The 144,179-nt window shown below is 44.0% G+C and overlaps 5 protein-coding genes across 17 annotated transcripts in view; 2 read left to right on the top strand and 3 right to left on the bottom strand.

Annotated features, from left to right (window-relative positions):
- Window positions 1-15,721, bottom strand: part of mindy4 (MINDY lysine 48 deubiquitinase 4) — a 17,113-nt gene extending 1,392 nt beyond the window's left edge. The window contains exons 1-18 of one of the 3 annotated variants that reach the window (XM_046301487.1): window positions 15,465-15,721; window positions 14,994-15,113; window positions 14,677-14,900; window positions 14,315-14,586; window positions 13,794-14,058; window positions 13,630-13,685; window positions 13,402-13,514; window positions 13,067-13,183; window positions 11,819-11,907; window positions 11,374-11,475; window positions 11,029-11,092; window positions 10,439-10,504; window positions 10,213-10,280; window positions 10,051-10,114; window positions 3,549-3,710; window positions 2,982-3,159; window positions 2,662-2,746; window positions 1,272-1,338 (exon numbers count right to left, since the gene is read on the bottom strand). In XM_046301487.1, coding sequence (XP_046157443.1) covers window positions 1,290-1,338; window positions 2,662-2,746; window positions 2,982-3,159; window positions 3,549-3,710; window positions 10,051-10,114; window positions 10,213-10,280; window positions 10,439-10,504; window positions 11,029-11,092; window positions 11,374-11,475; window positions 11,819-11,907; window positions 13,067-13,183; window positions 13,402-13,514; window positions 13,630-13,685; window positions 13,794-14,058; window positions 14,315-14,586; window positions 14,677-14,900; window positions 14,994-15,113; window positions 15,465-15,536 — 2,166 coding nt within the window. In that variant the 5' untranslated portion in view covers window positions 15,537-15,721 and the 3' untranslated portion in view covers window positions 1,272-1,289. Of the gene's footprint in view, window positions 1,339-2,661; window positions 2,747-2,981; window positions 3,160-3,548; window positions 3,711-10,050; window positions 10,115-10,212; window positions 10,281-10,438; window positions 10,505-11,028; window positions 11,093-11,373; window positions 11,476-11,818; window positions 11,908-13,066; window positions 13,184-13,401; window positions 13,515-13,629; window positions 13,686-13,793; window positions 14,059-14,314; window positions 14,587-14,676; window positions 14,901-14,993; window positions 15,114-15,464 lie in introns of all 3 variants that reach the window. The other 2 variants (XM_046301493.1, XM_046301502.1) reach the window with 2 other exon arrangements.
- A 7,702-nt stretch (window positions 15,722-23,423) lies between these two features.
- Window positions 23,424-72,560, bottom strand: LOC123997300 (nexilin-like). 7 transcript variants are annotated; one of them, XM_046301473.1, is made up of 14 exons: window positions 58,937-59,090; window positions 49,770-50,349; window positions 49,079-49,270; window positions 48,369-48,456; window positions 47,952-48,100; window positions 43,909-44,106; window positions 43,488-43,664; window positions 37,066-37,254; window positions 36,665-36,856; window positions 27,413-27,610; window positions 25,362-25,583; window positions 25,088-25,279; window positions 24,564-24,927; window positions 23,424-24,316 (listed from the first exon to the last, which is right to left on the bottom strand). In XM_046301473.1, the coding sequence occupies exons 2-14, from the start codon at window positions 50,307-50,309 to the stop codon at window positions 24,303-24,305; spliced, it is 2,715 nt and encodes a 904-aa protein (XP_046157429.1). In that variant the 5' UTR covers window positions 50,310-50,349; window positions 58,937-59,090; the 3' UTR covers window positions 23,424-24,302. The 7 variants fall into 7 exon arrangements, with proteins under 7 accessions (XP_046157429.1, XP_046157409.1, XP_046157417.1 ...); XM_046301453.1 differs by adding an exon at window positions 56,368-56,452 and having other exon boundaries at window positions 23,424-24,927; window positions 58,937-59,075; XM_046301461.1 differs by lacking the exon at window positions 58,937-59,090 and adding an exon at window positions 72,543-72,560 and having other exon boundaries at window positions 23,424-24,927.
- Window positions 72,561-92,623: 20,063 nt separating this feature from the next.
- On the top strand, window positions 92,624-109,036 carry tab3 (TGF-beta activated kinase 1 (MAP3K7) binding protein 3). 4 transcript variants are annotated; one of them, XM_046301432.1, is made up of 8 exons: window positions 92,624-92,741; window positions 94,353-94,398; window positions 94,631-94,803; window positions 97,420-98,686; window positions 100,172-100,332; window positions 107,018-107,111; window positions 107,224-107,307; window positions 107,781-109,036. In XM_046301432.1, the coding sequence occupies exons 3-8, from the start codon at window positions 94,702-94,704 to the stop codon at window positions 107,930-107,932; spliced, it is 1,860 nt and encodes a 619-aa protein (XP_046157388.1). In that variant the 5' UTR covers window positions 92,624-92,741; window positions 94,353-94,398; window positions 94,631-94,701; the 3' UTR covers window positions 107,933-109,036. The 4 variants fall into 4 exon arrangements, with proteins under 4 accessions (XP_046157388.1, XP_046157393.1, XP_046157384.1 ...); XM_046301437.1 differs by lacking the exon at window positions 92,624-92,741 and adding an exon at window positions 92,962-93,160; XM_046301428.1 differs by lacking the exon at window positions 92,624-92,741 and adding an exon at window positions 92,962-93,353.
- Window positions 109,037-110,591: 1,555 nt separating this feature from the next.
- LOC123997257 (transmembrane protein 47-like) lies at window positions 110,592-121,036 on the bottom strand. The gene is made up of 3 exons (XM_046301421.1): window positions 120,564-121,036; window positions 111,804-111,944; window positions 110,592-111,640 (listed from the first exon to the last, which is right to left on the bottom strand). Exons 1-3 carry the CDS (start codon window positions 120,787-120,789, stop codon window positions 111,474-111,476), a joined length of 534 nt encoding a protein of 177 aa, XP_046157377.1. The 5' UTR covers window positions 120,790-121,036; the 3' UTR covers window positions 110,592-111,473.
- A 17,843-nt stretch (window positions 121,037-138,879) lies between these two features.
- Window positions 138,880-143,066, top strand: LOC123997243 (transmembrane gamma-carboxyglutamic acid protein 1-like). Of its 2 annotated transcripts, none has more exons than XM_046301406.1 (4): window positions 138,880-139,174; window positions 139,929-139,974; window positions 140,789-140,952; window positions 141,565-143,066. In XM_046301406.1, exons 2-4 carry the CDS (start codon window positions 139,965-139,967, stop codon window positions 141,982-141,984), a joined length of 594 nt encoding a protein of 197 aa, XP_046157362.1. In that variant the 5' UTR covers window positions 138,880-139,174; window positions 139,929-139,964; the 3' UTR covers window positions 141,985-143,066. The 2 variants fall into 2 exon arrangements, with proteins under 2 accessions (XP_046157362.1, XP_046157370.1); XM_046301414.1 differs by lacking the exon at window positions 138,880-139,174 and adding an exon at window positions 139,743-139,830.
- The last annotated feature ends 1,113 nt before the right edge of the window (window positions 143,067-144,179 follow it).

Below are 144,179 nucleotides of genomic sequence, written 5' to 3'. Positions count from 1 at the left end.
TGTACTATCTTAACCACAGTGAAATATATTTTCTATAACCAAAAATATTTTCAGATATTTGAAGCTGGTGTACAAAACCGAAAGTAAGAGACACAAAAACCAAACTTAAGACCGGGAAGCATAAAAAATGTGCACAATAGAACAGATCTACCACTTCTTAAGACTTGATTTGAATGAGAATGATAGATCTATAACTCCCATTTCTATGTGAATTTGGTTGGGACGCCCAAAAAGTTACACAATGCAGCTTTAATTCTCCGTACGGGCCAATGATTTTAATGGTGATAATGATCCAAACATTAATTCATACATTGTGCCCCTGGCCTGAGAGGATGGAAGTTCAATATGTAGCTAGACATAGTAGACTAATGTTAACTAACTGGCCTGGCGCATTGTTGCCCATGAAAGCAAGTTAAGCAAGCTAGCAAGCATTTTAGCCAGGTAGCCTAGGACAGCAAAAACTAAAAGCATGTACTGAATGACAGAGTCATAGACCATTTCATCGACATGAAAGGAGATGATGGCATTGGCGTTTCTCTACAAGTAGGGTGAGTCAACTTGTTAATTCTACTTGCACGGATGCACGAACACACAGAGAGAGAAAGCAGAACCATGGACAGCCGCCACATCACATTTAGCTTACGTTGATAGGACCAAATCGTTTTTTGGTATCTTTTAGTTGTCACTGTATTAGACCAAGCACAGGGGATTTGACTTGATGATGTTGAAATGTTGACGTAGAAATGGTGCCTGGAATAGTGGAGGCAGCCCCTTATGTTAACTCTCTGTGCTTCTAAATCAATAGTTGTTTAGTAAAAAGTCGGAAACATTAACTTGCTTGACCATGTTGTAGGTCATATAACTGTTTGCTACAAGCAATATGATTTGTGGACTTCACCAGACAGAGGTTTCTCTCTGGTTTTGTGACTAAACAAAGGTGTGGTTGAATTTATTCTGCCACTATGTCTTCTTACGGTCTCGGCCTTAGGCCTATATATCACAGTGGCAAGGCATATGAACTAACATGTTCTAGAGCAAACAACGCAATTATCACAACACACACAGTAGGTTGTAATATGGCTTTTTTTTGGGGGGGGTGATTTTACCCATGCACAGCTACTGTAAGTAAATCTATTTAATCTGTAATGCATGCATGACTATAAATGACTTTGGATAAAAGTGTTTGCTAAATGGCATATTTTGCAATAAGAAAGCAGTATATTTTGTGTGTTCAGCCATAGGGTAGGCCCAGTCTCATCTACAGTCATCACCTTCTATCCACTAGCCAGTCAAAGTATGGGCTCGGTGTCATTCCAATTGACAATGGCATCTTTCCATCTAGGAAAACAAAACACAATAAACAGTCAAAGAGTGGACTATGGTAAATGCATGCAAATGTTGATATCATTTTAAGTCGCTCTGGATAAGATGGTCTGCTAAATGACTAAAATCTACATACGGTACCATAAAAACATTGTACTACAAATGTTGTTCAAAATATCACTTGCAATATAAATAGGCAGCATTATACACAGAGTTCACAAAACATTATGAACACCTGCTCTTTCCATGAAATGAATCCAAGTGAAAGCTATGATCCATTACTGATGCCACTTGTTAAATCCACTTCAATCCATGTAGATGAAGGGGAGGAGACGGGTTAAAGAAGGATTTTTAAGCCTCGAGACAATTGAGACATGGATTGTGTATGTGTGCCATTCAGAAGGTGAATGGGCCGGACATAAGACTTAAAGTGCCTTTGAAAGGGGTATGGTAGTAGGTGTCAGGCGCACCGGTTTGTGTCAAGAACTGCAGCGCTGCTGGGTTTTTCAAGCTCAACAGTTTCCCGTGTGTATCAAGAACAGTCCACTACCCAAAGGACATCTAGCCAACGTGACAACTGTGGGAAGCATTGGAGTCAACATGGGGTGCAACTCAATATTAGGAAGGTGTTCCTAATGTTTGGTATACTCAGTATAAATCCTACAATGATAACACAGTTTTATTTGTCAGGTGCATTTCAAGATACCCAAGGACACTTTACATAAAAGTACATAAAAATGTAATCCTAGTGCAATTACAATCAATCAAGCGAAGTGGTTCAAGCAAACATATGGTTTTAAGATGGTTTTAAGATGGTCATATCATGGATGATTTAGCTATTTTGGACCCCTTTAGGTATATATAAAAAAAAGATAAATAAAAACATTTGAAAACATATTGAATTTGGCCTTTACTACTATAGCCCACAGAAACGCATTGAATAACACATTCATAAACTGCAAAAATGACAATCCAAAAATAAGTGTCTGTCCTATATCTAGGAGATAGATATATATATATATAAAAAAAAGTGTTTAAATATGTGTAAAAAAAGGTGTGTGTGTGTGTGTGTATATATATATACACACACACACACACACACACATCTTTTTTTACACATATTTAAACACTTTTTTGGGAGTAGGCACAAAACTAAGCTCCATACTTCCATTCATCTTTTTTATCCAGTACTGGTTACCTTCAGACAAGTCACTAGCATAAACTGATGGATTTTGATGGGAATGATTTTATTATGTTACTTATATTTAAGCATCGGTGCGTCAATAGACTCTAGGGGGTTTTAATGCATGTTTGAACAAGAAAAATGAACTGACTCACTTGGTCCGTATACAGTGTTCAAGAGGAGGAATGAGATCAGTGTCCACACCTTGGCAGCCAGCAGATATTCCTGAGGTACCTACAACTGGACATAAATACAAGAACACAAACTCTTCATGAGGAACATTAACTTGATATTAACTTATGATTAGTGCTGTAAGTCGAGTGATACGTGAGATGAATGAATAGAGCCTGATCATTTCACATCAATAACAGAGTTACCCAAATAGCTACAGTACATAGGAAAGGGATGTATCTGTGTTGAGTTCTCTAGCAGATCAAACCAACCCAGATCATCATCATCAGTGATCCATACGTACAGACAGTTAGGCAGATTTCCTCCTGCTGATTGGCTAGGCCATCGTAGTAGTACAGGTCAAACTCCCCGATCACACACTGGTCACTCAGCAGCTCCTGCACACCAAAGAGCACGCTGAAATGGCTCTCACTGCACACCACCCAGATAGGGAACTTGGGAGTCTTCAGGTTGGAGCCAACCTTCAAAATGTATCAAACCATACATGATCATTAGAAACAAAAGGTATCTGGAAATAGAGCGTCTTGGTTGAGTGTAGACATCGATTGAGTCAAAAAGAGTTGACTAAAATATGAATTGTTGGTTAGTGTTTCTCTATGCTGCACATGTTACTAGCTAACTAGTTACTTCCGGTTCTAAAATAGTGCAGAAAGATAGATTAAAAAGGCACAATCTGTAATATTTTTGGGCTATTTTAACAGATGTCTGTACCCCAAAAAGAACCCTCCCTATTCCCTTTATAGTGCTCTACCTTTAACCATGACCCATAGGGTCAAAAGTAGTGCACTATATAGGGAATGGGGTTCCATTTGGGACACATGTGATGTGTCATGTAACCATGTGTTTTTACCTTGCATATATTATAATGTTCAAATAAGGACAGCAGTCCAATGTCACTGCGACATCTTATTCCCTTGAGAAGGGTCAGGTTTCCATTGCCTGAATCCAGCTCCATATTGTTGTTGAAGACATTGGACACAGCCTGTCCACACAGCAATAAATTGACAAGCTCCTATGGAATAATAATAAACCAAAATAAATGTCAGGGTGGATTATGTTTAAATTCATACAGTAAACATACAGTATAACGTAATACACTATATACCCAGCAGTATGTGAACACCCCTTCAAATTAGTGGATTCGGCTAGTTCAGCCACACACATTACTGACAGGTGTATAAAATACATTACACAGCCATGTAATCTCCATATGCAAACAATGGCAGTAGAATGGCCTTACTAAAAGAGCTCAGTGATTTTCAACATGGCACCGTCATAGGATGCTACCTTTCCAACAAGTCAGTTCGTAAAATTAGAGCTGCCCCGGTCAACTGTAAGTGCTGTTATTGTAAAATGTGAATGTCTAGGAGCAACAACGGCTCAACCGAAAAGTGGTAGTCCACACAAGCTCACAGAACGGTACCGCTGAGTGCTGAAGCTCGTAAAAATAGTCTGTCCTTGGATGCAACACTCACTACCGAGTTCCAAACTGCCTCTGTTAGCAAAATCAGCACAATAACTGCTCGTCAGGAGCTTCATGAATTGGGTTTCCATAACCGAGCAGCAGCACACAAGCCTAAGATCACGATACGCAATGCAAAGAGTTGCTTGGAATTGCGTAAAGTTCGCCGCCATTGGACTCTGAAGCAGTGGAAAAGCGTTCTCTGGAGTGATGAATCACGATTTGGCGGATGCCAGGAGAATGCTACGTGCCTGAATGCATAGTGCCAACTGTAAAGTTTGGTGGAAGAAAAATAATGGTCTGGGGGTGTTTTTCATGGTTCGGGCTATGCCCCTTGGTTCCAGTGAAGGGAAATCTTATTTCTACAGCATACAATGACATTCTAGACGATTCTGTGCTTCCAACTTTGTGGCAACAGTTTGGGGAAGGCCCTTTCCTGTTTCAACATGAGAATGCCACCGTGTACAAAGCGAGATCCATACAGAAATGGTTTGTTGAGATTGGGGCTGAGGTCAGGGATCTGTGCAGGCCAGTCACATTTTTCCAGACCAATCGAACACCTTTGGGATGAATTGGAATGCCGACTGCAAGACAAGCCTAATCGCCCAACATCAGTGCCAGACCTCATTAATGCTCGTGGCTGAATGGAAGCAAGTCTCCGCAGCAATGTTCCAACATCTAGTGGAAAGCCTTCCCAGGAGAGTGGAGGCTGTTACAGCAGCAAAGGGGGGGACCAACTCCATCTTAATACCCAGGATTTTGGAATGACATGTTGGACGATTAGGTGTCCACATACTTTTGGTCATTTAGTTTACAGTGCATTCGGGAAAACCTTCAGACCCCACATTTTCTTAGGTTACAGCCTTATTCTAAAATTGATTAAATTAAACATTTTCCTCATCAATCTACACACAATACCCCATAATGACAAAGAGAAAACAGGTTTTTAGAAATGTTTATTCATTTATAAAAAATAAAAATAGAAATACTTTATTTACACAAGTATTTAGGCCCTTTTGCTATGAGATTCGAAATTGAGCTCAAGTGCATCCTGTTTCCATGTCACAGCAAAGACCAAGCCATGAGGTCGAAGGAATTGTCTAGAGAGCTCCGAGACAGGTTTGTTTTGAGGCACAGATCTGGGGAAGGTTACTAAAACATTTCTGAAGCATTGAAGGTCCCCAAGAACACAGTCGGCTCCATCATTCTTAAATAGAAGAAGTTTGAAACCACCAAGACTCTTCCTAGAGCTGGCCACCTGGCCAAAGTGAGCAATCCGGGGAGAAGGGCCTTGGTCAGGGAGGTGACCAAGAACCCGATGGCCACACTTACAGAGCTCCAGAGTTCCTCTGGTGAGATGAGAGAACCTTCCAGAAGGATAACCATTTCTGCAGCACTCCACCAATCAGGCCTTTATGGTAGAGTGGCCAGATGGAAGCCACTCCTCAGTAAAAGGCACATGACAGCCCGCTTGGAGTCTGCCAAAAGGCAACGAAAAGACTCAGACCATGAGAAACAAGATTCTCTGGTCTGATGAAACCAAGATTGAACTCTTTGGCCTGAATGCCAAGTGTCACATCTGGAGGAAACCTGGCACATTCCATAAGATGATTCATGTTGGTGGCTGTAATCGCTGCCAAATGTGCTTTAACAAAGTACTGAGTAAAGGGTCTGAATACTTCTGTAAATGTAATATATTTTTGTTATTTGTAATACACTTCTAAAAACCTGTTTATGCTTTGTCATTATGGGGTATTGTGTGTAGATTGGATGGATTAAAACATTTAATCCATTTTAGAATAAGCCTGTAACGTAACAAAATGGAGAAAAAGTCAAGGGGTCTGAATACTTTCTGAATGTACTGTACATTATTTAGGGCTGGGGATTGTCAGTGGCCTCACGATACAATAATGTCACAATATTTACAGTTGAAGTCGAAGTTTACATACACATAGGTCATTAAAAGTCGTTTTTCAACCACTCCACAAATTTCTTGTTAACAAACTATAGTTTTGGCAAGTCGGTTAGGACACCTACTTTGTGCATGTCAAGTCATTTTTCCAACAATTGTTTACAGACAGATTATTTCACCTAATTCACTGTATCACAATAACAGTGGGTCAGAAGTTCACATACACTAAGTTGACTGTGCCTTTAAACAGCTTGTAAAAATCCAGAAAATTATGTCATGGATTTAGAAGCTTCTGATAGGCTAACTAACATAATTAGAGTCAACTGGAGGTGTACCTGTGGATGCATTTCAAGGCCTACTTTCACACTCAGTGCCTCTTTGCTGAACATCATCGGAAAATCAAAAGAAATCAGCCAAGACGTCAGAAAATAAATTGTAGACCTCCACAAGTCTGGTTCATCCTTGGGAGCAATTTACAAACGCCTGAAGGTACCATGTTCATCTGTACAAACAATAGTACGCAAGTATAAACACCATGGAACCACGCAGCCATCATATCGCTCAGGAAGGAGACGCGCTCTGTCTCCTAGAGATAATGTACTTTGGTGCAATAAGTGCAAATCAATCCCAGAACAACAGCAAACAACCTTGTGAAGATGCTGGAGGTACAAACAGGTACAAAAGTAAAACGAGTCCTATATCGACATAATCTGAAAGGCCGCCCAGCAAGGAAGAAGCCACTGCTCCAAAACCGCCATAAAAAGCCAGACTACGGTTTGCAACTGCACATGGGGACAAAGATTGTACTTTTTGGAGAAATGTCCTCTGGTTTGATGAAACAAAAATAGAACTGTTTGGCCATAATGACCATCATTATGTTTATAGGAAAAAGGGGGATGCCTTGCAAGCTGAAGAACACCATCCCAACCGTGAAGCACAGGGGTGGCAGCATCATGTTGTGGGGGTGCTTTGCTGCCGGAGGGACTGGTGCACTTCACAAAATAGATGGCATCATGAGGTACATGAGTGAGGTACATGAGGTAAGACAATTATGTGGATATATTGAAGCAACATCTCAAGACAATAGTCGGGAAGTTAAAGCTTGGTCGCAAATGGGTCTTCCAAATGGACAATGATCCCAAGCATACTTCCAACTTTGGAAGTATGCTTGGGATCATTGTCCATTTGGAAGACCCAAATGGACAATGGCTTAAGGACAACAAAGTCAAGGTATTGGAGTGGCCATCACAAGCCCTGACTTCAATCCTATAGAACATTTGTGGGCAGAACTGAAAAAGCTTGTGCGAGCAAGGAAGCCTACAAACCTGACTCGGTTACACCAGCTCTGTCAGGAGGAATGGGCCAACATTCACCCAACTTATTGTGGGAAGCTTGTGGAAGGCTACCCGAAACGTTTGACCCAAGTTTAACAATTTAAAGGCAATGTTACCAAATACTAATTGAGTGTATGTAAATGTCTGTACAACTGGGAATGTGATGAAAGAAATAAAAGCTGAAATAAATCATTCTCTCTACTATTATTCTGACATTTCACATTCTTAAAATAAAGTGGTGATCCTAACTGACCTAAGACAGGGTATTTTTTACTTGGATTAAATGTTAGTAATTGTGAAAAACTGAGTTAAAATGTATTTGGCTAAGGTGTATGTAGACTTCCAAATTAGACTGTAGGTGCCAATACAATATGTAATGCCATTCTATATGTATCATGATTCTATATGTATTGCGATTCGATGTTGCCATTTTAATGCGATTTGATATTCCTAACATATTGCTCACTATATAAACGTCCACTCAATGTCAACTGCTTTTATTTACAGCAAACTTAACATGTGTAAATATTTGTCATTATACCCTGATGAAGACAGCTTGGCTAATATTTTTATTTTATTTTCAAGTTTTATACTCCGCTAGCCAGCACCTCGCCTAAATAGGTGTGCGTTTCTTTTTCTTCTAAATATTTGTATGAACATAACAAGATTCAACAACTGAGACATAAACTGAACAAGTTCCACAGACATGTGACTAACAGAAGTGAAATAATGTGTCCCTGAACAAAGGGGGGGGGGTCAAAATCAAAAGTAACAGTAACAGTCAGTATCTGGTGTGGCCACCGGCTGCATTAAGTTCTGCAGTGCATCTCCTCCTCATGGACTGCTCCAGATTTGCTGTGAGATGTTACCCCACTCTTCCACCAAGGCACCTGCAAGTTCCCGGATATTTCTGGGGGCAATGTCCCTAGACCTCACCCTCCGATCCAACAGGTCCCAGACGTGCTCAATGGGATTGAGATCCAGGCTCTTCACTGGAAATCATGCACAGAACGAGCAGCATGGCTGGTGGCATTGTCATGCTGGAGGGTCATGTCAGGATGAGCCTACCTGTCTTGCAGGAAATCACGCACAGAACGAGCAGTATGGCTGGTGGCATTGTCATGCTGGAGGGTCATGTCAGGATGAACAACATTAGGGAGGAGGATGTCTTCCCTGTAACGCACAGCGTTGAGATTACCTGCAATGACAACAAGCTCAGTCCGATGATGTCCATGACGGACCCTCCACCTCCAAATCGATCCCGCTCCAGAGTACAGGCCTCGGTGTAACGCTCATTCCTTCGATGATAAACGTGTATCCGACCATCACCCCTGGTGAGACAAAACCACGACTCGTCAGTGAAGAGCACTTTTTGCCAGTCCTATCTGGTCCAGCAACGTTGGGTTTGTGTCCATAGGCGACATGGTTGCCAGTGATGTCTAGTGAGGACTTACCTTACAACAGGCCTACAAGCCTTCAGTCCAGCCTCTCTCAGCCTAACGCAGACAGTCTGAGCACTGATGGAGGGATTGTGCGTTCCTGGTGTAACTCGGGCAGTTGTTGTTGCCATCCTGTACCTGTCCCGCAGGATTGATGTTCGGATGTACCGATCCTGTGCAGGTGTTGTTACACATGGTCTGCCACTGCGAGGACGATCAGTTGTCCGTTCTGTCTCCCTGTAGTGTTGTCTTAGGCGTCTCACAATTGCAATTTATTGCCCTGGCCACATCTGCAGTCCTCATGCCTCCTTGCAGCGTGCATAAAGCACATTCACGCAGATGAGCAAGGACCCTGGGAATCTTTCTTTTGGTGTTTTTCAGAGTCAGTAGAAAGGCCTCTTTAGTGTCATAAGTTTTCATAACTGTGACCTTAATTGCCTACCGTCTGTAAGCTGTTAGTGTCCTAACGACCATTCCACAGGTGCATGTTCATTAATTGTTCATGGTTCATTGAACAAGCATGGGAAACAGTGTTAAAACTGTGTTATTTGGATTTTTATGAATTATCTTTGAAAGACAGTGTCCTGAAAAAGGGACGTTTCTTTTTTTGCTGAGTTTATATGTCTGCTGAGAGCCATGAGAAAACACATTTGAGATAAAAGTGTTGATGTTGGTATTGATATTAACAGTATTGATATTAAATCAAGAAAAAATTATATCATTTTTTTTCTCCATTACTAATATTATTCCCCATGAGCAAAACCACAATGTCCAAGATGAATCCAAAAGAGCTATTGGTGAATTTGAAGAGTGTCTTTCAACAGAATTGGAGAAAACATATTGATTTCTACTTGGCACAGTGCTATGTTTTTGGTGGCCTACCTAGTGCATCCCATTTTTGTTTTTTTAAACATAACATTTATTTAAGTAGGCAAGTAAATTAAGAACAAATTCTTATTTACAATGACAGCCTACACTGGCATAACTCGGACGACGCTGGGCCAATTGTGCACCACCCTGTGGGATTCCCAATCACGGCCGGTTGTGATACAGCCTGGATTTGAACCAGGGTGTCCGTAGTGACTCCTCTAGCACTGAGATGCAGTGCCTTAGACCGCTGTGCCACTCAGGAGCCCAAATAATACCCTATTCCCTACATAGTGCACTATACAGGAGATAAGGTGCCATTTGACACATACACCCACCTGTGTGCAGTAGCCATGGGCTCCGATGAGTGTGGTGTTGGGGACATCCATATCCTCTCTAACCCTGAGGAAAAGGGGGAGCAGGATCACAACAGCTACTTTATATGGCATGCATGCATTTTCTGTCTGTTCATATGTGTTGAATGTACACTACCATCGTACCGGTCAATAGATCTGGAGAGAATAGCAGAGATGGTGAGCAATATACACCCTAAGGCTCCCGACTCAAACTACAAAGAAAGAAATCACCAGTTTAGTCAAGTGTGAGAAAAATAATCGAACAGAAATATCTAACCGAAACCCTCAAAGTAGACAAGAGTGCATGCTTTGGCATTTGACATGGGCATATAAGGATATTGACCACATAATACATATAGAGTAATCTCACCTGCTGAATATGCTGTTCCACAAGCAACTGAAGGTCCTTTAGATTGTCAACATCAATACATGTCATCTACAACAAAAGAGTTTTAGGAAAGACGTTTGTCCAAATTGCATCAAAGATATCAAGAACCTCATCCTCAAACCTAGTTCATAAATGATGGTCACATTATATAGATATCTGGGAACAATAATAATGTCATTGGATTAGAGTAAATGTTTTAAAATGTTAGAATTTCTCCTAGAAAAACACTGTCTACATACTGTATAGTAGATGGCTGAAGCTAAGCAGGGTTGGTCCTGGTCGGTCCCTGGATGGGTGACCAGCTGCTGTCTGACACCCCCCCCCCCGACACCCCCCTGGTGACTTTCTGTGGTCACTAAAGATCCCATTGCAGAGTAGGGGTTTTAATCCTGGTGTCCTGGCTAAATTCCCAATCTGGCCCTCATACCATGATGGCCACCTAATCATCCCCAGATTCCAATTGGCTCATTCATCCCCCCCTCCTCTCCCCTGTAACCATTCCCCAGGTCGTTGCTAAAATAAGGGCAAAAAATAGATGACGAGGGTAGAGACTATCCCTAACATTACTGTACCTTTTCTAGTACTCCTTCAGATCTATGGTGTCCTGTAGGGGTGAAATGATTTCTTCCTGATGTTCTGCAAGATAACATTGGTAACAGAAAGGTTTATAAAAGGATAACCTTGGCTTACATCTTTTAAAACAATGGGTAGTATTAATTTGTGCACACCGTACCAAAACATTTTGCAACGGAAAACAAGGGTTTCTTATTGGACAAGTTTGGGTAGTCCCTCCTTGTTTCAGTCCGTTTTCTGCCTAGTGAATACGACCCTGTATTTTCATGTTGACATTCTCTATAAAGTAGTTTTGATTCTGCTGGCTAGATTCCAACAAGGAACAGAGAGAGTTTATAACTTACATGGCAATGGTGGCTTTTTTCCCCTCCCCAGCCCTCCACAGGATCTCAGCAGTGGCTAAAGTGAGGCACTTTGTTCTCACAGCACCAGAGGGTCTTAATTTCCTGGTGACAAAATGTCATGTTAAGTCAATGGAAGTCATCTGAAGTCAAGACGGAATTAAACACTAGAACTTACAGACGTTCCATTACTTAATACTCACTGATGTAAATCAAGAAAGCACTCATTGATGTGAATGAATGGTTTGTGAAGAACATTTAATTTCTCATAATAAAGACTGCGTCACAAATGGCACCCTATTCCTGATATAGTGCACTACATTTGACCAGAGCCATGTGGGCCCTGGTCTAAAGTAGTGCACTAAATATGGAATAGGATGCAATTTGGGACACAACCTAGTACATGTGGGCAATCTGACAGAGAAACATGAATGAATGCTGTGCTTACTGGTGCCCTGCGTCGCTGCCGGCCCCCTCAAACAGAAGTTTCTGCAGAATACAAGCCTGGACTGAAGCCAGAACTCCACAAGGACCACCCTGGGAAGTCAATACAGTGACATTGCTAAATTACATGACCATACACCTGAACATAACAACCAAGATAACCAATATTATCATGATTATAATGATTTGTTCCAAGGGATGGAGCTCTAGAGCCTAAAATGCATCCCAAATTGGCACCCTATTCCCTACATAGTGCACTACTTTTGACCAGGGCCTTATGGGCCATTTAGGACTCAGCTCCTGTGTGATTGATGTTTTAGTCTCTGCGGACTGGTACAACAACAGCATTTCAAAGGTGATCCAATCCTACCTTCTTCTGAACAAGCCCATATCTCCGATCAGGTGTATTGGTCATTACCTTCTTCTGAACAAGCCCATATCTCAGATCAGGTGTATTGGCCATACCTTGTTCTGAACAAGCCCATATCTCAGATCAGGTGTAGTGGTCCTACCTTCTTCTGAACAAGCCCATATCTCAGATCAGGTGTATTGGAAGTCGCTCTGGATAAGAGCGTCTGCTAAATGACTTAAATGTAAATGTATTGGTCATACCTTCTTCTGAACAAGCCCATATCTCAGATCAGGTGTATTGGTCCTACCTTCTTCTGAACAAGCCCATATCTCAGATCAGGTGTACTGGTCCTACCTTGTTCTGAACAAGCCCATATCTCAGATCAGGTGTATTGGTCATACCTTCTTCTGAACAAGCCCATATCTCAGATCAGGTGTATTGGTCCTACCTTCTTCTGAACAAGCCCATATCTCAGATCAGGTGTATTGGTCATACCTTGTTCTGAACAAGCCCATATCTCAGATCAGGTGTATTGGTCCTACCTTCTTCTGAACAAGCCCATATCTCAGATCAGGTGTATTGGTCATACCTTCTTCTGAACAAGCCCATATAATATAATAATAATAATAATAATATATGCCATTTAGCAGATGATTTTATCCAAAGCGACTTACAGTTATGTGTGCATACATTCTACGTATGGGTGGTCCCGGGAATCGAACCCACTACCCTGGCGTTACAAGCGCCATGCTCTACCAACTGAGCTACAGAAGGACCATATCTCAGATCAGGTGTATTGGTCCTACCTTCTTCTGAACAAGCCCATATCTCAGATCAGGTGTATTGGTCCTACCTTCTTCTGAACAAGCCCATATCTCAAATCAGGTGTATTGGTCATACCTTCTTCTGAACAAGCCCATATCTCAGATCAGGTGCATCGGAGAAAGTGAAACTCTGACTCCTCCACTCGGCACTGAAACAACTGGTGCTGGAGCCAAGGATGAGCTCTTTCAGGGCCTGGTAAAAACACACAGACATCACAGTACATCACAGCATTTTAACTCAAACCAGGCAAAATATCTGCGTTTCAGTAATCATGGCGGAGTCCCAAATGGCACCCTATTCCCTATATAGTGCACTACTTTTCATTCACGTAGTGCCCCATTTCAACTCAATCCAAGGAGGGCCTAGTGTCGGCCCTCCTTGGAAAGAGTTTGACACATCTAAAAACGTACAATGGCAGTATGCTGGTCCATGGGTTGACTATCAGAAGTGGTTGGAGGCAAACTGGAGGAGTGGCAGGACACTCTGGAGAGCTCACGCAACTCCTCATCATCATCAATGTCATCTGCAACAAAGTACATGGTCCATGTCATCCAATACTGCAAAAGAGGTGTCATAATGATAGCAATTATAGACATTGAGTGAATGTTGCATTCAGCTTGATAAAATGTAATAATTACCCAAAATCATCTCCGACATGTGCAGATCAACATTTTGATTGGTCATTGCTTTTGTTCTAAAAAAATATACATCAATAAAATAAATATATATTAAATAGGTTACAGTAAGAAATCAGAAATTCCCTAGTCAGTAAAATGGTTGAAGGAAACTCACATCTACTTACCTGCTGGTCTTGTGCTTGTCTTTTCCTACTCTCTCAAACCCATAGCCATCTTCATCAAATCCTTTTCCCAGTGTGCTGCGCCGCGGCTGTTGGCTTTCTCTCATGGGGTCAGCAGTGGAGAGCTCTGTCAACCCTTTAACCATTCTCTGTGACTGGACAGTCGTCAACAGAGGCCCATCGCTGATGTTTTTGTGGTTTTCATTATTTGCCAGAAGAAGATTAGGGCCTCCCAACCGTCGAGTCTGACGTTTTCTATTCGATTCCTTAGAGAGAACACAATTCACATCACCAGATAAGGGAACAAAGCGAGCTGTTCATTTGTATGTACCACAAGAGTCAGCTTAGTGAAGATCTTGTATCCATGACTATGAATATAACATCTCTCATAACAATACAGTCGTATTCATTCCGCACCAAACAGGGATCTGAGCTTGTCCAAAAAAAAAAAAATTACATTGAGAAGTGTTTTACCACAGTGTTTACGAATGAATACGACACCAGTTTGAGTCAAACTGTACCTGGGGGGGAACTAGCTATGGGACCTGCCATCATGCCTCGTCTGAGGCAACTTGTTTTGTTCTTATGAGTACTCTCTGTGATGACGACCGTGTTTTTGTCTGAAAAGGACTCCCTTTTAGCGGCGCTGTCATTGTCTAGGAAGGAGGGTACAGGCTGTCGGTCCTGCTGGCCCTCCGAGGAAAGGCTATGGCTCCAGAAACTTCTCTGGGGAGTATCTGACACTTCAAATGATGATAATGTACCATGAGGTGGACAGACAACCCCTGAAAGTGACCTGGAACAGAAATAATTCACAATACACATCAAAACAATCCTTTTGAAAATAACCTGACATGAATCATATTTAGATGATTATGATGAAAACCTTGACATGTCAGTTTTGTTGACAATAAATCCAGTAGTGTTCTCTTCTGCCCTGCTGTGGTCATACACTGTTGGTGTCAATATTGGAGACTTTGTCACCAACTTCTGTGTAGTTGATACGGTCTGGATGACATCACTGTTGAAGCCTGGCCTGTCCTCTTTATGTCCTTCAATGTGATGTCTTACAATGATTTCCAACATTGATTTCAGGGGACAGTCTTGGGCCTATCACGAAAACATAACAAGCAGCTGTGTGTTAATAAATGAAAGCTGGTGCACTTTACTTTCAATGCATTCAAACTCATCTGCCTCTTCTACCTTGTTGTTTTTATATAGACCTTCCAAATGAAGAATTTGTCGCAGATCGGATCTATTGTTGATGCTGGCATCTGTACGGGGATGCTCTTCATCCATGCAGGCAATCGTTCTCTTGAGTCCCTGTAGTGTGTGCAGGTAAACAAACATTGACTTAGCCTGTAACACAATCAGACTAGCTAGCGAAATGTAACGTTTGCTACCTGTAAGGTATAGCTAACGTAAAGTTAAAACATCCAAGATTATATCAATACGCTGAACTGACTTCCAAGTTGTTACTAATAATGCTACGTTAATGTCAAAGATCTGTGTTAATGTTCTCTGTCTGAAAGAACATCTTTACCATCACAGATTGAAAGGTGGTGCTTTCTACTGTATCTTTACGTTAGTAACGTTACTCAGCCAGTCTAGCCAGCTGAAAGATAGCGTTTTAATTTTTATTCCAATTACAAATGTGAACAGCTCTCCACCTACCTTCCGACTGAGAAATTCCCGCACAAGCGATGCAGCAACTTCTTCTACTCGTACAACCATAACTTGTGGCATCAACGACAAATTCCCCCACAAAAAAAAAATGTTAGCTACCTAACCAGCTAGCGACAGGCTACATTCAGCACAGTATAGAACAACGATCATAATTAACAGTATGGTCTGTTTCTATGGTTACAGTGCATGCGTGTTGCTGGGCCAAGAGAGACTTCGTCGTGCGTCATGCGTCCTGCTTCCGCTTCTTCTTCTTCTTCTTCTTCTTCTTCTTCTTCTTCTTCTTCTTCTTCTTCTTCTTCAATGTTTTATGGCAGACTATACCTATTGGTGTATTGCCGCCACCTACTGTAACAGGAGGCGGTTCATTCATTATTCCTTGTAATGCCTCTGCAGAAGTCCCCGAGTCCCAAAAAACGCTCAACCACACTCACAATGCCACCTATTTTCTAAAATGTCCTCTCTGTTTGCGCTGTGCAGTTGATAACCAAAGTAATACGTCCACCTTCGTGCAACATGTCAGGATCCCTCTGTTGACAAGGAACCATCTTATGTCTTACTTCAACTTCACTCCTTCCTTACACTCTTCTCAACGCCTCTGGATAGGAGACATGCTGGACAGCCCTTATTCTTGCCACCTCCGTCTCTTTCACAGGACACTTCAGAAATTAGGGTGCATGTTCACCACCACAATTGCAGCATTTAGGCTTCGCTGGCATATAATACTTCTACTGTCTACACTTGACACATGATCATTTACATTTATCACACTGCATAGGTTTGGGCATGAAGGCTCTCACAGGGAATCTCATATAACCCAAATACATGTGAGATGGGAGATATGCTTCATCAAAAAACAATAGAATGGATGGAGTGGCTTCAGCACTCAATTTACCATGCAGGTCAGTCATTGTGCACCAACCACTTGATCCAATTCTTCAGGTACAGTACTAGTCAAAAGTTGACACCTACTCATTCCATTTTTTTCCCATTTAAAAAATATATTTTTTCTAAATTGTTGAATAATAATGAAAACATCAAAACTATTAAACACATATGGAATTATGTAGTAACCAAACAAAAGTGTTAATATATATTTTACATTTGAGATTCTTCAAAGTAGCATTCTCTCAACCAACTTCATAAGGTAGTCACCTGGAATGCATTTCAATTAACAGGTGTGCCTTGTTAAAAGTGAATTTGTGGAATTTCTTTCCTTCTTAATGAGCCAATCAGTTGTTTTGTGACAAGGTAGGGTTGGTATACAGACGATAGCACTATTTGGTAAAAGACCAAGTCCATATTATGGCAATAACAGCTCAAATAAACCAAGACAAATTAGTCCATCATTACTTTAAGACATGGTCAGTGAATACAGAAAATTAAGAACTTTGAAAGTATCTTCAAGTGCAGTTGCAAAATCAAATTGCAGCCCAAATAAATGCTTCACAGACACATCTCAACAGCCAATGTTCAGAGGAGACTGCGTGAATCAGGCCTTTACAGTCAAATTGCTGCAAAGAAAGCACTACTAAAGGACACCAATAAGAAAAAGAGACTTGCTTGGGCCAAGAAACACGGCAATGAACATTACACTAGTGGAAATCTGTCCTTTGGTCTGATGAGTCCAAATAGGAGATGTTTGGTTCCAACCGCCATGTCTTGGTGAGATGCCAAAGCAGCAGCTACTCTTCCTGGGGTCCAGCAAAATAAAGGCAATACATATCATTTTAAAACATTACAATATATTCACAGATTTCACAACACACTGTGTGCCATCAAGCCCCTAATCCATCGCTATTACTTCACACCGTTGTAACGGCTGTTGGAAGGAGAGGACCAAGGTGCAGCGTGGTACATGTTCATGCTTTTTATTAGAACTGAACACTGAACTAACAAAAATAGTTAACGAAAACCAAAACAGTCCTGTCAGGTGCAGAAAGACACAAAACAGAAAACAACTACCCAGAAAACACAGGTGGGAAAAGGTTACCTAAGTATGGTTCTCAATCAGAGACAACGATAGACAGCTGCCTCTGATTGAGAACCACACCCGGCCAAACACACAGAAATAGAAAACATAGAACACAAAACATAGAATGCCCACCCCAACTCACGCCCTGACCAAACCAAAATAGAGACATAAAAAGGATCTCTAAGGTCAGGGAGTGACAACCGTGTAGCATGGAGGAGGAGCCTCCAGTATTCAGTATGAGACTCCTGTCTCAGCCTCCAGTATTTATGCTGCAGTAGTTTATGTGTCGGGGGGCTAGGGTCAGTTTGTTTATCTGGAGTACTTCTCCTGTCCTATTCAGGTGTCCTGTGTGAATCTAAGTGTGCGTTCTCTAATTCTCTCCTTCTCTCTTTCTTTCTCTCTCTCGGAGGACCTGAGCCCTAGGACCATGCCCCAGGACTACCTGACATGATGACTCCTTGCTGTCCCCAGTCCACCTGGCCATGCTGCTGCTCCAGTTTCAACTGGCCTGGGCCCTAGGACCATGTCCCAGGACTACCTGACATGAGGACTCCTTGCTGTCCCCAGTCCACCTGGCCATGCTCCTGCTCCAGTTTCAACTGTTCTGCCTTACTATTATTCAACCATGCTGGTCATTTATGAACATTTGAACATCTTGGCCACGTTCTGTTATAATCTCCACCCGGCACAGCCAGAAGAGGACTGGCCACCCCACATATGCTCTCTCTCTAATTCTCTCTTTCTTTCTCTCTCTCGGAGGACCTGAGCCCTAGGACTGTGCCCCAGGACTACCTGACATGATGGCTCCTTGCTGTCCCCAGTCCACCTGACTGTGCTGCTGCTCCAGTTTCAACTGTTCTGCCTTATTATTATTTGACCATGCTGGTCATTTATGAACATTTGAACATCTTGGTCATGTTCTGTTATAATCTCTACCCGGCACAGCCAGAAGAGGACTGGCCACCCCACATAGCCCGGTTCCTCTCTAGGTTTCTTCCTAGGTTTTGGCCTTTCTAGGGAGTTTTTCCTAGCCACCGTGCTTTTACACCTGCATTGTTTGCTGTTTGGGGTTTTAGGCTGGGTTTCTGTACAGCACTTTGAGATATCAGCTGATGTACGAAGGGCTATATAAATAAATTTGATTTGATTTGATTTGATGTGTACATTGTTCATATAAATGTAATTGAAACATTGTATTGTTTTCTGGTTTGCTTAATATATGGAATTCAAAAGTATTAATACTTTTGATACTTAATTATATTTAAAACCAAATACTTTTAGACTTTTATTCAAGTAGTATTTTACTGGCTGACTTTCACTTTTACTTGAGTCATATTCTATTAATGTTTCTTTACTTTTACTCAAGTGTGACAACTGGGTACTTTTTCCACCACTGTGTGTGTCACAGATCAGGTGAGCAATCTGATTGCTTACAATGAAGGGGGAAATATGCACTATACAAACAAAACAAACAATGACAAAGTATAATACTACACAGAAGGTGTGGCCTAGTCACGTTCTACAGGTCTGTATATTGTCAATATAAATGTAATTGAAACATGGTATTGTTTTCTTTATGACCTATTTGTCAAAACTGTCTGCAGGAAATGTGTGGATCTTCTCTATATACCAACCCAACTACGACCCAACCCGTTCAGATGGCCAGTACTGCAACAAGACACATTTGCCTTCTGGAACGCAGTGCTTGAAACCTTGGTGTTGGGAGCGATGCTAGTTAAATGCTGCAAAGGTCTGTTCTGTGGCATTATGCTTAATGGACAACCACAGCCAGACGGAGACTTCCACAGGAACGTTTGAAGGAGGGATGGAATGTCTGAAGGAGGGATGGAATGTCTGAAGGAGGGATGGAACATCTGAAGGAGGGATGGAACATCTGAAGGAGGGATGGAATGTCTGAAGGAGGGATGGAATGTCTGAAGGAGGGATGGAACGGTTGAAGGAGGGATGGAACGTCTGAAGGAGGGATGGAACATCTGAAGGAGGGATGGAACATCTGAAGGAGGGATGGAATGTCTGAAGGAGGGATGGAACGGTTGAAGGAGGGATGGAACGTCTGAAGGAGGGATGGAACGTCTGAAGGAGGGATGGAACGGTTGAAGGAGGGATGGAATGTCTGAAGGAGGGATGGAACATCTGAAGGAGGGATGGAACACCTGAAGGAGGGATGGAACGTCTGAAGGAGGGATGGAACGTCTGAAGGAGGGATGGAACGTCTGAAGGAGGGATGGAACGGTTGAAGGAGGGATGGAATGTCTGAAGGAGGGATGGAAAATCTGAAGGAGGGATGGAATGTCTGAAGGAGGGATGGAACATCTGAAGGAGGGATGGAACGTCTGAAGGAGGGATGGAACGGTTGAAGGAGGGATGGAATGTCTGAAGGAGGGATGGAAAATCTGAAGGAGGGATGGAACGTCTGAAGGAGGGATGGAATGTCTGAAGGAGGGATGGAATGTCTGAAGGAGGGATGGAACGTCTGAAGGAGGGATGGAACGTTTGAAGGAGGGATGGAACATCTGAAGGAGGGATGGAACGTTTGAAGGAGGGATGGAACATCTGAAGGAGGGATGGAACGTCTGAAGGAGGGATGGAATGTCTGAAGGAGGGATGGAACATCTGAAGGAGGGATGGAACATCTGAAGGAGGGATGGAATGTCTGAAGGAGGGATGGAACGGTTGAAGCAGGGATGGAACGTCTGAAGGAGGGATGGAACGTCTGAAGGAGGGATGGAACGGTTGAAGGAGGGATGGAACATCTGAAGGAGGGATGGAACGGTTGAAGGAGGGATGGAACATCTGAAGGAGGGATGGAATGTCTGAAGGAGGGATGGAACGGTTGAAGGAGGGATGGAACGTCTGAAGGAGGGATGGAACGTCTGAAGGAGGGATGGAACGGTTGAAGGAGGGATGGAATGTCTGAAGGAGGGATGGAACGTCTGAAGGAGGGATGGAACACCTGAAGGAGGGATGGAACGTCTGAAGGAGGGATGGAACGTCTGAAGGAGGGATGGAACGGTTGAAGGAGGGATGGAATGTCTGAAGGAGGGATGGAACATCTGAAGGAGGGATGGAACGTCTGAAGGAGGGATGGAATGTCTGAAGGAGGGATGGAACATCTGAAGGAGGGATGGAATGTCTGAAGGAGGGATGGAACGTCTGAAGGAGGGATGGAACGTTTGAAGGAGGGATGGAACATCTGAAGGAGTGATGGAACGTTTGAAGGAGGGATGGAACATCTGAAGGAGGGATGGAACGTCTGAAGGAGGGATGGAATGTCTGAAGGAGGGATGGAACGTCTGAAGGAGGGATAGAACGTTTGAAGGAGGGATGGAACATCTGAAGGAGGGATGGAATGTATGAAGGAGGGATGGAACATTTGAAGGAGGGATGGAACATCTGAAGGAGGGATGGAACATCTGAAGGAGGGATGGAATGTCTGAAGGAGGGATGGAACATCTGAAGGAGGGATGGAATGTATGAAGGAGGGATGGAACATCTGAAGGAGGGATGGAACATCTGAAGGAGGGATGGAACATCTGAAGGAGGGATGGAATGTATGAAGGAGGGATGGAACATCTGAAGGAGGGATGGAACATCTGAAGGAGGGATGGAACATCTGAAGGAGGGATGGAACATCTGAAGGAGGGATGGAACGTTTGAAGGAGGGATGGAACATCTGAAGGAGGGATGGAACATCTGAAGGAGGGATGGAACATCTGAAGGAGGGATGGAACATCTGAAGGAGGGATGGAACGTTTGAAGGAGGGATGGAACATCTGAAGGAGGGATGGAACATCTGAAGGAGGGATGGAACGTTTGAAGGAGGGATGGAACATCTGAAGGAGGGATGGAACATCTGAAGGAGGGATGGAACATCTGAAGGAGGGATGGAACATCTGAAGGAGGGATGGAACATCTGAAGGAGGGATGGAACGTTTGAAGGAGGGATGGAACATCTGAAGGAGGGATGGAACATCTGAAGGAGGGATGGAACATCTGAAGGAGGGATGGAACATCTGAAGGAGGGATGGAACGTTTGAAGGAGGGATGGAACATCTGAAGGAGGGATGGAACATCTGAAGGAGGGATGGAATGTTTGAAGGAGGGATGGAACATCTGAAGGAGGGATGGAACATCTGAAGGAGGGATGGAACATCTGAAGGAGGGATGGAACATCTGAAGGAGGGATGGAACATCTGAAGGAGGGATGGAACATCTGAAGGAGGGATGGAACATCTGAAGGAGGGATGGAACATCTGAAGGAGGGATGGAACATCTGAAGGAGGGATGGAACATCTGAAGGAGGGATGGAACATCTGAAGGAGGGATGGAACATCTGAAGGAGGGATGGAACATCTGAAGGAGGGATGGAACATCTGAAGGAGGGATGGAACATCTGAAGGAGGGATGGAACATCTGAAGGAGGGATGGAACATCTGAAGGAGGGATGGAACGAGGGACGTCTGTCGTGCTCTTGTATTCTTAGCTTCACCATCATTTTGTAAAAGCGGTACATTTTATTCATCTACGGTATGATTATGGTTTAAAAAAGCAGTTTTTGTGATACTTTTCTCTTAGCTATGTGTGTTTTGTATCCACACACAACACCCTGCAATAGGTACTGTTCATATAACACTGTTTTCCTGTTTTACAATTTTTTTTGTGATAAAGAAAATAATTTAAAAGTTGTTGCTGATGAACATATAGGTTTTAATATACACTGAGTGTGCAAAATGTTAGGAACACCTTCATTAGTTGCAATCCCTTTTGCCCTCAGAACAGCATCAATTCGTCGGGCATGGTCTCTACAAGGTGTTGAAAGCATACCACAGGGATGCTGGCCCATGTTGACTCCAATGCTTCCCACAGTTATGTTAAGTTGGCTGGATGTCCTTTGAGTGGTGGCCCATTCTTGACACACACAGGAAACTGTTGAGTGTCAAAAACCCAGAAGCATTGCAGTTCTTGACACAACCAAACAGGTTCGCCTGGCACCTACTATCATACCCCATTCTAAGGCACATAAATATTTTGTCTTGCCCTAACATTCCATTTTCAACCTGACTCCTCCCCTTCATCTACACTGATTGAAGTGGATTTAAATCGTGACCTCAATAATGGATCATTGCGTTCACCTGGATTCACCTGGTCAATCTCATGAAAAGAGCAGGTGGTCCTAATGATTTGTACACTCAGTGTATTTTGACATTGGTTAAATTGTATTATATCAAGGAATATACGTAAACAGGTATATGCCAAGATAATGGCATGACTTGAGTAAATGAGGGATACAAAGTATGTTGAAAGCATGTGCTTCCACACAGGTGTGGTTCCTGACTTAATTGAGCAGCAATTAACAGCCCGTCATGCTTACGGTCATGTATAAAAATGCTACCATGGCTATGCCCTCAAAGGATGACAATGCCCATCCACAGGACATGAGTGGTCAGTGAATGGTTGGATGAGGTATGAAAACAATGTAAACCATACGCCATGGCTGTCTCAGTCACCAGACATCAACACATATGAACACTTACGGGAGATTCTGGAGCAGCGCCTGAGACAGCGTTTTCCATCACCATCAACAAAACACCAAATGATGGAATTTCTCATGGAAGAATGGTGTCGTATCCCTCCAACAGAGTTCCAAACACTGGAACTCTGTTGGAATCCATGCCAAGGTGCATGGACACTGTTCTGGGGCCTCGTGGTGGCCCAATGCCTTATTAAGACACTTTAAATGGGTGTTTCCTTTTTTTTTGCTGTTACCTGTATATTACATACAGATACCGTTGATCCATGTTAATTAAAGATACCATGAAAAAGGTGCAGCTGAAAATAGTCTATTGTCAACTGTCTGTCGAACTGTCTTACATTGTAATAAAATACACCCCTCCATACATTTAAGTTACAGTAGCTAATGTTTTCTAAAGATGATAGAACAGTTACAAAGAGACTAGTATTTAGCACTTTTTATTAAAACTTTAAATAAACATATCACAAACATGTCACTATACTATATTTCAAGCCATACAACAGTGTCCAAGACAATTATATAATCAATTTCCTGTAGAGTTGTACTTTAACTCAATGTGAAAAATACTTTTGGGATATGAAAAATCTAAGTGTACATTACAACCAAACCTTTCAGATAATTATTCAAATATTAAAAATGAAAAGAAACAAAAATCCTAATTAGATCATTCTTTTATTAGTAACCAATTCTGCAAATTAACTGTGCAATGCAACCCGCTGTGTCTATTTTACAGGTATTTCATTAGGCTTTAAATTGGGTTGCACCATATTCTCAAATGGAACTTTCTGAAATTTTACCTTTGAAGGGAGACTTTCCCTGATGCAAAGATGTTATTCAATTCCGGTCCTGGAATGCCAAAACATTTCAGTTTTTTGCTTCTACCTAGTAGTTAATTGCACTCACCTGGTGTCCCAAGTCTGAATTAGTCCCTGATTAGAAGGAGAGGATGAAAACCAGAAGCGTTTCAGCCCTCCAGGATCAGAGTTGAACAGCCTTGATATATGATGTTATGATCACAAAATCAATCTGAACATCATTCGTGACAGCAATCACTCAGGGGATCAATATGTGATTTGGCACAGATTTCATCCTAAACGTAATACTGAAAGGGAGTGCAGCTTTATTGATGAATGATGAGCAATACGTAAACAACACGATATTGCACTTTTCATGTTGTGTGTATCCAAAGACGGAATGGAGAGCATAATGCTGTTTCCTCCTCTTTTTGGCCCTACCACGAGGGATGAAGTTTTACAAAAGGAGTGAGAGAGACAGGGAAAGTTCCAGAAAAAGTAGAGCATCAGTAGTCATCAGCTGTAAGAGAGAAACAGAAGATGGGATTACACACGGCTAAAACTGAACCAAGCCGATGAGGAAGAGGAGCATGCGATCCCTTCCGATCGTAGGAAGATCAGGAAGAGGAGCATGCAATCCCACCCAATCATAGGAAGATCAGGAAGAGGAGCATGCGATCCCATCCAATCATAGAAAGATCAGAAAACCAAATCAGGAAGTGGCATCATGCAGACATGTAGTGACAGTCAGATGGAAGAATGCTTACTTTCTATCGTTAGGATGCAGGTGCTGGCGGCGGTGCCTCTGCTGTTGACAGCCTTGCACATGTACTCTCCCTCGTCCTCTGGGAAGGTCTCTGGCAGGTAGAGGCAGAATGTCTCTCCTCTCTCTATGTACTGATAGTCTTCACAGTCCTGGAGCATCTCCCCCTCAAACCACCAGGTCACCTCCGGCTTGGGCTCCCCGGTGATCTTCACCGTGAACCGCACTGGCTCGGCATCCACCACCGATTGGTTCTTCAGGGGCTTCTTAAACCACGGAGCCCCCGACCTGGCGTGGTCCTCCTCATCCTCATAGGCTGCCGAGCTATTGATGATGCTTCCCTCTTCCTCCTCCTCATCTTCCCTTTTCTGACAAAGATATGACACATGATATCACATTTTTTATTTTTGGAAACCCTCCCTCCACTGAACTGTCATGCGTTTTTAGAATGTCATGCGAGTCAGGGACGTTTTCAACTGTTTAACAACGAGAAACCCGATGATTGAACCCGATGAAAGAGGGATTTACTTTTTGGAGAGCGGCGTCAATCTCTTGCTGTTCGAACTGCATCCTCTGAAGCTTCTGTTCGTCCACCCTCTTCTTCTCCTCCTCCTCTCTGGCTCTGGCCATTTGTTCAAACCGTGCGCGCATGTCCACCTTCTGTCTGAACGGAGCCTCCTCAGCCCCTTTCTCAGTGTCCTTTTTGCCTTCATCATCATCCTGAAAAAACAGTATAACATGATACAGACCGACGCGTTTGGAGTTCCAATGCGATTCTGAAGGATCATGCTAAAATATATACCTCCTGGATCCTCTCTTCTTCCCTCTCTTTGATTTCCTCATCTACAGCCTTTCTCTTTGCTCTCACATCCTCAATCTTCTTCTGGACCTCCTCGTCTTTCAACTGCTTGATCTTCTCAAACTTGGACTTGAGGTTCTTAGCCTGGATGGAGCCGGTCCTCTTGAGTTTCTTCAGCTCCTCATACTCCTTACTTACTGTATCAGAGCTCTCATTCACCACATCCTTAGGAGAGAAACACATATAGTGATAAGATTAGTTTTGAGGATACAAACAAAACAGAAGCATAGGCCTAATAATTTCAACACAGGAAATTAGGCTGTATGCATCAAGTGTCTCAGAGTAAGAGTGCTGATCTAGGATCAGGTCAATGTTATCTTGTGATTATGGTATAAAAGGCTAAGCTGTTCCTAAATCAGCACTCCTTCCCAGACATACTTTATAAATACAGTGTGGCAAAAAATTATTTAGTCAGCCGCCAATTGTGCTAGTTCTCCCACTTAAAAAGATGAGAGAGGCCTGTAATTTTCATCATAGGTACACTTCGACTATGACAGACAAAATTAGAAAAAAAATCCAGTTAAATTACATTGTAGGATTTTTTATGAATGTATTTGCAAATTATGGTGGAAAATAAATATTTGGTCAATAACAAAAGTTTATCTCAATACTTTGTTATATACCCTTTGTTGGCAATAACAGAGGTCAAACGTTTTCTGTAAGTCTTCACGAGGTCTTCACACACTGTTGCTGGTATTTTGGCCCATTCCTCCATGCAGATCTCCTCTAGAGCAGTGATGTTTTGGGGCTGTTGCTGGGCAACACAGACTTTCAACTCCCTCCAAAGATTTTCTATGGGGTTGAGATCTGGAGACTGGCTAGGCGACTCCAGGACCTTGAAATGCTTCTTACGAAGCCACTCCTTCGTTGCCCGGGCGGTGTGTTTGGGATCATTGTCATGCTGAAAGACCCAGCCATGTTTCATCTTCAATGCCCTTGCTGATGGAAGGAGGTTTTTGTCACGCCTTGGTCATTGTATTTTGTGTTTTTTGTATATGTTTGGGTAGCCAGGGTGTGACATGGGTTTATATGTTGTGTTTCGTATTGGGGTTTGTAGTAATTGGGATTGTGTATGATTAGGGGTGTGTCTAGTTAGGCTTGGCTGCCTGGGGCGATTCTCAATCAGAGTCAGGTGCTTGTCGTTGTCTCTGATTGAGAACCGTATTTAGACAGCCTGACTTTCGCGTTGTAATTTGTGGGTGTTTGTTCCTGTCTCTGTGTTGTAGTCATCAGATAGGCTGTAATAGGTTTCACGTTTCATTTGTTGTTTTTGTATACAGTTATTTCATGTACCGCGATTATTTTCATTAAAGTCATGAGTAACCTACACGCTGCATTTCGGTCTGACTCTCTTCATACAACAGACGAACGTCGTTACAGTTTTCACTCAAAATCTCACGATACATGGCCTCATTCATTCTTTCCTTTACACGGATCAGTCGTCCTGGTCCCTTTGCAGGTCTACAATCTTGTTTCTGGTGTTCTTTGGACAGGTCTTTGGTCTTGGCCACAGTGGAGTTTGGAGTGTGACTGCTTGAGGTTGTGGACAGGTCTTTTATACTGATAACAAGTTCAAACAGGTGCCATTAATACAGGTAACGAGTGGAGGACAGAGGTGCCTCTTAATGAAGAAGTTACAGGTCTGTGAGAGACAGAAATCTTGCTTGTTTGTAGGTGACCAAATACTTATTTTACACCATAATTTGCAAATAAATAAATTAAATTGTGATTTTTCTGGATTTTTTTTCTCATTTTGTCTGACATAGTTGAAGTGTACCTATAATGAAAATTACAGGCCTCACTCATCTTTTTAAGTGGGAGAACTTGCACAATTGGTGGCTGACTAAATACTTTTTTTGCCCCACTGTATGGCCCCTGGTTGTCCTCATCTTGTTATCAATCTCTACATTTGGTAGTTCCATGCCAATATCCATAAGACTTCCCACGTGGGTCTTTAACAGCATTGTGAGACCGATACCATGTTGATTACTGACCTCTCCCATCTCTTGTCTGAGCTGTTCAAACTCCTGTTTCTCCTGCTCCATTTTCTTCTTGCGCGCCGCCACTTTGCACCTCCTATCGGCTTCCTCCTTCTGCTTTAGCAGCTCTTCAAAGTTCATCTCCAGTTTTCCAGGGTGCAATGCTTCCTGGGAGTCGCTCTTGACCATTCCGTCCTCGTCCTCATCTAGTACCTACCGGCACACAAATACAGAGCATGGTGTCATTGACAATCTCACAATAAACCAATTAGAATCCAATCAAAGTTTGTTTGTCACATGCGCCAAATACAACAACCTTACAGTGAAATGCTTACTTTACAAGCCCTTAACAAACAAAAATAAGAGTTAAGAAAATATTTACTAAATAAACTAAAGTAAAAATAATAAAAAATGTACACAATAAAATAACAATAACGAGGCTATATACAGGCGATATCAGTACCTGATCAATGTGAAGGGGTACAAGTTAGTCGTGGTAATTGAGGTAATATGTCCATATGCTGTAGGTAGGGGTAAAGTGCCTATGCATAGATAATAAACAGTGAGTAGCAGCAGTGTAAAAAAAAGGGTGGGGGGGGGGGTCAGCGCAAATAGTCCTGGTAGCCATTTGATTAACTTTTCAGCAGTGTTCTTGCTTGGGGGTAGAAGCTTTTGGACCTAGACTTGTTGCTCCGTTACCGCTTGCCGTGCGGTAGCAGAGAGAACAGTCAATGACTAGGGTGGCTGGAGTCGTTGACAATTTTTAGTCCTCAATGCCATCGGATGAATCCCGGAACATACTGTATTCCAGTCTGTGCTAGCAAAACAGTCCTGTAGCTTAGCATTTGCGTCATCTGACAACTTCCATATTGAGCGAGTCACTGTTACTTCCTGCTTTAGGTTTTGCTTGTAAGCAGGAATCAGAGGATAGAATTATGGTCAGATTTTCCAAACGGAGGATGATGGAGAGCTTTGTATGCGTCTCTGTGTGTGGAGTAAAGGTGGTCTAGAGTTTTTTTCCCCTCTGGTTGTTTATGTGACATTCTGGTAGAAATGAGGTAAAACTGGTTTAAGTTTTTCTGTATTAAAGTCCCCAGCCACTGGGAGCTCCGCCTCTGGATGAGCATTTTCTTGTTTGATTAAGATCTTATACAGCTCATTAGGAGTGGTGTTAGTGCCAGCATCAGTTTGTGATGGTAAATAGACAGCTGCAAAAATATAGATGAAAACTCTCTTGGTAAATAGTGTGGTCTACAGCTTATCATGAGGTACTCTACCTCAGGCAAGCAAAACCTAGAGACATCATTAATATTAGATTTCTTGCACCAGCTGTTATTGACAAATAGACACACACCCCAGCCCTCGTCTTACCGAACATAGCTGTTCTGTCCTGCCGATGCTTAGAAATGTCTCAGTGAAACATAAGATATTACAGTTTTTAATGTCCCGTTGGTAGGAAAGTCTCGAACGGAGCTCATCCAGTTTATTGTCCAATGATTGCACTTTGGCCAATAGGACAGATGGTAGAGGCAGGTTACCCACTTGCCGACGAAGTCTCACAAGGCACCCGGATCAGTGTCCCCTGTATTGCCGTCTCTTCTTCTTGCGAATTACGGGGATTTGGGCCTGTTCCGGAATCCTTTGAATCTGACTCGTTAAATAAAACATCTTCATCCAGTTTGAGGTGAATAATCACTATTCTGATATCCAGAAGCTCTTTTTGGTCATAAGAGACGGTGGCAGAAACATTATGTACAAAATAATTTACAAACAACTAGAAAAAGCATCTATCCCCTCTAGCACCAACATCACAATTTTAATCCCAAATCGATCATTGCATCATATCAGCTTCCAATAACAAATTAACACACCACCTAAACCCTCCCACAATGAAACACAAACAATGAACTACCGGATGAAAAGCAAAGATAAAGCAACATAATCACATTGAAGAGAAAAGCTACTGCAACCAAATTACATTGAATTTCTCATCAGATGATCCTGTAAAAAGCTTTTGAATGACATGAAGATCTTTAACTCATTCTATAATAATAATGTAGATGTAACGGTCATTGGTGGAAGGTGAGGACCAAAGCGCAGCGTGGTAAGTGTGCATATCTTTTAACTAAGTAATAGAACACTGAACAAAACAATAAACGACCAACGAACAGTCCCGTAAGGTGAATGACAAAAAACACTAAACAGGAAAATAATCACCCACAACTCAAATGTGAAACCAGGCTACCTAAATATGGTTCTCAATCAGGGACAACAATAAACAGCTGCCTCTGATTGAGAACCATACCAGGCCAAACACAGACATCCCAAAACATAGAAAAAGGAACATAGACAACCCACCCAACTCACACCCTGACCATACTAAAACAAATACATAATAAAAGAACTAAGGTCAGAACGTGACAGTAGAAGCATTTCATTGTCCTTGTAGAATCAGGTAGAATCAGAGTCAGAATAAGCAGGACATGTTATGCAGGTGAAGGAGGACCCAAACGCGACTTAACAGAAACAGAGTTTATTAATGCTCAAAACCGAATAACTGAAATCCTCTAGATAGTAGAGGGGAAAACAACTGGAGAAGCGGCCACAGACTGCAGGTCGCTTCGGGTAGGCGCAGGCCGTAGTCAACTGAGACACCTGCTCACACGCAGCGTCTGAAGAAGGCACAAAACACGACAGGACAGGGTGATACACAATCACGGCAAAAAACACGACAGGACAGGGCGAAACGCAATTACAGCATGGAATACAAAACAAGGAACCGATGGAACAGGAACGGATAACAAAGGAATAAATAGGGAGTCTAATCAGGGGAAAGGATCGGGAACAGGTGTGGGAAGGCTAAATGATGATTAGGGGAATAGGAACAGCTGGGAGCAGGAACGGAACGACAGAGAGAAGAGAGAGCGAGAGAGTGAAAGGGGAGGGGAGAGAGAGGGATAGAACCAAACAAGACCAGCAGAGGGAAACGAATAGCATGGGGAGCACAGGGACAAGACATGACAATAAATGACAAACATGACAGTACCCCCCACTCACCGAGCGCCTCCTGGCGCACTCGAGGAGGAATCCTGGCGGCAACGGAGGAAATCATCGATGAGCGAACGGTCCAGCACGTCCCGAGACGGAACCCAACTCCTCTCCTCAGGACCGTAACCCTCCCAATCCACTAGGTATTGGTGACCCCGTCCCGAGAACGCATGTCCATAATTTTATGTACCTTGTAAATAGGTGCGCTCTCGACAAGGACGGGAGGGGGAGGGAAGACGAACGGGGGTGCGAAGAAAGGGCTTAACACAGGAGACATGGAAGACAGGATGGACGCGACGAAGATGTCGCGGAAGAAGCAGTCGCACAGCGACAGGATTGACGACCTGGGAGACACGGAACGGACCAATGAACCGCGGAGTCAACTTACGAGAAGCTGTCGTAAGAGGAAGGTTGCGAGTGGAAAGCCACACTCTCTGGCCGCAACAATACCTTGGACTCTTAATCCTGCGTTTATTGGCGGCTCTCACCGTCTGTGCCCTGTAACGGCAAAGTGCAGACCTCACCCTCCTCCAGGTGCGCTCACAACGTTGGACAAACGCTTGAGCGGAGGGAACGCTGGACTCGGCAAGCTGGGATGAGAACAGAGGAGGCTGGTAACCCAGACTACTCTGAAACGGAGATAACCCGGTAGCAGACGAAGGAAGCGAATTGTGAGCGTATTCTGCCCAGGGGAGCTGTTCTGCCCAAGACGCAGGGTTCCTGAAAGAAAGGCTGCGTAGTATGCGACCAATCGTCTGATTGGCCCTCTCTGCTTGACCGTTAGACTGGGGATGAAACCCGGAAGAGAGACTGACGGACGCACCAATCAAACGACAGAACTCCCTCCAAAACTGTGACGTGAATTGCGGACCTCTGTCTGAAACGGCGTCTAACGGGAGGCCATGAATTCTGAATACATTCTCAATAATGATTTGTGCCGTCTCCTTAGCGGAAGGAAGTTTAGCGAGGGGAATGAAATGTGCCGCCTTAGAGAACCTATCGACAACCGTCAGAATCACAGTCTTCCCCGCAGACAAAGGCAGACCGGTAATGAAGTCTAAGGCAATGTGAGACCATGGTCGAGAAGGAATGGGGAGCGGTCTGAGACGACCGGCAGGAGGAGAGTTACCCGACTTAGTCTGCGCGCAGTCCGAACAGGCAGCCACGAAACGGCGCGTGTCACGCTCCTGAGTCGGCCACCAAAAGCGCTGGCGAATAGACGCAAGAGTGCCTCGAACACCGGGATGACCCGCTAACTTGGCAGAGTGAGCCCACTGAAGAACAGCCAGACGAGTGGAAACAGGAACGAAAAGGAGGTTACTAGGACAAGCGCGCGGCGACGCAGTGTGCGTGAGTGCTTGCTTAACCTGTCTTTCAATTCCCCAGACTGTTAACCCGACAACACGCCCATAAGGAAGAATCCCCTCGGGATCAGTAGAAGCCACAGAAGAACTAAACAGACGGGATAAGGCATCAGGCTTGGTGTTCTTGCTACCCGGACGGTAAGAAATCACAAACTCGAAACGAGCGAAAAACAACGCCCAACGAGCTTGACGGGCATTAAGTCGTTTGGCAGAACGGATGTACTCAAGGTTCTTATGGTCTGTCCAAACGACAAAAGGAACGGTCGCCCCCTCCAACCACTGTCGCCATTCGCCTAGGGCTAAGCGGATGGCGAGCAGTTCACGGTTACCCACATCATAGTTGCGCTCAGATGGCGACAGGCGATGAGAAAAATAAGCGCAAGGATGAACCTTATCGTCAGACTGGGAGCGCTGGGATAGAATGGCTCCCACGCCTACCTCTGAAGCGTCAACCTCGACAATGAATTGTCTAGTGACGTCAGGAGTAACGAGGATAGGAGCGGACGTAAAACGTTCTTTTAGAAGATCAAAAGCTCCCTGGGCGGAACCGGACCACTTAAAACACGTCTTGACAGAAGTAAGAGCTGTGAGAGGGGCAGCAACTTGACCGAAATTACGAATGAAACGCCGATAGAAATTAGCGAAACCTAAGAAGCGCTGCAACTCGACACGTGACCTTGAACGGGCCAATCACTGACAGCTTGGACCTTAGCGGAATCCATCTGAATGCCTTCAGCGGAAATAACGGAACCGAGAAAAGTAACGGAGGAGACATGAAAAGAGCACTTCTCAGCCTTTACGTAGAGACAATTTTCTAAAAGGCGCTGTAGAACACGTCGAACGTGCTGAACATGAATCTCGAGTGACGGAGAAAAAATCAGGATATCGTCAAGATAGACAAAAACAAAAATGTTCAGCATGTCTCTCAGAACATCATTAACTAATGCCTGAAAAACAGCTGGCGCATTGGCGAGACCGAACGGCAGAACCCGGTACTCAAAATGCCCTAACGGAGTATTAAACGCCGTTTTCCACTCGTCCCCCTCTCTGATGCGCACGAGATGGTAAGCGTTACGAAGGTCCAACTTAGTAAAGCACCTGGCTCCCTGCAGAATCTCGAAGGCTGATGACATAAGGGGAAGCGGATAACGATTCTTAACCGTTATGTCATTCAGCCCTCGATAATCCACGCAGGGGCGCAGAGTACCGTCCTTCTTCTTAACAAAAAGAACCCCGCCCCGGCCGGAGAGGAAGAAGGCACTATGGTACCGGCGTCAAGAGACACAGACAAATAATCCTCGAGAGCCTTACGTTCGGGAGCCGACAGAGAGTATAGTCTACCTCGAGGAGGAGTGGTCCCCGGAAGGAGATCAATACTACAATCATACGACCGGTGAGGAGGAAGGGAGTTGGCTCGGGACCGACTGAAGACCGTGCGCAGATCATGATATTCCTCCGGCACTCCTGTCAAATCGCCAGGTTCCTCCTGAGAAGTAGGGACAGAAGAAATGGGAGGGATGGCAGACATTAAACACTTCACATGACAAGAAACGTTCCAGGATAGGATAGAATTACTAGACCAATTAATAGAAGGATTATGACATACAAGCCAGGGGTGACCCAAAACAACAGGTGTAAACGGTGAACGGAAAATCAAAAAAGACATAGTCTCACTGTGGTTACCAGATACTGTGAGAGTTAAAGGTAGTGTCTCAAATTTGATACTGGGAAGATGACTACCATCTAAGGCAAACATGGGCGTAGGCCTGTCTAACGGTCTGAAAGGAATGTTATGTTTCCGAGCCCATGCTTCGTCCATGAAACAACCCTCAGCCCCAGAGTCAATCAAAGCACTGCATGTAGCACCCGAACCGGTCCAGCGTAGATGGACCGACATAGTAGTACAAGATCTAGATGAAGGGACCTGAGTAGTAGCGCTCACCAGTAGCCCTCCGCTTACTGATGGGCTCTGGCCTCTTACTGGACATGAAATAACAAAATGTCCAGCAACTCCGCAATAGAGGCACAGGCGGTTGGTGATCCTCTGTTCCCTCTCCTTATTCGAGATGCGAATCCCTCCCAGCTGCATGGGCTCAGTCTCAAAGCCAGAGGGAGATGGTTGCGATGCGGAGCAGGGAAACACCGTTGATGCGAGCTCTCTTCCACGAGCCCGGTGACGAAGATCTACCCGTCGTTCTATGCGGATGGCGAGAGCAATCAAGGAGTCCACATCTGAAGGAACCTCCCGGGAGAGAATCTCATCCTTAACCACTGCGTGGAGTCCCTCCAGAAAACGAGCGAGCAGCGCCGGCTCGTTCCACTCACTAGAGGCAGCAAGAGTGCGAAACTCAATGGAATAATCCGTTATGGACCGTTCACCTTGGCATAAGGAAGCCAGGGCCCTAGAAGCCTCCTCACCAAAAACTGAACGGTCAAAAACCCGAATCATCTCCTCCTTAAAGTTCTGGAATCTGTTAGAGCAATCAGCCCTTGCCTCCCAGATAGCTGTGCCCCATTCTCGAGCCCGGCCAGTAAGGAGTGAAATGACGAAAGCAACCCGAGCTCTCTCTCTAGAGTATGTGTGGGGTTGGAGAGAGAACACAATCTCACACTGCGTGAGAAAGGAGCGGCACTCAGTGGGCTGCCCGGAGTAGCAAGGTGGGTTATTAACCCTGGGTTCAGGAGGCTCGGCAGGCCAGGGAGTAACAGGTGGCACGAGACGTAGACTCTGGAACTGTCCAGAGAGGTCGGAAACCTGAGCGGCCAGGTTCTCCACGGCATGACGAGCAGCAGACAATTCCTGCTCGTGTCTGCCGAGCATGGCTCCTTGGATCTCGACGGCAGTGTAACGAGCGTCTGAAGTCGCTGGGTCCATTCTTTGATCGGTTCCTTCTGTTATGCAGGTGAAGGAGGACCCAAACGCGACTTAACAGAAACAGAGTTTATTAATGCTCAAAACCGAATAACTGAAATCCTCTAGATAGTAGAGGGGAAAACAACTGGAGAAGCGGCCACAGACTGCAGGTCGCTTCGGGTAGGCGCAGGCCGTAGTCAACTGAGACACCTGCTCACACGCAGCGTCTGAAGAAGGCACAAAACACGACAGGACAGGGTGATACACAATCACGGCAAAAAACACGACAGGACAGGGCGAAACGCAATTACAGCATGGAATACAAAACAAGGAACCGATGGAACAGGAACGGATAACAAAGGAATAAATAGGGAGTCTAATCAGGGGAAAGGATCGGGAACAGGTGTGGGAAGGCTAAATGATGATTAGGGGAATAGGAACAGCTGGGAGCAGGAACGGAACGACAGAGAGAAGAGAGAGCGAGAGAGTGAAAGGGGGAGGGGGAGAGAGAGGGATAGAACCAAACAAGACCAGCAGAGGGAAACGAATAGCATGGGGAGCACAGGGACAAGACATGACAATAAATGACAAACATGACAGGACACACATGATAAAGAGCCATCCATTTACAACCTTGAATTTACAGTAAGAAATTACAGTATTAGCATTTCATGGCAATCACTATTATTTCCTCTTAGTCAGTGGACAAATACAATTGTCATTTGAAAGTGAAAATATCTTACTTCTCCATATGGAGTCTTAGATTTTTCTAGATCCAGGGAGCTCTTTAAGGAGATCATTTTTAAGGTAGGAACAGCAATTGCAAGTGTACCATTTGAGTTTGAACAGTAACGTTACATCATCATGTATGATTAATCCATGTCCAATTAGAGTCCAATTATAGATTGAGTTCCTATACTAAATACAGCCTACCTCAAATGTTAATATTGCCGTTAGTTTACGGTAGATTGAAGAAACATTGGTCACACTTTAAATCAACCATAACAGTAACACTTCAAGTGTTGTTCAATATATAGGTCGTGACAGGCAAGTCATAACTCTGTCATTCTAGTTGATATTAGAGCGCTTATGACACTGTTATATGTGCTTCGTGAAATAAACTTAATATAAATAAATAAATAATAATGGGCTCCCGAGTGGGGCAGCGGTCTAAGGCACTACAGACCTTGGTTCGATCCCGGGCTGTATGGCCGTGATCGTGAGTCCCATAGGACGGTGCATAATTGACCCAGCATCGTCCGGGTTAGGGGAGAGTTTGGCCGGGGTGGCTTTACTTGGCTCATCGCACTCTAGCGACTCCTTGAGGAGAACCGGGTGCCTGCAAGCTGACCTTGGTCATCAAGTGAACATTGTTTCCTCCGACACATTTGTGTGGCTGGCATCAAGGTTGAGAAGGGCAGGTGTTAAGAAGCACGGTTTGGCGGGTCATGTTTCGGGGGACGCATAACTCGACCTTCACCTTCCAAGCACGTTGGGGAGTGCTAACGATGAGACACGATTGGAATTGGGGATAGAAAGGGGGGTAAAATCACCCCCCCAAAAAATGATACACAAAATAATTTATAATAATAAAAAAATAACAACTCTTCAAATGTTAACACTATAACTTCTTAACTTATGAAAGGATAATGAAGTATTCAAAAGCACTTCATAAAGCCTACATATAGACAGCATGAAACATTACTCACTATGGCTCTATTCATGATGAGTAATCAAAATAATTTCTATCTTTTTTTACTTCAGTCGACGTGTTAGCGCAGGGCTTCATTTGCTACATGCTGGTGCTGCCTGCAGAGGTATGTTCATAGAGATCCTATAATTTACAAATGTATTGTTTTATATGATAGTTATACCATATTTGATCCACTTCTAAAATTAACGTTTTCCTGACCAAGATGGCAGATTTTTTTGTCATGTTGCTAGGATACCAAATTCCACTAGTAAATTGTAGGATCTCTATGGTTATGTTACCCATCCTACCATATTCTTGCGAGCTTCTGTGAAGAGCCTCTTCTCCTCCTCCAGCCTCCTCTTGGCCTCCTCCTCCGCTTTCTTCTCCTCCACCTCTCTCCTCTGACGCTCCTTGTCCTCGAAGCTGACACACAGCTTCCCTGGCTTGCTGCCCTCCAGGTTCAGCATGGCCATCAACACCTCGTCATCGTCATCCACTATCTGGAGAAGGAGGACAACGACGAGAGAGCTCAAACTAGTGTCTGACATCTCGAGGCTCACAATATTAAACATAAAAAGGAGCTGTAAAGACAGTGATTATATTGATGGTCCCAGATCTGTTTGTGCTGGACGTTTGGCATAGGAGCTGGCAAGACAGCCCAAACAGATATGGGGCAAGGCGAAGTGACCATCACATCACACTCACTGACCATGCTTTTCCTGGCCTCGGCGAAAGCCTTCCTCTCCTCTTCCATTCGTCTCTTGTATTCAACCTCTGCTGCTTTGCGTTCATTCTCTACCCTCTGTTTCTCAAGCTCCTCGAAGCTCAACCTCAGTTTACCAGGCTGGATGACGTCTCTCTCGCCTTGAGCTCCTTGTGAGTCCTCCTCATCTTCTCCCTGCAAGTACATAGAGTTCCAAAGTCACACCAGGCCCAAGGCTAGGGAAATACAGTGGCTTGCGAAAGTATTCAATCCTTTGGCATTTTTCCTATTTTGTTGCCTAACAACCTGGAATTAAAATATATTTTTTTAGGTTTGTATCATTTGATTTACACAACATTCCTACCACTTTGAAGATGCAAAATATTTTTTATTGTGAAACAAACAAGAAATAAGACAAAAAAAACAGAAAACTTGAGCATGCATAACTATTCACACCCCCAAAGTCAATACTTTATAGAGACACCTTTTGCAGCAATTACAGCTACAAGTCTCTAGGGTTATGTCTCTATAAGCTTGGCAAATCTAGCCACTGGGATATTTGCCCATTCTTCAAGGAAAAACTGCTCCAGCTCCTTCAAGTTGGATGGGTTCTGCTGGAGTACAGCAATCTTTAAGTCATACCACAGATTCTCAATTGGATTGAGGTCTGGGCTTTGACTAGGCCATTCCAAGACATTTAAATGTTTCCCCTTAAACCACTCAAGTGTTGCTTTAGCAGTATGCTTAGGGTCATTGTCCTGCTGGAAGGTGAACCTCCGTCCCAGCTTACATCTCTGGAAAACAAGCAGGTTTCCCTAAAGAATTTCCCTGTATTTAGCACCATCCATCATTCCTTCAAATCTGACCAGTTTCCCAGTCACTGCCGATGAAAAACATCCCTACAGCATGATGCTGCCACCACCATGCTTCACTGTGGGGATGATGTTCTCAGGGTGATGAGAGGTGTTGGGTTTGCGCCAGACATAGCATTTTCCTTGATGGTCAAAAAGCTCAATTTTAGTCTCATCTGACCAGAGTACCTTCTTCCATATGTTTGGGGAGTCTCCACTGTGGAGCTTTGCAGCTCCTTCTGGGTTATCTTTGGTCTCTTTTTGCCTCTCTGATTAATCCCCTCCTTGCCTGGTCCGTGAGTTTTGGTGAGCGGCCCTCTCTTGGCAGATTTGTTGTGGTGCCATATTCTTTCAATTGTTTTACAATGGATTTAATGGTGCTCCTGATCTGTACTTCTCCACAACTTTGTCCCTGACCTGTTTGGAGAACTCCTTGGTCTTCATGGAGCCGCATGGTGGTGCCCCTTACTTAGTGGTGTTGCCTTTCAGAACAGGTGTATATATACTGAGATCATGTGACAAATCATGTGACACTTAGATTGCACACAGGTGGACTTTATTTAACTAATTATGTGACTTCCAAAGGTAATTGGTTGGACCAGATCTTATGTAGGGGTTTCAAAGCAAAGGGGTGAATACATATGCACGAACCACTTTTCGTTTTACTTTTTTTTTTTTTACCAGTTCTTTTTTAAATTTCACTTCACCAATTTGGAATATTTTGTGTATGTCCATTACATTAAATAAAAATACAAATCCATTTAAATTACAGGTTATAATGCAACAAAATAGGAAAAACGCCAAGGGGGAAGAATACTTTTGCAAAGCACTGGATAGCTCAGGTGGTTAGAACACAGTAATAAAAACAACCACAACCACAACCACCACAATAACAACAACAACGACAACCACAATTACAACACAGGTTCAATCCCCAAAGGAGATTCAGAACACCTAATGAAGGAGTTGACTAAATAACCTTTAGAACTATTGTCACGTCCTGACCATAGAGAGCCTTTATTTTCTATGGTGGAGTAGGTCAGGGCGTGACTGGTGGGTTAGTCTGGTTTATATTTTCTATGTGGGGTTCTAGGTTGTTTTTTCTATGTTGGGGTTTTGGTATGATTCCCAATTAGAGGCAGCTGGCTATCGTTGTCTCTAATTGGGGATCATACTTAAGTAGCATTTTTTCCACCTGTGGGTTATGGGAAATTGTTTATGTTTTGAGTTATTGCATGTAGCATCTCGGTAGTCACGGTTCGTTGTAAGTTTATTGTTTTTTTTTTGTTTTTTTGTCTTTGCTAAGTTTCACTTTCTTTAATAAATATGTGGAACTCTACATACGCTGTGCCTTGGTCCGACCATTATTCCAACGAACGTGACAACTATACTATACACATTATGAAAGTTCTGACAGGTGTGTGTAGTTACAGTATACTTTTCAGAAAGGGGACTTGTGATGGATTGTTTTAATTAAAGGACTGTATGCAATGCTTATTATACTATTTTAACCTGAATAACTACATTCCTATAACTAAACTCATCCTCTCACTGTCATCTGGGTTCATTTTCAGCAAACTTAACATGTGTAAGTATTTGTATGAACATAACAAGATTCTACAACTGAGACATGAACTGAACAAGTTCCACAGACATGTGACTAACATAAATTGAATAATGTGTCCCTGAACAAAGTGGGGGTCAAAATCAAAAGTAACAGTCAGTTTCTGGTGTGGCCACCAGCTACATTAATTACTGCAGTGCATCTCCTCCTCATGGACTGCACCAGATTTGCCAGTTCTTGCTGTGAGATGTTACCCCACTCTTCCACCAAGGCACCTGCAAGTTCCCAGACATTTCTGGGGGGAATGGCCCTAGCCCTCACCCTCCGATCCAACAGGTCCCAGACGTGCTCAATTGGATTGAGATCTCTTTACTGGACATGGCAGAACACTGACATTTCTGTCTTGCAGGAAATCATGCACAGAAGAGCAGTATGGCTGGTGGCATTGTCATGCTGGAGGGTCATGTCAGGATGAGCCAGCAGGAAGGGTACCACATGAGGGAGGAGGATATCTTCCCTGTAAAACACAGCATTGAGCTTGCCTGCAGGTGCGGGCAGCGATCGGTTGAAGAGCATGTATTTAGTTTTACTTGCATTGAAGCTCGTCTGGAGGTTAGTTAACACAGTGTCAAAAGAAGGTCCAGAAATACAGAATGGTGTCGTCTGCATAGAGGTGGATCAGAGACTCGCCAGCAGCAAGAGCAACGTCATTGATGTATACAGATAAAAGAGTCGGTCCGAGAAATGAACCCTGTGGCACCCCCATAGAGACTGCCAGAGGTCCAGACAACAGGCCCTCTGAATTGACACACTGAACTCTGTCTGAAAAGTAGTTGGTGAACCAGACGAGGCAGTCATTTGAGAAACCAAGGGTGTTGAGTCTGCCGATAAGAATGTGGTGATTGACAGTCGAAGCCTTGGCCAGGTCGATGAATACGGCTGCACAGTATTGTCTTTTATCGATGGCAGTTGTGATATCGTTTAGGACCTTGAGCATGGCTGAGGTGCACCCATGTCCAGCTCGGAAACCAGATTGCATAGCGGAGAAGGTACGGTGGGATTCAACATGGTCGTGATCTGTTTGTTAACTTGGCTTTCGAAGACCTTATAAAGGCAGGGTAGGATAGATATAGGTCTGTAACAGTTTGGCTCTAAACCGTAGCAGCTTTCCAATCTGCCTTAGACGATACGAAAGAGAGGTTGAACAGGCTAGTAATAGGGGTTGCAACAATTGCATTGGATCATTTTAGAAAGCGAGGGTCCAGATTGTCTAGCCTAGCTAATTTGTAGGGGTCCAGATTTTGCAACTCTTTCAGAACATCAGCTATCTGGATTTGGGTGAAGGAGAAATGGGGGAGGCTTGGGAAAGTTGCTGTGGGGTGTGCAGGACAGTTGACCGGGGTAGGGGTAGTCAGGTGGAAAGCATGGTCAGCCGTAGAAAAATGCTTATTGAAATGGTCAATTATAGTGGATTTATCGGTGGTGACAATGTTTCCTAGCCTCAGTACAGTGGGCAGTTGGGAGGAGGTGCTCTTATTCTCCTTGGACTTTACAATGTCCCAGAACTTTTTGGAGTTTGTGCTACAGGATGCAATGTTCTCTTTAAAAAACTAGCCTTTGCTTTCCTAACTGCCTGTGTATATTTGTTCCTAACTTCCCTGAAAAGTTGCATATCGCGGGGGCTATTCGATGCTAATGCAGTATGCCACAGAATGTTTTTGTGCTGGTCAAGGTCAGTCAGGTCTGGAGTGAACCAAGGGCTATATGTGTTCCTGGTTCAATTTTCTTTGAATGGGGCATGCTTATTTAAGATGGTGGGGAAATCACTTTTAAAGAATAACCAGGCATCCTCTACTGACGAATTGAGGTCAATATCCATCCAGGATACCCGGGCCAGATCGGTTAGAAAGGCCTGCTCGCTGAAGTAATTTGTGTGAGATTGAGGACATCTAGTTTAGATTGTAGGATGGCCGTGGTGTTAATCATGTCCCAGTTTCGGTCACCTAACAGTACGAGCTCTGAAGATAGATGGGGGGCAATTAATTCACATATGGTGCCCAGGGCACAGCTGGGGGCAGAAGGTGGTCTATAACAAGCGGCAACGGTGAGAGACTTGTTTCTGGAAAGGTGGATTTTTAGAAGTAGAAGCTTGAATTGTTTGGGCACAGACCTGGATAGTATGACAGAACTCTGCAGGCTATCTCTGCAGTAGATTGCAACTCAGCCTCCTTTGGCAGTTCTAGCATGTCGTAAAATGTTATAGTCAGGGATGGAAATGTCAGGATTTTTGGAGGCCTTCCTAAGCCAGGATTCAGACACGGCTAGGACATCCTGTTTGGGAGAGTATGCTAAAGCAGTGAATAAAGCAAACTTAGGGAGGAGGCTTCTAATGTTGACATGCATGAAACAAAGGCTTTTACGATTACAGAAGTCAACAAATGAGAGCGCCTGGTGAATGGGAGTGGAACTAGGTGCTGCAAGGCCCGGATTAACCTCTACGTTACCAGATAAACAGAGAAGGAGTAGGATAAGGGTACGGCTAAAGGCTATAAGGACTGGCCGTCTCGTGCGTTCGGATAGAGAGTAAAAGGAGCAGGTATCTGGGCGAGGAAGAATAGATTCAAGGCACAATGTACAGACAAGGGTATGGTAGGATATGAATACAGTGGAGGTAAACCTAGGCATTGAGTGACGATGAGAGAGGTTTTGCCTCTAGAGACATCATTTAAACCAGGTGAGGTCACCGCACGTGTGGGAGGTGAAACAAAAGGGCTAGCTAAGTCATATTGAGCAGGGCTGGAGGCTCTACAGTGAAATAAGACAATGATCACCAACTAAAACAGAAATGGACAAGGCATATTGACATTGGGGAGTGGCATGCATAGCCGAGTGATCATAGGGACCAGTGGGTAGCTAGGTGAGCTGGAGACACGGCGATTCAGACAGCTAGCGGGCCGGGGCTAGCAGGCTAGCAGAAGGTCCTTAGGGGGAGGTCACGACGGAAGAGTCTGTTGTAGCCCCCTCGGACGGTTACGTCGGCAGACCAGCTCGGCGGGGATCGGCGGGGCTCCGTGTCAGCAGTAAAAGGGGCCCAGGCTAATTTGCAAAATAGCTATTGTAGCCCAAGGAGTGGCTGAAGGACCTCCTCAGCTTGCAGGGAGATGGGCCTAGCACAAGGCTAGTTCCAGGCTAACTGGTGATTGCTTCGGGACAGAGACGTTAGCCAGGGGTAGCCACTCAGATAGCAGCTAGTTAGCTGTGATGATCCAGGTCAAAAGGATCAGAGCTTGCGATAGGTATCCGAAGATGTGGAGAAAAAGCAGTCCAGTATGCTCTGGGTTGAATCGCGCTGTGCAAACTGGCTGGAGTTGACAGGGCTAAGGTTAGCTGATGACCACTAGCAGTGGCTAACTGAATACTAGCTAATAGCTAGTTAGCTGGCTAGCTTCTGTTGGGGGCTCCGGTTCTAAAGTATAGAAAATAGCAGATCCATACCACATTGGGTGAGACGGGTTGCAGGAGAGTATGTTGAAATCGAGGTTAAAAATATAAAAAATATATAAGAAATATATATGAAGGAAAGATATATATATAGACACGGGACACGACAACACAAAGACAAAGACGTCTGAACCGCTATGCCATCTTGGATTCGACCTTGACGGACCCTCCACCTCAAAATATATACGAAGGAAAAAATATATGGGGCAGCAGCGTAGCCTAGTGGTGACATTTCTTTTTTTGCTGAGTTTCCATAACACCACAACATTCAAGCTCTGACAGATACATTTTTTAAAAGTATTATCAAAGACAGCACAAGTCAACTTCAAAAGCACAAGAGTAAAGCACTGAATGGAAGGGTTTGCGAAGGGAATGTGCAGGGTTGACACGGAATGCCACTGCTAATTTACCTCCAAGGTTGATCTAGCACTGAAATACTGAATCTCAGCTCTCACAAGGAAAGAACAGGACATTGAAATGTGATGTGCTAATAAGTGAATAAGATCAGTCACCATTTCCAGCTTGGCCTCCTCAAAGGCTTTCTTCTCGTCCTGCAGACGTCGTTTAGCCTCCCTCTCTGCCTGCTTTCTCAGGCATTCCTGCCTCTCCTTCTCAGCCTCCTCAAACGTCATTTTTAGCTTCCCAGGAGTCACCTGCTCCTTCTCTGTGGGCTGTTCCTCGTCCTCATCCTGGTATTGACACAATCAGTCTACATCAGAGACCATGATATCCACATGAAGTATTGACACAGACAGAATATAATAGCTTTCATGAAATATTAGATTTTCCTAGTAACACCTATGCTCAATCTACACCTAGACTACCATGAAGTATTGACACAGATATAATGGCTTTCCTGAAATATTGGATTTCTAGAAACAGCTATGCTGCCAGTCCTGCCGAAGCCTGTGGGAGAGGTTCTCCTCAGCTCACCTGGACAGCCGAGCTCCGCTTGGCCTCGCGGAAGGAGAGCCTGTTCTCGTTGTAGCGCTTCTTCTTCTCCTCCTCTGTCTTCTTCTTCTGTTCTTCCTCGCGGTTCTTCTCCAGGTCCTCAAAGTTCATCTTGATCCTGCCTGGAGGTCGTGACAGCTTTGCCGGCACCACACGGACCAGGATGGTGTCATCTCCCTCCTGACATAAATGGACAAAAGCCATTGTTAGAAGAGTAAATTACAATAACATAAGATACAATAAGACAAGACAGTACTTCATTTAGCACATCAAACATCAACAAAACAAACCATTTCCTGGTCTGTGAACTTTACAAATGCTGAAGTGGTCGTGTTTATTAAAGTAATGGACTAAACCTATGTTGTACATTATGAAATTATAGTTGATACCTCTCAACTAAAAAAGAAAATCCCCACAAACACACACACACACACACACACACACACACACACACACACACACACACACACACACACACACACACACACACACACACACACACACACACACACACACACACACACACACACACACACACACACACACACACACACACACACACACACACACACAGAAGATAGGCCTTGAAGGAGAACGTTCTTTTGGTAATGGCCAACATTTGCAGTAGACCTGTCAGTGAACGTCAGCCCTAAGATAGGAGAGTCTAATTGGGTCAGCTAGCTAGGAAGCAGGGGCTAATTTAGACAGTCAGTGGTGTGGGAAACATTTACCAGTCACATGCTGTCTATACCCGGCAGTGTCTGTGGCTCAAGCAGCAGCAGTAGAACTCATTAGCCCAGTTGTTTCTATCCCACTCAGTCAGTACTGGCTCCAATTGAAGCTACCTCCCAGGCTCAATAAACCAGGAAGAATTCCCCAAGTTTTCACTAACTTTTACAGTATAGGTACATGCAGTAGGTTGCAGTGAAAGGAGACAATGAAGAGATGGGTTTATCCAGCTTTCATCATGTTCAAGAGACAAATGACTCAAAATCAGTGGAGTAGAACTAATAACAACACTGTGTGAACAGTAAGCACTGAATATAAACAGACAATATCCATGCAGCCTGTCCATCCACAGCCAAACCAAACGGATTTCCACAAAAAGGAAACCCTTTCAATAGGCTTTTTCAGAGTAACTATATTGGAACATCTCTGTAATTGCCCTGTGCCAAGATAGAAAGTACATTCAGTACCACTCTTCCTTTAATTTAATTACATTAGAATTAGTCTAGTAGTACTAAGTACTATGTAATTCCCTATCTAGTACAAGGTCATTAACATATTCATTAGAGTGATCCTGAAATGGCACGCAAAGGTTAGCAGGTGCCACAGGTGTATTAGCAGGTGTATTTCAATTGAATTTGAAAGAATAACATGAATGTTTTCTATTGTATACTTTAAATTTGCACTATAAATTTGAACATATTTGAAATGTCAAAAAATGTGTTATTACTTGTATCCATCCAGTACCTTGTTGTATCTAGGTCAACCTCGATTTGGTAATGAAGAACTGGCTTCAATCTAGTTTGGCATGGCTAAAACTACAGCTAGCCTAGCATTAGACGCGGCTTCCAGGCTTCACTCACGTCATACCGAAGGTGAGATGAAAGCCCGTGGCAGAGACAAGCCTAGCTTTAATGCACAGCGCTGGATGCTTAAAATGCTTTCAACATTTAATGCGTTAATGCACAGCGCTGAATGCTTCTTAAGCAACCAGACTATTTCAGTTTGTGGCACATTCTAAGGCCTGTATCTGAAGAAGGCTGTGTGATGACACATCTGAAGATTTATATGATATACACTACCTATTAAAAGTTTTAGAACACCTACTCGTTCAAGGGTTTTCTTTATTTTGACCATTTCTACATTGTAGAATAATAGTGAAGACATCAAAACTACAAATGTGTTAAAGAAATCAAAATATTTTTTATATTTGAAATTCGTCAAATAGCCCCCCGTTGCCATGATGACAGCTTTGCACGCACTTGGCATTCTCTCAACCAGCTTCACCTAGAATGCTTTTCCAACAGTCTTGAAGGAGTTCCCACAAATGCTGAGAACTTGTTGGCTGTTTTTCCGTCAATCTGCGGTCCGACTCATCCCAAACCATCTCAATTTGGTTGAGGTCGGGAGATTGTGGAGGCCAGGTCATCTGATGCAGCACTCCATCACTCTCCTTCTTGGTCAAAAAGCCCTTGCACAGCCTGGAGATGTGTTTTGGGTCATTGACCTGTTGAAAAACAAATGATAGTCCCACTAAGCCAAACCAGATGGGAGGGCGCATCTTTGCAGAATGCTGTGGTAGCCAAGCTGGTTAAATCACAGACAGTGTCACCAGCAAAGCACCCCCACACCATAACACCTCCTCCTCCATGCTTCATGGTGGGAAATACACATGTGGAGATTATCCGTTCACCCACACCGTGTCTCACAAAGATACAGTGGTTGGAACCAAAAATATCAAATTTGGACTCCAGACCAAAGGACACATTTCCATTGGTCTGATGTCCATTGCTTGTGTTTCTTGGCCCAAGCATGTCATTTCTTATTGGTGTCCTTTAGTAGTGATTTCTTTGCAGCATTTCGAACATGAAGGTCTGATTCACATAGTCTCCTCTGAACAGTTGATGTTGAGATGTGTCTGTTACTTGAACTCTGTGAAGCATTTACTTGGGCTGTAATTTCTGAGGCAGGTAACTCTAATGAACTTATCCTCTGCAGCAGAGGTAACTGTGGGTCTTCCATTCCTGTGGCGGTCCACATGAGAGCCAGTTTCATCATAGCACTTGATAGTAATGATGGACTGTCGTTTCTGGTTGCTTATTTGAGCTGTTCCTGCCATAATATTGTCATGTTTTGTCATATATTGTCTTGTCATTATGCTTTCCCTTCTGTTCGTTTCCCCCTGCTGGTCTTTTTAGGTTCGTTCCCCTTTTTCTCTCTCCCCTCCTCTCTCTCTTCTCTCTATCGTTCCGTTCCTGCTCCCAGCTGTTCCTATTCCCCTAATCAATCATTTAGTCTTCCCACACCTGTTCCCTATCTTTTTCCCTGATTAGAGTCCCTATTTCTCCCCTTGTTTTCCGTTCCTGCCCTGTCGGATCCTTGTCTATTGTTCACCGTGCTGTGTCTGTGTATCGCCCTGTCGTGTCGTGTTTCCCTCAGATGCTGCGTGGTGAGCAGGTGTCTGAGTCTGCTACGTTCAAGTGCCTTCCCGAGGCAACCTGCAGTTCAAGATCGAGTCTCCAGTCTGTTCTTGTCATTACGAGTGGAATTGTGCTTTATGATTGTATTTTTACTTTACTGGATTAAAGACTCTGTTTTCGCCAAGTCGCTTTTGGGTCCTCATTCACCTGCATAACAAATATAGACTTGCTCTTTTACCAAATAGGGCTATCTTCTGTATACCCCCCTACCTTGTCACAACACAACTGATTGGCTCAAACACATTAAGAAGGAAATAAATTATTTTAAGAAGGCACTTAATTTAAATGCATTCCAGGTGACTACCTCATGAAGCTGGTTGAGAGAATGCCAAGAGTTTGCAAAGCTGTCATCAAGGCAAAGGTTGGCTACTTTGAAGAATCTCAAAGTTGTTTAACACTTTTTTGGTTACTACATGATTCCATATCTGTTATTTCATAGTTTTGATGTCTTCACTATTATTATACAATGTAGAAAATAGTAGAAATTAAGAAAACCCTTGAATGAGTTGGTATTCTAAAACCTTTGACCGGTACTGTATATCTGATAGTATATAGTGTATCAGACATGATATGTGCTCTCAGAGCTGCAATGGATTGCAGCACCACTCAAGTCCTTTGTAGCAACTGTTAGCCTTTCAAATGGCACTTAAAATACATCATCCAGGTGGCAGTTGAGGATTACCTGACTGATTACACAGAGGTGGAGGCCAGTCCCTCATCGGGGGCAGCGATTGAGCAATCCAGCCCTGATGTACCGCTTCCCTTATAGGCCACGTTACAGTTTACCTCTGGCCCAACGAAGGAATCCCGCAAGCTTACCTCTGCGGCTTTCTTGGCCAGCTCCTTCTGCATCTTGGCTTTCTCCATGATGTCCTGGATGGCGCGCTTCTTCCTCTCCTCCTCCATCCGCTTCCTCTCCTCCTCTTGTCTCTGCTTCTCCATCTCTGCAAACTTCCCCTTCACACTGCCTGTAGAGTGTAGACCCCACATGTTGATGATGTGACCACAGTACAAACACCAGGGCCGTGTTCATTAGGCCCGCAAAGTTTTACAACAGTTTGCAATGGACATGATAATGAGCGTTAATTATTGGTTAGGTCCAGGTAGTCTCATCCTGTTTCAGTCTGTTTCCTTCCATTTGTTACCTAATGAATACAACCCAATGGGTGAGATGAGGATAAGGACACCACCCTCCTCCTCAGCCATCTCCCAGCCCACCTGCCCCCCATTTCCTACCTGTGATCTTGGGGACGTAGGATTTCTCTACCTTGGCCGGCTTCACCTCCTCCTCCTCCTCATCACTGGAGGCGAGTAGTTCTTTTATCTGTGGTGGATCAGAGGGAGAGCGTTGCTGAGAGGTTACCGGTTTATCTAGGATCATCTGCTCTGCACGCTAGCCACCTCAGGAGCCATGCTGGGCCCAGAAAGTACTCAAAGCCCTAATCTGGTAAAATAGCACGAGCATGTGACCCACAGGGAGGCCTCTGATTGGATCATGCGGTTGTGACATAGGGGGAGATCAACACTTAGGCATCCAGTCTCTAAGAGTTAGCTACTACAGTACAGGGCGTTTTCTTCTCTCCTCCTGAGTATCACGGTGTTCCACCCTTGTATCAGACGTTGCTTGTTTTACTGTAATGTGTCCTGTGATACAGCTTTTAATAAAGGACAACATGCGTAAAATAGAAAATGTATTTAGTATGTCCTCAACTATTCCCATGTTTTGGGTATAAGTTTGCCCTAAATTGACATAAGCACAAACCAAGCACATCTATAACATAATTGTTAAGATATTTCAATAGAACGTTGAGATTTTTTTGTGCAAAGTGATATGATGCTGATATGAGTTTTCCAGTACACCCACACTGCTGTTGTTGAGGCTCGTGCTCCATGCCATGCAGGTCACAGTTAGTTGGGGTTAACTCTCTCGGTGTTTGACCTCCGACCTGTTGCTTCCTGCGGTTGTATTCTCTCTCCTTGACGTACTGCTCCTTCCTTTTCTGGTGCTCCTCTAGGCTCCTCCTACTGTTGCGCTCCTCCCTGGCCTTCTGCATGGCCTCAAACTTGTTCTTCACGTCAGCCTTACCGATCTGGGGCACATAGCTCCTTGCCACCGGCTTTTTGGAGCGCAGAAGTCTCTGGAGTAAGACGAAAATACAAGAAATGAATTGCTAAGATTCATATATAGGAGTGTGGTTCTCAGATCTAAAAGAGATGTTTTGAATAGTATTATCTAGCTGAACGTTACAGAAACGTTATGAAAGATCTACAGGCCGTCAATCCCTAACACAAGGATAGGCAACTTTGATGGGGGTGGGGGCCACAAAAAATCTGAACTCATCATGAGGGGCCGCAGTTGCTAGCAGGTCTGCGTACCCAAATTCTTACCCACACATGTAGTCAGAGCCGGCCCTAGCCTTTTGGGGGCCCTAAGCAAAATTTGATCCACAAAAGGGGGCCCCGCAGCCGGCCAGTTGCCCATCCCTGCCCTAGTGTGGTTGACTCAGCAATGTGCTACACTTCAGATTGACTCTTTTGAATGGTAAATCTATCCAGAAGCAAAGTACATATCACATATATCCATTTCAACTGTTGATAGCAAGATGAACACCACGCCGATTGAGGGCCGTGCCTCACCTTTTGTTTCAGAGCCACCTCAGATACGTTCTGTGACTGGTCCTTCTCTTCTTTCTCTGACTCATCGTTCATGTCATGTGCCACTCCATTTTGTGCCACATCGTTCTTGTCCTTCCTGGATCTTGAACTTTGCCTTGCCTTATCCTTAACTGTATAATTTTCTTTGTGCTCCACATCATTCCTGTCGTGTGCCTCACCTTCTTCCTCCTCCTCTTCCTCGGGCTCTGTGCGAACCTCATCCTCTTCGGTGTGAACTTCTTCCTCATTGTCGCTGTGCGCCTCATTCTTTTCTTGTGCCTCATCATGTTCGTCATGGGACACATCGTTATTTTTGTATGCCTCATTGTTCTTGTGTGCCAAATCATGCTTGTCGTGTTCCACATCGTCCTCTTTGTGTGCCACATGGCCATGCAACTCGTTCATGTTGTCGTTGTTCTCTTTATCACTCATTTTGTGTGCTTCATCACACATATCATGTGCCACATGAGTCATGTCGTGTGCGACATCAGCAATATTTTGTGCTACCTCAGTCATGTTCATGCCACGCTGACAAATTAACAGAGCCCTCTTCAAATGTTACCTGTCAAAAAAATAAAAACACCATTATGGTATGGTACAATAACAACAAACATCTTTCTCGTCACATAATCATGTATTATTCATAATTTATTACTCAAGTTCAGACCCCTTCCCCTTTCCCACATTTTTTTTTAAAGTTACAGCCATATTCTTAGATGTATTCATCTACACACAATAATACCCTATCATGACAAAGTGGAAAAAAAAACATAAATACCTTATTTACATAAGTATTCAGACCCTTTGCTATGACACTCCAAATTGAGCTCAGGTGAATCCTGTTTCCATTGATCATCCTTGAGATGTTTCTCCAACTTGATTGGAGTCCACCTGTGGTCAATTCAATTGATTGGACATGATTTGGAAAGGCACACACCTGTCTGTATAAGGTCCCACAGTTGACAGTACATGTCAGATCATAAACCAAGCCATCAGGTTGAAGGAATTGTCCATAGAGCTTCGAGACAGGATTGTGTCGAGGCACAGATCTGGGGAAGGGTACCAAAACATTCCTGCAGATTTGAAGGTCCCCAAGAACACAATGGCCTCCATCATTCTTAAATGAAAGAAGTTTGGAACCACTAACACTCTTCTTAGAGCTGGCCGACCCGGCCAAACTGAGCAACCGGAGAAGGGTCTTGGTCAGGGAGGTGACCAAGAACCCAATGGTCAGTCTGACAGAGCTCTAGAGTTCCTCTGTGGAGATGGGATAACCTTCCAGAAGGACAACCATCTCTGCAGCACTTCACCAATCAGGTCTTTATGGTAAAGTGGCCAGACGGAAGCCATTTCTCAGTAAAAGGAACATAACAGCCCGCTTGGAGTTTGCCAAATGGCCTGAATGCCAAGCGTCACATCTGGAGGAAACCTGGCACCATCAATATGGTGAAGCAGGGTGGTGGCAGCATCATGCTGTGGCAATGTTTTTCAGCGGCTGGGAGACTAGTCAGGATCGAGGCATGATTGAACGGAGCAAAGTACAGAGGGATCCTTGATGAAAACCTTCTCCAGAGCGCTCAGGACCTCAGCCAAGACAACGCAGGAGTGGCTTCGAGACAAGTCTCTGAATGTCCTTGAGTGGCCCAGCCAGAGCCCTGACTTGAACCCAATCGAACATCTCTGGAGAGGCCTGAAAATAACTGTGCAACGACGCTCCCCATCCAACCTGGCAGAGCTTGAGAGGATCTGCGGAGAAGAATGGGAGAAACTCCCCAAATACTGGTGTGCCAAGCCCAAGAAGACTTGAGGCTGTAATCGCTGCCAAAGATGATTCAACAAAGTACTGAGTAAAGGGTCTAAATACTTATGTAAATGTATTATTTCGAATGAGATGTACATCACGTTCTTTGCCTTCTCAAGTTATACCATTTTCATTTCCTTGAATCATTTTTGTCCGCAACATCAACTTCTAAGGCTGCTCCCCCACTAGATAGCACCGCCACCTCATACTCTGCTTCAAAACTCAATAGGACAGACAGTGACTTCTCAGTTTCACCATGCTCGGGACCGGGTCTGTGTCGCACCAAACGGCGGGCGTCACAGACACAGGGAATCTTTTCGTTACTCCACCACAACACTTAACGCAACGGTCTGAATACTTATGTGATATTTCATTTTTTTCTATGTTGTATAAATTAGCAAACATTTCTAAAAACCTATTGTTGCTTTGTCATTATGGGGTACTGTTTGTAGATTGATGAGGGGGGAAATGATTTAATCCATTTTAGAATAAGGCTGTAACTTAACAAAATGTTGAAAAAGTCAAGAGGTCTGAATACTTTACAAATGCACTGTATCTCCCTTCAAAATGTGTATGAGGCTCCTCTGCCCCATCATGAAACATACTGTATATCCCTTCAAAATGTGTATGATACTCCTCTGCCCCATCATGAAATATACTGTATATCCCTTCAAAATGTGTATGATACTCCTCTGCCCCATCATGAAACATACTGTATTTCCCTTCAAAATGTGTATGAGGCTCCTCTGCCCCATCATGAAACATACTGTAAAGAAAAACGCTAGCAAAATGTAGTCTCATTCACCTCGGTTTTCCTCAAAGATGGGCAATGTAATGGTGAAACATTTCTCCCAATGATGAACTTCAGATTTAGTTTATTCAATACCGAATGCAGAGCTAGGACAACAATTTTACCAGTAAACATTATGTAGTGCCCTTTCATAAGTCTGGTGTGGTAAATGGCTAGCCTATACATGTATGTACTTCAATAATGTGTGTAACTTTTAATATCTGTATCTGTTTCACTTCACTCTTTAAAAAAGGGTTCCAAAAAGTTTCTACCAAGAACCATTTTGATCTGAAGAACCCTTTTTGGAAGACAACAGTTTTTTGTAAGTCAACCTTGAACCTTTAACATCCTAAGAACTGATTTTGGAATACAGGGTTCTTTGATGATTCTTTGGAAGGCAAGAAGAATTCTTTGGAAGGCAAGAAGGGTTCTATATAAAACCAACTATAATATTTCCCAGGAGGCTCTATTGCATGGAGATTTTCAGAATTGTTTGTTTTATGGTAATCTCTATGCTTTTGCATGTACATTGATTGGTTGATTAGTTTTATGCTACAGGAAGATAAAAAATATACAGTTTGTGAAAAAAATCCAATCTATTAGTAATTTGATTTATTGGACCTGTTACTGAGATGGTTTTTCCAGTTTAGATGATTGAGGTAGTCTCAGTATTCAATCATCCCTATTCTGGTAGTCATGCAGAATGCAAGTTACAGGTGATTAACATTTCCACTTGTTGGATATCCTAACTCTGGCTGGATTCCAGTAGGAATTACACGTCACTTTGCAAGCCAGCATAATGTGATTTGCAGGCCTAAAGTGACCTGTCAACTAGGATCTTCTCTAACACCACTGTGTTAGGGTATAATTAGGCCCTCAAAGAAAGTCCTTATGACGTATATAATCTATTGTCATAAATAATAACATTTTAAAGGCTAATAAGGCTGGGGGAACCATTCATAGCAGTTCTAGGAATAATCTTTAGATGATAAAATGGTTATTGGTAGGACCCTTCATAGATGGTTATAAGCAGAACCTTTCATAGCGGGTTCTAGGCAGAATTACACTGAATAAAAATACAAACGGAGCATGTAAAGTGTTGGCCCATGTTTCATGAGCTGAAAAAAAAATCCCAGAAATGTTCCACTTTGTCACGTCCTGACCATAGAAAGCCTTTATTTTCTATGGTGGAGTAGGTCAGGGTGTGACTGGGGGGGTGTTCTAGATTATTATTTCTCTGTGTAGTCTAGTTTTTAGATATCTATGTTCCCAATCAGAGGCAGCTATCTATCGTTGTCTCTGATTGGGGATCATATTTAGGTAGCCTTTTCCCACCTGTTGTTTGTGGGATCTTGTTTTTGTATTGTTGCTTTTGAGCCCTACAAGGCTATATGTTCGTTTGTTTGTTTCTCTTTATTGTTTTTGTTGTTGGTTCACATTCTATAAATTATGATGAACCCAAATCACGTTGTGCCTTGGTCTACCCATTTCGACGAGCATTACACACTTGCACAAATTTTCACACTTATTTCTCTCAAATTTTGTGCACAAATATGTTTACATCCCTGTTAGTGAGCATTTGTCCTTAGCTAAAATAATGAATCCACCTGACAGGTGTGGTGAATCAAGAAGCTAATTAAACAGCATTATTCCACAGGTGCACCTTGTGCTGGGGGTAATAAAAGGTCATTTTAAAATGTACATTTTTTCCACACAACACAAGTATTTATGTCTGCAACAAAGCCATTTTGTTGGTGAAAATTCATTCTGATTTGCTGGGCCTGACTCCCCAGTGGGTGGGCCTGGCTTTCAAGTGGTTGGGCCAATGCCCTCCAATGACCACCCATGGCTGCAACCTTGCCAAGTCATGTAAAATCCATAGACTAGGGCCTAATGAATTTATTTCATTTGACTGATTTCCTTCTATGAACTATAACTCTGTAAATTCTTTGAAATTGTTGCATATTGAGTTTATATTTTTATTCATTATATATCAGGGGGATCTTTGAAGAACCATCCATAGAGGGTTCTAGAAAGGGTTCTACCCAGCACCAAAAAGGGTTCTGCTATGGGGACAAACTTAAGAGTGTACCCTACATATATGTATACTGTACAGCAAACAAAGTGTACTGTGAAGCACTTTGTGATAACTGCTGCAAAATAGCTCTATAAAATACATGCGATTGATTGATACCCTACAGAATATCACATGATAAATACATATTTTTTTGCAGAGCAGCTGGAGTTTTGCGGGTGTCTGTTTGGGGCGGCAGGCACCTCATGGCTGCTGCAGTTTGGGGAAGGAAAGGGGTGCTCGTCCTCCACCTCCTCCCCTCAGTATGCTGAGCCACAGCACATTATCCAGGGCCAGGACACTAAGTATAGCCCGCTTGTGTGTCCAGACCATGTGTTCATGGCTATTTCTGATGAGTGGTATGCGGATGGACAGAGCGAGGGTCGGTAGCCACATGTCACCCAACAGACCCTTGACAAAACATAAGACTTAGTACCAACCTTAGTACCACACGTATTACCAGCCTTAGTACCACACTTAGTACCAGCCTTAGTACCAGCCTTAGTACCACACTTAGTACCAGATTTATTACCAGCCTTTGTACCAGACTTATTACCAGCCTTAGTACCACACTTAGTACCACACTTAGTACCACACTTAGTACCGGCCTTAGTACCGGCCTTAGTACCGGCCTTAGTACCACACTTATTACCAGACTTATTACCAGCCTTAGTAACAGACTCAGTAACAGACTCAGTAACAGACTCAGTAACAGACTTATTACCAGCCTTAGTAACAGACCCAGTAACAGACCCAGTAACAGACTTAGTACCACACTTAGTACCACACTTAGTACCACCCTTATTACCAGCCTTAGTACCAGCCTTAGTACCAGCCCTAGTACCAGCCTTAGTACCAGACTTAGTAACAGACTTAGTACCAGACTTATTACCAGCCTTAGTAACAGACTCAGTAACAGACTCAGTAACAGACTTAGTACCAGACTTATTACCAGCCTTAGTAACAGACTCAGTAACAGACTCAGTAACAGACTCAGTAACAGACTTAGTAACAGACTCAGTAACAGACTTAGTAACAGACTTAGTACCGGACTTATTACCAGCCTTAGTAACAGACTCAGTAACAGACTCAGTAAAAGACTTAGTAACAGACTCAGTAACAGACTTAATAACAGACTTAGTACCAGACTTAGTACCAGACTTATTACCAGACTTAGTAACAGACTCAGTAACAGACTTAGTACCAGACTTATTACCAGCCTTAGTAACAGACTCAGTAACAGACTCAGTAACAGACTCAGTAACAGACTCAGTAACAGACTTAGTAACAGACTCAGTAACAGACTTAGTAACAGACTTAGTACCGGACTTATTACCAGCCTTAGTAACAGACTCAGTAACAGACTCAGTAAAAGACTTAGTAACAGACTTAGTAACAGACTTAGTAACAGACTTATTACCAGCCTTAGTAACAGACTCAGTAACAGACTCAGTAACAGACTCAGTAACAGACTCAGTAACAGACTCAGTAACAGACTCAGTAACAGACTTAGTACCAGACAATCGGACGAGCAAGAGATAATTTGGCCATAGAGTCATCAGACACTAGAAAGGTTACTGTTTATCAGTGTGTTAGAAATGTAAGCTAAATGTAGAATGTATTACCATCAATTCACTTACATTTACATTTACATTTAAGTCATTTAGCAGACGCTCTTATCCAGAGCGACTTGGTAATGATACTGAAGTAAACAGTCAGGGAGGTTTGGGGTTAACACGTGCTTAATAAAAAGAGACAGGCCATCAAATAACATTTGATTGATTTCATTGATTCATGGATTGGAAACTTGAAGGGTAGACCTAAATGTACCAAATGTTGATTTGTTGATCAACAGGCCTACTTAATTAACAGTGTATAGTTAGACTTTGAGTTAAATCAATCTCACATTACACACCTGATGAACAGCTGAGTTGGGACATATCACAGCAATTACTTTGATTGCGACAACTACTATGATGTTGTTGGTGTGGATTACCAGTCTGAAGGTTGAGAACAGAGAGAGTAACAGGTCATTAACTTGATTTTACCAAAATATGAATAACTCAAGACTACTTTCTAAGAGGTTATCTCGACTGGCTATGTTTCCCTCTGTCCAATTAATCATTAGACTGGGTTCAGAACGTCTGTCACAGCTGTGGAGCTGGTTAACAGACTGCACTGCCCTCTTCAATCCAGCTGAAATAACCAGGCATGATAATAAAGTCTATAATTCATATCAATTAAATGAATATACCCTTTTTAGCACAATATTGTGTCTGTGCAAATCACAAATGGACAAAATGGTACAATTTGGGGAAACAGTAAGCAAACACAATGTCCAAGTCATCATCTCTCTACAAAGAAGTTGTAGGCCTTCGCCAAAATACAATATAATTTCATGCATTTTTATAATACACTGTTTTAAAAACATTTTTTAGGGCAACTGAGCTGCCACCAACTTGAAGGAGACAAAACTTGAAAAACATCATCCTGAGACGTTTTGAAATGTTACATGGTGTAACACCTTGCCAGGGACTAGGAACACTAACAGAGAAGGTTGAATACACTATTTTGGTGTTTTGAGTCCAATTTAGTGCATAATTGGTGCAGTTTCCTCTCTTAAGCTTCCAAGCAGCATTCTGATGATTTGAATCCTGTCACGTGCAGAATTAAATCCTTTTGCTTGGTGTCTTAAAGTTTAGTATTGTTTTATGCTTTTGCTATTATATACTGCTTCAGCAGGCATTGTCAAGCACAGTGTTCGAACCACCAGCAGTAACTACAGGTTAAACTGAAAGAAGTAAAGATTCAGCACTAGTGTTTTCCATTGCCGAGCATGAATGTGGAAATGGATATTGTCCTCATTGAACTTCATTTGTCTGATGGTTTTGATATGCGTTCATCATGATCTATTACACCTCACGGCACAACAAGCTTAATACTAATATACAGTAGAAACATACTTTTCTTTCTTCAAACGTGTGTACAACACCGTTGAAGAGATTAAAACCAGACTTCCAATGAGTTCAGTCACTCAATTGTCTCTCTCTTTGGATATCATCATGAAAGATACATTTTGAGCAACATATTAAGTTGTATTTACCTTATTTTAGGGTGTACTAAGTTAACATATGGAATTGTTTTAACAATGCATTGTTTAGCTATTTCATTTTGAATGTTAGGACCCCTTCAGGTATAGAAAAAAAATGATATTTTATCAACAACAACAACAAAAATTATATTGAATTTGGCCTTTACTACTATAGCCCATAGAAACAAATTGAATAACACATGTATAAATGCCAAAAAAGGATTCTGAAGAAGACCATTGAAGGCCGAAATGTCAATGCTTTAAACTTATCTAATAAAACTAAGAATGTTGAATGGTGAGCGAGCGTTGTGCCTCTTCAGTCAAAAAATGAATCACAATGAATAAGGTTTTGACGTGTATTTCCTATATCTAGGAGATATAAGAAAACTCAGGAAATATTTGTGTTGTTTTGGACACATATTTAACTCTTATTTTTGTTGGCACAATCCATTAGTTTGTATGGGTTACCTTCAGATGAGTCTAATGTGAGGGTGGTAGAGTAAAACGGAGAACACCGTCGTGTTCGTGAGAGTCTCCTTTTTCCATAATAATTTGTAGGCCAAACCGTTCAAACTCTACAAACATTTTTGCGATGTCTCATGGTCTCACGGCCACCTTCCACCGTAGATGCGGAATGATGACATAGGATGTGGTGGATTGAGATATGATAGCTCTAGTTTAAACTGAGATTTTGATGGGATTTTTTGTATTTTGGAGACTTTCTATTTTTACAGTGTATTGTTGAAGCACTTCAATATGGTATATTAACTTAAGTATCCTACTGTATCAATTATGACCTTTATAGGTTGGCAAAAAATAATCAAAAGGTATTAATTACCCTAAATATGATCTACAGGTTATTGCATTACCCTGATATAGTTACACTCATAAATACTTTTCTTGAGCGCACAATTCATGCAAGGATTTGTGTAGATTAACTTGAACTGCTATATCATCGTTAACCAATACATTTAGGCCTGGCAAGTCAAATCCTATTTTTGGTTAATAGTACACTCAGCTGCCACTAAATACCATGACAAGCTGCTAGAATAATCTGTGTATATAAAAATAAAAAATAAAAACATTTCTTTGTTTGATGTTTGCTCATGTTTGCCCCTTTACGCTGGAGTAAACCAAACTATCATCATCTTTTATTTTACAGCTAAATAAAACAGCTGAATGGCAAAGCAAAGTCAACTAGGCCTGACTGAAATATATCACTTTTCAATTTTGCTTAGTCTTCTGAATAGCATTATGTTCTCCTTCACGTTACAAATCTCAATTTCCAGATCAACCATTGAGGGGCAAAATGTAAACTCTCCCCAACATGTGAATTTTAACATCCACATAACAAACATTATCTTAAATTAAAGTTTTGCAGGAAAAAGTTTACCTGATTCAGTGTAATATCCTCCTTATTTTAGGACTTTTTTCTGTGCAGATAGTAGATTAAAACAAATGTAATGTCAAGTATAGAAAACCCAATTTGTCAAAGCACGGAGATGCCTGCGCCGCATTCACGACTCAAAGTTTAATGGGTGAGGTTACGTATCCGCAACCAGCTTTCATGAAAGTACCGCTACTTTGGCCGTCAGCCGCATTCCGCGCGCGCCAGCGCCAGCTTCAGCTGTCGCCTCAAAAACGCATGGTCCTTCCTGTTCGCCCAACACAGATACAGCTGCATCTCTCTGCCATTAACCCAGACCGTGTTTTATCTGTCAAATTATATTCCCAGCCTTTGGAACACTTATTTTGTGAGTAAATGTATACATTTTAATAAACTGTTTAACCTACCTTTCATTGGCTTGTTTATTTCTTTTGCAATAGGCTACTACTACTTAAACTGCTACTACTAGTACTACTACTACTACTACTACTACTACTACTACTGCTACTGCTACTGCTACGACTACTGCTACTACTACCTCTGCTACTGCTATTACTATCGCTACTACTACTGCTACTACTATTGGTACTACTTCTGCTACTCCTACCCCTACTACTACTGCTGCTACTACTACTACTTCTGCTACTACTATTGCTACTACTACTGCTGCTACTACTACTATTGCTACTACTTCTGCTACTACTATTGCTACTACTGCTGCTACTACTACTACTACTTCTGCTACTGCTGTTGCTATTACTACTGCTGCTATTACTACTAATACTTCTGCTACTACTATTGCTACTACTACTGCTACTGCTACTACTACCCCTACACCTACTGCTGCTACTACTACTTCTCCTACTGCTACTACTATTGCTACTACTACTACTACTTCTGCTACTGCTACTACTATTGCTACTACTACTGCTGCTACTAATACTACACAAAGATTCCTTGATGCCCTTCCAGACTCCCTCTGCCTACCCAAGGACGCCAGAGGACAAAAATCAGTTAACCACCTAACTGAGGAACTCAATTTAACCTTGCGCAATACCCTAGATGCAGTTGCACCCCTAAAAACTAAAAACATTTGTCATAAGAAACTAGCTCCCTGGTATACAGAAAATACTCGAGCTCTGAAGCAAGCTTCCAGAAAATTGGAACGGAAATGGTGCCACACCAAACTGGAAGTCTTCCGACTAGCTTGGAAAGACAGTACCGTGCAGTATTGAAGAGCCCTCACTGCTGCTCGATCATCCTACTTTTCCAACTTAATTGAGGAAAATAAGAACAATCCAACATTTATTTTTGATACTGTCGCAAAGCTAACTTAAAAGCATCATTCCCCAAGTGAGGATGGCTTTCACTTCAGCAGTAATAAATTCATATACTTCTTTGAGGAAAAGATCATGATCATTAGAAAGCAAATTAACGGACTACTAATTTAAATCTGCGTATTCCTCCAAAGCTCAGTTGTCCTTAGTCTGCACAACTCTGCCAGGACCTAGGATCAAGGGAGACACTCAAGTGTTTTAGTACTGTATCTCTTGACACAATGATGAAAATAATCATGGCCTCTAAACCTTCAAGCTGCATACTGGACCCTATTCCAACTAAACTACTGAAAGAGCTGCTTCCTGTGCTTGGCCCTCCTATGTTGAACATGATAAACGGCTCTCTATCCACCGGATGTGTACCAAACTCACTAAAAGTGGCAGTAATAAAGCCTCTCTTGAAAAAGCCAAACCTTGGCCCAGAAAATATAAAAAAACTATCAGCCTATATCGAATCTTCCATTCCTCTCAAAAATTTTGAAAAAGCTGTTGCACAGCAACTCACTGCCTTCCTGAAGACAAACAATGTATACAAAATTCTTCAGTCTGGTTTTAGACCCCATCATAGCACTGAGACTGCACTTGTGAAGGTGGTGAATGACCTTTTAATGGCGTCAGACCGAGGCTCTGCATCTGTCCTCGTGCTGCTTTTGATACCATCGATCACCACATTCTTTTGGAGAGATTGGAAACCCAAATTGGTCTACACGGACAAGTTCTGGCCTGGTTTAGATCATATCTGTCGGAAAGATATCAGTTTGTCTCTGTGAATGGTTTGTTCTCTGACAAATCAACTGTAAATGTCGGTGTTCCTCAAGGTTCCGTTTTAGGACCACTATTGTTTTCACTATATATTTTACCTCTTGGCGATTTCATTCGAAAACATAATGTTAACTTTCACTGCTATGCGGATGACACACAGCTGTACATTTCAATGAAACGTGGTGAAGCCCCAAAATTGCCCTCACTAGAAGCCTGTTTCAGACATAAGGAAGTGGATGGCTGCAAACTTTCTACTTTTAAACTTGGACAAAACAGAGATGCTTGTTTTAGGTCCCAAGAAACATAGAGATCTTCTGTTGAATCAGACAATTAATCTTGATGGTGGTACAGTCGTCTCAAATAAAACTGTGAAGGACCTTGGCGTTACTCTGGACCCTAATCTCTCTTTTGACGAACATATCAACACTGTTTCAAGGACAGCTTTATTCCATCTACGTAACATTGCAAAAATCAGAAACGTTCTGTCCAAAAATGATGCAGAAAGATTTATCCATGCTTTTGTTACTTCTAGGTTAGACTACTGCAATGCTTTACTTTCCGGCTACCCGGATAAAGCACTAAATAAACTTCAGTTAGTGCTAAATACAGCTGCTAGACTCCTGACTAGAACCAAAAGATTTGATCATATTACTCCAGTGCTAGCTCCCTACACTGGCTTCCTGTTAAGGCAAGGGCTGATTTCAAGTTTTTACTGCTAACCTACAAAGCATTACATGGGCTTGTTCTTACCTATCTTTCTGATTTGGTCCTGCCGTACATACCTACATGTACGCTACGGTCACAAGACGCAGGCCTCCTAATTGTCCCTAGAATTTCTAAGCAAACAGCTGGAGGCAGGGCTTTCTCCTATAGAGCTACATTTTTATGGAATGGTCTGCCTACCCATGTGAGAGACGCAGACTCGGTCTCAACCTTTAAGTCTTTACTGAAGACTCATCTCTTTAGTGGGCCATATGATTGAGTGTTGTCTGGCCCAGGAGTGTGAAGGTGAACGGAAAGGCTCTGGAGCAACGAACCGCCCTTGCTGTCTCTGCCTGGCCGGTTTCCCTCTTTCCACTGGGATTCTCTGCCTCTAACTGTCAGGATTTGGCCAGGGTTGTTCCGGTTTTTGGTCACTAGATGCCCCCATTGTGCCTTTTGACCTTTTGTTTTCCCTTGATCCCCATTATTATTTGCACCTGTGCCTCGTTTCCCCTGATTGTATTTAAACCCTTTGTTTTCCTCTGTTCTTTGCTCTGTGTTTGTATGTTAGCACCCAGCCCTAGTACTCTGAGAACTCTTGTTGATCCCGGGGGACTCTCTTGTGGAATTCTGTTTTTTTGTTCTTGTTTTTTTGTTTTTTGAGTATCTTTTGAGGCTTTTTGTGCTTTACCTTCCACCTTGTGGATTTACCTTTTTTGTCTTGGAGGATTACCTTTGTTCTTGTAGGATTCCTTTTGAGGTTGTGGAGTTACATGTTTTCCTGAAGAACTTCACTTTTTACTTCATTAAATACACCGTCTCAAGTACTGCTGTGTCTGCCTCATCTTCTGGGTTCTGCCGACTATTCGTGGCTCAGTTGGTTAAGTGACTGTTTCTCACTCCGGAGACCTGGGTTCGTAACCGGGTCCTGACAGAAACACAGAGCCAAAAATGAACCCAGAGGCAGCCAGTTCCCAGGACCTTGTTGCCATGCTGTCCCACCACCAGGAGACTGTCCAACGCCACGAAGCCGCCCTGGTTCAGCAAGAGGCCTTAATGGCTAGACATTCTCATCTTCTGTCGGAGATGCTGACTTCCATAAAGCAGATATCTGATCGACTTACCCCGGCAACAGTTCCCGTCCCAGTACCTCAGATTCACGTACCCATGGCAGTTAACCCTCTGGCTGAACCTCGTCTTCCACCTCCCCAACGGTTCTCAGGTGATCCAAGTGCTTGTAAAGGGTTTCTCACCCAATGTTCTCTCTCCTTCGAGCTGCAACCCTCGTCGTTCCCCACCGACCGGTCTAAGATCGCATATATCATCACCCTGCTGTTGGAAAAAGCCCTGGCCTGGGCTACTGCTGTGTGGGATGCCCATAGTTCCTGCTGTGACAGCTACTCTGCCTTTGCTGAGGAATTCAAACGAGTGTTTCAAGGCCCGAGCAGTGGTCCTGACTCAACCAAACAGCTCCTGACTCTCCACCAAGGTCGGCGCAGCGTGATGGACTATGCCATCCAGTTCCGCACGGTGGCAGCAGCGAGTGGCTGGAACAACGAGGCGCTCACGGTGTGCTTTCTGAAAGGCCTTTCCGACACTATCCCAGATGAACTGGCCACTCGGGAACCACCGGACAATCTCGAGTCCCTGATCAAGTTGGCCTCATGCATTGACCAGGGTCTGAGAGAGAGAGAACTCAACCGTAGACCTCTAGCCCCTATCAGTCCCAGCTCCGAGTCCCCACCTTTATCCTCGCTGGCTCCACCGGAACCCATGCAGATTGGACACATCTCCCAGGCTGAGAGAGACCGCCGGATGAGGGAGTGACGCTGTCTATATTGCGGCAAACCGGGCCATTTCCGTTCCACGTGTCCCGGGCTCCAGGGAAACGCTCTGTCCCGTACAGACCGGGGGGAACTGTAACGGGAAACATAACCTCCTCCCATCCATCCAACTCCCGTCTGCTCATTCCAGTCACCCTTTCCTGGGACAACCACAAGCTTCACCTTCAAGCCTTGGTAGACTCTGGAGCCGCAGGTAACTTCATGGATGGTGTCTGGGCGAAGGAGAATGGCGTTCCCTCTGAACCTCTAAGTGACCCCATGAGGGTTACTACATTGGATGGAAGCCCTTTGGGATCTGGACTTGTCACTCATGTCACTACCTCCTTGCGACTTTCAGTTTCACAACACCAGGAATTGATGAACTGTCATTTGATCTCCTGTTCCGAGTTCCCTCTCGTCCTTGGATACCCCTGGCTTCACAGCCATAATCCTCACATCGACTGGTCTGTGGGCACTATCAAGCAGTGGGGTCCTACGTGCCAAGCTACTTGTATTTTCCCGAATTCCCCGAGTTCTACTCCCGAGTCTTTAGAATCCATCGACCTGACCCGAGTTCCCGAGTGTTACCATGACCTCAAACTGGTATTTAGCAAACAGAGAGCCACCATGCTACCACCCCATAGACCTTATGATTGCCCCATCGAACTGTTTCCGGGCACTTGCCATCCCAGGGGTCGGATCTTTTCCCTATCTCCACCCGAACGAGCTGCTATGGATACCTACATCAAGGACGCTCTGGAAGCAGGCCTCATGCGTCCATCCACTTCCCTGGCGGGAGCAATGGTTTTTCTTTGTGGCCAAGAAAGACGGTGGATTACGTCCTTGCATCGACTACCGGGGACTCAATGCCATAACCGTCCGTAACCGTTACCCGCTACCCCTTATGGCCACAGCCTTCGAGCTGCTCCAGGAAGCAGTTGTTTTCACTAAGCTTGACCTGCGGAACGCATACCATCTTGTGCGGATCAGACCTGGTGACGAGTGGAAGACCGCTTTCAACACGCCTACTGGTCACTATGAATACTTGGTGATGCTCTTCGGCCTGACCAACGCCCCAGCGGTGTTCCAAGCGCTCATAAACGATGTGCTTAGGGATATGCTTAACATATTTGTGTTCGTTTACTTGGATGACATCCTCATCTTTTCGAGCTCTCTTCAAGAACACACTAAGCATGTCAGACAAGTACTCAAACGCCTCCTAGACAGCCATCTGTACGTTAAGCCGGAAAAATGTGAATTCCATTCATCCCGAGTACAATTCCTGGGATTTGTAGTGGAACCCGGTCGAGTCCAAATGGACCCCAGGAAGGTAGGGGCGGTAGCGGATTGGCCAACCCCCAAATCCATTTAGGAAGTTCAGCGTTTCCTGGGCTTCACCAACTTTTACCGCAAGTTCATCAAGAACTTCAGCTTGGTGGCAGCCCCTCTCTCAGCTTTAACCAAAGGTGGCAATGCAAGGTTTTTGTGGGGAAGAGAAGCTGAGACGGCCTTCCAAGGACTCAAGCAGCGCGTCCTCTCTGCTCCCATCCTGATACTACCGACTACGGATGAACCGTTTGTGGTGGAGGTAGACGCCTCAGAGGTTGGTGTTGGAGCTGTCCTGTCTCAGAGGGGTGAAGACAAGAAGCTTCATCCGTACGCTTTCTTCTCACACCGGCTTACCCCGGCTGAGAGGAACTACGATGTGGGGGATCGTGAACTCCTAGCGGTTAAGATGGCATTGAAGGAATGGAGACACTGGCTCGAGGGGGCTTCTCACCCGTTTCAAGTGCTTACGGACCACAAAAATCTGGAGTATATCCAGCAGGCGAAGCGGTTGAACTCTAGACAAGCTAGATGGTCTCTTTTCTTCAATCGATTCCAGTTTATCCTCACCTATCGGCCCGGGTCAAAGAATCTCAAACCGGACGCCCTGTCCCGAGTCTACGCTCCTGCCATTCGAGATGACACGGACATGTCTGTCCTTCCTGCTGCTAAGATCGTGGCTCCGATCTCGTGGCAAGTTGAGGATTCCGTGAGACGAGCTCAAGCTATTGAACCGGACCCGAAAGGAGGTCCTGCCAATCGGTTGTTTGTCCCCAAGGCAGTGAGGACTCAGGTCCTTCTGTGGGGGCACTCCTCTCGCCTCACCTGTCACCCGGGCGTAGGTCGCACCTTGGAGTTCATCCAGCGTAAGTTCTGGTGGCCTACAATAAGAGAAGACGTTGCCACTTTCGTCAATGCCTGCCCCGTGTGCTGCCAGGGCAAATCTTCTCACCTCCGCCCGCAAGGACTCCTTCACCCTTTACCTGTTCCCCACAGACCCTGGTCCCATATCTCGTTGGACTTCATTTCTGGCCTTCCTCCATCCCATGACAATACTACTATCCTAGTCATTATCGACAGGTTTTCAAAGGCGGCCAGGTTCGTCCCTCGAACTAAGTAACCTTCTGCCAAGGAAACGGCTGAGTTGGTAATTAATCATGTGTTCTGAGTCTTCGGCATTCCTCAAGATATGGTTTCTGACAGAGGTCCCCAGTTCGCCTCTAGGTTTTGGAAGACCTTCTGCCAACTCATGGGGGCTTCTGCCAGTCTATCTTCAGGGTACCATCCGGAGTCCAACGGCCAAACTGAGAGGATGAATCAAGAGCTGGAAACCACCCTCCGGTGTATGACTCGTAACAACCCGTCCACATGGTCGTCCTTCATTGTTTGGGCCGAATACGCGCACAACACCTTGCGCTCCTCCTCCACTGGTATGTCCCCGCACGAGTGTCAGTTTGGCTATGCCCCTCCATTGTTCCCGGACCAGGAGGCAGAAGTCAGAGTGCCTTCAGCCTTGAAGTTCGTCAGACGCTGTCGGCTTATGTGGAGGAAGACCCGTCTTAATCTTATGCGTTCCTCACAGAGGTACCAACAACAAGCCAACAGACGTCACCGTCCCGGGCCTACCCTGCGCCCCCGGCCAGAGAGTCTGGCTCTCCACAAGAGACCTACCACTACGGGTGGAGTCTCGCAAGCTGTCCCAAAAATACATCGGTCCCTTTAAGGTTGCCAGGAGAGTTAACCCAGTTTCTTATCGCCTACACTTACCCAGAACCCTTAAGATTAATCCCACGTTTCACATTTCCTTATTAAAAACTTTCTACTATTAAACTCGGACAAAACAGAGATGCTTGTTCTAGGTCCCAAGAAACAAAGAGATCTTCTGTTGAATCTGACAATTAATCTTAATGGTTGTACAGTCGTCTCAAATAAAACTGTGAAGGACCTTGGCGTTACTCTGGACCCTGATCTCTCTTTTGAAGAACATATCAAGACCATTTCGAGGACAGCTTTTTTCCATCTACGTAACATTGCAAAAATCAGAAACTTTCTGTCCAAAAATGATGCAGAAAAATTAATCCATGCTTTTGTCACTTCTAGGTTAGACTACTGCAATGCTCTATTTTCCAGCTACCCGGAAAAAGCACTAAATAAACTTCAGTTAGTGCTAAATACGGCTGCTAGAATCCTGACTAGAACCAAAAAAATTGATCATATTACTCCAGTGCTAGCCTCTCTACACTGGCTTCCTGTCAAAGCAAGGGCTGATTTCAAGGTTTTACTGCTAACCTACAAAGCATTACATGGGCTTGCTCCTACCTACCTCTCTGATTTGGTCCTGCCGTACATACCTACACGTACGCTACGGTCACAAGACGCAGGCCTCCTAATTGTCCCTAGAATTTCTAAGCAAACAGCTGGAGGCAGGGCTTTCTCCTATAGAGCTCCATTTTTATGGAACTGTCTGCCTACCCATGTCAGAGACGCAAACTCGGTCTCAACCTTTAAGTCTTTACTGAAGACTCATCTCTTCAGTGGGTCATATGATTGAGTGTAGTCTGGCCCAGGAGTGGGAAGGTGAACGGAAAGGCTCTGGAGCAACGAACCGCCCTTGCTGTCTCTGCCTGGCTGGTTCCCCTCTTTCCACTGGGATTCTCTGCCTCTAACCCTGTTACGGGGCTGAGTCACTGGCTTGCTGGGGCTCTCTCGTGCCGTCTCTGGGGGGGGTGCGTCACCTGGGTGGGTTGATTCACTGTTGTGGTCGGCCTGTCTGGGTCCCCCCTTTGGGTTGTACCGTGTCGGAGATCTTTGTGGGCTATACTCGGCCTTGTCTCAGGATGGTAAGTTGGTGGTTGAAGATTTCCCTCTAGTGGTGTGGGGGCTGTGCTTTGGCAAAGTGGGTGGGGTTATATCCTTCCTGTTTGGCCCTGTCCGGGGTGTCCTCGGATGGGGCCACAGTGTCTCCTGACCCCTCCTGTCTCAGCCTCCAGTATTTATGCTGCAGTAGTTTATGTGTCGGGGGCTAGGGTCAGTTTGTTTATCTGGAGTACTTCTCCTGTCCTATTCGGTGTCCTGTGTGAATCTAAGTGTGCGTTCTCTAATTCTCTCCTTCTCTCTTTCTTTCTCTCTCTCGGAGGACCTGAGCCCTAGGACCATGCCCCAGGACTACCTGACATGATGACTCCTTGCTGTCCCCAGTCCACCTGGCCATGCTGCTGCTCCAGTTTCAACTGGCCTGGGCCCTAGGACCATGTCCCAGGACTACCTGACATGAGGACTCCTTGCTGTCCCCAGTCCACCTGGCCATGCTCCTGCTCCAGTTTCAACTGTTCTGCCTTACTATTATTCAACCATGCTGGTCATTTATGAACATTTGAACATCTTGGTCATGTTCTGTTATAATCTCTACCTGGCACAGCCAGAAGAGGACTGGCCACCCCACATAGCCCGGTTCCTCTCTAGGTTTCTTCCTAGGTTTTGGCCTTTCTAGGGAGTTTTTCCCTAGCCACCGTGCTTTTACACCTGCATTGTTTGCTGTTTGGGGTTTTAGGCTGGGTTTCTGTACAGCACTTTGAGATATCAGCTGATGTACGAAGGGCTATATAAATACATTTGATTTGATTTGATTTGTTTTTTCTCCCCTTGTCCCGGCAGACAGACCTCCGCCTCGTGTCATTGGAGGCCAGCCGGCTTATACCGTCCATCGGATACTGGATTCCCGCCGGGTGCAGCGGTCCTGGCAGTATCTGGTGGACTGGGAAGGCTACGGTCTCGAGGAGCGCTCCTGGGTTCCTGCCAAAGACATACTGGACCCTGACCTCATTCGTCAGTTCAGGGCCCTCCACCCTGAGAGAGCTGGTAGGAACGTCAGGAGCCGTTCCTAGGGGGGGGGGATTCTGTCAGGATTTGGCCAGGGTTGTTCCGGTTTTTGGTCACTAGATGCCCCCATTGTGCCTTTTGACCTTTTGTTTTCCCTTGATCCCCATTATTATTTGCACCTGTGCCTCGTTTCCCCTGATTGTATTTAAACCCTTTGTTTTCCTCTGTTCTTTGCTCTGTGTTTGTATGTCAGCACCCAGCCCTACTACTCTGAGAACTCTTGTTGATCCCGGTGGACTCTCTTGTGGAATTCTGTTTTTTGTTCTTGTTTGTTTGTTTTTTGAGTATCTTTTGAGGCTTTTTGTGCTTTACCTTCCATCTTGTTGATTTAGCTTTTTTATCTTGGAGGATTACCTTTGTTCTTGTAGGATTCCTTTTGAGGTTGTGGAGTTACATGTTTTCCTGAAGAACTTCACTTTTTACTTCATTAAATACACCGTCTCAAGTACTGCTGTGTCTGCCTCATCTTCTGGGTTCTGCCGACTATTCGTGGCTCAGTTGGTTAAGTGACTGTTTCTCACTCCGGAGACCCGGGTTCGTAACCGGGTCCTGACACTAACCCTATTACAGGGGCTGAGTCACTGGCTTACTGGTGCTCTTTCATCCTAGGAGGGGTGCGTCACTTGAGTGGGTTGAGTCACTGACGTGATATTCCTGTCTGGGTTGGCGCCCCCCACTTGGGTTGTGCCGTGGCGGAGATCTTTGTGGGCTATACTCGGCCTTGTCTCAGGATGGTAAGTTGGTGGTTGAAGATATCCCTCTAGTGCTGTGGGGGCTGTGCCTTGGAAAAGCGGGAGGGGTTATATCCTTCCTGTTTGGCCCTGTCCGGGGGTATCATCGGATGGGGCCACAGTGTCTCCTGACCCCTCCTGTCTCATCCTCCAGTTCTGCCTGCGGCTATGGAACCCTGACCTGTTCACCGGACGTGCTACCTGTCCCAGACCTGCTGTTTTCAACTCTCTAGAGACAGCAGGAGCGGTAGAGATACTCTTAATGATCGGCTATGAAAAGCCAACTGACATTTACTCCTGAGTAGTAGTAGTAGTGGCAGTAGCAGAAGTAGTAGTATTAGCAGTAGTAGGAGTAGTAGTCGTAGTAGTTGTAGTAGCAGTAGTAGTAGTAGTAGTAGTAGTAGCAGTAGCAGTAGCAGCAGTAGTAGTAGTAATAGTAGTGGTAGCAGTAGCAGTGGCAGTAGTAGTAGCAGAAGTAGTAGCAGTAGTAGTATCAAATTTATTTTAAAATCAAATAAAATGTATTTATATAGCACCAAACAACAAGCAATGCAGGTGTAGAAGCACGGTGGCTAGGAAAAACTCCCTAGAAAGGCCAAAACCTAGGAAGAAACCTAGAGAGGAACCAGGCTATGTGGGGTGGCCAGTCCTCTTCTGGCTGTGCTGGGTGGAGATTATAACAGAACATGGCCAAGATGTTCAAATGTTCATAAATGACCAGTAAGGTCGAATAATAATAAGGCAGAACAGTTGAAACTGGAGCAGCTGCACGGTCAGGTGGACTGGGGACAGCAAGGAGTCATCATGTCAGGTAGTCCTGGGGCATGGTCCAAGGGCTCAGGTCCTCCGAGAGAGAGAAAGAAAGAGAGAAGGAGAGAATTAGAGAACGCACACTTTGATTTACACAGGACACCGAATAGGACAGGAGAAGTACTCCAGATATAACAAACTGACCCTAGTTTGTTATACCCTACTACTGCTACTACTACTACTACTACTACTACTACTACTACTACTACTACTACTACTGCTACTACTACCCCTACTACTACTGCTGCTGTTACTACTACCACTACTACTTCTGCTACTGCTACTACTATTGCTACTTCTACTGCTACTACTTCTGCTACTGCTACTACTACTACTACTACTACTACTGCTACTACTACTACTACTACGACTACTACGACTACTACTACTACTGCTACTACTACTATTGCTCCTGCTCCTGCTCCTGCTCCTGCTCCTGCTCCTGCTCCTGCTCCTGCTACTACTACAACTACTACGACTACTACCCCTACTACTACTGCTGCTACTACTACTACTACTACTACTTCTGCTACTGCTAATACTATTGCTACTACTACTGCTGCTACTAATGCTAATACTACTACTTCTACAACTACTACGACTACTACCCCTACTACTACTGCTGCTACTACTACTACTACTACTACTACTACTACTACTACTACTACTACTGCTACTGCTACTACTATTTCTACTACTACTGCTGCTTCTAATACTACTACTTCTGCTACTACTTCTGCTACTGCTACTAATACTACTGCTACTGCTGCTACTATCCCTACTACTACTGCTGCTGCTACTACTACTACTCTGTTACTGCTACTACTATTTCTTCTACTACTACTACTACTACTACTTCTGCTACTGCCACTACTATTGCTACTACTGCTGCTACTACTACTACTACTACTAATTCTGCTACTACTATTGCTACTACTACTATGGCATAAGGGGACGACAAGCCGATGAGAGGTGATCTGTAATTTTGATCAAGACAATAATGAGCAAGTGACGACAGACATAGTCAATATAACTATTTGTTCAGCACTTTTGAAATGTACAGCGACAGAATTCAGAATATGGGCCGTTCTTACAGTGTAATCCCTGTACAAGTCAGAACCATAGGATAAATAAAGGGGGCATATAAACAGACAATGAAAGCTCTTACAATAGTCGATGATAAATTGTCTCTAAAACAGGTTAAAGCTAGCCATTTCACATTGATTACACGTGTATGCAGCATTATTAACTGAATTAAATATATATATTTTTTACATTGTTTGCAAACTGATATGTGACACGTATGGCATTACTAACCCCACTACTCCTAATAGTAAGCTACGTCCTCCTCTACAATGAGAAAGTAGTGCTCTCCGTGGTGAAATATATAAATAGAAAAGTTGCTTTAGACACATCTCACGTACTCCCCATGCACAGCTGCTGACTCACTGGCCAGTCCAGCTTCTTCCTCACACAGGACATGGCTTTGGAAATCATGAGTAGCACGTTTGTTGGCAGTACACTGACCATACACAGCAAGTAGCACTCAAAACAAACATCCAAATTAGCATGATGGGAAGAATACCAATCACACAGTGAAAAAGGCATTTTAGTCATTTCTTTCTGGTCCCAATGCAGAGATGTGCATTATGTTCTGATAAGCAGTGATTTTATAGAGTTTTAGAATGGAAAAAAAACAGAATAACTCGTTGTCGTCAGTCAATATGCAGAAAGTGATATGATTTTCACTCAGTTACTGAGATGGCTGGTGATTAAACAGGTCTTTAGGAAATCCCCCACCATACTGCAGGTTGGCATTTATTGTCATGAATCTTGTTCTGGATGCAGCTCTGCAGAGTGGTGACTAGCTGGCAAAACCACAAAGTCATGAAATCTTAAATTAAATTAATTAATTAAATTAATTAATTTACTTTAATTAATTAAATTAAACGTAATCCGCCCCATCCCGGATCCGGGATCGTGACTACAACCTCAAGCTCATTACCATAACGCAAAATTAGCGATTTCTGAAAATTGCAAATTAAATGAAATAAATATGCCTATCCTCAAGCTTATCCTTTTCTTAACAATCCTGTCGTCTCAGATTTTCAAAATATGCTTTAGAACCAGAGAAAATCAATAATTTGTGTAAGAGTGGTGATAGCTAGCTTAGCATTTAGCGTTAGCATTTAGCACGCAACATTCACAAAAACCAGCAAAGGGATCAAATAAAATAATTTACCTTTGAAGAACTTCAGATGTTTCAATGAGGAGACTCTCAGTTACATAGCAGATGTCCAGTTTTTCCTGAAAGATGCTTGTGTAGGACACAACGTTCCGTTTTGTTACTATGCATTTGGCTACCGAAACTAACCGAAAATTCAGTCACCTAAACGTCAAACTTTTTTCCGAATTAACTCCATAATATCGACTGAAACATGGAAAACGTTGTTTGAATCAATCCTCAAGGTGTTTTGTCATATATCTCTTCATTGAAATCCCTTCCCTGGAAGCGTGCATTCTTCTCTGATTCGGATGGAAAAATACTGGTACCTGACTTTTGCGCACCAATTTCCACGCAGACACCGTGCGGGACACTTGGTAATTGTAGGCTCTTATGGTCAATCTTCCAATGATATGCCTACAAATACGTCACAATGCTGCAGACACCTGGGGGAAACGATAGGAAGTGTCCGTTCATTCCTGTCGCATTCACAGCCATATAAGGAGATAATGGAAAACGTGCCTCCAGAAATCCTGTTGATTTCCTGGTCACTCAAACATCTTGGTTTTGCCTGTAGATTCTGTTCTATGGCACTCACAGTGAAAATCTTTACAGTTCTGGAAACGTCAGAGTGTCTTCTTTCCAAAACTATCAATTCCAAGCATAGTCGAGCATCTTTTCGTGACAAAATATTGCGCTTAAAACGGGCATGTCTTTTTATCCAAAAATGAAATACTGCCCCTAGAGTCTTAACAGGTTAATTAAATTAAACGTAACCATAACCTTAACCCTAACCACACTGCTAACCATTATGCCTAACCCTAACCTTAAATTTAAGGCCAAAAACTAATTTGGGTTTTCATGAATTTTTACGATATAGCCTACTTTGACTTGCAGCTGGCCCATCAAGCGGAAATTGCTAAATTCTGCCTCCAGGGCAAGATTCATGACAATAAACGTCAACTTGCCAGCATACCAGTAGGCATCCCTTGGGCTAATGCCTGGAACTGAAACCTGAGAGCCAGACCAGCATGCATCTCTCCTAGTGCTACAGGTCACAGTCAGTGAAAAAGACACTCTGTGTTGTGCCTATACTGTAGACTACGGTGTCAGATTTTAAACTGTTGATTTGACAGACAGGATACAGTGAGACTTTGAATTATTTATAAAGAAGGGCACTAAGTAGTTGTGGAGATTGTCTTTGAATGAGACAGAAGTCTACTGAAGAAGTTATGTTGTCAAAGCTGGGGTCACCAAATAAGAACGAGTGTTTGAAAAGCACAGATTACTATGATGTCAAAATAAGAAGGGGTGCCAGTGTGCTAGACCTGCTTTAGACTTCACCCCACCATTCACTTCCTCCCTTGGGCCAGAGGTAAAAAATCAAATCAAACGTTATTTGTCACATGCGTGTGTAGACTTTACCGTGAAATTTACAGTAAAGTATAGGCCATATCAAATCAAACGTTATTTGTCACATGCATGTGTAGACTTTACCGTGAAATTTACAGTGAAGTATAGGCCATATCAAATCAAACGTTATTTGTCACATGCGTGTGTAGACTTTACCGTGAAATTTACAGTAAAGTATAGGCCATATCAAATCAAACGTTATTTGTCACATGCGTGTGTAGACTTTACCGTGAAATATTACTAATAAGCCTTTTGCCAACAGTGGAGCTCAAGAAGAGTTAAGAAAATATTTACACTAAAAGTACACTAAAAGAAAAAGTAAAAAGAAAAAGTAACACAATAAGAATAACAAGAATGAGGCTATATTCAGGGGGCATCGGTACCGAGTCACTGTGCGAGGGTACAGGTTGGTTGAGGTAACTTGTACATGTAGGTGGGGGCGAAGTGACAAAGCATAGATAATAAACAGCGAATAGCAACAGCGTACAAAAAAGGGGGGGAGGTCAATGTAACTTGTCCGGTGGCGATTTTATTAATTGTTCAGCAGGCTAATGGCTTTGGGGTAGGAGCTGTTGAGGAGCCTTTTGGTCCTAGACTTGGCGCTCCGGTACCGCTGGCCGTATGGGAAGCAGAGAAAACAGTCTTTAACTTGGGTGGCTGGAGTCTTTAAAATTGTATGGGCTTTCCACTGACACTGCCTATTGTATAGGTCCTGGATGGCAGGAAGCTTGGCCCCAGTGATGTACTGGGCCGTTCGCACTACCCTCTGTAGCGCCTTACGGTCAGATGCCGAGCAGTTTCCATACCAGGCGGTGATGCAACCGGTCAGGATGCTCTCGATGGTGCAGCTGTAGAAACTTTTGAGGTTCTGGGGACCCATGCCAAATCTTTTCAGTCTCCTGAGGGGGAAAAGGTTTTGTCGGACCCTCTTCACGACTGTCTTGGTATGTTTGGACCATGATAGTTTGTTGGTTATGTGGACCTCAAGGAAATTGAAAGTCGACCCGTTCCACTGCCCTGTCGATGTCAATTGGGGCCTGTTCAGCCCACAGGAATGTCGGCCCACAATCAGCTCCTTTGTCTTGCTCACATTGAGGGAGAGGTTGTTGTCCTGACACAACACTGCCAGTTCTCTGACCTCCTCCCCATAGGCCGTCTCATCGTTGTCGACACTGTTGTGTCGTCGGCAAACTTAATAATGGTGTTGGAGTCGTGTTTGGCCACGCAGTCTTGGGTGAACAGGGAATACAGGAGGGGACTAAGTACACACCCTGAGAGGCCCCAGTGTAAAGGATCAGCGTGACAGACCTGTTGTTGCCTACTCTTACCACCTGGGGGTGGCCCATCAGGAAGTCCAGGATCCAGTTGCAGAGGGAGGTGTTTAGTCCCAGTGTCCTTAGCTTAGTGATGAGCTTCGTGGGCACTATGGTGTTGAACGCTGAGCTGTAGTCAATGAACAGCATTCTCACATAGGTGTTCCTTTTGTCCAGATGAGAAAGGGCGGTGTGGAATGTGAATGAGATTGCGTCATTTTTGGATCTGTTGGGGTGGTATGCAAATTGCCGTGGGTCTAGGGTGTCCAGGAGGATGCTGTTGATGTGAGCCATGACCAGCCTTTCAAAGCACTTCATGGCTACCGACGTGAGTGCCATGGGGCGGTAATCATTTAGGCAGGTTACCTTCGCTTCCTTGGGCACAGGGACAATGGTGGTCTGCTTGAAACATGTAGGTATTATAGACTCGGTCAGCTAGAGGTTGAAAATGTCAGTGAAGACACTTGACAGTTGGTACATGCATGCTTTGAGTACACGTTTTGGTAATCCATCTGGCCCAGCGGCTTTGTGAATGTTGACCTGTTTAAAGCTTCTTAAGGCTGGGGGCACTATTTTCACGTCCGGATGAAAAGTGTTCCCAAAGTAAACTGCCTGTTACTGAGGCCCAGAAGCTCGGATATGCATATTATTAGTAGATTTGGATAGAACAGACTCTGAAGTTTCTAAAACAGTTTGAATGATGCCTGTGAGTATAACAGAACTTCTTAGGAACGTCGAAACCCCGAGGACAAACCATCCAGGGGGAAACATTTTTGAGGTCACTCTCTTTTCAATTGTTTTTCAATGGGAATCTAGAATTCTAAGTCAGGTGCTTGCAGTTCTTATCGCTTCCACTGGATGTCAACAGTCTTTAGAAATTGGTTGATGTTTTTACTTTGAGAAATGAAGAAGTAACCCTGTTCAGAACGAGGGTTGAGTGAAGTGTATTGTTGTGGTTGCGGCACATGACCTGAAAGCTCGCTCTACTTTGTTTTCCTCCAGTATTGAACACAGTTTATTCCGTCTTAAATTTGATCGATTATTTACGTTTAAAAATACCTCAAGTTGGATTAGGAAAGTTGTTTGAAATGTTTGGATCAAGTTTACAGGTAACTAATTAGATAATGTCATAGTCATGTTGCGTGAGTTGGAACCGGTGTATTTTCTGAATCATACGCGCCAAATAAATGGATATTTTGGATATACAACGACGGAGTTTATCGAACAAAAGGACCATTTGTGATGTTTAATGGACATATTGGAGTGCCAACAGAAGAAGATCTTCAAAGGTAAGGCATCCACTATATGTTATTTCTGACTTTTGTGTTGTGCCTGGCGGGTTGAATTATGATTTTCATGTGTATGTTTGATGGGGTGCTGTCCTCAGATAATAGCATGGTTTGATTGAGCTGTAAAGCCTTTTTGAAATCTGACACTGTGGGTGGATTAACAAGAAGTTCATCTTTAAACCCATGTATAACACTTGTATGATTTATGAATTATTATTATGAGTATTTCTGGTTTTTAATTTGGCGCGCTGCTATTTCACTGGTTGTTGTCAAATCAATCCCATTAACGGGATTGGCGCGTGAAGGGATCACTAAGAAGTTTTAAAGGTTTTGTTCACATCTGCTACCAAGAGCGTTATCACACAGTCATCCAGAACAGCTGGTGCTCTTGTGCATGCTTCAGTGTTGCTTGCCTCGAAGCGAGCATAAAAGGCATTTTGCTCGTCTGGAAGGCTCGCGTCACTGGAAAGCTCGTGCCTGGGTTACCCGTTGTAATCCATAATAGTTTTCAGGCCCTGCCACATCCGATGAGTGTCAGAGCCAGTGTAGTAGGATTCAATCTTAATCCTGTATTGACGCTTCGCTTGTTTGATGGTTTGTCTGAGGGCATAGCGGGATTTCTTGAAAGCGTCCGGATTAGTCTCCCGCTCCTTGAAAGCGGCAGCTCTAGTCTTTAGCTCGATGTGGATGTTGCCTGTAATCCATGGTTTCTGGTTGGGATATGTACATACAGTCACTGTGGGGACAATGTCGCCAATGCCCTTACTGATGAAGCCGATGACTGAGGTGGTGTACTCCTCAATGCCATTGGATGAATCCCAGAACATATTCCAGTCTGTGCTAGCAAAACAGTCCTGTTGTGTTGCATCCGTATCATCTGACCACTTCCGTATTGAGCGAGTCAGTGGTACTTCGTGCTTTAGTTTTTGCTTGTAAGCAGGAATCAGGAGGATAGAATTATAGTCAGATTTGCCAAATGGAGGGTGGGGGAGAACTTTGTATGCATCTCTGTGTGTGTAGTAAAGGTAGTCTAGGATTTTCTTTCCTTGGTTGCAAATGTGACATGCTGGTAAAAATTTGGTAAAACTGATTTAAGTTTGCCTGCATTAAAATCTCAGCCACTAGCTGGACAGTGGAAGGAGTTAGTTCCTGAAATCCCAAGGCCGAAGGGCACTAGTCCCATCCAGAGACCCATAGACCATCAAGGATTAAAAGGGGACTGCCTTAAATAGCAACACAGCTGTGGGAACCAATCAAGTCTTGCGACAGCTAGCCTGAATCAGGCCAGGCCAGCTGCTGTGGCACTGCCAAAACACTCCTCGGTCCTGCCTCAGAGTGGTACGGCCCATACACCCCTCTTTCTGCCCAGCCCTGTAGTGGAGCATCTAGTCAGACCGTCACTATGCTGGTTCAGGGATACTGGCGGAGAGACGGCCACTACTGTAATGATTCAATTAATTGTAATTGGTAAGTGTGATATAAAATGATACCCTGCTAAAGGATACCCAAGATAACATAATACTGTATGTACATTATCTTTCCCTCAAAATAAAAAATGTGCTCTCACAAGATAGGTGCAATGCAACATAATGTCTTTATGTAATGTAAATGTAAATGTGGGAACAACAGAATGGAGATACACTACATGACCAAAAGTATGTGGACATCTGCTTGTCGAACATCTCATTCCAAAATCATGGGCATTAACATGGAGTTGGTCCCTCCTTTGCTACTATAACAGCCTACACTCTTCTGGGAAGGCTTTCCACTAGATGTTGGAACATTGCTGCGGGGACTTGCTTCCATTCAGCTGCAAGAGCATTAGTGAGGTCGAGCACTGATGTTGGGCATTTAAGCCTGGCTCGCAGTCGGCGTTCCAATTCATCCCAAAGGTGTTCACTGGGGTAGAGGTCAGGGTTCTGTGCAGGCCAGTCAAGTTCTTCCACACCGATCTCGATAAACCATTTCTGTATTGACCTTGCTTTGCGCACGGGGGCATTGAAACAGGAAAGGGCCTTCCCCCAACTGTTGACCAAGTTATCTCTGTTGAAGTGTTGCTACTGGCGTTGAGGAATTAGTCTTAAGTTATTTTAAAGGCAGGGTGTGTAGGCATAAAATATCACTATACCTCTTTTAAAGGACACCACTGCCCCTTTCCCTAGATGTAGGCCTATAACATTTACAGGAGAACAGAGATCTGAACTACATTATGGCCAGTTAAAGAACTGTAACATCTATGGAAATATGCTGTTTCAGGGGCATGTCTCAGAGTGCCAGCTGTGGTGTTTGTGAGCTCAGCTGTCAGGTTTGCAGGGGGACAGCTCGGCCACTGTAACAGGTGTTAGTCTCTGGCCATAGCTACTGTTGGTCTGATACAGGAGCTCACTTTGGATCATGGCTGTCATACAAGGACTAGAAACCTTTCCACACTAGAGTAAGAACTTATATTATAGTTGCAACGTACGCATATGTTTTTTAAACAAATGTTGCCTACATAGCCTTGTTCATTTGAACCATTGTCAAAAGGTACAGATAGAACATTTTTTGGATTTCTTGAGAACCTTTTCTGCCATTCCAGAACCCTCCAGACAAATTTTGGGCTCATTGTTTAACAGGGCACAGTGGTGGAATCTGGTCCCAATGGTGGCCCCGTGGGACCAAAAAGACCCCCGTTTCCTCAAGATCTAATTACAGACACCTAATGTATCACTTAACAGGCACTGGCTATATTAAGACCCACGACAAGTGAGTCCTGGCTCGGTGTCCAAGTGCCCAGCAGTGGAGCAGTTTACTTATCAATTACAAATAACATTTCCAGCATCCACAGCTCTGATCTGTGTCACTGATTGGCATTGGTTTACGCATTGGTTTACTCATACTTATATTATTTTTTATTTATGTGCTCATATAATTCAGTAGACACTTGTCAGCTGTAAACTCAATGACCATTACAGTGCAGTAATGTTATGCCAACATAGAAATCAGGTACACTATTTATCAGTATACTTTCCGTTTTCACAACATTCTGATTTTAAAAAATAATAACAATTTAACCTTTATTTAACCAGGTAGGCTAGTTGAGAACAAGTTCTCATTTGCAACTGCGACCTGGCCAAGATAAAGCATAGCTGTGTGAACAGACAACACAGAGTTACACATGGAGTAAACAATTAACAAGTCAATAACACAGTAGAAAAAAAGGGGAGTCTATATACAATGTGTGCAAAAGGCATGAGGAGGTAGGCGAATAATTACAATATTGCAGATTAACATTGGAGTGATAAATGATCAGATGATCATGTACAGGTACAGGTAGAGATATTGGTGTGCAAAAGAGCAGAGAAGTAAATAAATAAAAACTGTGGGGATGAGGTAGGTGAAAATGGGTGGGCTATTTACCAATAGACTATGTACAGCTGCAGCGATCGGTTAGCTGCTCAGATAGCTGATGTTTGAAGTTGGTGAGGGAGATAAAAGTCTCCAACTTCAGTGATTTTTGCAATTCGTTCCAGTCACAGGCAGCAGAGAACTGGAAAGAAAGGCGGCTGAATGAGGTGTTGGCTTTAGGGATGATCAGTGAGATACACCTGCTGGAGGGCGTGCTACGGATGGGTGTTGCCATCGTGACCAGTGAACTGAGATAAGTCGGAGCTTTACCTAGCATGGCCTTGTAGATGACCTGGAGCCAGTGGGTCTGGCGACGAATATGTAGCGAGGGCCAGCCGACTAGAGCATACAAGTCGCAGTGGTGGGTAGTATAAGGTGCTTTAGTGACAAAACGGATGGCACTGTGATAAACTGCATCCAGTTTGCTGAGAAGAGTGTTGGAAGCAATTTTGTAGATGACATCGAAAAAGTCGAGGATCGGTAGGATAGTCAGTTTTACTAGGGTAAGCATGGCAGCGTGAGTGAAGGAGGCTTTGTTGCGGAATAGAAAGCCGACTCTTGATTTGATTTTCGATTGGAGATGTTTGATATGAGTCTGGAAGGAGAGTTTGCAGTCTAGCCAGACACCTAGGTACTTATAGGTGTCCACATATTCAAGGTCGTAACCATCCAGGGTGGTGATGCTAGTCGGGCATGCGGGTGCAGGCAGCGATCGGTTGAAAAGCATGCATTTGGTTTTACTAGCGTTTAAGAGCAGTTGGAGGCCACGGAAGGAGTGTTGTATGGCATTGAAGCTCGTTTGGAGGTTAGATAGCACAGTGTCCAATGACGGGCCGAAAGTATATAGAATGGTGTCGTCTGCGTAGAGGTGGATCGCCCGCAGCAAGAGCAACATCATTGATATATACAGAGAAAAGAGTCGGCCAGAGAATTGAACCCTGTGGCACCCCCATAGAGACTGCCAGAGGACGGACAGCATGCCCTCCGATTTGACACACTGAACTCTGTCTGCAAAGTAATTGGTGAACCAGGCAAGGCAGTCATCCGAAAAACCGAGGCTACTGAGTCTGCCGATAAGAATATGGTGATTGACAGAGTTGAAAGCCTTGGCAAGGTCGATGAAGACGGCTGCACAGTACTGTCTTTTATCGATGGTGGTTATGATACCGTTTAGTACCTTGAGTGTGGCTGAGGTGCACCCGTGACCGGCTCAGAAACCAGATTGCACAGCGGAGAAGGTATGGTGGGATTCGAGATGGTCAGTGACCTGTTTGTTGACTTGGCTTTCGAAGACCTTAGATAGGCAGGGCAGGATGGATATAAGTCTGTAACAGTTTGGGTCCAGGGTGTCTTCCCCCTTTGAAGAGGGGGATGACTGCGGCTGCTTTCCAATCCTTGGGGATCTCAGACGATATGAAAGAGAGGTTGAACAGGCTGGTAATAGGGGTTGCGACAATGGCGGCGGATAGTTTCAGAAATAGAGGGTCGAGATTGTCAAGCCCAGCTGATTTGTACGGGTCCAGGTTTTGCAGCTCTTTCAGAACATCTGCTATCTGCATTTGGGTAAAGGAGAACCTGGAGAGGCTTGGGCGAGGAGCTGCGGGGGGGTGGAGCTGTTGGCCGAGGTAGGAGTAGCCAGGCGGAAGGCATGGCCAGCCGTTGAGAAATGCTTGTTGAAGTTTTCGATAATCATGGATTTATTGGTGGTGACCGTGTTACCTAGCCTCAGTGCAGTGGGCAGCTGGGAGGAAGTGCTCTTGTTCTCCATGGACTTCACAGTGTCCCAGAACTTTTTGGAGTTGGAGCTACAGGATGAAAACTTCTGCCTGAAGAAGCTGGCCTTAGCTTTCCTGACTGACTGTGTGTATTGGTTCCTGACTTCCCTGAACAGTTGCATATCGCGGGGACTATTCGAAGCTATTGCAGTCCACCATAGGATGTTTTTGTGCTGGTCGAGGGCAGTCAGGTCTGGAGTGAACCAAGGGCTGTATCTGTTCTTCATTCTGCATTTTTTGAACGGAGCATGCTTATCTAAAATGGTGAGGAAGTTACTCTTAAAGAATGACCAGACTTCCTCAACTGACGGGATGAGGTCAATGTCCTTCCAGGATACCCGGACCAGGTCGATTAGAAAGGCCTGCTCACAGAAGTGTTTTAGGGAGCGTTTGACAGTGATGAGGGGTGGTCGTTTGACTGCGGCACCGTAGCGGATACAGGCAATGAGGCAGTGGTAGCTGAGATCCTGGTGGAAGACAGCAGAGGTGTATTTGGAGGGCCAGTTGGTCAGGATGACGTCTATGAGGGTGCCCTTGCTTACAGAGTTAGGGTTGTACCTGGTGGGTTCCTTGATGATTTGTGTGAGATTGAGGGCATCTAGCTTAGATTGTAGGACTGCCGGGGTGTTAAGCATATCCCAGTTTAGGTCACCTAACAGAACAAACTCTGAAGCTAGATGGGGGGCAATCAATTCACAAATGGTGTCCAGGGCACAGCTGGGAGCTGAGGGGGGTCGGTAGCAGGCGGCAACAGTGAGAGACTTATTTCTGGAGAGAGTAATTGTCAGAATTAGTAGTTCGAACTGTTTGGGTATGGACCTGGAAAGTATGACATTACTTTGCAGGCTATCTCTTCAGTAGACTGCAACTCCTCCCCCTTTGGCAGTTCTATCTTGACGGAAGATGTTATAGTTGGGTATGGAAATCTCAGAATTTTTGGTGGCCTTCCTGAGCCAGGATTCAGACACGGCAAGGACATCAGGGTTAGCAGAGTGTGCTAAAGCAGTGAGTAAAACAAACTTAGGGAGGAGGCTTCTGATGTTGACATGCATGAAACCAAGGCTTTTTCGATCACAGAAGTAAACAAATGAGGGTGCCTGGGGACATGCAGGGCCTGGGTTTACCTCCACATCACCCGCGGAACAGAGAAGGAGTAGTATTCCTTTTCTCTCCTCTTTAAATAGATATGAATCCTCTGTGCCACATTTGATACATTCTCTTTGGAAATGTAAGTATCAATACAAATATTGAGTTACTAATCTCCATTTGTACCCCTCCTGTTTTAGACTTGAGGCAGTGGCTGATAAGTGGAAGTTCTTATTCGCTACTAAAGTAATTCACGATCCAAAAATGTAGTAACAGTCATCGCTGCCCCCTAGTGGTGATAAATGGGTATAATTGGCAGTGCATCTATTTCGTACAAAGGGAATTATAGAAGGTAATGCATTTCACAATAAAACACAATTGTAATGTTTTCTTATGTATTTAAAAGGAGCAAAGAAGCTGTATGATATGAAGTAGAATAAAAAATGTAACTGCATTTATAGTAATATCACTATCCCAATAGTGACACCAGTTTGAGCCCACCTGTTTAGCTAAAAAAAATATATATATAGCTAAAATAGAGCTAAATATATACATAAATATCAAAATGTGCTATATATAATATATATATAGCAACAAAAAAAAAATACAGTGTAGACAATGTTAATGTTGAAATTGTCTATTGTAGCTTTTAATAGAATATCTACATAGGCGTACAGAGGCCCATTATCAGCAACCATTATTTTGCCCATCTTAATCTTTTCTTTTTATTGGCCAGTCTGAGATATGGCTTTTTCTTTGCAACTCTGCCTAGAAGGCCAGCATCCCTGGGTGGGAAATGTTGTGTTAGGCAATGATCTGGCTACGCCATGTGGCTGTGGGCTAAACTAGCTCATTTAGCAGGCAAGATTTGCCTAGAATTCCTGTGGCATTATTTTATAGTAAGAACAATACAATTGAACATAGCTGAATAAAATAGAAAGGATGTTTGTCTCCAAACGATTTCCCAGGGAGTGTGCACATGCGTCTATTCTGTGTTGCGGCTATTCTATACGCTTAATTTGATGATCAAATAATGATTTGATAAAAAGTTGCATGAAAGGGAAGCGCTGTGCTCTGTTTGTTGTAGTCTGCACAAACGTAATCAGTCTCTCATTCACAATTTGACAAGCCCTTGATAATATTCTCAAGCAGTTTTCTCAATTTAATCTGGTCTTTACATATAGTCTAGTAATATATGTGTAGAATTATTTTTTATCTAGAATGGCCCACAAAAAATGTCATTCATATCACTTGAATAGCAAATGGAGATTTGGTGCAGCTACTTTTTTCATATGCCAGGTAGGCTACTGTCACGCCCTGATCTGTTTCACCTGTTTTTGTGATTGTCTCCACCCACCTCCAGGTGTCACCCATTTTCCTCATTAGTCTCTGGGTACGTATTCCTGTGTTCCCTGTTTGTCTGTTGCCAGTTCTTCTTGTCAAGTCAACCAGTGTGGTATTCTGTGCGCCTGTTTTTTCCTTTTCTCTGTTTTTGCTAGTCTTCCTGGTTTTGACCCTTGCCTGCCTCTACTCTGAACCCTGCCTGCCACCCTGTACCTCTTGGACTCTGACCTTGTTATGATCTTTTGCCTGTCCATCACCATTCTCTTGTCTGCCCCTTGGATCATAATAAATATCAGAGACTCTAACCATCTGCCTCCCATGTCTGCATCTGCGTCTCGCCCTGTGCCCTTATAGGCTACACTGTAAAGCAAATTAATGTGCTTAATTTGTAAGCACCAGAAAGCAGGGATCTGCTTTTAAATAGTAGCTAGTCAAACCTCTGTTTTCACACGTGATTGCGCAATGGCAGGGATTTTAAGAACACATGTTTCACTAGACTCTGGTCCCAACCAGTTGACTACCTTAAAGTGGCTTCCACCACTGCAAATGCGGCCTTTTGGGCCACAAGAGGCCTCTATCATTCTCTATGGCAGGGCTCTCCTACCAGAAGTGGGTGGATGGAGCAAGCAGAGCGAGGCAGGTGTAAAGGACGGGACAGGCAGAGCAGTGTCGAAGTGGACAACCCGCCTGCCTGGCTTTGGTTGGGTCATTATAATTAAAAACAATGCATTCTACAATAAATCACACACAGGGTCGGATTTAGTGATTTGGAGGTCCCAGGCAAAGGCCAGTGTGAGCCCCCCCCTCCTCAATTTTTATGGGATTTATAGTAAAGACTTAACTGTAAAAATGTATTCCCTTTTAATGTGCCACAAACACAACCAGTCATGCTGTTTTCATCTGATTGTCAAATAAATCACTTCAAAAAGTAGGTTCATCCAAATAATTCCAGCATCTAAGCAGTGCACTTTCCTTCAATTCGCAAGTGGCTGAAACAATCTCACTGGAGAAAGCCTCCGAGCAGGCGAAACAGCGCCCCTCTCTCTTACTATATGCAGCCCATGAATCTGATGCTGTCTGGCCAGAAAGAGTATGACATGCCATAATCTTTTAGGCCAGAGCATCAGTTAGATGGGCTTTACTTACACTATATATATACAAAAGTATCAGGACGCCCCTTACAGTTTGTGGATTCGGCTATTTCAGCCAGACCCGTTGCTGACAGGTGTATACAAGCCATGCAATCTCCATAGACAAACCTTGGCAAAAATAATGGCCATACTGTAGAGCTCAGTGACTTTCAACATGGCAACATCATAGGATGCCACCTTCCAACTTAAAAAAAAAATATATATATATATACATTTCACTTTTATTTAACCAGGTAAGCTAGTTGAGAACATGTACAACTGCGACCTGGCCAAGATAAAGCACAGCAGTGCGACACAAACAACAACACAGAGTTACACATAGAATAAGCAAGCGTACAGTCAATAACACAATAGAAAAAAAGAAAGTCTATATACAGTGTGTGCAAATGGCGTGAGGAGGTAAGGCAATAAATAGGACATAGTAGCGAAGTAATTACAATTTAGCAAATTAACACTGGAATGATAGATTAGCAGATGGTGATGTGCAAGTATAAATACTGGTGTGCAAAAGAGCAGAAAAGTAAATAAAAACAATATAGGGATGAGGTAGGTAGATTGGGTGGGGTATTTACAGATGGGCTATGTATAGCTGCAGCAATCAGTTAGCTGCTCAGATAGCTGATGTTTAAATTTAGTGAGGGAAATATTAGTATCCAGCTTCAGAAATTTTTGCAATTCGATCCTGTCATTCCAGTCAACAGTTCAGTTTGTCAAATTTCTGCCCTGCTAGAGTTGCCCCTGTCAACTGTAATTGCTGTTATTGTGAAGTGTGAAGACCAGGCGCAATAACGGCTCAGCAGCGAAGTGGTAGGCCACACAAGCTCATAGAATGGGTCCACCAAGTGCTGAAGTGCGTAGCGCGTAAAAATCGTCTGTCCTCGGTGGCAACTCTCACTACTGAATTCCAAACTGCCTCTGGCGCAAAGTCAGCACAATAACTGTTTGTCAGGAGCTTCATGAAAATGGTTTCCATGGCCAAGCATCCGCACACAAGCCAAAGATCACCATGAGCAATCCCAAACATTGTCTGCAGTGATGTAAAGCTCGCTGCCATTGCACTGTGGAGCAGTGGAAACCCATTTTCTGGAGTGATGAATCACGCTTCACTATCTGGCAGTCTGATGGACGAATCTGAGTTTGGCGGGTGCCAGGAGAACGCTACCTACCCAAATGCATAGTGCCAACTGTAAAATTAGGTGGAGGAGGAATAATGGTCTGGGGATGTTTTTCATGTTTCGGGCTAGGCCCCTTAGTTCCAGTTGCTACAGCATACAATGACATTCTAGACTATTCTGTGCTTCCAACTTTGTGGCAACAGTTGGGGTAAGGCCCTTTCCTCTTTCAGCATGACAATGCACTCATGCACAAAGTAAGGTCAATACAGAATTGGTTAGAGATTGGTTAGGAAGAACTTGACTGGCCTGCACAGAGCCCTGACCTCAACCCCAATCAAACACCTTTGGGATGAATTGGAATGCAGACTGCTAGCCAGGCCTAATCGCCCAACATCAGTGCCCGACCTCACTAATGCTCTTGTGACTGAATGGGAAGCAAGGCCCCGCAGCAATGTTCCAAAATCTAGTGGAAAGCCTTCCCAGAAGAGTGGAGGCTGTTATAACAGCAAAGGGGGGACCAACTCTATATTAATGTCCATGATTTTGGAAAAGGATTTTCGATGAGCAGGTGTCCACATACTTTTGGTCATGTAGTGTACATGTTCTCTTCCTTGATAACAATGGCAGTAATATTAGCAGCACCTATCCTTTTACTAAACAAATGCATATTTTATTCCCATCGTCTCTAAGGCTGGGTTTCTACTTAACTAATATGGAATAATTGTAAGATGGTCATACCAAGGATAATTTACAGATAGATATAAAATAGGTCAAAACATTTTCTGCCTAATTGTAAGTCCGCCAGTGTTCGCATGCTTGCCTTTGGTGAATTTAGGCCATAACTCCGCCATGGTTTTTTGGACAAAGTCTATGGGGAAATTAATGCCGTTTTAGTATTATTTGTTGTTGTGATAAATGCCGAAAATAAGGTCTATGGTAAACACAGGCTTAGGAGATATTATATGTTTTGTTCTATGGGATAATCTTAATCAGCTAAAGTCACTTTTTTGTTCATTTTGAAGCATTTATGTAATAACAAAAGCAGATAAAGCACATAAAGACTTCATAAAGATCATGTTAACTGACTGATATTATCTCATAGAACAAAACGTATTAGATCTCCTAAGCCTGGGTTAACCTCAGACCTTATTGTTGGCGTTTATCCCAAAACCCTACTCTTTCCCCATTAATTTTCCCCATAGGAATGGCTGAACGCACTAAAGGTGACTAATTTCAGTTTTTAGGACTACAAGCTAGCCTGTTCAACCTCTCTTTCGTATTGTCTGCGATCCCTGAAGATTGGAAAGCTGCCACGGTCATCCTCCTATTCAAAGGGGGAGACACTCTAGACCCAAACTGTTACAGACCTGTATCTATCCTACTCTGCCTTTCTAAAGCCAAATTAACAAACAGATCACCGACTATTTCGAATCCCACCGTACCTTCTCCGCAATTGCAATCTGGTTTCCGAGCTGGTATCATCGATATCATAACCGCCATCGATAAGAGACAATACAGTGCAGCTGTATTCATTGACCTGGCCAAGGCTTTCGACTCTGTCAATCACCGCATTCTTATCGGCAGACTCAACAGCCTTGGTTTTTCAAATAACTTCCTCGCCTGGTTCACCAACTACTTCTCAGACAGAGTTCAGTGTGTCTGGACCTCTGGCTGTCTCTGTGGGGGTGCCACAGGGTTCAATTCTCAGGCCGACTCTTTTTGCTGTATACATCAATGATGTCGCTCTTGCTGCTGGTGATTCTCTGATCCACCTCTACGCAGACGATACCATTCTGTATACTTCTGGCCCTTCTTTGGACACTGTGTTAACAAACCTCCAGATGAGCTTCAATGCCATTACAACACTCCTTCCGTGGCCTCCAACTGCTCTTAAATGCAAGTAAAACTGAATGCATGCTCTTCAACCGATCGCTGCCCGCTGGTGCAGCATCACTACTCTGGACTGTTCTGACATAGAATATGTTGACAATTACAAATACCTAGGTGTCTGGTTAGACTGTAAACTCTCCTTCCAGACTCACATTAAGCATTTCCAATCCAAAATTAAATCTAGAATCTGCTTCGCAACAAAGCATACTTCCCTCATGCTGCCAAACATACCTTCGTAAAACTGACTATGCTACCGATCCTTGACTTCAGCGATGTCATTTACAATATAGCCTCCAACACTCTACTCAGCAAATTTGATGTAGTCTATCACAGTGCCATGCGTTTTGTCACCAAAGCCCCATATACTACCCACCACTGCGACCTGTATGCTCTCGTTGGCTGGCCCTTGCGTCATATTCATTGCCAAACCCACTGGCTTCAGGTCATCTATAAGTCTTTGCTAGGTATAGCCCCTCCTTATCTCAGCTCACTGATCACCATAGCAGCACCCACCCGTAGCACACGCTCCAGCATGTATATTTCACTGGTCATCCCCAAAGCCAACTCCTCTTTTGGCCACCTTTCCTTTCAGTTCTCTGCTGCCAATGAATGAATTGCAAAAATCACTGAAGCTGGAGTCTTATATCTCCCTCACTAACATTAAGCATCAGCTGTCAGAGTAGCTTACTGATCATTGCATCTGTACACAGGCCAGATGAATAAATAGCCCACCCAACTACCTCATCCCCATATTGTTATTTATTTTTTGCTCTTTTGCACCCCAGTATCTCTACTTGCACATTCATCTTATGTACATCTATCACTCCAGTGTTTAATTGCTAAATTGTAATTATTTCACCACTATTGCCTATTTATTGCCTACCTCCCTAATCTTACTGCATTTGCACACACTGTATATAGACTTTTCTATTGTGTTATTGACTGTATGTTTTGTTTATTCCATGTGTAACTCTGTGTTGTTTGTGTCACACTGCTTTGCTTTATCTTGGCAAGGTCACAGTTGTAAATAAGAACTTGTTCTCAACTGGCCTACCTGGTTAAATAAAGGTGAAATAAAAAATAAATAAGTGCAAAGCTGGCAAGCTCTATTCTTCTCTTACACATTTTTTTTAAACGTGTTCGTTTTTTTCTAGACTTCAGAAATGGTATTCTGATGTGATTTAAGCATTGACATTAACTCAGAACATCAATTTTTGTTGTTTCACTAGGAATAATTGTTACATTGAGAGTAAAAAAAGGGGGGAAAAATACCAAAACAAGAAAAAAATACAATGAAGAAAATGAAGAATCTGGAAAAATAATAATAATAATAATAATAACTTTATGGGACCTGCCATGCCAAATACTGCTTATTAACCATTATATTACCAGATATATTGACAGAAAACACATGTCTTGTACACCAAGAACCTGGCGAAGAGTTGCAGGGTAGAGGAGAAGTGAAACGTGAAGCATGTGCCTATTTGAAAGATAAAAAAATAACTATTAGTAGCTCGCAGCGTTTCAAAAGGTTGGAGGGAGAGACTGGGAGCAATAGTGTGTGAGAGAGAGAGAGAGAGAGAGAGAGAGAGAGAGAGAGAGAGAGAGAGAGAGAGAGAGAGAGAGAGAGAGAGAGAGAGAGAGAGAGAGAGAGAGAGAGAGAGAGAGAGAGAGAAAGAGAGAGAGAGAGCGAGAGAGAGAGAGAGAGAGAGAGAAGCAACATGCTGACTCCGTGTGAATGTTTTTTGGATAATGAGCAGAAGACCTGGCTGGCGACTGTGGCATGTTTTGGGAGCATGGAGAGGCCAGAGATTGCCAGACTAGTGCATTTAGCTAAGGAACAGTAGTTGGGTATTGGAAAAAGGCCATCGGTGCATGTTCTGCAAACAATACAATGGATGAATGCACGTTATGAGCTTGGTAAACGGATAGACAAGGTTATGGACAGCGAGGAAGAAGCAGAAAAGCCGAGGGCAGAAGCAAGATGTGTGTTGAGGAAGAATGGCTCCAAGTAGAAATTGAACCTGACGAAAGTGAGGAGAAATGACCTGCATTGGCGTGGTAAAGACCTCAGAGTTGGAGCCTCGCCATGATGGTCATGCAAAGGATGATGCTGGCCCTGTGGGAGTAACATTTTTGGAGAAAGTGGACCCCTGCTTTTTGACTGAACTATATGTAGTCTCAGGCTGGGTAGAAAAAAAATCTGATGAAAGTAGCTCAGGGTGGACTGGTAATGATTTTCAGTTTTTCTTCTGCCCAGAGGGGCGGGCGCTTCGCGTCACACGCCTCGGGACAAGACCTGTGACCCGGTCCCAAGCATGGTAAAACTGAGAAGACACTGTCTGTCTATTGAGTTTTGAAACAGAGAATGAGGTGGCGGTGCTATCTAGTGGGGGAGCAGCCTTAGATGTTGATGTTGCGGACAAAAATTATTAAAGGAAAATGGCATAACTTGAGAAGGCAAGAATGAGATGTAAAGGGCATTCAGAAAGTATATATACATTTACATAAGTATTCAGACCCTTTACTCAGTACTTTGTTGAAGCACCTTTAACAGCGATTACAGCCTTGAGTCTTCTTGGGTATGAAGCTACAAGCTTGGCACACCTGTATTTGGGGAGTTTCTCCCATTCTTCTCTGCAGATCCTCTCAAGCTCTGTCAGGTTGGATGGGGAGCATCAATGCACAGCTATTTTCAGGTCTCTCCAGAGATGTTCGATCAGGTTCAGGTCCGGGCTCTGGCTGGGCCACTCAAGGACATTCAGAGACTTGTCCAGAAGCCACTCAAGCGTTGTCTTGGTTGTGTGCTTAGGGTCGTTCTCCTGTTGGAAGGTGAACCTTCACCCCAGACTGAGGTCCTTACTGCTTTGGAGCAGGTTTTCATCAAGGATCTCTCCGTACTTTGCTACTTTCATCTTTCCCTCGATCCTGACCAGTCTCCCAGTCCCTGCCGCTGAAAAACATCCCCACACCATGATGGTGCCAACCCCATGCTTCACCATAGTGATGGTGCCAGGTTTCCTCCAGACGTGATGCTTAGCATTCAGGCCAAATAGTTCAATCTTGATTTCATCAGACTAGAGAATCTTGTTTATAATGGTCTGAGAGTCTTTAGGTGCCTTTTGGCAATCTCCAAGTGGGCTGCTATGTGCCTTTTCCTGAGGAGTGGCCTCTGTCTGTTCACTCTACCATAAATGCCTAGTTGGTGGAGTGCTGCAGAGATGGTTGTCCTTCTGGAAGTTTATCCCATCTCCACAGATGAACTCTGGAGCTCTGTCAGAGTGACCATCAGTTTCTTGGTCACCTACCAGACCAAGGCCCTTCACCCCCGATTGCTCAGTTTGGCATCTCTGGGAAGAGTCTTGGTGGTTCCAAACTTCCTCCATTTAAGAATGATGGAGGCCACTGTGTTCTTGGGGACCTTCAATGCTGCAGAAATGTTTTGGTGCCCTTCCCCAGATCTGTTGTAGAAGGCTGAACAATGGGAACAGGAGGAAGTTGAGCTCAATTTCGAGTCTCATAGCAAAGGGTCTGAATACTTCAGTAAATAAAGTATTTATGTTTAGAATTTTTTATAAATTTGCACAAAAAAAATGAAACCTGGTTTTGCTTCGTCATTATGGGGTATTGTGTGTAAATTGAAAAAGGTAGATGGTTTGTCGAAGAAGAGTGGTGGAAAGTGTAAGCAGAGTGAGCCATATGCTGGATCAAGGTCTGGAGGCAAAATGTAAGTGAAGGTGGGCAAATTATCAGAGGTGGCAGGCGTGGTGAAGTTCTCGGAGCTCGGGGCTTGCATCGATGGTCAGGATAAAGAGGAGTTTGTGAGGGTAGGAGAGAAATGTTTTGAGAAAGTGGACCCTTGACTTTTGGCTGATCCATATGTGGGTTCAGGGTGGGTGAAAATGGAGTTGGGAGCTCTGGAATCTGTGAAGGTAACCCAAAGTGATTTTGTGATAATTGTTTGTGTTTCTACCGGTCAGAGGGAGCAGGCGCTTTGCGCCACACAAATGGGGAGAAGAACTGTGACTTGTTTTGCTCTCAATAAAAGGGCGTCATTGAAAGGAGTGATTAATGGGGTAGCGGTAAATGTGAAAGTGGGCCAACTAAATGGGAAGATTTCCGGTGTTTGTGATGCTCATCGTTTGGTGCGACGCAGACAGGGTGGCATGAGTGGTGAAACAGAACTGTTCTTTTGAGTTTTGATGTTGAGTCTGCCAGAGAAATTGATGTTAAGATATTTCAGTTATCCCGTACAAGATTTTGTGCCGAATCCATTACGTTGTTACAAGTGTCAAGCTTATGAGCATGTGGCAGCAGTGTGTAGGAGGGAGGTTCCTAGGTGTGAGAAGTGTGCAGAAGGGCATGAGACAAAGGAATGTGTAATATTGGGGAAAGAAGCAATCAGAAGTGTTTCCGGAGCTGGGTCAAGGGGAAAGGATCATGTGAGGATTTGTGTGAGTAGTAGAGTGATAGGCCAACAAGTGATATATGCTTCAGTAAGATTGGCTTTTTAGTGTTCATAGCAATGGTTAGAAAATAGAGGATGTGGTAACGGCAGAGAAGTATTTGGGTGTATGAGATTTGATGTCAGAAGATTTACAGGGTGTGTTCAGTGGTGGTGTCCAGTCCTTCCTGGCCGTTGACCTGAGGTAGGACTAGATATGTTTAAATAGTGGAATAGGGAAGTGGGTTATTAATGATTGTAGGGTTAGATGGTAGGATATTTGTTTATTTTTTTCCCCCATACAAAGTAAAGGGGATTTATACCCCAGTCTAGTTGATGGCGGTAATGCAACGTTTACTGTATGTCAACCGCCGTTAAACCTCATCGAAGAACAAGGGCGCAAAATACAACTTCCTGGTTTGATCAACTGTGAGTGACATCTTTCGCGATACAGGCAATTTCGTGCGTTGTATTGACGACGGCCTTGTCTTGGAATGTAACATAATCGCTTTATCCATCAAGAGTGAAATACATATTCGTCTGCCACTTTCGGAAAATATCACATTTACGTGCTTTCTCTTAAACGTTATAATGGTCCATGACAAGAGTGAGTAAGCTCATGGTAAGTCGAAGTAGCCTAGCAAGCTATGGTGTCCGCCTTGACTTGGTTTCGATGTAATAGTCAGCTAGAATGCTAATGGTAGCCATATCACTTCTGTAGTTAGCTTATCTATCTGTACAGTAGCTAATTATTTAATATATAAAGAAAGGAACCGTAGCCAGCTATCTGGCTAACGTTATTAGCTAGCTTCTATGTCAGCGTGCTTGTTGTTGTGTGCTTTTATGGTCAGCATACCCCCTTAAAAAGAAAGTTGGCCTCTAGCGAGCTATCTTACGTTAGCTAGCTAACGTTACTCTTTAGCTCGATACTTTATGGTTGCTAGTTAGTTACTCGTAGCCATCATCAATGCGCATAATGATTGTTCATATATAACGAGCTTATCAAAAACCACTAAATTGGCTAGCTTACAGTTAGCTAGCCAGCCAGGTAACGTTAGCTACCTAATGTAACTAGTTGGTTGGCTACTTAACTTACTATGTTGATGAAAGCTAGGTAGCTTGCTTGGTTCAGTCTAAGCTAAGCCCTATGTCTAAAGAAACTAGTGAGTTCTAGCATGGTTGACCACAAATTATGAGTCAGATCAGTGTCCACTGCAGAGTGATAATGGTAGGTAGCTAACGCTTTCACGTGAGTCAGCTAGCTAGATGGCTTAAATGTTGTCGATTATTCTAACGCTTTGCTAGTTACCACGTTAGTGTTCAGTATGAGCTAGCTAACGTTAGGTAACACTTGCCAACATTGTCATGTTAGCTGTCTTGGATTTCAGGTCGTTGCTTGGTGCAGTGAGATGACTAAACAAACAACAAGAGACAGATCCATGCCATGCTTCTGTTACAGCCAAATCCGCCTGTTATGTGAATTGTCCCGATAGGGTTTCTCGACCAGTTTTAGCCCGGTTAAACTATCTTTGCTGCTTTATCGTAATTTCGGTTTGTCTGTCTGGTCTTTAGGGCCGATACCTGTGTGTAACATGTTGCCTAATTGTTGTTATTGTTGCAGAGGAGCCGCTGAACAAAGCTGCCAAAAAGCCTCCTTCCTTTCGAATGTAAGCTCAATGACTGACTTGTGCTTCTATTTAAAGTACTGATTTGGAGACAGACTTTTAATGCTGTCTGTGTGGATGGGCTGATGTGAGACGATAATGATTGGAGATTGATGCAAGCTTTCCATGATGACACTGACTGTGTGTGTGTGTGTGTGTGTGTGTGTGTGTGTGTGTGTGTGTGTGTGTGTGTGTGTGTGTGTGTGTGTGTGTGTGTGTGTGTGTGTGTGTGTAGGGGATGAGAGAAGCACAGGTGCAGCAGCAGCATTTACGGCTGTGGGGTCAGTGACTCTCTGTGAGCTCAGGATGGCGCAGGGAGGCCCTCCGCTAGACTATCACGTCCTGCAGGACCTCAAGCAGCGCTTCCCCGAGATCCCAGAGGGAGTAGTGTCCCAGTGCCTTCTGCAGGTAGGATACAGCAGCCAGACAGCTATGAGCACATACCTTACGTCCCAAATGGCACCTTATTGTGTTACTTTTGACCAGAGCCATATAGGCCCTGGTCAAAAGTAGTGTACTGCATAGGGAATTACATGCAGACCACTCTGCAAAATACATTTTATTCAATAATTTCATCTAAACTGCGTAGTCAGGCGCTAAAGTCCCGCCTCTCAGCAAAAAATAAGCGTCTTCTCAATGTCCTCTCAATGTTTATTTTCAGCAAACTCAACATGTGTAAATATTTGTATGAACATAGCAAGATTCAACAACACAAACATAGACATAAACTGAGCAAGTTCCATAGACATGTGACCAACAGAAATGGAATAATGTATCCTTGAAAAAAGGGGGGTCAAAATCAAAATTAACAGTCCAGTTTCTGTTGTGGCCACCAGCTGCATTAAATACTGCAGTGCATCTGTTCCTCATGGACTGCACCAGATTTGCCAGTTCTTGCTGTGAGATGTTACCACACTCTTCCACCAAGGCACTTGCAAGTTCCTGGACATTTCTGGGGGGAATGGCCCTAGCCCTCACCCTCCGATCCAACAGGTCCCAGACGTGCTCAATGGGATTAAGATCCGGGCTCTTTACTGGCCATGGCAGAACACTGACATTCCTGTCTTGCAGTGAATCATGCACAGAACGAGCAGTATGGCTGGTGGCATTGTCATGCTGGAGGGTCATGTCAGGATGAGCCTGCAGGAAGGGTACCACATGAGGGAGGAGGATTTCTTCTCTGTAACGCACAGTGTTGAGATTGCCTGCAATGACAAGTTCAGTCCAAAGATGCTGTGACACACCGCCCCAGACCATGAGGGACCCTCTACCTCCAAATCGATCCCGCTCCAGAGTACAAGCCTTGGTGTAACGCTCATTCCTTCGATGATGAACGCGAATCCGACCATCACCCCTGGTGAGACAAAACCGCGACTCGTCAGTGAAGAGCACTTTTTGCCTGTCCTGTCTTGTTCAGCGACTGTGGGTTTGTGCCTATAGGCGATGTTGTTGCCGTTGATGTCTGGTGAGGACCTGCCTTACAGCAGGCCTACAAGCCCTCAGTCCAGCCTCTCTCAGCCTATTGCGGACAGTCTGAGCACTGATGGAGGGATTGTGTGTTCCTGGTGTAACTCGGGCAGTTGTTGTTGCCATCCTGTACCTGGCCCGCAAGTGTGATGTTCGGATGTACCAATCCTGTGTAGGTGTTGTTACACGTGGTCTGCTACTGCGAGGATGATCAGCTGTCCGTCCGGTCTCCCTGTAGTGATGTCTTAGGTGTCTCACAGTACGGACATTGCAATTTATTGCCCTGGCCACATCTGCAGTCCTCATGCCTCCTTGCAGCATGCCTAAGGCACATTCACGCAGATGAACAGGGCATCTTTCTTTTTTAGTTTTTCAGTCTGTAGAAAGGCCTCTTTTTAGTGTCCTAAGTTTTCATAACTGTGACCTTAGTTGCCAACTGTCTGTAAGCTGTTAAACAGAACCCAAACTGGCTGCGCGCGTGCTCCATCATGCATACATTTATTTTGTCTCGCCACACCAAACGCGATCACGACACGACACAGGTTAAAATATCAAAACAAACTCTGAAACAATTACATTAATTCGGGGACAAGTCGAAAAGCATTAAACCTTTATGGCAATTTAGCTAGCTAGCCTGCACTTGCTAGCTAATTTGTCCTATTTAGCTAGCTTGTTGTTGCTAGCTAATTTTTCCTGGGATATAAACATTGTTGTTATTTTACCTGAAATGCACAAGGTCCTCTACTATTAATCCACAAACGGTTAACCGAATCGTTTCTAGTATTCTCTCCTCCTAGGTTTTTTCTTCTCTTGACTTTATATTGCGATTGGCAACTTTCATAAATTAGGTGCATTACCGCCACCGACCTCGTTCGTCTTTCAGTCACCCACGTGGGTATAACCAATGAGGAGATGGCACGTGGGTACCTACTTCTATAAACCAATGAGGCAATGGGAGAGGCAGGACTTGCAGCGATCTGCTTCAGAAATATAACTTATATTTTAGCCCTCAGCCTGTTAGTGTCTTAACGACCGTTCCACAGGTGCATGTTCATCAATTGTTTATGGTTCATTGAACAAGCATGGGAAACAGTGTTTAAACCCTTTACAATGAACATCTGTGAAGTTATTTGGATTTTTATGAATTTTCTTTGAAAGAAAGGGTCCTGAAAAGGGACATTTCTTTTTTTTTTGCTGTGTTTAGTTGGTTCAGAGTTCGTTTTGACATTTCAACCTGTGTGTCTGGATCGCGTCTGGTGTGGATCAAAATCTACATTTACGCAATGGTGCTCACGCATGCTCAGTCTACACAAAATGTTAAGGTGCCATTTTGGAAGCATAGATACACTCATTTTCTTGTTGAAGTTCCTGTATGCTGTTACACATGAAGTTGAATATTGACAGCTGTTTGTGGGGTTTGATCGATGATTTGGTCAGGGTTAGTGACCCTCTGTTTTCTACAGTTAATAGACAGAGAGCAGTGACCGCTATAGAATTCCAGTCTGGCCTCCATCACTGAGCTTGCTGTTTTCCTGTCTGCTGTTTCCTCTCTTCCAGAACAACAACAACCTGGATATATGCTGCCGCCTACTGGCTCAGGAGAGTAACAGATACCTCTATGGGGAGTTCCACAGTCCAGAGGAGGTTCGCCTGAGCCGGAACCACATGCTGCACATCCAGTTGGGCTACCCTCCCCCGGAGGTGGGCAAGTCCAACGGGGGTGGGCGCTCCCTGGTGCACAGCTCCAGCGACGGTCACATCGAGCTTCCGCGGGCCGGCTTCCAGGAACCCCTCTCGGCCCCCGCCACCATGGCACCCTCGCCGGGGTACAACCCCTTCTTCATGAAGGAGCACGGGGGGCGCTCAGCCAGCACCCCCACCCCTCCTCCCATGCAGGGCATGTCCCCTACCTACTCCCCCGTTCCCCGCTACACCATGAACCCCATCACGGTCACCCTCTCCCAGAACCTTCCCAATGCCCCCCAGGCCCTGCATATCCCCGTCGGTCACTATGGCAACAGTGGCGGCAATGCCCTCTATCTCCGTCCCTCGCCCTCCCAGAGCCCCCAGCCCTCTCCTTGGCCTTCGCCCGGGCAGCCTGTGTATCAGCCCTCGCCCTACGCCACTCCCACCTACCAGTCCCCCTATAGCTCACCCCAGCACCAGCCCCACCAAGTGCAACCCCAACAGCAGGTACAGCACCAAGTCCAACACCAGCACCAGCCCCACCCCCAGCACCAGCAGACCCATGTCTTCCTGCCAATCAGCCCTCCCACCCTGGCCAGCATGCCCTACCACCAGCACCACCAACAGCAGCAGCCCATCTACCGGCCCTACCTGCCCAAGAGCTCCCTGAAGAACCAGATCGAGATCACCTTGGAGGGCACACGGCCCCGCAGCAACTCCCCCGTCCACTGTCCCCCGGGCCAGACGCTCTACATGGCCACAAGCCCCTCACCCAGCTCACCCCAGCGAGGCCTTAGTGGCGGGGGCCCCGCCGCATTCCACCCTGGGGTCTACCTGCACCAGGGCCCCACGCGGCCCAGACCTGCCTCCTCGCCCCAGCCAGGCAGCCAGGCGGGCTACACCTTTAAGATCAAAGTGTCCCCAGGCCAGGCCCAGCAGAGGCCCCCCTCAGGCTCCCCTCCCGTGTCCTCCCCTCCTGAGTCTCTGCTCAACATGGTGGACCAGGGGGAGCACCATGCGCTGGCCCCGGCGCCTATCCTGCCCATCTCAGCTCTGCCCGGTAACATCGCCAGCCACATCGCCAACCGCATGCCCCGCCGGTCCAGCTCAGGCTCCGATGACTACGCTTACACCCAGGGTAGGCATGGCTTATGGATGGATAAGAGTGTGTGTGCGTGCGCATTTGTGTGTTTACCAGTGCGTTTATTTGCTGTTTATACAATGGGTGGGTCTAATCCTAAATGTTTATTGGTTAAAACCACATTCCCAGCCAGTGTCTATTCCACAAGTTACCACCGGCTAAATCTATGACGTTAAAATGCCTGTTTACTCTGTTTCATCTGACTGTGCAATCCTCTGTCTCATCAGCCCAGTCAGGCAATTTATAAACTTGATCTCCTCCATAAAAAGAATCTAGACATGATCTCCCATTTCTTTTAGACTAACATCGTTTCATTATTAAAATTTGATCTCCAGCTGTCCCATAATTATGAACGTGTTGGGAGTCGGGATGAGACAGACAGGTGGGCAGCTTTTCTCAGCAGGCTGAAATCATGAATCGGCATAAAAATTATGGATAGTTCTTTGTATATATCAATAGAAAACAGGTCAAACGAAATGAAGTGCAGCTAGTTTGCAGTGTTTCCAGCTTCAGTTTGAAGTGATTGTTGTGTTAGCTGTGTTGTTGGCTAGCTCTCAAACAACAGATTCCTGATGAGAGAGCACATGTTCTATGCCTGGTGAAATTGCATTATTAGTTCATTGTTATGGATGTATCCAAATAAATGTCACTAGAGAACAGCTTAAACAAATGCAGCTACTGTTGTTATTCTGTCTGCACTGTTTGACATGACTGTAACTTAGCCGCAGTTGGCTGGCTAGCAAGCAAGGGATAAGAACGTTGCCAGCCAGTATGGCAATGGAACATTTAGAACTGGGTCGCATCCATAGATACAGAACAAAAAGACTGAACGACTGGTCGCTTCTCTGGCAATTGAACCGATAGAACGAACTACCAGCCGGCATTGGTAGCAACCCTAGATTTGTGTCTGGAGTGGACTATAATCTTGTGGAAGGAGGAAATGGTATAAATAAATTCATCCATTTTTTTTTTTTAAATTAAAATATCTCAAAGCACTCATCAAGGCAAAGGGTGGCTATTTGAAGAATCTCAAATATAAAATATATTTAGAATTATTTGACTTTTTTGGGGGGAGGTTACTAAATGATTCCATATGTGTTATTTCATAGTTTTGATGTCTTCACTATTCGACAATGTAGAACATAGTAAAAAATAAAGCGAGCTTTTCACCGGTAGTGTATATATGGGTGTGAAATTAAAGAATTTACATGCGTTCAGTGCATTCAGACCCTTTCCCTGGGGTATTCAGACCCGCCAGCTGATAAAATACTAAATTTAAAAATATATTTATTGCGGGGAACTGTGGTTATCCGAAACGATACAGGACTCTATAGTATTTACGTGATGGTGTGTTCCTGTGTGTATGTATTTGGTGTGCTTGCTCGTTTGCGTTTGTTCATCTGTGCACAGAACCATTCCTGCACATCCACCTGTGTATTCCCTCGTCCCATCTGAAGCGCTGTGTTCCACTGTTTCCCCCAGCTCTCCTGCTGCACCAGAGGGCCCGGATGGAGCGTCTACTGAAGGAGCTGCTCATGGAGAGGAAGAAAGTGGAGCAGCTGAAGGCAGATGTCAACGACATGGAGTACGACGCCCTCCAGAGACGCTTCAGACGAGTCAACAGCAGCAGCCTCATCCCCCGGGTAAGATGTGAAGGGACATAACATGGCGTGCACACACACGAACACATTGTGAAGTGTAAAAGCATAGGCACACACGGTGATCACACACACGAACACATTGTGAAGTGTAAAAGCATAGGCACACACGGTGATCACACACATGAACACACACACCTTTTGAAGACATAGTACGTAACGTGGCATGTGTGTGTGCTCACACATACCTTTGAATGCAATGGCGCACACACACTCACTAGCTACAGACATAGTGCCTTCGGAAAGTATTCCGACCCCTTTACTTTCCCCACATTTTGTTAGGTTATAGCCTTATAGTAATGTTTTTAAAATATATTTTGTATTCCCTCGTCAATCTACACACAATGCCCCATAATGACAAAACAAAAACAGGTTTTTAAGACATTTTGGCTCATTTATAAACAACAAAAACTGATATCCATCCTGCCCTGCCTATCTAAGGTCTTTGAAAGCCATGTCAACAAACAGGTCACTGACCATCTCGAATCCCACCGTACCTTCTCCGCTGTGCAATCTGGTTTCCGAGCCGGTCTCGGGTGCACCTCAGCCACGCTCAAGGTACTAAACGATATCATAACCGCCATCGATAAAAGACAGTACTGTGTAGCCGTCTTCATCGACCTTGCCAAGACTTTCGACTCTGTCAATCACCATATTCTTATCGGCAGACTCAGTAGCCTCGGTTTTTCGGGTGACTGCCTTGCCTGGTTCACCAATTACTTTGCAGACAGAGTTCAGTGTGTCAAATCAGAGTGCATGCTGTCCGGTCCTCTGGCAGTCTCTATGGGGGTGCCACAGGGTTCAATTCTCGGGCCGACTCTTTTGTCTGTGTATATCAATGATGTTGCTCTTGCTGCGGGCGATTCCCTGATCCACCTCTACGCAGACGACACCATTCTATATACTTCCGGCCCGTCCTTGGACACTGTGCTATCTAACCTCCAAACGAGCTTCAATGCCATACAACACTCCTTCCGTGGCCTCCAACTGCTCTTAAACTCTAGTAAAACCAAATGCATGCTTTTCAACCATTCGCTGCCTGCACCCGCACGCCTGACCAGCATCACCACCCTGGATGGTTCCGACCTTGAATATGCGGACATCTATAAGTACCTAGGTGTCTGGCTAGACTGTAAACTCTCCTTCCAGACTCATATCAAACATCTCCAAACTAAAATCAAATCAAGAGTCGGCTTTCTATTCCGCAACAAAGCCTCCTTCACTCACGCCGCCAAACTTACCCTAGTAAAACTGACTATCCTACCGATCCTCGACTTCGGCGATGTCATCTACAAAATTGCTTCCAACACTCTACTCAGCAAACTGGATGCAGTTTATCACAGTGCCATCCGTTTTGTCACTAAAGCACCTTATACCACCCACCACTGCGACTTGTATGCTCTAATTGGCTGGCCCTTGCTACATATTCGTCGCCAGACCCACTGGCTCCAGGTCATCTACAAGTCCATGCTAGGTAAAGCTCCGCCTTATCTCAGTTCACTGGTCACGATGGCAACACCCATCCGTAGCACGCGCTCCAGCAGGTGCATCTCACTGATCATCCCTAAAGCCAACACCTCATTTGGCCGCCTTTCGTTCTAGTTCTCTGCTGCCTGTGACTGGAACGAAGTTGGAGACTTATCTCCCTCACCAACTTCAAACATCTGCTATCTGAGCAGCTAACCGATCGCTGCAGCTGTACATAGTCTATCGGTAAATAGCCCACCCATTTTTACCTACCTCATTCTCCATACTGTTTTTATTTATTTACTTCTCTGCTCTTTTGCACACCAATGTCTCTACCTGTACATGACCATCTGATCATTTATCACTCCAGTGTTAATCTGCAAAATTGTAATTATTCGCCTACCTCCTCATGCCTTTTGCACACAATGTGTATATAGACTCCCCTTTTTTTTCTACTGTGTTATTGACTTGTTAATTGTTTACTCCATGTGTAACTCTGTGTTGTCTGCTCACACTGCTATGCTTTATCTTGGCCAGGTCGCAGTTGCAAATGAGAACTTGTTCTCAACTAGCCTACCTGGTTAAATAAAGGTGAAATATATATATATATTTTTTTTTTAAATATCACAGCAGCCTTAGATGTTGTTGCGGACAGAAATGATTTAAAGGAACGAAAATTGTATAACTTGAGAAGTCAAGAAAGAGATGTACAGCGCATTCGGAAAGTATATTTAAAACATTTACATTTACATTTAAGTCATTTAGCAGACGCTCTTATCCAGAGCGACTTACAAATTGGTGCATTCACCTTATGACATCCAGTGGAACAGTCACTTTACAATAATACATTTTACATAAGTATTCAGACCCTTTATTCAGTACTTTGTTGAAGCACCTTTGGCAGCGATTACAGCCTTGAGTCTTTTGGGTATGAAGCTACAAGCTTGGCACACCTGTATTTGGTTAGTTTCTCCCATTCTTCTCTGCAGATCCTCTCAAGTTCTGTCAGGTTGGATGGGGAGCCTTGCTGCACAGCTACAGTACCAGTCAAAACACCTACTCATTCAAGGGTTTTTCTTTATCTTTACTATTTTCTACATTGTAGAATAATATTGAAGACATCAAAACTATGAAATAACACATGGAATTATGTAGTAACTAAAAAAGTGTTATCCGAATCCAAATATATTTGAGATTCTTCAAAGTAGCCACCCTTTGTCTTGATGACACACTCTTGGCATTCTCTCAACCAGCTTCGAGGTTGTCACCTGGAATGCATTTCAATTAACAGGTGTGCCTTGTTAATTAGTGGAATTTCTTTCCTTCTTAATGCGTTGTGACAAGGTAGGCATGGTATACAGAATATAGCCCTATTTGGTAAAAGACCAAGTCCATATTATGGCAAGAACAGGTCAAATAAGCAAATAGAAATTACAGTCCATCATTACTTTAAGACATGAAGGTCTTAAAATGAAACTGGATCTCTTGAGAACCGCCACAGGAAAGGAAGACCCAGAGTTACCTCTGCTTCAGAGGATAAAGTTAATTAGTTACCAGCCTCAGAAATTTCAGCCCAAATAAATTATTCGGACTTCAAGTAACAGATAAATCTCAACATCAACTGTTCAGAGGAGACTGTGTGAATCAGGCCTTCATGGTTGAATTGCTGCAAAGAAACCACTACTAAAGGACACCAATAAGAAGAAGAGACTTGCTTGGGCCAAGAAACATGAGCAATGGAAATTAGACCGGTGGAAATCTGTCCTTTGATGTGATGAGTCCAAAATGGAGAGTTTTGGTTCAAACCGCTGTGTCTTGGTGAGACACAGAGTAGGTGAACGGATGATCTCCGCATGTGTGGTTTCCACTGTGAAGCATGGAGGAGGAGGTGTGCTGGTACTTTGCTGGTGACACTGTCAGTGATTTATTTAGAATTCCAGGCACACTTAACCAGCATGGCTACCACAGCATTCTGCAGTGACACGCCATCCCATCTGATTTGCGCTTAGTGGGACTATCATTTGTTTTTCAACAGGACCCAACACACCTCCAGGCTGTAGAAGGGCTATTTGATCAAGAAGAGTGATGGAGTGCTGCGTCAGATGACCTGGCCTTCACAATCACTAGACCTTCCATATGTGTTATTTCATAGTTTTGATGTCTTCACTATTATTCTACAATGTAGAAAATAGTTTTTTTTAAATAAAGAAACCCTTAAGTAGGTGTCAACTTTTGACCAGTACTGTACATAAACAAAATACACAAATGAGGACACCCCTTCTAATTAGTGGATTTGGCTATTTCAGCCACACCTGTTGCTGACAGGTGTATAACATTGAGCACACCTCCATGGAATCTCCATAGACAAACATTGGCGGTAGAATGCCTTACTGAAGAGCTCAGTGACTTTCAACGTGACACCGTCATAGGATGCCACCTTTCCAATAACTCAGTTTGTCAAATTTCTCTTAACCTGCCCAAATGTATAGTGCCAACTGTAAAGTGTGGTGGAAGAGGAATAATGGCCTGGGGCTGTTTTTCATTGTTCAGACTGGGCCCCTTAGGTCCTTTGAAGGAAAACTCCACAGCCTACAATGACATACTAGATTATTCTGAGTTTACAACTTTGTGGCAACAGCTTGGTGAAGGAACACGGACTGCAAGCCAGGCCTAATCGCTCAAAATCAGTGCCTGACCTCACTAATGCTCTTGTGGCTGAATGGAAGCAAGTCCCCTCAGCAATGTTCCAACATCTAGTGGAAAGCCTTCCCAGAAGAGTGGAGGCTGTTCTAGCAGCAAAGGGGGGACCAACTCCATATTAATGTCCATGATTTTTGAATGAGATGTTCAACGAGCAGATGTCCACATACTTTTGGTCATGTGTATCTACACTGAACAAAACATCTCATGCAACATGTAAAGTGTTGGTCCCTTGTTTCATGAACTGAAATAAAAGATCCCAGAAATGTTCCATACGCACACAAATAATATTTCTCAAAAATGTTATGTACAAATGTTTTACATTCCTGTTAGTGAGCATTTCTCCTTTTCCAGGATAACCCGTCCACTTGACAGGTGTGGCATATCAAGAAGCTAATTAAACAGCATGATCATTTATACAGGGGACAATAAAATGTCCACTCTAAAATGAGGGCGCGTGCAGTTGGCATGCTGACTGCAGAAATGTCCACCAGAGCTGTTGCCAGATTCATTTTTCTACCATAAGCCACCTCCCACATCGTTTTAGAGAATTTGGCAGTACGTCCAACCATAACCGCAGATCACGTGTCGTGTGGACGAGTGGTTTGCTGATGTCAGTGTTGTGAACAGAGTGCCCCGTGGTGGGGTTATGGTATGGGCAGGAACAGAAGTGTAAAAATACTTTAAAGTACTACTTAAGTCGTTTTTTTGGGTATCTGTACTTGTACTTTACTATTTATATTATGGACAACTGTTACTTAACTACATTCCTAAAGAAAATAATGTACATAATGTACATTTTACTCCATACATTGTCCCTGACATCCAAAAGTAGTCTGACTGAAACGCTCCAATTCACATACTTATCAAGAGAAAATCCCTGGTCATCCCTACTACCTCTGATCTGGCGGACTCACTAATCACATGTTTTGCTTGTAAATTATGTCTTAATGTTGTGTGCCCCTGGCTATCCTTACATTTTTAAAACATGAAAATGAGGCCATTTGATTTGCTTAATATAAGGAATTTGAAATTATTTATACTTTTGATACTTAATTAAGTATATTTAAAACCAAATACTTTTTAGGATTTTACTCAAGTAGTATTTTACAGGGTGAGTTTCACTTTTACTTGAGTCATTTTCTATTAAATGATCTTTACTTTTACTCAAGTATGACAATTGGGTACTTTTTCCACCACTGGGCAGGCATAAGCTACAGACAATGAACACAATTTGCATTTTATTGATGGCAACTTGAATGCACAGAGATATCGTGACGAGATCCTGAGGCCCATTGACGTGCCATTCATCCACCGTCATCACCTCATGTTGCAGCATGATAATGCACAGCCCCATGTTGCAAGGATCTGTACACAATTCCTGGAAGCTGAAAATGACCCAGTTCTTCCATGGCCTGCATACTCACTGACATGTCACCCGTAGAGCATGTTTGGGATGCTCTGGATTAATGTGTACGACAGCATTTTCCAGTTCCTGCCAATATCCAGCAAGTTTGCACAGCCATTGAAGAGGAGTGGGACAACATTCCACAGGCCACAATCAACAGCCTGATCAATTCTATGTGACGGGGATGTGTTGCGCTGCATGAGACAAATAATGTTCACTCCAGATACTGACTGGTGTTTTGATCCACAGCTTATTTTAAAGGTATCTGTGACCAATAGATGCATATCTGTATTCCCAGTCATGAGATACACATAGATTAGGGCCTAATTTATTTATTTATTTCAATTGACCGATTTCCTTAAATAAACTGGAACTCAGTAAAATGTTTGAAATTGTTGCATGTTGTTTTTAGATTTGTGTTCAGTGTAAATAACCATATACTGTAAAAGTACAGGTAACAGCCAAGATAATGGAAACACTTGAGTAAATGAGTGATGTGAAGTATATTTAAAGCAGGTGCTTCCACACAGGTGTGGTTCTAGAGTTAATTAAGCAATGAATGTCCCATCGTGCTTAAGGTCATGTATAAACAATTCTGGGATGGCCATTTTATTTTGGCTACCATGACTATGCCCTCATAGGATGACAATGCCCCCATCCACAGGGCACGAGTGGTCCCTGAATGGTTTGATGAGCATGAAAACAATGTAAACCCTATGCCATGGCCGTCTTAGACACCAGATCTCAACCCAATTGAACACTTAATGGAAATTCTGGACAGTGTTTTCCATCAACAAAACACCAAGTGATGGAAGAATGGTGTCATCTCCACCAATAGAGTTCCAGACACTTGTAGAATTTGAGCCAAGGTGCATTGCAGCTGTTCTGGCTCAACGCCCTATTAAGACACTTGATGGTGTTTCCTTTTATTTTGGCGGTTACCCTGATATGTGCATGCAAAACAGCTTTGATCTGATTCTTATCACATAGATAGGTATTTGTAAGTCTTTGCAGAATATTAGATTTGGTGGGAAACCTTATCTCTATTTTTGTGTCTCATCTCTCACCCAATTTACTGGTGTTTGCCTGTTCCAGCCTGAAGAGATGACCCGATTACGCAGTCTGAACAGACAGCTTCAGATTGATATCGACTGCACCCTGAAGGAGACGGATCTGCTGCAGTCTAGAGGTGTATATACACACACACACACACAAAAACAGGCTTTTGAAGATGCAGTGTATAGGAGCACCCATTCAGGAGTCAAACTACCAATGCTGTACTAATTGTATCATTTCCACAGGGAAGTTTGATCCGAAAGCCGAGAACAACTTTTATAAGAACATACAGACCGGTCCGGTGGTACCACCCAAGCCAGGAAGGAAAGGTGAGAACCATGATGTCCACCTATCGTACCATTGTTAACATTGGTAACACTTTACTTAAAGGAGAAATCTGAAATTGATACATCCATTTTATTTTTATACTTTTCAATTAATGATATATACCAAATTAAATTATTGAAGAATAGAACCAATATAAATGCTTCATGAGCTTAGTTCAGCTGTCGTACCCTGTCAGAAGCCAACATGTAAGCTCCTTCTTTTACATAATTGTAGACAAACCCCTGCATAACCTCAAAACATGGTTCAAACTAATGTTGGTATCATGGATGGTCAGTCCTTGCATCCATAGCCCTGTCTATGAATTTGAGTGTTTACATTTTCTTCAGCCCTATCCTTCAGCGTTTTACCAAAACAGTGGAGTGTCCACTTCTTTATTGTTTATACAATTTGTTTTACTAAGACTATATATGCTGTGTTTATCTGTGTGACGCTAAGACTCTTGTCTTTCTCCCAGAGGTGGAGCGGAAAGCCAAGCCTGTAGCTGCGGGGCCCCCTCAGAGGGACGAGGACTTTGAGGGAGCCCAGTGGAGCTGTGAAGAATGCACCTTCCTCAACCACCCTGCACTCAACCGCTGTGAACAGTGTGAGATGCCGCGCTACACCTGAACCTTGCCCAGCCCACTCCAGCCCTATCCCGGATAGTAGTCACCCCCCCACCCTTACTTCCTCCATCCCTGTAAACTCCTCCTCCAATTGGTCCCTGCCCATGGCTTTGTGTGATAACCCTCCCCCCTGCACTTTGACCCTTGCTTCCATTGGAGGAAAGCATTTTTACAGGAGAGGATAGCAGGAGACTGTTCTCATGGCAACCTAAAAAGGAGGGACTAGCTGTCAGTGGGTGTGGCTACAACTACTGGAGCGTTGTTTTTAAAATAAGCAGGAAGAGGAGGCGTGGTTTACAGAGTGAACATTCCGTTGCAGAATGAATGACTGCCCTGTTTACACGACTGAGCCCATTCCCAAACCCCGTGGACGAACGCAGGCGCTTCTTACAGTGGGACATTCCTCTACAAATGGCCAGGGCTGCACTCTGACAGTGGGACAATGCAATGGCTAAAAGAAAGGGTCTGGTGAACTCATCCTAATGTAGATTATACACTGTATCAGCTCTGTACCAAGAGCTCCTCCTTTCATCAAATGAAGAACACTAAAGAGACTTGCATATGAATATAGTCCTGGTACTTGTATGCATATTATGCCCAACACTGTATTCCGTGTTAAAAAGATGTCCATTTTCCTGTGCAAATGCCTCAAGTTGCTGTACTTAATAAAGGAGCTGATTCTATGTGACTGTTGCTTTACACCTGGAATATTTCCTGTAGTCTCGTTTTTTCTTTTTCCTGTAGTTTGTGGCATTTTAGTTTAATGGTCCAATATAGTTGTTTTTAGCTTAATATCTAATCATTTCTGGGTAACAATTGAAGTACCTTACTGTGATTTTGTTTTTACATTTAAATGGTCAAAAGAAACAGCAATTTTGCAAGTGCTATCTAGGATTGGTCTGAGTAGAGGGGAAAGCTGAACTCGTTTTAATTGGCAAAGGTTTGAGGGCATTATCATTTTCACAAGTTCACAGTATTATTCCAACCTTGTGTGGAAATGTATGTAAAACACAGAATCTAGATTTAGACTGCACTGGGCCTTGAATGCGCTACTGCTTGCTTTGACTGGGTTGTCCCCTAATGCAAATTAAACACGTCTTTTTCATGACCAGTTTTATTGTATTAGTAAACAAAGCAGTAGGCATCAGACACACATCAGCAATCAAATGGATTTATAAAGCAGCTGATGTCACAGTGCTGTACAGAAACTCAGCCTGAAACCCCAAACAGCAGGCAATGCAGATGTAGAGTCACTCAGCACACACACCTCGTTACTCCTTTACACTCCCACATTTCTACCTCAAGCGTTCCTACTCTCTTCATTGACATGTATTTTTAATGTAAGGACTTTCATTTTAAGTTATGGATGAGAGTATATTCAAAACATTTTCTATAATAGTGCAGTATTAAGAGGACTTTGTATGTAAACTCTGTCCCAAATGGCACCCTATTCCTCACACAGTGCACTACTTTTGACCAGGGCCCCTTGTCAGTAGTGAACTATATAGGGAATAGGGTGCCATTTGGGAGACATCTAGTGTGGTCCAAGAGGCATCACTTGGGAAGTGAGTGCAAACGTGGTTGGTGGCACCTTAATTGGGGAGGACGGGGTAACGGCAGGAGTGGAGTGGTATCAAATACGTCAAACACATGGTTTGACGCCGTTCCAGCCATGAGCCGTCCTCCCCTGGCTGTTTGATCATATCACTTCAGGCCCCACACACTACAACACTGGTCAATTGCCTTCATACACCTTATCTACTACACTATATTAAAGCATTTAACACAAAACCAACTCAAACTACTGTACATAGTTACATATCAACTGCTGTTATCTGAACCTGGCACAGCTGGGGTTAGGCCGCACAGTCTTAGATGATGCCTTACCGCTACTTAATGGTTGTGTGTAGCCTGAGCTAATGTTTAACCAGTAATACTTTGCCTGGAATGTGTCGTGGCCTCTGGCCTAAACAATTATACCATCTCTTGTTTGTGGCATTGGGGCTTGTACCAAGTCTATAGTGGCTTCCTCTCCTTGTCACCTTCCCTTCATGTGAAAGAAAACCACTAGTTAAACTCCTGTTGCCTGCCTGAACCCATCCAGTCCTCTTTTAGATTACCACAAATTAAATAAATAAAGGTAATCACAAATATACTTAACAAAAATATAAACGCGACATGTAAAGTGTTGGTCCCATGTTTCATGAGCTGAAATAAAAGATCTCAGTAATTTTTCATACACAAAAAGCTTATCTCGCTCCAATTTTGTGCACAAATGTGTTTACATCCCTGTTAGTGAGCATTTCTCCTTTGCCAAGATACACCTGACAGGTGTGGCATATCAAGAAGCTGATTAAACGGCATGGTCATTACACAGGTGCACCTTGTGCTGGGGACTTTAAAAGGCCACTCTAAAATGTGCAGTTTTGTCGCACAATACACACAGATCTCTCAAGTTGAGGGAGCGTGTAATTGGCTTGCGGACTGCAGGAATTTCTACTAGAGCGGTTGCCAGATGAATTAACATTAAATTCTCTACCATAAGCAACCTACAATTTAATTTTAGAGAATTTGGCAGTACGCCCAAATCGCAGACCATATGTAACCACGCCAGCCCAGGACCTCCACATTTGGCTTCTTCACCTGCAAGATCATCTGAGACCAGCCACCTGGACAGCTGATGAAACTGAGGAGTATTTCCATCTGTAATAAAGCCCTTTTGTGGAGAAAAACTCATTCAGATTGGCTGGGCCTGGCTCCACAGTGGGTGGGCCTATGCCCTCCCAGCCCACGCATGGCTGCTCCCCTGCCATCATATGAAATCCATATATTAGGGCCTAATTCATTCATTAAAGTTGACGTATTTCCTTGTACGAACTGTAACTCAGTAAAATCCTTGAAACTGTTGCGTTTGTATTTTTGTTCAGTATGTTAGTGGGGGTGAAGGTATGCATCCTTGATTCCTTTCCTTAGGTGAGTCTCGTATTCTACTTCTTTCCTCCTCAAGATCAATCTGTCCACCTGGACTATCCTTCTGCTCTCGGATTGGTCCATGTCCATCACTCTCACCGGTCCCTTCTTTGATTGGTCATTAATAACAAAGCATTGTGCCTGCCAACTCCTGCTGAAATTCCTATCATAAAGGGGACCTGACATGGTTTCACTGATGTATCTTATTGGACATTAGGATTCCATTGAACTGTCTGATTGGCTCTTCAGCCTTACCACTTAGCCTATAGCAGACATCAGTCACAACACAGGCAGAGATTCCCTTGGAGAACACAACATCATAATGTGAGCAAGAGTGTCCCTTTAAGCCTGTGAGCCAACCATCTGGTACAGTACATTTCTATGATGGTCTGAATGGAGCCTATAGACACTACTGTTGTTAATTCTCCAACATTTTTTCTGTGAATATTTATTTTCTCTACCAGTTACATAAAACAGACTAAGTTCAGAGCATAGCCCGGGGGGGGGGGGGGGGGCGGGGGCATGAAGTTGTGTAGAGGGCTCTCTTCTCCTCTTGCAGGGTTTAGTAGTAGTCTTCATAGTTCTTGGGGTTGAGGCAATAGAGAATGGCCCCTCCGAAGGAGAAGATGGTGGCCCCCCCAGGCCAAGCCATAGCCCCAGTTAAACTCGTGGTTTATCCTCAAGCTGACCGTCTCAATGAACTTAATGGTGTAGAGGACCAGACTGCAGACCTGAAGCACCACTGTTACAGAGTAAGGGAGTGAAGAAACGGAGCACATGAAATGACAAGATCAGAGAAATGAAGATTCTCTAGTTATAACAAACTGTGTGTGCTGTGTACAGTATGCATGTACTGTGTCTGTCTGTCTGAAGATGTGTGTGCATGTATTCATGCCATACTGTACCTGCAGTGGACAGCAAGACAGCGACAGGCCTGTAGCAGCGGCTCCTGGAGCCGACACACACTGACACCAGGGCAACCAGGAAGGAGAACAGGATGAGGGCAGCACCACCCAGCAACAGGGCCAACGTGGCAATCTGCCAGTCTGAGAGGGAGAGAGACAAGGGGGGGGGGGTGGCACAGAGAGAGAGAGAGCGTAGAAAACCCTGCTCAGTTATGTATTATGGATCTGTACTGAACACACTGTAGCACCTCTATTTGAAAGAGAGAAATTGGTAAAAATGAGTCTGAACGCACTCAAGCACCTCCCTATTTTATTGGCCAGAGTGAGAGCAAGAGAGTGAGAGAGAGGGTCTGTAACATTGCAATGCGAAATCTCACAGACATGCCCAAGTACACAGCCACAGTGAAAAATGACACAGACATCGACATGAAAGTCTGACATTCCACAAACACCATCTGGTAACCGAAGGCTTCTTATTCCTCATGGGAAGAGTATTCTGAGGATCTGACAGAGGTTTGCCAGGAAAATCTTTTCATGGGGGTTATTAGCCTAGTGATCCATGTCAACAGTGTGGCATATGGTCCAGAAATGTTAAACCTGCACTAAAATCACATTTGTACCCAACACAGCAAAAAATGGATGAAAACTAAACACAAACTGTCTCTCTCCCTCGCTCTCACTGCTAGGCCTCTTAATGAATCTCAGTGCAGAAATAGACTGTTATTCTCTGGGTGACTGGATAATGTGTGTGTCCCTCTCTCTGTCCCAGTGCAGAAGTAGACAGTTATTCTCTGGGTGACTGGATAATGTGTCCCTCTCTCTCTGTCCCAGTGCAGAAGTAGACAGTTATTCTCTGGGTGACTGGATAATGTGTCCCTCTCTCTCTGTCCCAGTGCAGAAGTAGACTGTTATTCTCTGGGTGACTGGATGATGTGTGTCCCTCTCTCCCAGTGTCAGTTATTCTCTGGGTGACTGGATAATGTGTCCCTCTCTCTCTGTCCCAGTGCAGAAGTAGACAGTTATTCTCTGGGTGACTGGATAATGTGTGTCCCTCTCTCTCTGTCCCAGTGCAGAAGTAGACTGTTATTCTCTGGGTGACTGGATAATGTGTGTCCCTCTCTCTGTCCCAGTGCAGAAGTAGACTGTTATTCTCTGGGTGACTGGATAATGTGTGTGTCCCTCTCTCTGTCCCAGTGCAGAAGTAGACAGTTATTCTCTGGGTGACTGGATAATGTGTCCCTCTCTCTCTGTCCCAGTGCAGAAGTAGACAGTTATTCTCTGGGTGACTGGATAATGTGTGTCCCTCTCTCTGTCCCAGTGCAGAAGTAGACTGTTATTCTCTGGGTGACTGGATAATGGGTGTCCCTCCTGCCTGCTCGATGCAAAGTCAGCAGCAGTTTCAAGAAGTACTCCAAATCACTCATCTAAAGTAGAGACTAGAATAGCACTCTGTCCTTGCTGGAATGCTAACAAGGAGAGGGGGCTAGAGACACAGGGGGCTGGGAGACAGAGGGGAGAAACTACTGGATTTCTATATCCAACCACCTTGTCTATGGGAATGAGCTTCAAGTTCCTTAACATCCACATGACCAACAAATTAACATGGTCCAAACACACCAAGATGTGAAGAGGGCACAGCGAAACCGATTCCTCCTCAGGAGACTGAAAAGATTTGGCATGGGTCCCCAGATTCTCAAAATGTTCTACAGCTGCACCATCAAGAGCATCACGATCTCGTATGGCAACTGCTCAGCCTCCGACCACAAGGCACTACAGAGGGTAGTGCGTACGGCCCAGTACATCACTGGGGCCAAGCTTCCTGCCATCCAGGACCTCTATACCAGGCGGTGTCAGAGGAAGACCCTAAACATTGTCAAAGACTCCAGCCACCCTAGTCATAGATTGTTCTCTGCTGCCGCAGGGCAAGCGGTACTGGAGCCAAGTCTAGGTCCAAGAGGCTTCTAAACAGCTTCTACCACCAAGCCATAAGACTCCTAAACATCTAATCAAATGGCTACCCAGACCCTTCCCCCAATCTTGACCTTAACCATTAGTGGGGTAACTTCACCCTCCACCATAGAATGTTTACAAGCTTAGTCTTAGAGGCAGCAGGCAGCCTAGTGGATAAGAGTATTGGGTCAGTACCTGAAATGTTGCAGGTTCAAGTCCCTGAGCTGACTAGGTAAAAATATAAAAAAATCTGTTCATGTGCCCTTGAGCAAGGCACTTTATTCTAATTGCTGATGTAAGGCTCTCTGGTTAAGAGCTTCTGCTAATTGACTACATGTAAATGTGGTCTATTATAGCTAGCTGCTAGACACTCTTAATTAACTGGGAGGTGTACTGGCTTCCATTCATGTCCACTGAGGGATATAGATGTTTTATTGTTAGGAGCAACAGTCTAGACTTGTTCATCAACAATCTGTGGGCTGGGTGGGGGTATGGTATATGTAAACAGACAAGGGATGTGTTGAGGTTGATTAACTTAAAAAGGCTTAACGGCAAAGTCAATACCATCAGAGAAAATACATTGTTTTTCAATTAGAAAAGGTGCGTGTGCATGTGGATGCATGTGTGTTAGAAATAGCTTGAATAGTTGAACATATCAATTAAAACAGCCAATAGAAGATGTATAATATTCATCACAATCACAGCTAAGTGGCTTAATCGTAATGGCAAACCCTTTTCCTCTTATGGCAAGGCAGACGGGAATGATCAAAGTGACAGAGTGTAAGCTACTTAAACTACAGTTCCCACTTGTCGGGGGGAAACATCATTCCACAGGTCGAGCTGCTCAAACATAAACAAACATTCCCTTCATGGACCAGATATTGCTTCTACAAAACAAAAATGTCCGGTCATCACAGGAAGCCTCTCATTTCCAGCGACCTCATTGGCTGCCTCTCCGACCGTGGGAGCTTCACCCAACTCCGGTTTGTCGCTAGACTGAACAATATAAAAACGCAACATGGAATAATTTCAAAGATCGAGTTACAGTTCATATGAAGAAATTAGCCAATTGAAATAAAATCCATTAGGCCCTAATCTAAGGATTTCACATGACTGGGAATACAGATATGCATCTGTTAGTCACAGATACATTTAAAAAAATGGTAGGGGTGTGGATCAGAAAACCAGTCCGTATCTGGTGGGACCACCATTAGGTTCACACAGCGTGACACATCTCCTTCAGAGTTGATCAGGCTGTTGATTGTGGCCAGTGGAATGTTGTCCCACTCCTCTTCAATGGCTGTGCGAAGTTGCTGGATATTGTCAGGAGCTGGAAAACGCTGTTCTACATGTCGATCCAGAGCATCCCAAACATGCTCAATGGGTGTCATGTCTGGTGAGTATACAGGCCATGGAAGAACTGGGACATTTTCAGCTTCCAGGAATTGTGTACAGATCCTTGCGACATGGGGCTATGCATTATCATGCTGCAACATGAGGTGATGACGGTGGATGAATGGCACGTCAATGGGCCTCAGGATCTCGTCACGATATCTCTGTGCATTCAAATTGCCATCAATAAAATTCAAATTGTGTTCATTTTCCGTAGCTTTGGCCTGCCCATACCAAACCCCACCATGGGGCACTCTGTTCACAACGTTGACATCAGCAAACCATTCGCCCAAGCGACACCATACAAGCCATCTGCACGGTACAGTTGAAACTGGAATTCATCCATGAAGAGCACACTTCTCCAACGTGTGAGTGACCATCAAAGGTGAGCATATGCCCACTGAAGTCAGTTACAACGACGAACTGCAGCCAGATCAAGACACTGGTGAGGACGACGAGCACACAGATGAGCTTCCCTGAGATGGTTTCTGACAGTCTGTGCAGAAGTTTCATCAGCTGTCCGGTTGGCTGGTCTCACATGATCCCGCAGGGGAAGAAGCCGGATGTGGCGGTCCTGGGCTGGAGTGGTTACACGTGGCCTGCGGTTGTGAAGCCAGTTGGATGTACTGCCAAATTCTCTAAAAACGACATTGGAAGCGACTTATGGTAGAGAAATTAACATTCAATTATCTGGCAACAGCTCTGGTAGACATTCCTTTAGTCGGCATGCCAATTGCACGCTCCCTCAAAACTTGACACATCTCTGGCATTGGGTTGTGTGACAAGACAGCACATTTTAGAGTGGTCTTTTATTGTCCCCAGCACAAGGTGCATCTGTGTATTGATCATGCTGTTTAATCAGCTTCTTGATGTGCCACACCTGTCAGGTAGATGGATTATCTTGGCAAAGGAGAAATGCTCATTAACAGGGATGTAAACAAATTTGAGAGAAATAAGCTTTTTGTACATATGAAAGGCTGGGATCTTTTATTTCAGCTCATGAAACATGGGACAAGAACTTTACATGTTGTGTTCACTATAATTAGAAATATTGTCAATCCAGTAATCTTGGTCATTTTCTGCCTATCAGACCGCAACTCCCTAGTCAAAAATAACCTATAGGATTAGTGATTTTTTCCCCCCAATACAATCCTGTAGGATTTTGTGTCACCTCTATCAGATTACTATTGGATGACTTTAAAAAATAATAATTAATATATATAACCTTTATTTAACTAGGCAAGTCAGTTAAGAACAAATTCTTATTTACAAGGACGGCCTACCCCGGCCAAACCCAGACAACGCTGGGCCAATTGTGCGCCTTCCTTCCTATGGGACTCCCAATCACGGCCGGATGTGATGCTGCCTGGATTCGAACCAGGTACTGCAGGTCTTGCACTGAGATGCAGTGTCTTAGACCACTGCGCCACTCGGGAGCAATAGGACCCTTTAGGATTATCGCAATCCTATATGATTGTGCATCACTTGTATCAGAATCCTATTTGACTACTTTTTTTCTTATTGTAAATCAAAAGTAATCAGATTGGGTCCATTTTGCTAAATCTTGTAGGATTTTGTAACCCCCAAACAAAATCATATTAGAATGGTTTCTCTTTATTTAACACAATAAATTATATTTTGTTGTCATAAGTAAATATTTTGGGTATAACTATATATGGACATATTATACAGTATGAAAAGGATTCATTATTGAATATATAAATATTTAATCATATTTGTATACGTTTTATTACACTTGGATTGTGTACTAGAACATACGGGTTGAAAAGTGTTATTTTTCTCAGATATAAATAAACAAGTCCAGGTGAAAGCCAAAGGTCATAACTTTCTAGGGGGGGGAACACTACTACATTAATACAATATTGCCCTCTTGCTAGATTGATGACTAAAACCACAGTGAAACAGTGCAAAACGGCTGTCAGCTCAATTCTAGCTATGTTGAAGCCATTTCGAGTCACTATTTTTATAACCCCGTCTTCATGATTTCTGGTAGATCTAAATCAATCACATCACGTTGTTGGACTCATTCAGCAGTTGTTACCTAATTAAATACTATAGGAAATGAATGTTGAAAGTTCCATTTAAATTCCTAAAACACAAATTGAAAATAATGCTGTTGCCGCTTCCCGTTACAATAACTTTTGATAAATAGCCTAATGTCAAAACACCGTTTTGTCGTGTCCAAATCAATCATCAATAAACAGTTTTGAAAACCTAAACATAAATTGTAGTCTACTACCTACACATACATGTGCCACAATAGTAATCATATTACTTGTATTATCACTTTTTTGGAGCACCTTATAAACTTGTTGCATTGTTTCAAGTATGTCGCCAACGCCCAAAGCTAAATGCAACCCTATTTTGTTAACTCATCATATCGAAATCAAGAGTGAGGGCAGACTGTTGGTGTGTTTACATGGTTTAAACTAAGACTATTCAAAGGACACACTGAATGCGATAATTTCTATATCACTGGTTAGAAGAGATTCCCACTCCAGGAATCCCCCCCAACGTTACAGGAATCCCCGAACACCTTATTACTGTCGCAGGTGAAGTTACACATGAAGAAAACAATGGAGGGAGGAGGGACAAAGAAAGGAGAAATCTAGAACGAAGAAAGGATAAAAGTACAGAAGAGGACATTGAGAGACAAAGGACGGCTTAAAAGAGGAAGAACTTCCTTGAGTGATTCCTGTACCCGCGAGTCAAAACCAAGTTTTGTCACAAAATATAATTGATTATCGAAATGATTATTTGGGGATTGTAAGTGAAGTACTCTGAACCGGGCTTGGATTTTGTTTCCACTTTCTTGAACCGGACAAGTGCCATTCTGTAAACAAACCTCTTCAACACACCACAGCAATATGAGAGTGATTCAATCATATCAAATTTTGGAACCAGTCCTATTGGGCTCCTCTGGGATTCTATTTTAAAGGATCCGATAGGGTTTTTCTATTGGATTCTCGTATTGGAATCCTATCAGATTTTGGAACCTGTCCTATTGGATAAAATCATATAGGATTGGTTCCAAAATGTATCATATTAGGAATGGTTCTAAAATCTGATCGTCAAAAACTTCTATTGGATTCCAATAGAAAAATCCTAAGGCTGAAATTGCAGGAACCACTGCAGTGGTTATCAGTCTCAATCAGTTATGTAACAGCAGGATACAGAAAGTCATTGTAGAAGCTCAGAGATTTAGAACAGACACACATACTGCGTGAGAAAAATACAGCCAGGAGTCTCGGTGCTAGAAGGACAGGAAGCGCTAACTTTTAATATAGGACTGCGTCCCAAATTACACCCTATTCCTTATGTAGTGGGCTACTTCTGAGCTCTGGTCAAAAACAGTGCAATATGTAGGGAATAGGGTGCTATTTGGGATGCAGATTAGTTCTGTATGATGATTGATGGAAATGGAGATAAGTGAGATCCAATCTGATCATTAATTACATCTCTATTTTTTTTAAATCTGGATTTTTTTTAAATGCATCCCTTCAGGGCCACTCTCGGCCTGAGACAATAAGGGGGATTAACTGTGTCAGATCAGAACCTGGAGACTATGGAGAGTTTCTTCACCTCTGACTGGACTGAGATCAGCGCTAATAGTGATGAGTAGTGTCTGCTAAGTGCACTTACACACCCACTCCACATTAGTTTCTCATCTCTCACTGGTTTGGCATCAGCGCAAAATGTCTCACACTCCTGAGACTGTCTACACCTGTGTGTGTGTGTGTGTGTGTGTGTGTGTGTGTGTGTGTGTGTGTGTGTGTGTGTGTGTGTGTGTGTGTGTGTGTGTGTGTGTGTGTGTGTGTGTGTGTGTGTGTGTGTAATATCCAAATGTTACCCATTTACATGTCTTCTGCATTAAAAAGGGATACCCCAGAGGTTTTGTATATTCTCAGACAGTAGTTTTGAAAGTAGTGCTCACGAGCCAAAATGGCTCCACTGAAAATTGTGCACAATTGTGTACTACGTCATCCATTTTATATGATATGTTGCAAATTCCAATTCATACAATATGTTAGGAATTTGTAAGTGCTTAAGTTCCTGGACTGCATCTTTAATGGTATGCACATCTACCTGCAGAACTCTTTACTAAGTGTACCAACCTGCTTGTAGGATATGAATACACATCTATACACAACAACTCAGCAGAATGTGTTATTAAGTGCACCAACCGGGTAAATACAATACAAACACAATTTGTTTAATAACCTGGGCATGACACTGAGGAAACTTAGATATTGGGGAGAGAGACTGACTGATTACTGTGAGTCAAATTGATCCCTAAGTCTAGTGCAAGGCCAAACTGAGGAAATGGGGAGAGACTGACTGATTACTGAGTCAAATTGATCCGTAAGTCTAGTGCAAGGCTGAGGAAATGGGCAGTTTGCTGTGTGCAGTTACTGTGGTATGCTGGCTGCTAGTGACACAGAGACTCCATGTCTTTATAAGGAATCAAGCTGCACTTTGTCTCAGAGTGACAGGAGAGAAGAGCGGTGCCAAAATGACCCCTCAGTTAGGATACTCATCACAAACAAAAACAGTGTATTCAGATAAACAAAAACACTTATTCATTGACTGCACAGCACACCATCTGCAGCCAACAAACTAGATAAAAAGACACATTGAACACCTGGTGGAGTAATCGAAATTACAGCTCGTTTCTACAAAAACTTCCATGCTGGGTGAAAAATAAGTCCCCTTTTCAATGGGGAAAACAGCATTTCTAGAATGTGCCACTTGTTTCCCTGGTTACTAATCTCTCAGCATTTGGATCTCTGGGGAGTTCGCTTCTCAAAATTGCCCTTGCTCCTTGGCCAGCAGAGGAACCCCAACAAAGGCTCATTTTGTCGGCAACAAAAGCCCAATAAACCCCAGCTGGACAAAATTCCCACATTTAGTGGTGGGTTGGGCGAATAGAAAAGAGGGCAAGTAAAGGATATTTTATATGCCCATAATTAATTATAACAAGTCCCTTAAATTTGAAATAAACTACTTAAAACTTTGAAAAGACAACTTTAGAGCATCCATCATACATTTGATAGCAGAGACTGGATGGGTAAAATGATGCTCTTGCCTTTACCTTTCAGCTGCAACAAATTATTACTGAGCAGAGAAAAAAATTAAGTGATTGTACTGATGCACCAGTAGACTCAGCCGCAGGCGTCCCTTTCATCTCTGAATTCATATGTTCCTCAATGGATGCATAGCATATCATCATGGGCATTGAAACAAACAAAAAACGAATCCCTCAAAATGTCCCCAAAATAGAATCCTATCAATTTGTACCTCAACATAAACACAGTATAGATGCATATGTGCATTCTGAACAGTAAAAATAGTAATAGGTCTATTGACATTAGTGAACACGAGGCAGGTCTCTCTCACCAGTCTCGAGCGTTGTGTTGCACTGCCATGTGTCCGAGTTGACAGGCTTCCAGCAGGACTCCCACAGAGACAGGTAGTACTGGTTATACGCCGTTACCCACGCGGGGCTCAACACCGCCCCGATATCCAGGCAGAGCGCAAGGAAGACGCACACCAAGCCCACCAACTTCAGCGGTGTCAACGCCGACACGCGCACCTCCTCCGTTCCACTCACGGATGAAGCCATGGGATGGTAAACAAAAGTAGCTTTCTCCGAGGACCGTGGGCTGGCGGTTGGGTCTCAAACCAAGAATTTCGTAATTCTCCCCTGCTGAGAGTGGAGGGTGGACAGCGCGTCAGGGACGCTGCTGCAGCTACGGTATCACTACTGCTGAAGCGAGTCGTCCGAGCGCACTGAACATTGCTGAAATATCACAGAGAGGCACCTGCAGGGTCCTAGTGCCTAGGGTATCTCTCTCTGGATTTCCGGCAGTCTCTTTCCAGAGGTTGGCCAATTACCCCCCCCCCCTCTCTCTATCAGAGGGAAACAGGGGATATGAAATCGCATTTTTATAAGTGAACCTAACCGATTCTTATTTCCACAAGGAAGTATCCAGTAATTAGCTATTATTGATTTTTAGGGGGGAAAGGCTGCCCCACTCCCACACACATGTGATTATTACTTTGAAAGGCAATGTATTCCAAAGTTGCACATTTGATTTCACGCACAATTATTCAATCAACATAGGGGTTTTCTGACAAGTGCAATTATTTCATATGATTCATCGTTCATTTCACTCCCATCATGTTTCGACCCATAGGTGATGTGTTGAGTGTCAATTTCAAATTACAGTCAAATGTGATGATGGACTGGAGTTTGATTAGACACTGTGAATTTAATATGTTGTGACAAGTAAATAAACTAAAAATGAATAGGCTTTTCCTAAGCTTATAAACTGAATTATTCATCACACTGGGCACAAGCGGCGTAACCCCCTCAATTAAAACGTTAACCCCTTCCGTCTTAGTGTTATGCCTCTATATAAAAATAGCGTGACAGTTTGGCGCAAAACAAATCCGTATCTCCACGGTGCTGTGTCAGCACAACGGACACGGCGTGCTTTGGGTTTCCATAAAAAGCGGGGAAACAACGTATGTATGTTTTTCAAGCAGAAATTTGCTTCCTGCAACACTAACTCAAAAAAGTTCTGGGACACTATAAAGTCAATGGAGAATAAGAACACCTCCTCCCAGCTGCCCACTGCACTGAAGATAGGAAACTCGGTCACCACTGATAAATCGATTATAATTGAGAATTTCAAAAAGCATTTTTCTACGGCTGGCCATGCTTTCCACCTGGCTACCCCTACCCTGGTCAAAAGCACTCCACCCCCCACAGCAACTCGCCCAAGCCTTCCCCATTTCTCCTTCTCCCAAATCCAATCAGCTGATGCTCTGAAAGAGCTGCAAAATCTGGACCCCTACAAATCAGCCGGGCTAGACAATCTGGACCCTTTCTTTCTAAAATTATCTGCCGAAATTGTTGCCACCCCTATTACTAGCCTGTTCAACCTCTCTCTCGTGTCATCTGAGATTCCCAAAGATTGGAAAGCAGCTGCGGTCATACCCCTTTTCAAAGTGGGGGACACTCTTGACCCAAACTGCTACAGACCTATATCTATCCTACCCTGCCTTTCTAAGGTCTTCGGAAGCAAAGTCAACAAACAGATTAGCGACCATTTAGAATCTCACCATACCCTCTCTGCTATGCAATCTGGTTTCAGAGCTGGTCATGGGTGCACCTCAGCCACGCTCAAGGTCCTAAACGATATCTTAACTGCCATCGATAAGAAACATTACTGTGCAGCCATATTCATTGATCTGGCCAAGGCTTTTGACACTGTCAATCACCACATGCTCATCTCAGATGATTGCCTCGCCTGGTTCACCAACTAATTATCTGATAGAGTTCAGTGTGTCAAATCGGAGGGTCTGCTGTCCGGACCTCTGGCAGTCTCTATGCGGGTGCCACAGAGTTCAATTCCTGGACCGACTCTCTTCTCTGTATACATCAATGATGTCGCTCTTGCTGCTGGTGAGTCTCTGATCCACCTCTATGCAGATGACACCATTCGGTATACTTCTGGCCATTCTTTGGACACTGTGTTAACAACCCTCCAGGCAAGCTTCAATGCCATACAACTCTCCTTCCGTGGCCTCCAATTGCTCTTAAATACAAGTAAAACTAAATGCATGCTCTTCAACCGATCGCTGCCTGCACCTGCCCGCCTGTCCAACATCACTACTCTGGACGGCTCTGACTTAGAATACGTGGACAACTACAAATATCTAGGTGTCTGGTTAGACTGTAAACTCTCCAGACCCAAATCAAACATCTCCAATCCAAAGTTAAATCTAGAATTGGCTTCCTATTTCGCAACAAAGCATCCTTCACTCATGCTGCCAAACATACCCTTGTAAAACTGACCATCCTACCAATCCTCGACTCTGGCGATGTCATTTACAAAATAGCCTCCAATACCCTACTCAACATATTGGATGCAGTCTATCACAGAGCCATCCGTTTTGTCACCAAAGCCCCATATACTACCCACCATTGCGACCTGTACGCTCTCGTTGGCTGGCCCTCGCTTCATACTCGTCGCCAAACCCACTGGCTCCATGTCATCTACAAGACCCTGCTAGTTAAAGTCCCCCTTATCTCAGCTTGCTGGTCACCATGCGCTCCAGCAGGTATATCTCTCTGGTCACCCCCAAAACCAATTCTGTCTTTGGCCGCCTCTCCTTCCAGTTCTCTGCTGCCAATGACTGGAAGGAATTACAAAAATCTCTGAAACTGGAAACACATCTACCCCACTAGCTTTAAGTACCAGCTGTCAGAGTATCTCACAGATTACTGAACCTGTACATAGCCCACCTATAATTTAGCCCAAACAACTACCTCTTTCCCTACTGTATTTATTTTATTTATTTATTTTATTTATTTTGCTCCTTTGCACCCCATTATTTTTATTTCTACTTTGCACATTCTTCCACTGCAAATCTACCATTCCAGTGTTTTACTTGCTATATTGTATTTACTTCGCCACCATGGCCTTTTTTTTTTACCTTTATCTCACCTCCTTTATCTTGTTTCACCTCATTTGCTCACATCTGGTATAAATAACTTAAATGAAATGTAAATAATATGCTTGTTTCGACTGTCATGTGTGCATACATTTACATTACATTTAAGTTTTACAGACGCTCTTATCCAGAGCGACTTACAAATTGGTGAAATGACATCCAGTGGGACAGTCACTTAACAATAGTGCATCTAAAACTTAGGGGTGGGGTGAGAGGGATTACTTAACCTATCCTAGGTATTCCTTAAAGAGGTGGGGTTTCAGGTGTCTCCGGAAGGTTTTGACTAGGGAGTTTGTTCCACCATTGCTTTTGACTGGATAAGTGGTAGGGAGGCGTGGATGAACCAGTGCCCTAAATGGAACTTAAATGTAAATGTAAATAATAAGGTGAACACCATTTATGAGTTGAAGGGGTTTAATGGCACAGGCACGCTTTTATAATCCAGACGGGAGATGACAAGTGCCTGGATTAGGACTTTCCTGTGTGACAGGGTCATGTGTGCATACATTCTCACGTTCTTGGCGCTCTGGGATGGGTGGTCCATGGAACGGGAATCGAACCCACCACACTGACTGCCAGACATGGCGTTACAAGAGCCATGCAAGCACCATGGTCTTGTAGCGGATGCGACTTCAACTGGAAGCCAGTGGAGAGAACGGAGGAGCGGAGGCGCGTGAGAGAACTCTACCAACTGAGCTACAGAAGGACCACCATAAATGTTGTATGTGTCGAACTGCTTTGCTTTATCTTGGCCAGGTCGCAATTGTAAATGAGAACTTGTTCTCAACTTGCCTACCTGGTTAAATAAAGGTGAAATAAAACATATAAAAAATAAAAAATGTTCCTGCAACACAGAAGTAAGACTGGAGATTACATGGCTGCAGAAGGCGGTGACGGACCCTGGCTTTAAGTTTACGGCCACCATGGTGCACAGCCCTAGGAATATGCCTCAGGACTACCTGGCATGATGACTTCTGGCTGTCCCCAGTCCACCTGGTTGTGCTGCTGCTCCAGTTTCAACTTGTCCCTGAACTGCTGTTTTTGATTGATTGATTCAGCATGTTGGATGCTGTCATTGGTGAAATGTCAGAACGATTCATCGAATTCAACGGCCAACTGGTAGAGGCCTTTTGTGCCCTTGACCTAGAGAGCCATGACTTTCTAGATGTGAAAAAGTTGAAACCACTGCTGAATCTAAGCAAAACAGATTCGGTGGAAGCTGAGTTTTTGCAGACTGAATTCACCCACTCTGTCTTCAATGAGGACAAATGGACCCCACTTGATATTCTGCAACAATTCTCTGGGCCTCTCTCCGCTATGCCGACCGTACTTACTGCACTGAAACATGGACTGACTTGGGGTGTCCACAGCTACATGCGTGTTCAGTCAACACAGAAGAAGCATGCTACACCAGAGAAAAGCTCAACTGGCATTTGAGGGGGATATTACAAGAAGATTTCGGGGGGAGAGGAATGATCGATTATTCAGAAAGTTCCACAGAGCATCAAGGAAGCTGCAACTCGTTTGAAAATGTACGATTGAAACAATCTAGCTGGTTGGTTTCTGTCAATCTTGCTTTATTATGTAGGGCGCTGTCTATGGGGCTGATAGAGCGCAGCGAGATTTCGTGCCATTGAACCTGTCAATTCTTGTTCAAAACCTTTATGTTTATTGTGGTATAGCGTGATATAAACAGAATTCAATATAATTCCAATGCAAGAGCCCAAATGACACCCCTGGGAATAGCTACATATTGGTAAGTTTCATCATAGAGATAGATAGGCTACAGTCTATTATGGTTGTCTTGGTAACCTATTGTTTTATGAGTCTCTAAATATTGGATAAGTGTTTAGGCTAGGCTGGCATTGCTTAATTGATTACGTGGGTCTAATTTGATTCACAGGCGTGTTCTGTATCACAACGCGTAGCTGAACTCATGAGCGAGCGACATGATTAATCATGTTTGAAGCTGTCATGTATAGGCCTATTTATTCAGATAGACGGCTGTATCTCACTTTAGTAGGCTGTAGACTGCATCTCACTGTGGTAGGCTGTAGGCTGCATCTCACTTTAGTAGGCTGCATCTCACTTTAGTAGGCTGTAGACTGCATCTCACTGTGGTAGGCTGTAGGCTGCATCTCATTGTAGTAGGCTGTAGGCTGCATCTCACTGTAGTAGGCTGTAGGCTGCATCTCACGGTGGTAGGCTGTAGGCTGCATCTCACGGTGGTAGGCTGTAGGCTGCATCTCGCGGTGGCAGGCTGTGGCTGCATCTCACGGTGGTAGGCTGTAGGCTGCATCTCACTGTAGTAGGCTGTAGGCTGCATCTCACTGTAGTAGGCTGACGGCTGCATCTCACTGTAGTAGGCTGACGGCTGCATCTCAGTGTAGTAGGCTGTAGTCTGCATCTCACTGTGGTAGGCTGTAGAGTGCATCTCGCTGTAGGTTGTAGGCTGCATCTCACTGCAGTAGGCTGTAGGCTGCATCTCACTGTAGTAGACTGACGGCTGCGTCTCACTGTAGTAGGCTGTAGGCTGCATTTCACTGTAATAGGCTGTAGGCTGCATCTCACTGTAGTAGGCTCTAGGCTGCATCTCATTGTATTAGGCCGTAGGGTGCATCTCACTGTAGTAGGCTGACGGCTGCATCTCAGTGTAGTAGGCTGTAGGCTGTAGCCTGCATCTCACTGTAGGTTGTAGGCTGCATCTCACTGTGGTAGGCTGTAGGCTGCATCTCACTGTAGGAGGCTGTAGGCTGTAGGCTGCATCTCACTTTAGTAGGCTGTAGAATGCATCTCACTGTGGTAGGCTGTAGGCTGCATCTCACTGTAGTAGGCTGTAGGCTGCATCTCACTGTAGTAGGCTGTAGGCTGCATCTCACAGTGGTAGGCTGTAGGCTGCATCTCGCTGTAGGTTGTAGACTGCATCTCACTGTAGTAGACTGACGGCTGCGTCTCACTGTAGTAGGCTGTAGGCTGTATCTCACTGTAGTAGACTGTAGGCTGTAGACTGTATCTTATTGTAGTAGACTGTAGGCTGTAGACTATCTCACTGTAGTAGACTGTAGACTGTATCTCACTGTAGTAGACTGTAGACTGTATCTCACTGTAGTAGACTGTAGACTGTATCTCACTGTAGTAGGCTGTAGGCTGTAGACTGTAGACTGTATCTCACTGTAGTAGACTGTAGACTGTATCTCACTGTAGTAGACTGTAGACTGTATCTCACTGTAGTAGACTGTAGGCTGTAGACTGTATCTCACTGTAGTAGATTGTAGACTGTATCTCACTGTAGTAGGCTGTAGACTGCATCTCCCTGTAGTAGACTGTAGGCTGTAGACTGTATCTCACTGTAGTAGACAGTAGACTGTATCTCACTGTAGTAGACAGTAGACTGTATCTCACTGTAGTAGGCTGTAGACTGTAGACTGTATCTCACTGTAGTAGGCTGTAGACTGTAGACTGCATCTCACTGTAGTAGACTGTAGACTGTATCTCACTGTAGTAGGCTGTAGGCTGTATCTCACTGTAGTAGACTGTAGGGTGTAGACTGTATCTCACTGTAGTAGACTGTAGACTGTATCTCACTGTAGTAGGCTGTAGACTGTATCTCACTGTAGTAGACTGTAGACTGTATCTCACTGTAGTAGGCTGTAGACTGTATCTCACTGTAGTAGACTGTAGACTGTATCTCACTGTAGTAGGCTGTAGACTGTATCTCACTGTAGTAGACTGTAGACTGTATCTCACTGTAGTAGGCTGTAGACTGTATCTCACTGTAGTAGGCTGTAGACTGTATCTCAATGTAGTAGACTGTAGGCTGTAGACTGTATCTCACTGTAGACTGTAGACTGTATCTCACTGTAGTAGACTGTAGACTGCATCTCACTGTAATAGACTGTAGGCTGTAGACTGTATCTCACTGTAGTAGACTGTATCTCACTGTAGTAGGCTGTATCTCACTGTAGTAGACTGTATCTCACTATAGTAGACTGTATCTCACTGTAGTAGGCTGTTTCTCACTGTAGTAGGCTGTATCTCACTGTAGTAGACTGTATCTCACTGTAGTAGACTGCATCTCACTGTAGTAGGCTGTAGGCTGTATCTCACTGTAGTAGGCTGTAGGCTGTAGACTGCATCTCACTGTAGTAGACTGTAGGCTGTAGACTGTATCTCACTGTAGTAGGCTGTAGGCTGGATCTCACTGTAGTAGGCTGTAGGCTGTAGACTGCATCTCACTGTAGTAGACTGTAGGCTGTAGACTGTATCTCACTGTAGTAGGCTGTAGACTGTATCTCACTGTAGTAGGCTGTAAGCTGTATCCCACTGTAGTAGGCTATAGGCTGTAGACTGCATCTCACTGTAGTAGACTGTAGGTTGTAGACTGTATCTCACTGTAGTAGGCTGTAGGCTGTATCTCACTGTAGTAGGCTGTAGGCTGTATCTCACTGTAGTAGGTTGTAGACTGTAGACTGTATCTCACTGTAGTAGACTGTAGGCTGTATCTCACTGTAGTAGGCTGTAGACTGTAGACTGTATCTCACTGTAGTAGGCTGTAGACTGTAGACTGCATCTCACTGTAGTAGGCTGTAGACTGTATCTCACTGTAGTAGACTGTAGACTGTATCTCACTGTAGTAGGCTGTAGACTGTATCTCACTGTAGTAGGCTGTAGACTGTATCTCAATGTAGTAGACTGTAGGCTGTAGACTGTATCTCACTGTAGACTGTAGACTGTATCTCACTGTAGTAGACTGTAGACTGCATCTCACTGTAATAGACTGTAGGCTGTAGACTGTATCTCACTGTAGTAGACTGTATCTCACTGTAGTAGGCTGTATTTCACTGTAGTAGACTGTATCTCACTATAGTAGACTGTATCTCACTGTAGTAGGCTGTTTCTCACTGTAGTAGGCTGTATCTCACTGTAGTAGACTGTATCTCACTGTAGTAGACTGTATCTCACTGTAGTAGACTGCATCTCACTGTAGTAGGCTGTATCTCACTGTAGTAGGCTGTTTCTCACTGTAGTAGGCTGTATCTCACTGTAGTAGACTGTATCTCACTGTAGTAGACTGTATCTCACTGTAGTAGACTGCATCTCACTGTAGTAGGCTGTAGGCTGTATCTCACTGTAGTAGGCTGTAGGCTGTAGACTGCATCTCACTGTAGTAGACTGTAGGCTGTAGACTGTATCTCACTGTAGTAGGCTGTAGGCTGGATCTCACTGTAGTAGGCTGTAGGCTGTAGACTGCATCTCACTGTAGTAGGCTGTAGACTGTATCTCACTGTAGTAGGCTGTAAGCTGTATCCCACTGTAGTAGGCTGTAGGCTGTAGACTGCATCTCACTGTAGTAGACTGTAGGTTGTAGACTGTATCTCACTGTAGTAGGCTGTAGGCTGTATCTCACTGTAGTAGGCTGTAGGCTGTATCTCACTGTAGTAGGTTGTAGACTGTAGACTGTATCTCACTGTAGTAGACTGTAGGCTGTAGACTGCATCTCACTGTAGTAGACTGTAGGTTGTAGACTGCATCTCACGGTGGCAGGCTGTGGCTGCATCTCACGGTGGTAGGCTGTAGAGTGCATCTCGCTGTAGGTTGTAGGCTGCATCTCACTGCAGTAGGCTGTAGGCTGCATCTCACTGTAGTAGACTGACGGCTGCGTCTCACTGTAGTAGGCTGTAGGCTGCATCTCACTGTAGTAGGCTCTAGGCTGCATCTCATTGTATTAGGCCGTAGGGTGCATCTCACTGTAGTAGGCTGTAGGCTGTAGCCTGCATCTCACTGTAGGTTGTAGGCTGCATCTCACTGTGGTAGGCTGTAGGCTGCATCTCACTGTAGGAGGCTGTAGGCTGTAGGCTTCATCTCACTTTAGTAGGCTGTAGAATGCATCTCACTGTGGTAGGCTGTAGGCTGCATCTCATTGTAGTAGGCTGTAGGCTGCATCTCACTGTAGTAGGCTGTAGGCTGCATCTCACAGTGGTAGGCTGTAGGCTGCATCTCACTGTAGTAGGCTGTAGACTGCATCTCACGGTGGCAGGCTGTAGGCTGCATCTCACGGTGGCAGGCTGTAGGCTACATCTCACTGTAGTAGGCTGTAGGCTGCATCTCAGTGTAGTAGGCTGTAGTCTGCATCACACTGTGGTAGGCTGTAGAGTGCATCTCGCTGTAGGTTTAAGGCTACATCTCACTGCAGTAGGCTGAAGGCTGCATCTCACTGTAGTAGGCTGTATCTCACTGTAGTAGACTGTAGGCTGTAGACTGTATCTCACTGTAGTAGGCTGTAGGCTGTATCTCACTGTAGTAGGTTGTAGACTGTAGACTGTATCTCACTGTAGTAGACTGTAGGCTGTATCTCACTGTAGTAGGCTGTAGACTGTAGACTGTATCTCACTGTAGTAGGCTGTAGACTGTAGACTGCATCTCACTGTAGTAGGCTGTAGACTGTATCTCACTGTAGTAGACTGTAGACTGTATCTCACTGTAGTAGGCTGTAGACTGTATCTCACTGGAGTAGGCTGTAGACTGTATCTCAATGTAGTAGACTGTAGGCTGTAGACTGTATCTCACTGTAGACTGTAGACTGTATCTCACTGTAGTAGACTGTAGACTGCATCTCACTGTAATAGACTGTAGGCTGTAGACTGTATCTCACTGTAGTAGACTGTATCTCACTGTAGTAGGCTGTATCTCACTGTAGTAGACTGTATCTCACTATAGTAGACTGTATCTCACTGTAGTAGGCTGTTTCTCACTGTAGTAGGCTGTATCTCACTGTAGTAGGCTGTATCTCACTGTAGTAGACTGTATCTCACTGTAGTAGACTGCATCTCACTGTAGTAGGCTGTATCTCACTGTAGTAGGCTGTTTCTCACTGTAGTAGGCTGTATCTCACTGTAGTAGACTGTATCTCACTGTAGTAGACTGTATCTCACTGTAGTAGACTGCATCTCACTGTAGTAGGCTGTAGGCTGTATCTCACTGTAGTAGGCTGTAGGCTGTAGACTGCATCTCACTGTAGTAGACTGTAGGCTGTAGACTGTATCTCACTGTAGTAGCCTGTAGGCTGGATCTCACTGTAGTAGGCTGTAGGCTGTAGACTGCATCTCACTGTAGTAGACTGTAGGCTGTAGACTGTATCTCACTGTAGTAGGCTGTAGACTGTATCTCACTGTAGTAGGCTGTAAGCTGTATCCCACTGTAGTAGGCTGTAGGCTGTAGACTGCATCTCACTGTAGTAGACTGTAGGTTGTAGACTGTATCTCACTGTAGTAGGCTGTAGGCTGTATCTCACTGTAGTAGGCTGTAGGCTGTATCTCACTGTAGTAGGTTGTAGACTGTAGACTGTATCTCACTGTAGTAGACTGTAGGCTGTATCTCACTGTAGTAGGCTGTAGGCTGTAGACTGCATCTCACTGTAGTAGACTGTAGGTTGTAGACTGCATCTCACGGTGGCAGGCTGTGGCTGCATCTCACGGTGGTAGGCTGTAGAGTGCATCTCGCTGTAGGTTGTAGGCTGCATCTCACTGCAGTAGGCTGTAGGCTGCATCTCACTGTAGTAGACTGACGGCTGCGTCTCACTGTAGTAGGCTGTAGGCTGCATTTCACTGTATTAGGCTGTAGGCTGCATCTCACTGTAGTAGGCTCTAGGCTGCATCTCATTGTATTAGGCCGTAGGGTGCATCTCACTGTAGTAGGCTGTAGGCTGTAGCCTGCATCTCACTGTAGGTTGTAGGCTGCATCTCACTGTGGTAGGCTGTAGGCTGCATCTCACTGTAGGAGGCTGTAGGCTGTAGGCTTCATCTCACTTTAGTAGGCTGTAGAATGCATCTCACTGTGGTAGGCTGTAGGCTGCATCTCATTGTAGTAGGCTGTAGGCTGCATCTCACTGTAGTAGGCTGTAGGCTGCATCTCACAGTGGTAGGCTGTAGGCTGCATCTCACTGTAGTAGGCTGTAGACTGCATCTCACGGTGGCAGGCTGTAGGCTGCATCTCACGGTGGCAGGCTGTAGGCTACATCTCACTGTAGTAGGCTGTAGGCTGCATCTCACTGTAGTAGGCTGACGGCAGCATCTCAGTGTAGTAGGCTGTAGTCTGCATCACACTGTGGTAGGCTGTAGAGTGCATCTCGCTGTAGGTTTAAGGCTACATCTCACTGCAGTAGGCTGAAGGCTGCATCTCACTGTAGTAGGCTGTATCTCACTGTAGTAGACTGTAGGCTGTAGACTGTATCTCACTGTAGTAGGCTGTAGACTGTATCTCACTGTAGTAGACTGTAGGCTGTAGACTGTATCTCACTGTAGTTGACTGTAGGTTGTAGACTGTAGACTGTATCTCACTGTAGTAGACTGTAGACTGTATCTCACTGTAGTAGACTGTAGACTGTATCTCACTGTAGTAGGCTGTAGGCTGCAGACTGTATCTCACTGTAGTAGACTGTAGACTGTATCTCACTGTAGTAGACTGTAGACTGTATCTCACTGTAGTAGACTGTAGGCTGTAGACTGTGTCTCACTGTAGTAGACTGTAGGCTGTAGACTGTATCTCACTGTAGTAGGCTGTAGACTGTAGACTGTATCTCACTGTAGTAGACTGTAGACTGTAGACTGTATCTCACTGTAGTAGACTGTAGACTGTATCTCACTGACTGTATCTCACTGTAGTAGACTGTAGACTGTATCTCACTGTAGTAGACTGTAGGCTGTAGACTGTATCTCACTGTAGTAGGCTGTAGACTGTAGACTGTATCTCACTGTAGTAGACTGTAGACTGTATCTCACTGTAGTAGACTGTAGACTGTATCTCACTGTAGTAGACAGTATCTCACTGTAGTAGACTGTATCTCACTGTAGTAGGCTGTATCTCACTGTAGTAGGTTGTAGACTGTATCTCACTGTAGTAGGCTGTAGACTGTAGACTGTATCTCACTGTAGTAGACTGTAGACTGTAGACTATCTCACTGTAGTAGACTGTAGACTGTATCTCACTGTAGTAGACTGTAGACTGTAGACTGTATCTCACTGTAGTAGACTGTAGACTGTATCTCACTGTAGTAGGCTGTAGACTGTATCTCACTGTAGTAGACTGTAGACTGTATCTCACTGTAGTAGACTGTAGACTGTAGACTGTATCTCACTGTAGTAGACTGTAGACTGTAGACTGTATCTCACTGTAGTAGGCTGTAGACTGTAGACTGTATCTCACTGTAGTAGACTGTAGGCTGTAGACTGTATCTCACTGTAGTAGGCTGTAGACTGTATCTCACTGTAGTAGGCTGTAGACTGTATCTCACTGTAGTAGACTGTAGGCTGTAGACTGTATCTCACTGTAGTAGACTGTATCTCACTGTAGTAGACAGTATCTCACTGTAGTAGACTGTATCTCACTGTAGTAGGCTGTATCTCACTGTAGTAGGTTGTAGACTGTATCTCACTGTAGTAGACTGTAGGCTGTAGACTGTATCTCACTGTAGTAGACTGTAGGCTGTAGACTGTATCTCACTGTAGTAGACTGTAGGCTGTAGACTGTATCTCACTGTAGTAGACTGTAGGTTGTAGACTGTAGACTGTATCTCACTGTAGTAGACTGTAGACTGTATCTCACTGTAGTAGACTGTAGACTGTATCTCACTGTAGTAGACTGTAGACTGTATCTCACTGTAGTAGGCTGTAGGCTGTATCTCACTGTAGTAGACTGTAGGCTGTATCTCACTGTAGTAGACTGTAGACTGTATCTCACTGTAGTAGACTGTAGGCTGTAGACTGTATCTCACTGTAGTAGACTGTAGACTGTATCTCACTGTAGTAGACTGTAGACTGTAGACTGTATCTCACTGTAGTAGACTGTAGACTGTAATCACTGTAGTAGACTGTAGGCTGTAGACTGTATCTCACTGTAGTAGGCTGTAGACTCTAGACTGTATCTCACTGTAGTAGACTGTAGACTGTATCTCACTGTAGTAGACTGTAGACTGTATCTCACTGTAGTAGACTGTATCTCACTGTAGTAGGCTGTATCTCACTGTAGTAGGTTGTAGACTGTATCTCACTGTAGTAGGCTGTAGACTGTAGACTGTATCTCACTGTAGTAGACTGTAGACTGTATCTCACTGTAGTAGACTGTAGACTGTAGGCTGTATCTCACTGTAGTAGACTGTAGACTGTATCTCACTGTAGTAGACTGTAGACTGTATCTCACTGTAGTAGACTGTAGACTGTAGACTGTATCTCACTGTAGTAGACTGTAGACTGTAGACTATCTCACTGTAGTAGACTGTAGACTGTATCTCACTGTAGTAGACTGTAGACTGTAGACTGTATCTCACTGTAGTAGACTGTAGACTGTATCTCACTGTAGTAGGCTGTAGACTGTATCTCACTGTAGTAGGCTGTAGACTGTAGACTGTATCTCACTGTAGTAGACTGTAGACTGTATCTCACTGTAGTAGACTGTAGACTATATCTCACTGTAGTAGACTGTAGACTGTAGACTGTATCTCACTGTAGTAGACTGTAGACTGTATCTCACTGTAGTAGACTGTAGACTGTATCTCACTGTAGTAGGCTGTAGACTGTATCTCACTGTAGTAGGCTGTAGACTGTAGACTGTATCTCACTGTAGTAGACTGTAGACTGTATCTCACTGTAGTAGACTGTAGACTGTAGACTGTATCTCACTGTAGTAGACTGTAGACTGTAGACTGTATCTCACTGTAGTAGGCTGTAGACTGTAGACTGTATCTCACTGTAGTAGACTGTAGGCTGTAGACTGTATCTCACTGTAGTAGGCTGTAGACTGTATCTCACTGTAGTAGGCTGTAGACTGTATCTCACTGTAGTAGACTGTGGGCTGTAGACTGTATCTCACTGTAGTAGACTGTATCTCACTGTAGTAGACAGTATCTCACTGTAGTAGACTGTATCTCACTGTAGTAGGCTGTATCTCACTGTAGTAGGTTGTAGACTGTATCTCACTGTAGTAGACTGTAGGCTGTAGACTGTATCTCACTGTAGTAGACTGTAGGCTGTAGACTGTATCTCACTGTAGTAGACTGTAGGCTGTAGACTGTATCTCACTGTAGTAGACTGTAGGTTGTAGACTGTAGACTGTATCTCACTGTAGTAGACTGTAGACTGTATCTCACTGTAGTAGACTGTAGACTGTATCTCACTGTAGTAGACTGTAGACTGTATCTCACTGTAGTAGGCTGTAGGCTGTATCTCACTGTAGTAGACTATAGGCTGTATCTCACTGTAGTAGACTGTAGACTGTATCTCACTGTAGTAGACTGTAGGCTGTAGACTATCTCACTGTAGTAGACTGTATGCTGTAGACTGTATCTCACTGTAGTAGACTGTAGACTGTATCTCACTGTAGTAGACTGTAGACTGTATCTCACTGTAGTAGGCTGTAGGCTGTATCTCACTGTAGTAGGCTGTAGGCTGTATCTCACTGTAGTAGGCTGTAGACTGTAGACTGTATCTCACTGTAGTAGACTGTAGGTTGTAGACTGTAGACTGTATCTCACTGTAGTAGACTGTAGACTGTATCTCACTGTAGTAGACTGTAGACTGTATCTCACTGTAGTAGACTGTAGACTGTATCTCACTGTAGTAGACTGTAGACTGAATCTCACTGTAGTAGACTGTAGACTGCATCTCACTGTAGTAGACTGTAGGCTGCATCTCACTGTAGTAGACTGTAGACTGTATCTCACTGTAGTAGACTGTATCTCACTGTAGTAGACTGTAGACTGTATCTCACTGTAGTAGACTGTAGACTGTATCTCACTGTAGTAGACTGTATCTCACTGTAGTAGACTGTATCTCGCTGTAGTAGGCTGTAGGTTGTAGACTGTATCTCACTGTAGTAGACTGTAGACTGTATCTCACTGTAGTAGACTGTAGACTGTATCTCACTGTAGTAGACTGTAGACTGTATCTCACTGTAGTAGACTGTAGACTGTATCTCACTGTAGTAGACTGTAGACTGTATCTCACTGTAGTAGACTGTAGACTGTATCTCACTGTAGTAGACTGTAGACTGAATCTCACTGTAGTAGACTGTAGACTGCATCTCACTGTAGTAGACTGTAGGCTGCATCTCACTGTAGTAGACTGTAGACTGTATCTCACTGTAGTAGACTGTAGACCAGTGGTTCTTAACCTGGGTTCGATCGAACCCCAGGGGTTCGGTGAGTCAGTCGCAGGGGTTCGGCGGAGGTCAAGACACACATCGGACTCATATGATTGGTGATGACATGCCCCGCTTGGCCATCATTGGCTGCAGGTGATCACGCTACATCGCTTGGCCTATCTGTGCTGCAGGGAATTTGGTGCGCTAAGTAGTCGACTTGTGACTGTCGTAATGGTACGTCTTGTAATTTCTTTCTTAATATTTTAATCCCTTCATACCTACTATGTGGAGCAAAAAAAGAAAGTGGTCGGACGAATATGTACAATATGGATTCACATGTATAACGGAACGTGATGGGAGTCAGCGTCCTAACTGCATGATTTGCAATGCCAAGTTGAGCAATTCTATCAAGCACCGACAAAACTAAGAGAACACTTCCTTAAGCTGCGTGGAGATGGAAATACAAGAACACTACGCTCGCTGAATTCAAGGTGAAGAGAGCCAGATTCGAAGAAAAGGCTACTCTGCCTGTTCTCGGCTTTGTACCTATCAACAAACTGATCCTCACAGCATCACACGAAGTTGCTTACCTGATCGCAAAGCAGGGCAAACCACGCACCATTGGTGAAACACTCATAAAACCAGCTGTGTTGAAGATGGTGAATATCATGCTGGGAAAAGAGGCTGAAGTTAAGTTATCCCAAATTCCTCTTTCAAATGACACCATCAGCGACAGAATAGAGGACATGATCAAAGAGATCTTGGCTCAAGTAATTGCAGATCTGATTTCAAGCCTGGCAAAATTCAGCCTTCAACTCGACGAGACCACAGACGTTTCCAATCTAAGCCAGTTTGCTGTATTCGTGCGCTATGTGAAAGACGACGTGATAAAGGAAGATTTTTTATTTTGTAAGCGTCTTACAACAACAACTAAGGCAGCCGATGTGAAGAAACTTGTGGATGACTTCTCCAAAGACAACAATCTTTCGTGGGATATGGTTTCTGCAGTTTGTTTGGACGGAGCTCCAGTCATGCTGGGAAGAAAGTCTGGTTTTGGTGCGCCAGTGAAAGCCGATGCACCACACATTGTTACGCATTGTATTCTGCACAGGCATGCGTTGGCAACAAAAACCTTGCCTCCAATACTGGCAGAAGAAAAGGCAGAAGAAAAGTAACAAACTTTGTTTTGCGAAAATGACATGAGAGTGGCACTTGCCAAGGTGAAGCCGCACATTTCTGAACTGGTCTCTGAAAGGCAACAGCAGAAATCACACTGATTTGCAATAAATATTCATTATTATGTTTTTGTTTTTGTGTGAAAATCATGTTTTGATGATTTTGTTCTTTGAACACAGTGATGTTGATGCACGGTTCATTTTGTGCACCAGTAAAATATATACCTATGTTTTGAATTTGAAAAAATCATTTTATTTTTCCAATTAAGAAGGGTTCGGTGAATGCGCATATGAAACTGGTGGGGTTCAGTACCTCCAACAGGGTTAAGAACCACTGCTGTAGACTGTATCTCACTGTAGTAGACTGTAGACTGTATCTCACTGTAGTAGACTGTATCTCACTGTAGTAGACTGTAGACTGTATCTCACTGTAGTAGACTGTAGACTGTATCTCACTGTAGTAGACTGTATCTCACTGTAGTAGACTGTATCTCGCTGTAGTAGGCTGTAGGTTGTAGACTGTATCTCACTGTAGTAGACTGTAGACTGTATCTCACTGTAGTAGACTGTAGACTGTATCTCATTGTAGTAGACTGTAGGCTGTATCTCACTGTAGTAGACTGTAGGTTGTATCTCACTGTAGTAGACTGTAGACTGTATCTCATTGTAGTAGACTGTAGGCTGTATCTCACTGTAGTAGACTGTAGGTTGTATCTCACTGTAGTAGACTGTATCTCACTGTAGTAGACTGTAGGTTGTATCTCACTGTAGTAGACTGTATCTCACTGTAGTAGACTGTAGGTTGTATCTCACTGTAGTAGACTGTAGGTTGTAGACTTTGTTGAGGTTATTTGGATCTCCATTTGCCTTTTGTTTACTGTGTTGGTTTACTGTAACTGTAACTAACCTAAATATAGATTGTGTCATGTCTTTATCAACCGGATATTTTGTTTACTCGGCCTATTTTGTTTACTCGACCTTCCACCTTGTCGTCGGGTCGACCTTCCACCTCTGTTGTTTTGGTTGGAACCTTTTGTTTACCTTAAAACAATACCCCAAGGCATTCGAATTGCACCAGGGGTGCAGACGGGAGATGCCCCACATGGTTAGATATGGTATGTATCATGCATCCCACTGGGGAAAATATGGTTGAATCACTGTCATTTCAACAACTGTTCTTGCTTGAATTAATGCCTGTGTGTGTGTGTGTGTGTGTGTTTGGTTTTACTATCCTTGTTGGTTACTGAAGTCCTCACAAGGATAGTAAAACAAGGAAAAGTGAGGACTGGTCCCCACAAGGAAAAATGTTTTTTTAGGATTAAGGGGTTCATGTGTGATGATCCACTTATTACCTTGCTATTCCCCCGTGAGAATCCTGATTACAATGTTTTATTTTACTAGGCAAGTTAGTTAAGAATTTTTATTTTATTTTAAATGACGGCCTAAGAACAGTGGGTTAACTGCCTTGTTCAGATACTTACCTTGTCCTCTTGGGAATTCGATCTGGCAACCTTTAGGTTACTCGTCCAACGCTCTTAACCACAATGCTACCTGCCTTGATAGTCTGATGCTACTGAGACCAACAATTAGCACTGTACGGTATAGTTTATCTTTTTATAATGTTATTCAAGAGATCATTTAGTTGATTTGTCATTTCAGTGCACAGTGCAGCACACATTTTGTTTCTAAAATGCTAGTGCAGACTGCAGTAATTACATTGGAACCTAAAGACCAAACTCCATGCACTGACTGCTATTGACTCAGGAGTCAATGCTCGCAAGACCATGGGAACCCCATAAATCAAGTTTGACATGCAACATTTCCTGGTGCATAGCACAAGGTGGTCTACAATGCTCCAGTAGGCCTATTTGTGCACTGAGAGTAGTTTACCGAGAGTAGTTTACGAATGATTTCATTCTTGCTGCACACTCACTCCCAGTTTTATAGTAATTCGTAATGTAAAACTAATAATGATTGTGTAGAAATAGCACATAGAAGGGATTTGATGTCAGTCGCTTGGTATGATGCGAGGTCTTGGTGGCTAAATATTCCTGTTGACTGTCCCTTTAAACTGGAGAAAGAAAAAAGCTTCTGAACAGACTTTTGCGCGTGCGTAGCAATATATAATGGTCCTCGAGGCAATACTGGAGTATAGAGCGCATTCCTAAAGGAAAATAGGTAAATAAAGTTACATTCTTTAACATATTCATTTGACAAATAAATGCCTTGAATATTTCGTGTGTTCTTGAAGCGGCTCGTGGAAATATTTCTTGATTGGAATGATAGGAGTCGCTTGTTACAATGTAGAAAATCAGTCAGGAAATTATTTGATACAAATCATCCGCTTGTCAGCAAGCTAACCGTTAGCAAGACACGCGTCAATCTCAGATGTCCATGACACACATAGGCAGCTATAATAATAATAATAATAATATCGCCAATGATTACATGTATCTGATATCGCAGTCAATATAACTTGTTTTAATTGTTCTAAAATAAAGGTTGAAGAATTTTACATCCGGTGCCGCTTTCCAGGAGACCGTCAGAGTTGGCGCGTACGGCGCTGTGTTTATTACATTTGTGTTGGTCTTTTAGGCTCTTTCCGTCATGGCAGTAACATTCCTGTCACCCTGGTTAGCTTCGGGTCATTCGGTTTTTAGCCACGGATGTCTGAAATTCACAGCACACTGCTTGTGACGGCCATTTCCGTTGGGCGGTTGTCAGGGCAGGACTTAAATGGGAATAATAGTGGACATTGACGCTCTATGGGAAAAGTGGCCTAAACACCCAGTGGAAATGATGGCCTACTTTCTAGTTTGGATATGTAGAGTTCTGTAAATATCTGAACCAACTGTTGTATGACTCCGCTGTTGACCTGTTTCTGCTCATTAAAGTTGGTAACTGTATTTGGTGAATGTTTTTCTATCAACAGACACTGTCACCCATCCCAAACAGACCAGAAGGAGTCATGGGGAGTGGTAAGTGGGGAAGGGCCTTGTTTAAACTCCAAAACATGGTTTACCCAGGAAATACAAATGTTAGCCGACTCTCCCTTAAGTGAGTCTAATCAGGCATTCCTGGGGCGTATAAACACAATATGGTTCCTGTCCACAGCCTCTGGTCTGATCCCAGATCAGCTTAACAGAGGGCTGCTCTGTACGCCTGTCTTGATTCCAAGAGCTAGTTTCCCTTATGCTGGTCATGGTTGGCCTTTCTAATCAAAGAAGCTTTTGTTTTATACAGAAATGTAGTTAGTAGGCATTTCCTTCTTTTTCTACTTTCTTTGTATCAACCTCTGCCTCTTTTTCTCTTTGCCTCTCTATCCCGAGTGGCAAGGTGTTCTAAGACACTATGTCAGTACTCGAGATGTCACTACAGACACCCTGGTTCGACTCCAGACTGTATCACAACGGGCCGTCTCTCTTCCTGTCCCTCTCTCGCTCTCTCTTCCTGCCCCTCTCTCGCTCTCTCTTCCTGTCCCCATCTCTCGCTCTCTCTTCCTGTCCCCCTCTCTCGCTCTCTCTTCCTGTCCCCATCTCTCGCTCTCTCTTCCTGTCCCCCTCTCTCGCTCTCTCTTCCTGTCCCCCTCTCTCGCTCTCTCTTCCTGTCCCCCTCTCTCGCTCTCTCATCCTGTCCCCCTCTCTCACTCTCTCTTCCTGTCCCCCTCTCTCTTCCTGTGCCCCTCTCTCTTCCTGTCCCCCTCTCTCGCGCTCTCTTCCTGTCCCTCGCTCTCGCTCTCTCTATTCCTGCTTCTCTCTGCCTCTCTGGTCTCCCTTCATCTCTCTCTGACAGTGTTCTTGCCGTCGGACCTCGCCAACACAGTGCTGAGGCGTTTGCGCAGGGACAACGGCTACCTGTTAGAGGAGATCCGTCAGGGCAACATCCAGAGAGAGTGCAGAGAGGAGATCTGCACCTACGAGGAAGCCAGGGAGGCCTTTGAGAACGATGACAAAACTGTGAGTGAGACGCACGCAACCAAGGTTGGGGTCAATTTCAATTCAGGAAGTAAATGATAAGCATTAAGGACAATTTGAATGTTTGACTACCTTGTTGACTTTCTAAATTGAAATGGAATTGACCCCAACCCCTATGCAACACACACAGTGCTCTTTGTTGCTGCCTTTGCTCCCGTATTGAGAGAGACACACATTCTCACTCTAACAAAAACACTTGTAGTCCTACTCCAGTGTGCTGGCCAGTGGAATGTTCCTGTTTTTCAGGAAGGGATGATGGTCAGCAAGAAGAGCAGCTGACTCCCTGAGAAAGAGAGCGAGCTGCTCAGTAGGGAGAGGATCATTACAAGAACTATTGTCAGGGGTGGGAAGGCACAGTCAGTCACGCAGAGGGATGTAGTACATACGGACAGCTGTGTGTGTGTGTTTTCTGGAGCTTGACATTCAGAACATTGCAGATGGAAATGGCATTTCTTTAACATTCCATATTACAGTGAAATCTTGATTATCTGTTACGTTCATTTCTTTGTTATATTCTTCAACATATAACTCAATGCCCCCTGTGTTTATTCTAAGCGGATAATTCTGACGGTGTATCTCTCTGATTGGCTACAGCAACGGTTCTGGGAGGAGTATGTGCGGGAGAGCAGTGGCGGGCAGCAGTTGGAGGGCAGAGTCCACTCCCTCTACCTGATCCTCCCCTTGCTCCTGGTGCTCCTGATCTCCGGCGTGGCCATCACTGTGTGGCGCTGCCACTCCCGCAAGCGCTCGGAACGCAACCCCGCCCTGGGCCACTCCCACCGGGACCCCACCCTATCGTTAGTCTCCATGGACCGGTGGGGGCGGGACCTCCACGATCACTCGGAGCTCAGCGTCAACAGTAGCCCCGCCGACCCGGGCTCGGAGGTCACGCCGGCGAGGGGAGGCAGAGGAGACCCGCCCCCGTCTTACGACGAGGCGGTCGGCCACGCAGATGTGCACATAGAGACAGAGCCTCCTCCTCAGTATGAGGACATCATTGGCCATGGGAAGTGAAGTGACCCCCCCCCTGTCTCAACCGGCCTCCATCCAGCTAGATCAGGGGTGTCAAACTCATTCCATGGAGGGCCGTCTGTCTGCTGGTGTTTTTTTTTCTTCTTTTCTTCTCAATTCAGACCAGCTGAGGGGAGGTACTAACTAATCAATGACCTTAATTTGTCAGTCAGGTCCAAGGGAGGAGGGAAAACCTCAGTGGGAGGGAGGAGGGAAAACCTCAGTGGGAGGGAGGAGGGAAAACCTCAGTGGGAGGGAGGAGGGAAAACCTCAGTGGGATAAGTTTGACACATGAGCTTCCTGCCCGGTCTCACCCTCCTGCTCACCTCCCTCTAACTGTTATGTTACTACACTAACAGAGATGTTGGATGCAATAACGTTGATGCTTGCACTGACCATCGGATAGGGGTGGAGTGATGGTGAAGATGATACCAAATGTTTGATTTTGCTATACCCAAATGTACAGTTATTTAACCATACTGCCATACATCAGTGATGTTATGAGTACGCTGGAGGTTTGGGGCTTGATGAATGGTAAAAAAAAGAACTGTTCTGATTTCCATACTTCTAAAAATGAGAGCTATCAAATCTGATAACTAAAAAGTTATTTTCAAAACATGAACATTTTAAAAAGTATTATTTCAAGCTGTGTACTTTCTGATCAGTGTGTGTGTGTGTAATATGTATATATTTGTGTGTGTATGTTGTTTTGAATGTTCGGGGAGTGAATTGTAAAAAAATGGAAAAAAGTTGTAATTTTTGCCATACATTTTGGTTAGCCAGTAGTAGCTTTGTACACAGACTTGGATGGATCTATCCCAGCGTCATATGAATTAGTCAGGGACAGTCAATATTCTCAGAACATATTCGCTAAGTGTGCATCCCAAATGTTACCCTATTCCCTATGTAGTGTACTAATTTTGACTCGTCCATATGGGTATTAGTGCACTAAATAGGGCATAGTGTGACACTATGGGAGCTGTGCTGGCGTGACCTGTGAGGGAACATAGGACAGGAAGCTACACACAATTACTAATTTTCTCTCTTTGAGCTACATACAGTATTAAATGTCACTACGCACAGTGTATGTGTGTGTGTGAGAGCATTTTTATTTTACTGCGGATAACAGCACCGACTACATTGATGATAATAATGGTGTGAATAACATGAGGTGTGTGACTGAAGGCACTTTGTGTTGTGGCAGTTGGTTTGGTTCTATTCAGCACTACCAATAACACTCACCAATAATGTCGTCAGCTTTTGGGCGACTGTATATTTTACATGCCAATTATGCAGCTGGGGGACTAAATGTAGACATCCTAAACACTAAATATCTGTGTAATATTCATTATTATAAGTGATATTGATACATGTAACATGACGATGGCCCTGTAAACACTTATTTCTTGAGACAATGTAGTTTGACCGGGATTCAATCTTGTCCTCGTCAAAGTGCGTTGACATTTTAACAGTAATTCCCGATTGTGCCGACATTGCAACGTGTACTGTTAATGCGATCTCAGCAAACGTTGGGAACATTGCCTTTAGAAGGCATAATGTCAACAGCACTCTACGTATTGAAGTACGGCCTTTGTCTGCACAATAATGTTTACACAGTAATTGTGCCGTCTACAAAAATAATCACACAGCGTTGTTGAGATTTTTTTTGCGTTGCATCACAACCATTGTGCCAAATGCGTTATACATCAGTTGTAGGACTTGAGTGTGCACGGGGCCTGTGTAATCTGTACACTGCAGATGTATGAGAGGACCGATGTATTTTGTTGACCTGTGGAACTGCAGCACTTATCTCTATGCTATATGACCTGTGATTGGGATGTGCTGGTTGATGTAGACATTTTGGTTGGGTTTATGGCCCTGTCCAGAAATGGCCCCTACCCTTTTAATCAGGGCTCTCCAATCCTGTTCCTGGAGAGCTACCCTCTTGTACAGTTTCACTCCAATCCCTGTTGTAACTAACCTGGTTCAGCTCATCAACCAGCTAATTATTAGAATAAGGTGTGCTAGATTAGGGTTGGAGAGAGAACCTACTGGATGGTAGCTCTTCAGGAACAGGGTTGGAGTGAAAACCTACAGGAGGGTCGCTCTCCAGGAACAGGGTTGGAGTGAAAACCTACAGGAGGGTAGCTCTCCAGGAACAGGGTTGGAGTGAAAACCTACAGGAGGGTAGCTCTCCA

Source organism: Oncorhynchus gorbuscha, linkage group LG02 (assembly GCF_021184085.1).
Source record: "Oncorhynchus gorbuscha isolate QuinsamMale2020 ecotype Even-year linkage group LG02, OgorEven_v1.0, whole genome shotgun sequence".
Taxonomy (NCBI): domain Eukaryota; kingdom Metazoa; phylum Chordata; class Actinopteri; order Salmoniformes; family Salmonidae; genus Oncorhynchus; species Oncorhynchus gorbuscha.
Note: the sequence above shows the minus strand (reverse complement) of the source record. Positions and strands in the feature narration are given on the sequence as shown.

What these genes read in the sequence shown, in the direction of transcription:
- tab3 (XM_046301432.1), top strand. Translation starts at nt 94,702, where the DNA reads ATGGCGCAGGGAGGCCCTCCGCTAGACTATCACGTCCTGCAGGACCTC. An exon ending in TGTCCCAGTGCCTTCTGCAG is followed by an intron (nt 94,804 to 97,419) that starts GTAGGATACAGC and finishes CCTCTCTTCCAG; the next exon opens with AACAACAACAACCTGGATAT. An exon ending in TGACTACGCTTACACCCAGG is followed by an intron (nt 98,687 to 100,171) that starts GTAGGCATGGCT and finishes TGTTTCCCCCAG; the next exon opens with CTCTCCTGCTGCACCAGAGG.
- LOC123997300 (XM_046301461.1), bottom strand. Translation starts at nt 50,309, where the DNA reads ATGAACATGACTGAGGTAGCACAAAATATTGCTGATGTCGCACACGAC. An exon ending in AGCGGAGCTCGGCTGTCCAG is followed by an intron (nt 43,665 to 43,908) that starts GTGAGCTGAGGA and finishes TGTCAATACCAG; the next exon opens with GATGAGGACGAGGAACAGCC. An exon ending in AGGAGGCCAAGCTGGAAATG is followed by an intron (nt 37,255 to 43,487) that starts GTGACTGATCTT and finishes ATGTACTTGCAG; the next exon opens with GGAGAAGATGAGGAGGACTC.
- LOC123997257 (XM_046301421.1), bottom strand. Translation starts at nt 120,789, where the DNA reads ATGGCTTCATCCGTGAGTGGAACGGAGGAGGTGCGCGTGTCGGCGTTG. An exon ending in CAACACAACGCTCGAGACTG is followed by an intron (nt 111,945 to 120,563) that starts GTGAGAGAGACC and finishes TCTCCCTCTCAG; the next exon opens with ACTGGCAGATTGCCACGTTG. An exon ending in TGTCTTGCTGTCCACTGCAG is followed by an intron (nt 111,641 to 111,803) that starts GTACAGTATGGC and finishes ACTCTGTAACAG; the next exon opens with TGGTGCTTCAGGTCTGCAGT.
- LOC123997243 (XM_046301406.1), top strand. An exon ending in TTGAGAACGATGACAAAACT is followed by an intron (nt 140,953 to 141,564) that starts GTGAGTGAGACG and finishes GATTGGCTACAG; the next exon opens with CAACGGTTCTGGGAGGAGTA.